Genomic DNA, 144,179 nt, shown 5'->3' with positions numbered 1-144,179 from the left:
AAAAAAAAAAAAAAAAAAAAAACATTACAGAACAAAACTTTTCAGAATTCAGTGTACAGAAGGCCTATGTGTACTTCACGTTTTAGACATGTCAAGTTGCGATACTGACCACATACAGGACCACATGGGGATGCCAAAAAATACCTAAATCAACTGCCTTGACCTGACTGCATATACCTATACAGTACACATTTCCATTCAGAGTTACGAAACACAGCAACATACATGTCAGATTAATACATCCTGAATGTGTGTGGAAACAATGTACTGAAATGTGTCTGCATAAATACAATGTGTGATCAGTGCGTCAAGAACACATACACAGTTTGTGCATTAATAATAATGGACTCACGTGTGCTTACTGTACGACTCCTGTATGCCACCGCAATCATCTTTACCTTGATTACAATTCGCATCCATCTAAAATTTACTAGCGAGAGACACTGATTTGCTTTATCCAGCTGCGAAATGTAGTTTGCGTATCATCTGTGCTTAAGTGGCGAACTGTCCCGCACTAATTTTGATTTGAGCCATTCGTGTCCTTTAGGCTTTGCTTTGCTAATTATAAAGGCCTGGTCAGTGACCGTAATGATATATAAACTGCCTGAACACTCTCCAAACTTAGAAGAAGCAATAAGTCAGTGGAGACGACGTAAGTGTTTTGCTTAATACCCAGTTTCTGTCTTGTTTAGATTAAGTATTTGCTATTAGGAAGGATGAATTCATTTACTGTTTCTTTGTATTTATTAGTCTTGGGGACCTCAATTTAGGTCCCCATGAGTCAGTGCATTCAGGTCCCCACCGGGATAAAAAAAAAAAAAAAAAAAAACAGGACACTGTCATGATCACCAGTTGGAGTGCCCAGGTTAGCCACTAGAGGTCACTCCAACATGGACTATTGTCTCACCTCACTTGGACTTCAATTCCCATAACCCACTTCCCGGACTCATTATCCCGTCATTGCACTCAGCTGTTTTGTGTTTTATCATTAGTGTCTATTTATACCCTGTTTGTTTCTGCTTTTGTTATTGAGGTTTCGTTTATGGTCACTGGCTTTTGTTTCTGTTTTCTTTGTTTTTGTATGGACTGTTCTGTGGAGTTTGACCCTTGCCTGTCTGGATTACGACTTTGGATTACCCCACTAAAGCTGCATTTGGATCTTTTCTTCTTGTCTCTGTGCCATCCGTGACACACACACACACACACACACACACACACACATACCTGAAAGTCCAATATACAGTATGAGGTATTTTTGAGTAAACTGGTTTGATTTGAGAATTATTTGGAGTTGAACAAAGTAACCCTGAACAATTTAACCTATAAGCAGAGCTGTACCATTGGCACACACCCAGACCAGCCCGTCACACAAGAGCCCTCAAACCACTGTCAAGTACTGTGCTGATAGCAACATACTGCTGCCACATTTCTGAGGTACGTCATGTCATGGTATTTAAGATTTCTATTTTGAATTGAACTCGATCACAAGATACTTACATGATAACCTTTAAAGTGTGGTAGTGCAGTGAATAAAGTTTCTTTGGGTGGTGCATTCATACACAAACACTGCCTGACATTAAGCATGTTTACACAAACAGTTACAGTCAAGTCTTTATCTCTCCAAGTAATCCATTTTGAAGGATTAAATACACATTGTGCATCACCTCTCTTTTTTTGAGCAAGCGCACAGCGTCAAGGCCAACTCTAGTTTGAATAACGTGTAGACGTGCTGGACAAAGCTCCATTATCTCTGTCTGTCCGACTTCACAAAAACCAGACTGATATGATTTCAGACTAAAATGTTTACAGCTTAGCATTGGACTCAGAAGACTGGAAGAAATATAGTGCATGAGTCATATGGACTAATTAAAGTATATAGTCTTTTTTGTTTGACAATAAATCAGCATCCACTTTCTTTCTATGAAGAAGTGCAGCTTGCTCATTCTGCCTAGAAAATAACATAAAATGCTATTGGAACCACATGAGAGAGAGTAAATGTCAATTTTGGGAAAACTGTCCCTTTAATTAGTATTCTAGGATAGAGAATCCAATAAGAAGTGAAGGCACAGCATATCTTTACAGCCTGGGGTTGTCTTATCCAGTTTGACATGAATCATATTAAGCACAGCTTTGTTACTTGTGAATCTTCTCTGCTGTATATGTCTCTATTTGTGGACATGACTAGGTGTCCATGAGGAGGTAAATGACCTACTGCTTTTTTTTTAAACTTACTCCTCTGAGAAATCTAATCCTGTCCAGATAAGAATATCTGACTTATTTTTTTCACAATCTCCTTATTTATTTTGACCTTGAATACAATAACTGAATGCAATAACCTCACTGATTCTTGAGATAAGGGACAAAACATGTTTTAGAAGTTAGTTTTTACTATTTAATAATATATTATCATAAACTTTATGTATTTGTAGGCAAAGGTCTCAGCTACTGAACCATGTAAGGGAACAGGTTTTTCTGAAAATGTTTTTCTTTTCTAAAAATGTACATTTATACATATAAAAAGCATGATATTTTAATTTGATTCATCCAACAACAGTGTAAAGTCTTCAATTATGTAATAATAGTGTTCAATAAAGGAGCTAAGTAATAAAATATACAAATATCAGTTGGTGGTACAAATATTGGTGGAATTCCATCTGTTGAAAAAGAAAATTAAATCAATAAAGAGTCTGATCCTGGAAACTGTACAGAGCACCCACTCTATCATCATACAAGATCTTCACCTTATAATTTTCTTCCTTGCTAACACTTTACAGTTCAATATGTTAAAGCCGGCATGAAACAGAAAATGTGATGTACAGCTGAGCGAAATGGCTTCTCGGACAAGAAAAAATGTAGGGTGGGACTTGATTTTTGTCCATGGGGAATTATTGCTGCCAAGGGTACCTTTAGATATCTAGACACCCCTGGGCTACAGCATTAGAGTAGGCCCCCCTACTCCAAATAAAAATGTCACTATAGGCCATTATAGTATATATATATATTTCAATTTGTGCTTATGTATGAATAAATTCAAATGAAGCAACTTTAGAAACTTTTCTTCCTTGTTTTTCTAGCTAAAATGACCTTCCATAATGCCTCATCCAGACGCCACCATTTTAGTAGACTTACAGAGATCCTAATCCCGACTGAATTAGTACATGCAATGACAAATAAGGAAACAGTTGAAGCTGAAATGTTGAGTTGTGCTGAGTCAGACTGCGGCAGCTGTGTTTTGTTGTGCTGGAGTAAGACAGCTGGGCTGTGAAGTATATGATAACCGATAGCGACTATGAGCTTGTGGAAAGAGAACATTGCCATCAATCTGTCCACTTACTGCCTGTTGTCGCATCTGAAACAGAAAGCGGACTTAGCTGGATAATTGGATGATATTGTTTCATACTAAGGCTCTGATGATTCAAAATCTAGTGAACTGCCAACTGTTTACCTTGAATTAAGACATAAACTGACTGTTTACTTGCATGCTTGGATTGTGACATATTTTTGTGTGTATTTGACTATTTAGCCATGCATCTGAGTTAAGCCAAAAGTGTATACTTTAGTCAGGGTAGTGCCATATTTAATTTTAGACAGGGATGAAAACAAGGCTGTCATGCTAATAGCACTCCTCATGTGAAGTGTACTCGACTCAATTTATTTCAAGAGCAAGTTGCTAAGCTAATGATGCAGTACTCTAATAAGCATAAAATACACATCAGCACACACAAATGTTGGGAAAATATGCTATTTAAATTAGTTGCATTATAGGATTGCCTTCTGCATAAATGATATACATGTTGCTGCCTAATATCCATTGACACACACCCCTTAAAAAAATGTATGCTTGTTGATGCTTGTTACTATTTAACTTGTTACAATAATTTCTAGAAAAGTTTTACCTTCCTTTTTCATCAGTAAGAAATTCAAAGTTGTTGAAAAACTTAACCAGAATCTAATGTTTTCAGTGTTACTGTAGACTTTTCTTTCTTTGTTTTTTTGTTCAAGCTGCTTTTCCTTTGCACAGAATAAAGAATGTTGGCAGGGGACAGGTCAAGGAGGAAAAAAAGTCTATTTCATGCCTCATTATGCTACAGCATAAACGGCTGATAGACACTGAATATTGGTTTTACCATAAAAGTGAAACTATACAAAAGTGAACTATACAAGTCATTTGTACTGAGGAACAGCTCTGTGTGGCAGTCCTGAACCCACATTCACCACTGTCCAATTCAGACAAATGCACACACAGACACACACATTTGTTTCACTATATTAGTGAGGACATTGCATAGACTTTACTTGATTTTATATCAGATTACTGATATTTTCTATGGCATAACCCAACCCCTCCCCTAAATCTACCATCAAAGAAACATGCACAACACTAGATTTAAAGGGCATCCAAGATGTAGGTGACTTTGTATCTTCAGTAGAACACAAATGATGATTTTTAACTCCAGCCGTTGCAGTCTGTCAGTCGTATAATGCATGTCAATGGTAACACAATCTATGAGAGTAAAAAAACATGCACAGACAAATCCAAATTAAACCCTACAGCGTGTGACGACACAGTGATGTCCTAAGACATGAAACGATTGGTTTGTGTGAGAAACCGAACAGTATTTATATCTTTTTTTACCTCTGAAACACCACTGTCCAACTGCCTTGAGCGTGCGCACGCCATCCGGTTTGTGAGGTGTGTACGCGCTCTGGCGTAGTTTAAACATGGTGCCTGTAATGCAATATTTGTTATACAAATGGAAGTAAACAACTAAAAAACATGGTTTTATTACATCAAAACTTTTAAACTTTTATTTTGTTACTTTTCATAAGGCCAGCTTTACAAATAAAAAGGACACAGACAAAGATCTTGTTCACATACCTCAGTTGGATGTGGAAAAACCATAGGCACAGCTGATGGTTTAAGTCGTACGTGATCCTCTCCTGGGTATGTAAAATCATCAGGGGAAAAATGATGGCTGCAGACCCTCAACAACTTTAGTACATTAATGGGTGTGTTGATATCCAGCCGAAGAGCAATCAACCATAACTTCAGTCAAGCAGCCTCAGAAGTTGGGAATACGTGGAAAGTCACCGCTCCCAAACGAGTTCGCGCGAGAGAGCGTAATCTTTTAGTTTTAAGTCGGTTTGAACAATCTGGATAAGCGCAAGCAAGTATCATTTTGATTAGCCATCGTACCTACAATGTTTGTGCACTGTGTAAACAATAAGTGATGTATATGTGCGAGAGATCACTTCCGGCATTTGCGTAAACTACGCCAGAGCGCGTACACACCTCACGAACCGGATGGCGTGCGCTCGCTCAATGCAGTTGGACATAGTGTTGTTTTAGAGGTAAAAAATTATATAAATACTGTTCGGTTTCTCGAACAAACCGATCGTTTCATGTCTTAAGACATCAATGTGTCGTCACGAGCCGCAGGGTTTCATTTGGATTTGTCTGTGCATGTTTTTTTTACTCATATAGATGGAATTCCCATTGACATGCATTATACGGCTGACATACTGCAATGGTTGAAGTTAAAAATCATCATTTATGTTCTACTGAAGAAACAAAGTCACCTACATCTTGGATGCCCTGGGGGTAAATTTTGGGTGAACTATCCCTTTAAGTGAGGACATTTGGCCCTCAAGTATAGCCAAATCTGTATACTCATACACACACACATACACACACACACAGTGTTGACAGCCACAGAGAGACAGATAAGTCCACCCTGCAAATATTTTTCTTTAATTTCCAAAAAAGTGCAGGATCATTTAATGTTCAGGAAGTAGAAAGCCAAAAGAAAAATAAAAGAAAGCCTCTGTAAGGACCATTAAACATGGTCTAAGTAAACAAAGAATGTGTCAAAACTACAAAATAACTGTTCACCAGAACACAAATGGTCTCATATTTATTATCCACGTAATAAGTAATAGTAATTACTAAGTTAACCTTTGCCACACTTGTGAATTGAGAACATTTGCTGGGCATAAATATTTCTCACCAGCCAAAGTATATATATTATGTATATTGCTTTTCATTAAAAATATATTTTGTTGTAGCCATGACAAAGTATTTATTTATCTGCAGTGAGCAGTGCAAGGTTATTGTGTCCAGGGAGGTCTATGTTCCCTGGAGAGAGCAATCTGTTACCTGTCCCATTCATCTTCATGGCAGAAGGTTGCCAACTTTGCTCATTGGCACGTTTTGAGCCTATTAAGTAAATGCCATGCAGTCGCTTTGGAACCACAGGTAATGACGTCCTGACAAAAGATTGTCCACAAGAATGATCCTGCTTGGTAATTGTTTCCCCTTAGATCTACTTTTAATCTTAGTCGATGCTTTATGCACCAAACACCTCATAATGTAGCTTTCTATGACCGTATTTCACACTCCCTTTGAATTAAAGTCGGCATGAATGAAAAAATTACCCTGTTTATTTTCCTACTTGCTACCAGTTCCATAAACATAAGCTACTGTGTTAAGACTGGGTCTTAAAAACTAGTTTGACAAACTAGTAGTTAGCAAAGTCTTTTTTCGGATTCAGATTAGACCAATCTACCTTTTTATATAATTGACTTTAAAAAATTACAACCAGTCTTGAAGAAAAAAAATAGGTGACAGTTGCATAAACATTGTCACTATGTTAAAGGGGTGATGCATGAGAAACCAAATTTGCCTTGATCTTTTAGCACATAAGAGGTATTTTAATGTACCATTAAAACTTCCTGCAACTTTCATAGTTTAAGATTTTTTGCAAACGTCCTGGTCACATCAGTGTTAATTTACATGTTTAAGAAAAAAAAAAGAAAATCGCAGTATGATGCTGGCTTTGCCAGAACACTTTTGTTCAAAGATTAGATAAATACTCAAACATCCAGATTAACATAATTATTATAATTAATTGTTACAAATGACATTAGATATGACATATAGTATAATTTATTTGAAATATTTTCACACTTTCCATGTGGACTCGGGCTGATCCATTCTTAGTTGTTGTGGAGATGGTTCATTTTCATCAGATTCCAGCTCAAACATATAAAGCTGTATCATTGCAAGAGCCACCCACTACTATTGTAAAGGTTTTGCACATGTTCTGACTAGGGGGCGTTAATAATTAATGCATGATACTGACCAATTGTTAGCCAATCATAACAGTGGGTGGTTACACTGAACTCTTAAAGGGGAAACCTCCCCAAAACAGACTGTTTGAGTCAGAGGGAAAGAAACAGGATGGAAAAAGTTCATAAATCACTACATTTTTTAATTTTTTCATCCAAAAACTATAGTAATATTATAATTGCACCTAAGGGAACAAAAAAACCCATCATGACCCCTTTAAGACTATGTCTTAAGAGCTAGTCTGACCAACTAACAATTAATTATGGCAAATCTTACTTTTCTGATTTAAATTAGACCAATGTAACTGACTTATAAATGACCAGTCTTGAAGAAAAAAATAAGACTCTTCTAAGCAGTTTATGCAACCAGCCACAGCTGCTGGTCTTATAAGCAATTCATCTATGCATTTACAGGTGCATCTCAATAAATTAGAATATCATGAAAAAGTAATTTAATTCAAAAAGTAAAACTTAAATAGACATTTCTTCTAGATTTATTAGACATAAAGTAAAATATTTCCAGACTTTTTCGTTTTCATTTTGATGATTACAGCTTGCTGATGCTCATCAAAAAAAAAAAAAAATCAGTATCTCAAATTATTAGAATATTTAATTTCAAGTTAAATTACCATTCTCAGGGTATAAATACTGCGTTTAGGTCAGTAATTCCTACAGCAGTCATGGGGAAGTCTGCTGACCTGACAGTTGTTCAGAAGACGATCATCAAGACCTTCTACAATGAGGGTAAGCCACAGAGGGTCACTGCTGAAAGAGCTGGCTGTTCACAGAGTGCGGTGCCAAAGCATATTCATGGAAATTTAACTGGAAGGAAAAAGTATGGTAGGAAAAGGTCCCAGAGTCTGGAGGAAGAGTGGAGAGGCACAGAAACCGTGTTGCTTGAAGACCAGTGTAAAGTTTCCACAGTCAGTGATGGTTTGGGCTGCCATGTCATCTGCTGGTGTCCACAGTCAACACAGCCATATACCAGGACATTTTAGAGCACTTCATGCTTCCTTCTGCTGACAAGCTTTATGGAGACGCTGATTTCATTTTCCAGCAGGGTTTGGCACCTGCCCACACACCAAAAGCTGGTTGTGCTTGATTGGCCAGCAAACTCACCTGACCTGAACTCCATGGAGAATCTATGGGGTATTGTCAAGAGGAAGATGAAAGACACCAGACCCAACAATGCAGATGAGCTGAAGGCCGCTATCAACCTGGGCTTCCATTACACCTGAGCAGTGCCACAGACTTATCGACTCCATGCCACCCCACATTGATGCAGTAATTCATGCAAAAGGAGGCCCAACCAAGTATTGAGTGCATAGAAATGAACATACCTTTCAGAAGCCTGACATTTCTGTTTGAAATATCCTTTTTTAATTGATCTTATGAAGTATTCTAATTTATTGAGATTTTTATTGAGGTTTTTGTTAAATGTGAGCCAAAATCATCACAATTAAAAGAACCAAAGACTTAAAGTACTTCAGTCTGTGTGCATTGAATTTATTTAATACTCGAGTTCCACAATTTGAGTTGAATTACTGAAATAAATGAACTTTTCCATGACATTATAATTTATTGAAATACACCTGAACCTTTTTTCATATTTTTTTATTTTATTATTTTTACTTTGAAAACTTGAAGTAAAATGAATGAAATCAAGCCCTGTCCTACGTTTGTTTGTTGTTCACTAACTGTTTTAGCCTCAGAAATCCATCACAATATATTAGTAAATTCGGTTGCAATATTTGTTTGATGTCGACATTTTGCTACTGTGCCTTTAAAGTCAAGTACGAGATTCAAGCATTTGATGTTTTGGGTTGCTGACTAGTCAGTTCTTGTGTTGACACTTATCGTAAACAAATTACAGATGCCGTGACAGATTTCACCTGTTTGACAAATGTAACAGATCCATCATCAAGTGTGCAAGAGAAGCACCAATGTACAGCGGCCAGTGCGTGCAAAAGGAAAGGGTTTGGAAAGTGGGAACAACAACAAAAAGAAAACATCTAACTTGACGTCTCCCCAAGCTCTGTCTCATCCACATTTTCACCCCTTTTTTTCTTATGTTTCCTGTTCTGTGCAAAAAAACATCCGCAAGCCTTGCTTCCCTGCTGTCTGTTGGCATGTTGTCAAGAATCAACACTCATACTGCTGTTTGTGTGAGAATGTATTTGGTATCAGACAGGGAGAGGAATGATTGTTGTTGACTGTACAGTAATTTAATGCACCTAGTCTGTGATTTGCTGTGTAGTATGGAAGCTTGTTTCTGCCACTAAATAAAAAAAAATAAAAAAGGTAATTGTGACTTTTCAAAATTCTGACTTTATTTTTCAGAATTACGAGATTTAAACTCAAAATTGGGAGTTATAAAGTCGCAATTGACATTTTTTTCTTCATGCAATTCTGACTTAACTCGCAATTCTGACTTTACAATCTTGCAATTCTGACTTTATAACTCGCAATTCTGACTTCATATCACCAAATTCTGACTTAACTTGTAATTCTGACTATATCTCGCAATTCTGACTTGACTCGCAATTCTGACTTTATATCTTGCAATTCTGACTTTATAACTCACAATTCTGACTTTATAACTCGCAATTCTGACTTTATATCACACAATTCTGACTTAATATCACACAATTCTGACTTTATAACTCGCGATTATGACTTTATATCTCAATTATGACTTTACAATCTCGCAATTCTGACTTAACTCACAATTCTGACTTTATATCTTGCAATTCTGACTTTATAACTCACAATTCTGACTTTATATCACACAATTCTGACTTAATATCACACAATTCTGACTTTATAACTCGCGATTATGACTTTATATCTCAATTCTGACTTTACAATCTCGCAATTCTGACTTTATAACTTGCAATTCTGACTTTATATCACGCAATTCTGACTTGACTCGCAATTCTGACTTACAATCTCGCAATTCTGACTTTATAACTTGCAATTCTGACTTTATAACTCGCAATTCTGACTTCTGACTTGCAACGCTGCTGCCTGCCAGCTGTCTGATCTACGCTCGGAGCTTCGTGGAGTTTATCCTAAATCCTTCTCTTTATTCCTATTCACATAATATAACTTTCTTATTTTTCACTAGATTACTTAACCTATTGCATAGTATTACTAAACGGAACGATTTATTACTAGCAATCCACCAGCGTAATCACCTAGTGTTAGCCATAGCCTGCTAGCTACCGTCTACTTTCTTTTTTCCTCTAAACCAACCTTCCTTGTCGATTGAATGGCGGATTTATCCGATGTATGTTATTCTGATCTGTCCTCGCCAGATCGGGAAGCTGTGGAGATGTTGCTGCCCGGCATTCATCGATCCACCGCGAGGCACAGCGTCCCGCACATCACCCTCGCCCCAGGCACCGGCAAGCGACCGAGACCTCCAGCCAGCGAGTCCCGTGTGCGTTGCAGTTTTTCGGACGGTGTTCATCAAACACACGGTCAGTCATGTCCGACAATTATCATGTGTAGTAAATGCAACATGTACAGCTTAGCTCTTTCTGTCAGCAGTGAGACTTACACATGTGATAAATGCAGGGATATTGTCAGGCTGACAGAGAGAATCTCAGAATTAGAGACAAGCATCCAAACTTTAATTGAGGATAGTGAGAATGAAAGGGCCTTAGATACTGCTTTGGATGCGACTAGCCTAGTAAACACTACACATTCGGTTCCGGTTGTAGAAGCCACGCAGCAGGCTAACTGGGTGACTGTGAGGCGGCATACTGGCAAGAACAAACACCACTCTTCCGTTCCGATTAGAACATCAAACAGGTTCTCCCCACTCAGTGACGCACCCACTGAGAATCTTGTTGAAAGTGCCCTAGTAATTGGCGATTCTATTACATGGAACGTGAAAATAGAGACACCAGCCACCATAGTCACATGTTTGCCGGGGGCCAGAGCACCTGACATCAAAGCAAATTTAAAAGTGCTGGCTAATGCTAAACGTAAATATTCTAAAATCATTATCCACGTCGGCACAAATGATGTTCGACTTCGCCAGTCGGAGATCACTAAAATTAACATTAAAGAGGTGTGTGAACTCGCAAATTCAATGTCAGCAAAAGTAATTTGTTCTGGCCCTCTTCCTGTTCGTCGGAGTGATGAGATAGTTAGCAGGTTATCATCACTCAATGGCTGGCTGTCTAAGTGGTGTGCGCAGAATAATATAGGTTTCATAGACAATTGGAAAAGCTTTTGGGGCAGACCTGATCTGTTGAAAAGAGATGGTATTCATCCCTCCCGGGATGGTGCTGCTCTTCTCTCTAGAAATTTGGCAAATAGTCTTAGAGCTGAAACATGACAAACCAGGGCCCAGATCAGGACGCAGAGAAACTGGCTAAACCGACCGTCTGCTAGCCGCCTCACGTCACAGAACTCAGATAATTCACAGCACATAGAAACACTTTCACCTAGATATTATCACATAGAGACTGTGTCTGTACCTCGAACTAGTAAATACAAAAAACCTCCGAAACCTTTTAAGGGTAAAAATTTAATTGATGTTAAAAAAAAGAAAATCACAGATAAATCAGATAAACAAATGATAAAGCTTGGGTTACTGAATATTAGATCTATTTCTTCAAAAGCACTTATTGTAAATGAAATTATCACAGACAATAAACTAGACTTGCTGTGTTTGACAGAAACCTGGCTAAAACCAGACGATTACATTACTTTAAATGAATCTAGTCCTCAAGGTTATGATTATCGACACAATCCTCGAAAGAAAGGCAAAGGGGGAGGTGTTGCTGTAATTTATGGTAATATATTCAGAATCATTCAAAAGAATTTCAAATATAATTCCTTTGAAGTGATGGTGCTTTACGTAACATTATGTAAGTTGACATTTGTGCTGGCTACTGTATACAGGCCACCAGGGCACCATACTGACTTTATCAAAGAATTTGCTGAGTTTCTATCAGAGTTAGTACTGGCTGCGGATAAAGTCCTTGTTGTTGGTGATTTTAATATCCATGTAGATAATAATAAAGACGCATTTGGATTGGCATTTGCAGATATTTTAAACTCTATTGGAGTTAGACAACACGTGTCAGGACCCACTCATTGTCGTAATCATACCCTAGATCTAATACTGTCGCATGGAATAGATATTGATGCTGTTGAAATTCTACAGCAGAGCGATGATATATCAGATCATTATTTAGTCTCGTGTATAATACAATTAGCCAAGGCTACAAAATCACCACCCAGCCATAAATATTGTAGAACAATCACGTCTACCACTAAAGATTGCTTTATAAATAATCTCCCCAAGCAGTTTCATCGCCTTAGTATACCTGACAACTTAGAAGAACTCGATGCTGCAACAGAAACTATTGGCTCTCTCTTTTCCAGCACATTAGATGCAGTCGCTCCTTTACGTCTAAAGAAGATTAAGGAAACTAATCCAACGCCGTGGTATGATGAGCACACTCTGGCTCTAAAACGAGCTGTTAGAAAAGCTGAACGTAGTTGGAAGAAAACAAAACTATAAGTTTTTCGCCTTTCGTGGAAAGAAAAAATGATTGAGTACAGAACAGCCATAAGAAATGCTAGATCTACCTATTTTTCAAATCTCTTAATAGAAAACAAACATAATCCTAGGTATTTATTTGACACAGTGGCTAAATTAACTAGAAACAGAGATTCAACTGCTGACGTTTCCATAGAGCACAGCAGTAATGACTTTATGAACTTCTTTACTTGCAAGATTGATAATATTAGAGAGAAAATTATAAACATGCAACCGTCTACAGCTTCGCTTCAGACAGTGCACTGTAGTGTCCCTGAGGTAAAACTAGAATCATTCGCCGCTATAGGAGAGGAAGAATTATCTAAACTTATCAAATCATCAAAATCAACGACATGTATGTTAGACCCAATGCCGACTAAACTACTGAAAGAAATGCTTCCAGAGGTCGTAGGTCCACTTCTTGATATAATTAACTCATCTTTAACACTAGGACACGTGCCAAAAACCTTTAAGCAGGCTATTATCAAACCTCTTATTAAAAAACCTCAACTAGATCCGAGAGATTTAGTAAATTACAGGCCAATCTCGAATCTACCTTTTCTGTCAAAGATACTAGAAAAGGCAGTTTCAACACAACTGTGTTCCTTTTTAGAAAGAAATGGAATCTGTGAGGATTTCCAGTCAGGATTTAGACCATACCATAGTACTGAGACTGCTCTCGTTAGAGTTACAAACGATCTACTCCTATCATCCGGTCGTGGCTGTATTTCTCTATTAGTGTTATTAGATCTCAGTGCTGCTTTTGACACTATCGATCACAACATTCTTCTAAAAAGACTTGAAAACTATATTGGCATTAGTGGAATTGCTTTGGCATGGTTCAAATCATACTTATCTGACCGTTATCAGTCTGTGGTAGTTAATGAAGAGATGTCGTATCGATCACAGGTTAAATATGGGGTACCACAAGGCTCAGTATTAGGACCGTTGCTTTTCACTCTGTACATGCTGCCCTTAGGAGAGATAATTAGGAAGCATGGTGTTAGTTTTCACTGCTACGCTGACGATACTCAGCTCTATATTTCCTCGCGCCCTGACAAAACCTACAAATTCACAAAACTAACAGAATGCATAGCTGACATTAAAAACTGGATGACAAGAAATTCCTTATTATTAAATTCAGAAAAAACTGATATCCTAATCTTTGGACCAAAAACTTCCTCACGAAAAAACCTTGAATACTCTCTAACACTTGACGGGTGCTCCATTAAACCTTCGTCCTCAGTTAGGAACCTGGGTGTGCTCTTTGATACCAATCTTTCATTTGAAAGTCATGTTTCTAGTATCTGTAAAACCGCCTTCTTCCATCTAAAAAATATATCTAAATTACGACATATGCTCTCAATGACAAATGCGGAACAGTTGGTTCATGCATTCATGACCTCAAGACTAGATTATTGTAACGCTCTACTGGGTGGTTGTTCTGCTCGGCTTTTAAACAAACTACAGTTGGTCCAAAATACGGCAGCTAGAGTTCTTACTAGAACCAGAAAGTATGACCATATTAGCCCAGTTCTGTCAACATTACATTGGCTCCCTATTAAACATCGTATAGATTTTAAAATCTTGCTACTTACTTATAAAGCTCTAAATGGTTTAGCTCCCCAGTACCTAAGTGAGCTCTTAATGCATTATAGTCCTTCACGTTTATTGCGATCTCAGAATTCAGGCCAGTTGATAATACCCAGAATATCAAAATCAACTGAAGGCGGCAGATCCTTTTCCTATTTAGCACCTAAACTCTGGAACAATCTTCCTAGCATTGTTCGGGAAGCAGACACGCTCTGTCAGTTTAAATGTAGACTAAAAACACATCTCTTTGCTCTTGCATACACATAACACATTATCAATACATTAACATTTTACGCTACAATAATTAGGTCGGCCGGAACCGAGAACATTTCCTGTAACACTACATATACCTGTACATCAGAATAAGAATGGCATCTACGCTAATATCTGTCTCTCTGCTTATCCTGAAGTTTGCCGGGTGCTGGATCCAGGCCGTATCCAGATCAGATGGAGAACCTGCGTCTGGACCTGACTACAACATAGCCCAGGAGACAATGGGCCTAAAGATCCAATTCTGGCTGCATCTATAATTCAGATTTTTAATCCCCGTATCCGCTTACATATATTTATATATAATCTATTTTTAATCTCTATAATAAAAATGTACAATTCAGATTTTGATCTCCATATACATTTACATATATTATATATATCTTCCAAGGGGTTTTTTCCCTCCTAGGACTTTTTTCCCAGTGCTAGCACGCTGGGTTTTTCTCCTAGGGTTTTTTTTCCACCCCTGGAAGTCAGCCGTCATTGGCTTAATGTAGAACCATCTTGTATATGTTACATATTACCACGCTTGTTTGTACAGTTTATTTTAACCACTTCCCTTTTTTCTGTGCTTCTAATATGTAAAGCTGCTTTGAAACAATTACCAATTGTAAAAGCGCTATATAAATAAATTTGACTTGACTTGACTTGACTCATATCATGCAATTCTGACTTAACTCGCAATTCTGACTATATCTCGCAATTCTGACTTAACTCGCAATTCTGACTTTATATCTCAATTCTGACTTTACAATCTCGCAATTCTGACTTTATAACTTGCAATTCTGACTTTATAACTCGCAATTCTGACTTCATTTCACGCAATTCTGACTTAACTCGCAATTCTGACTTTATATCTCAATTCTGACTTAACTCGCAATTCTGACTATATCTCGCAATTCTGACTTAACCGGCAATTCTGACTTTATAACTCGCAATTCTGACTTTATATCTCAATTCTGACTTTACAATCTCGCAATTCTGACTTTATAACTTGCAATTCTGACTTTATAACTCGCAATTCTGACTTCATTTCACGCAATTCTGACTTAACTTGCAATTCTGACTTTCTATCTCAATTCTGACTTTACAATCTCGCAATTCTGACTATATCTCGCAATTCTGACTATATCTCGCAATTCTGACTTTATAACTTGCAATTCTGACTTTATAACTCGCAATTCTGACTTTATATCATGCAATTCTGACTTTATATCACACAATTCTGACTTTATAACTCGCGATTATGACTTTATAACTCACAATTCTGACTTTATAACTTGCAATTCTGACTTTATAACTCACTATTTTGACTTTATATCTCACAATTCTGACTTTATATCACGCAATTCTGACTTTATATCTAACAATTGACTTTATATCTAACAATTCTGACTATATCATGTAATTCTGACTTTATAACTCGCAATTCTGACTTTATAACTCGCAATTCTGACTTCATATCACGCAATTCTGACTTAACTCGCAATTCTGACTATATCTCGCAATTCTGACTTAACTCGCAATTCTGACTTTATATCTCATTTCTGACTTTACAATCTCGCAATTCTGACTTTATAACTTGCAATTCTGACTTTATAACTCACAATTCTGACTTTATAACTTGCAATTCTGACTTTATAACTTACAATTCTGACTTTATAACTTGCAATTCTGACTTTATAACTCACTATTTTGACTTTATATCTCACAATTCTGACTTTATATCACGCAATTCTGACTTTATATCTAACAATTGACTTTATATCTAACAATTCTGACTATATCATGTAATTCTGACTTTATAACTCGCAATTCTGACTTTATAACTCGCAATTCTGACTTTATAACTCGCAATTCTGACTTCATATCACGCAATTCTGACTTAACTCGCAATTCTGACTTAACTCGCAATTCTGACTTAACTCGCAATTCTGACTTAACTCGCAATTCTGACTATCTCGCAATTCTGACTTAACTCGCAATTCTGACTTTATATCTCATTTCTGACTTTACAATCTCGCAATTCTGACTTTATAACTTGCAATTCTGACTTTATAACTCACAATTCTGACTTTATATCACGCAATTCTGACTTTATATCTAACAATTGACTTTATATCTAACAATTCTGACTATATCATGTAATTCTGACTTTATAACTCGCAATTCTGACTTTATAACTCGCAATTCTGACTTCATATCACGCAATTCTGACTTAACTCGCAATTCTGACTATATCTCGCAATTCTGACTTAACTCGCAATTCTGACTTTATATCTCATTTCTGACTTTACAATCTCGCAATTCTGACTTTATAACTTGCAATTCTGACTTTATAACTCACAATTCTGACTTTATAACTTGCAATTCTGACTTTATAACTCACAATTCTGACTTTATAACTTGCAATTCTGACTTTATAACTTACAATTCTGACTTTATATCATGCAATTCTGACTTTATATCTCACAATTCTGACTTTATATCTCACAATTCTGACTTTATATCATGCAATTCTAACTGTATATCATGCAATTCTGACTTTATATCACACAATTCTGACTTTATATCACACAATTCTAACTGTATATCATGCAATTCTGACTTTATATCACACAATTCTGTAGGGTAGGGTGCACCTCGACAGAAAAGTCGAAACCAAAAGAGTTTTCTTTCAGTGTTTTACTTGAAATCTTCAGTTGCCAACATCGTATTTTGTGAAACTAAAATACAAACATGAAGCATATATTAAGCATCAAGTAAGAATAAATCTAACTTTTAAGAGAGAAACAGAATTTAGCGCTAATATATGAAAGTGAGATATTAGCAATCTTCTTTGATGAAAGTTTATCAGAGAAACATCTGCTGCTGCATCACTGCTATAGTGAAGTGAAATCTAAGATGGCTACCGTGACCTTCTTCTTCTTCTTTTTTTTTTTTAACGGCGGTTGGCATCCAGCTTAATGGTGCATTACCGCCACCTTCTGTTCCGGAGTGTGGATCAGTCAGTAGGTTTACAGTATAATCTATAATATCCAGGGAGAGGAGAAGAGAAGAGAGAAAAAAAAAGGAAAAAAAAAAGAAAAAAGGGGGAAACCCTTTATATCCTATAATAAAGCCAAGTATCCTTTAAAAAAACCAACAATTCTCTCACCTGTGCTGTGTCATTCATACTAAGTACTGTTTTTAAAGTGAGTTTCTACACCCCTTGTTCTTTAAATCTGTTATCCATTATCCCCCTCTCCCTCTGATATTTCCTACAATGTAGAATTACATGTTCCACCGATTCCTCTTCCTGACATTCCTCACACATACCCGTCTGATGTTTTCCCACCATTCTTAATGTTTTATTTAGAGCACAGTGTCCCAGCCTTAGTCTCGTAAGTACCGTTTCCTCTTTTCTATCTCCACCTCCTACCTTATTTACTTTAATACTCTTTTGGATATAGTATAAATGTCTCCCTTTCCCCTCACTATCCCACGGCTGCCGTGACCTCTAACCTCAGTCACATGATATATCTTAGCCAATTAAATAAATCAAAAATTAAATGACTACTTAAATGGTCAGAACACACGCAATTCTGACTTTAAATCATGTAATTCTGACTTTATAACTGGCAATTCTGACTTTATATCACGCAATTCTCAGAAAAGAAGCCAGAATCGTGAGATATAAACTCCCAATTGCGAGTAAAAAAGTCAGAAATGTGAGATTGATTGTGCACCAACATGACAGATGGCAAGAGACTATGAGTCTTTATATGTGTGCGTGTGTTTTGATGTGTTTTGAAATGGTAATATCTATCCATGCCCTCCTCACTGTGACGGGATGGGCCATGTTACTGAACATTAAGCTTGCTGTGGTGGTCTGTGATTGATATTTTAAGCTCTGAAATTTGTTTTCAAGTGTGTAAATTTGATTCCTCATAATATGCGGCCTTAAAATGAACCATTTATTATATTGCAAGAAATGTTACCGGCAAACAGACCAGTCATTTACTATATTTTCAAGGCAAGTGTTAATTTTGGCTCTGCCTATAATCACTAACTACTGAGTTTAAAGAATAAATGTTTTGCTGAAGAACAAATGAGTCGTGATTCAACTCATAAAGAAAGGAGCATCTCTGAAGCGTCACGACACACATTATTAAGCATCCGGTAATAAGACGTGCATCAGCGGTGCATGCCAGAGAGAATAATGATTGCATGCGGCCCATACAGAGACACACACTCTTGTATTACCACTTATTTTTCAAGATATGTATTTTCTTCTTATTCAAATACTCAGTGGAGCTTAAAGTGGCAGCGTGACTGAACTCCCCCAAGATGTGAACAGTGTGTCCTGGTCTCTGTCGTCTCCTCCTGCCCTGGAGACATGCACACACACACACAGGTTTATTCACCCTGACCCTGTCGACAGGGAGATAAAGCAGTGTTCTTTGGGATACACAGTATGTGGGAGATATATATAACGAACCTCTTTTAATTACTTCAATGCACCACTTACGTTCTGTTCTCAGGAGAAATGAACAAACAAGTGGCTCTTTAAAGAGAAGCTTTCACATGTTTAGACTGTACAATACCTGTACCTTTTAGTGAAAGTATACAATAAATTAACTGATCGGGGTGTGTTTCCCAAAAGCATCTTAAACCAACTGTGGTTACCAACATAGTTGAACGCTTTGATGTTTCCCAAAACCATAGTTAACCTGTAATTAGAAGCATACAGTGCATGAAATTAAAGAGCCTGCTCTATATTTAACCGTGGGCATATACTTTTCATCCATGTTTGCACCAAAGCCATCTGGTGGATTTGCTGCCAAAAAGCTCTTTTTTAGTTTAATTTGACCATAGTACCAGGTCCATTTGAAGGTTCAGTCTTGTCTAACTGAATATACTGGAGTTTGTTTTTGGATGAGTGAGGAGGATTTTTCTTGAAACCCTCCCAAACAACTTGTGGTGATGTAGATGCTGTTTGATACATTTTTTTAGGCTTTCTGACCCCAAGACTTAACTAATCTCTGCAGTTCAACCATTGTGATTCTTGGAGAGTCTTTGGCCACTCAAACTCTCCTCCTCACCGTTCATTAGGATGATATAGTCCTCTATTACTCCAGAGTCAGACACATATCCCCATTACTCCACCACCTGCTCGTAACATCATTAACTACAGTCTCATATTGTTGAACTAAGTGCAACTGGTTTCTGGAAACTAGTTAGTTTCCACAATAATGCATCATTACAAGGACATTCATAATGATGTTACGTCGTTGTATGGGAAAAGCACCCCAGCTTACAGAAAGGAATAGATCAAAAAAGGAAAACTGTCATATTTGTGAAAAACAAATGGAGAAATTAGAAAAATCTTCATTCAACTCTTTCATACAACTTTTAACTGCTTCAAAAAGGCGAAAAAGTAGTCCATACTTTTATGTTGTTTTATATTTATTTATTTATTTTATTCTATTAATTTTTGGAGCCTGACATTTATGGTCACTACGAAATGTCATTGTTTGGAAAAGAGCTGTCTGAAGCATAAAAAAATTCAAATTTGAGTTTTAGTTGAGCACGTCTTTTAAAATGCTTTCGCAGTAAATTCCCATGTCACACTGATCTAAGAGCTGATTAAACGATGGGCTACAAAATGCTTTGCAATATAATCTTGTTTAGATGCTTTTAAGCAGGACTCATGCTGACACTGAAGCATGGTACTCTACACCTCAGCTGTGGCATTACGACTAATGACTTCTCTCAGAATAACTCATGAGCTGGACTCATTCATTACTTTGCACTTGTACTGAGAAAATGGATACCGCTCTCATTCACGAAACGCTTAATGTGAAAAACGCTTTACGTGGTTTAATGTACTAAGACAATGATTTTAACCAGCCAAACTCACTAAATATCATACTAATAAAGTATACTATGTGCAAAAAATCAGATAAGCCCAGAATATGATCTTAACGCGTTTAACCCATTTAATCCCAAATTTTTACCAGAGATGACATATATGGATTTGTATGGTATTTGTAAGGATATTAAACAATCAATGTCAATTATGTAAAAAAAAATAATTTAAAAGTCCATGAAAAATTGGGTTTTATGTCCGGTCACAAAAGTCACCATTGGTAGAACACATGGAGTCTAGGTCTATGGTGTCAATGCATTTACAAAATGACAAACCTCCAGCAATTAGTTTAAATATTGGGTTAAATAGATGAAATTAGTGTTTTATGGATGGATGGATGGACGGACGGACGGACGGACGGACGGACGGACGGACGGACGGACGGACGGACGGACGGACGGACGGACGGACGGTCGGTCGGTCGGTCGGTCGGTCGGTCGGTCGGTCACCAAGGATCAAGTAAATCCAAAACATGACTTACGGTCAGTATGAAATAGAGTTTATGAGAATAACATATAGGGGACATAGACTCCCTGTGTTATACCACTGGTCACAATTGTGACCGTCGTCATTTATCCGCAGTCTGACAACAGAATAAACCATGTATTAATATAATTTCAATATGTATGTATAGATAACCCTTTCATGATGATGTGTGCAAAAAATTTATGAGCTATTCAAAAATTTACTTATTAAACTTGACTGTCATTTCTTTGTATTAAGTTGGCAGTACCAGGAAATAAATGTGTGTGGTCACATGACCAAACTACACAATTATGTTAGACCTGCCCTGAACTCATGCAAAAAATTTGCATTATAAATGAACATATGCTTCATAATAAGAGTTGCTTTTTAATACCACACCAAAATATGTGAGAAAAATTTGTGGTCACAATAGTGACCTGTGGGATTAAATGGATTAATAACACCTTTAGTACATATTAGTATGATATTTAGTGAGTTTGGTCTGTTAAAATCGTCTTAGTACATTAAGCCACATTAAGCCTTTTCTTATAATGGTTTTCTATGGGAGGAAATAGCTTAACGTGTTATTAAACGCGTTAAGATCATATTCTGGGCTCATCTGATTTTTTCCACATAGTATACTTCATTATTATGATATTTAGTGAGTTTGGTTGGTTAGAATTACTGTCTTAGTACATTAAGCCACGTTAAGCGTTTTAGAATGTCCCTTTCTGGGTAGACAGCAAGGCAGCTCACTAGGTTTGAAAAACATCTTCTGTCATTTAAACATAAAAACCTTGACATAACATCTCTTCAGACGATAAAACCCTGTCTGTAGTTCCCCGTCCTGTTTGCACAGCTTGACGTGTTGAAGTGTTCTGAGCCTGTAAGTCTCACAAACGTTTGGCATGCATGTGGGTGAGCCACGCCGGACTACTGCTCTGTGCAATTTGAGCATGTTTTGATATATTACCAGCCATCATCTGGTTACAATCACACTCCCCTGCTGTAAAGTGGTAAAAAGTACTTCTCTTCAACAAGTAATTTACCTCCATCTGTGTGGCACAAAGTAACTTCAAAGTCCGAACTCAAAACTGCCTTGCAAGTACAAAGACTCACTCTGTACTTCTGTAACCTTCCAGTGTTAGAAAACCAAATTCACTGACATGTGACTATTCAATTTTATATGTCAACAATGGCTATTCTGTGCTCTGAAACTTGGTCAAGGTGAAGAGGAGGATAGATACTATTATTAAAGGGGGAATTCACCGCTGACAAGGGCTTTTAATAAAACTTCAATGCAGAAGAAAGAAGAAATGTGGGAAAACATGAAATTGGTGCTTCATGTCTTTTGAAAATAGAAAAAAAAGCCATGTTCCCTTTTGCAATAAATTTCAATGTCCATAATTCACTTTTGATTTTGCCACCATCAGTCTCCTCAATCAGGAATGCTGCCAGGAATCTCCTCAACCACCACCATTTATTCATTTTTCATTTTGCAGATGCTTTTATCCAAAGTGACTTACAACCACCAATGTGCAGCACCACCTGGATGATGCAACGGCAGCCATATTGCACCAGAATGCCCAACCCACACCAGATTATTGATGGAGAGGAGAGTGAAGAAGCCACTTCTTTCACCTAGTTTTCCCAGGAGGTCTCCCATCCAGATACTGACCAGGCTCAACCCTGTCTTTGGCTACAGGGTGATAGCTGCCGGCAATAAACCAACAATTGGAATAAAATATATAGGAAAATCTACAACCCATTTAATACTGGTGGAATTCCCCAATATGAGGATGTGTGACAGCTCACAAAGATGGCGGCATCCAGAGACAATAGCTGTGCCCCAAATGACGCACTATACTCAATGCACTTATACTATGCAGTATGTACTCTAGTTGTAACGGAGCAGATGAAGATGATGGCAGATTATTTACAATGAACCAAAATCCAAAACCGTGAAACAAAACATAAACTCAATCCTAACATGAAACAAAACATGAACTTGACAATAAACAATGGCCTGACACATGGATCATGGAAACAGCAAAACATTCTTCAATACACTACAAAGTGGCAAACATAAGGGCTTAAAAACAAGACTCTGTGGATCACATGGAAAAAGAAGGTTAAATATGGACAAACCCAGGGATTGGGTTGTTTTCACCCAGCCATTTTCTTTTTCAACCAATTTTGGATTTATTTTTTTAGCCAGCAATATAGTTGTAGCGCCCCCTACCTGTCTTTCTGTTAATTAAATAGAGCAGCGCACCAGATTCATTAACTATGTGCCTACAGATGTTGAAGTTAGGCCCCTCTGGTGTCACAAATTAATTACTTCTTTATAAAGCTATTTATAATTATGAACTATTCTAAATGTGATATATTTAATGTATTATACATATACTATAATAAATAGTCAAGCAAAAACTCTTAGATGGATAACAAAAGATAAAGGATTTAATTAGAACAGAAATAGAAAGTCAAAAATATAATTTGAGTGATGTGATGCATTCACACAATCACATAGACTTTAAATCTGACCAAATTAACCCCCCAAAAAGGCTATATCGCAGGTGACAGGAGTACAGAAATGGTCTCTGTAACAAAACACTCAGAATAAAAAAGAAAACTAAGTGAATTCACTTGGAATGAAATGTACAAAATTATTCACTCTGGATGTCAGTAATCACTCTGAATACTCACAGTTGATAAGCGCGCTGGATAACAACATATAGGACGATTAAACACTGTGGCCCCCCCCCCCACACACACACACACACACACCCACACACCCACACCGTTGCAGGCCTGGATCGTAGCTCGGGTTCGTGGTGGCCGGCAAACTGAAAAATGACCGCTTCACTCTCCTGAGCATAAACAAATCAACAAGGGTACCTCAATTTTCAGGTGCGAATCAAACAGCGATCTTGGAATCCTGTAGTAGGCCTCCCGCAGCTCCTCGATCTCGCTCTCCCTCGCCAGCCGATGAAACGCTCCTCCCACGCAGCCAGAGGAACCCCAAATATCGCGGGTATTTGGGGCGCTATCTGGTCCTCAATGTCTCCCTCGTTGTCCCGAAAACAACAATGCTTACTTTCGCCAATCTGTTTTGTTTAAATGTTCCGCTAATTTAATAGTCCGGTTCAGATGAATAACATAAACCGTACGGGATATTAAGGAAACAGTCCGTACGCTGACGACACCGGAATGTCGTATAAACACTCACAGCGAACTCACAATAAACACAAATAAACAGGACTCGGGTTTCACACACGATCAATATTACAGTTTCAGATTTTTTAAACTTGTAAACTATTCACCACTCTATTACCGCATACCGCGCGTCTCTCTCATCCCTTGCATATCTCGCCTTCCCCCCTTGTTCCTCCTCCCCCCACCAAAACATCCACTCAAAATACCTAACGCATAGGCGCGGGCGGGACTTAACTCTCTTGAACCAATAAAGTAATGAAAGACCTAACTTGTAGGTTAAAACCACATTTTTCACATGTGCATAACACTCTAACTTGATATATGTTCTTAAAAGCATACATCCACTTATTTAATATATCAATATATAAAGCAGTGGACTCATTACCTGTAGAATATTATTCTACTGGGTTACATGCTCCCCCTACTAAATATCTCATGTCCCCATGAGATTACTTCTTTACACTTTAAAAGTGACTTTAGGCTCAGTATAAGCATTTACTTGAGTACAATAATTACACTGTGCCATAGGGTGACACCACATGGTGTTACAGGGTTTCATTTCTAACTCTTCCCCACCCTCTACATTTATGACCATACCTCTATGGACCAGTGTTAAAGGTCGGTTAGTGGGCCGGCCTAGGCTATCATAGCTCAGTCTGACTACTGGTCTTATGTCTCTTTTGGGGCGGGAATGAACGGTCTCTACTGCTTCTTTTGTATTAGCTATGCCAGGCTCTCCCCCTTCTAAACCAGGATCTCCCGTTTCCTCTGGAATCTGATCTGAGAGTTCTCCATGGCTTTCTTCAGTGAACAGTGGCTCTGCCATTTCTGCAAGGGATCCATCCAGTTCACCTCCATGGTAAGCAGTTTCCTCCTCCACTGCATTTTCTTCCAGTACAACACGCGGTGTCTCAACCCTTTCCGGGCAGTAATACCACAGGTTATCCTCTTCACTTTCAGAGTCAGAGTCATTCCTCACAGCTGCATTTCTTTGTCTTAATCCTCTTCTCTGTTTTCTTTCCACAGATCTTGTCCTAGTCCCCGGTGGTGCAGAAACTTTCTTTGGTTCTACAGGATCAGACAACCTCACATTGTCTCCAACTGGTAAGAGATGGTCTCGGTGTAATGTTCTTACACTGCCCATACCGGATTCAGGTTTCAAGCGATACACAGGTAAGTTCTTTAGTTGTTCCACCACCAGGTAAGGAACCGAATTCCACTTGTCGCAGAGTTTGTTCTTTCCAGTCAAGGCCAGATTTCTTATCAGCACACGATCTCCTACTGCCAAGGTCTGATGTTTCACTCGTTTGTCGTACAGCCGTTTGTTCCTCTGCTGACTTTTCTGGGCAGTTTCAGTGGCTAACTGGTAAGCTCTCTGTAAGTCCAACTTCATTCTATCCACATACTGTCGATGGCTTCCAACTCCCTTTCCATCAGGTGAAGTCCCGAAACACACATCCACCGGCAGACGAGCCTCTCTTCCGAACAGAAGATAATATGGTGAGTACCCAGTCGCCTCGTTCTTAGTACAGTTGTAAGCATGTACCAGTCTGTTAATATGTTGACTCCATCTGTTTTTCTCTGCAGGATTTAGGGTACCAAGCATGGAAAGCAGCGTTCTGTTGAACCTTTCTGGCTGGGGGTCTCCTTGTGGATGGTAGGGAGACGTTCTGGATTTTCTGATTCCCAGCATACTCGTAGCTCTTTTATGAGCCCACTCTCAAAATCTCGCCCCTGATCGGAGTGGATACGGGAAGGTAAGCCATAGTGAACAAAGAATTTGTCACACAGTATCTTGGCCACAGTCAGAGCTTTCTGGTCCTTGGTGGTGAATGCCTGGGCGTAGCGTGTGAAATGGTCAGTTACGATGAGAACATTGCCGATACCTTTTGAATCAGGCTCGATTGACAGGAAGTCGATGCACACCAAGTCAAACGGCCCACTGCTGGTCATGTGATTCAGTGGTGCAACTTTTTTAGGCAGTGTCTTTCTCGTTACACAGCGGCCACAGTTCTTAACATACTGCTCTATGTATGCAGACATTTTAGGCCAATAGAAGCGATCTTTCAGGAGTTCAGTAGTTTTCTCTACTCCCAAATGGCCTGAGTCATCATGCAAGGAACGCAGTACTTCGGACCAGTACCTCTCTGGTAGAACGAGTTGTGTTTTCTCTCTTCCACAGGAACTTTTAGTGACTCTGTACAGAAGTTGACTCATGATCTTTAACTTGGGTCCCTGCCGCTGTAACAGAGCAATGATCGCATTGGAACTCTTAGCAATGGTAAGTATTTTCCCTGACTCTACTTCTCGCTTCACTGCACCAACTACAGGGTCCTCCTCTTGTGCTTTTCTCAAATCTGCATTAGTCAGCTGTTCCAGCTGACCCAGACCCAACGCTGTGGGACAAGAGAATGCCTCGGGTATACTCTGAGGTAAAACACCTAAATGATCCACCAGTCTGGATGATGACTCTTCGCTTTCAGTAGTCACGGCTAACTGACAGATTGCTCTTACTCCTGACTCAGGTATTTCCTTCGACTCCGAGCCAACGGTGGATTCACAGGGGTAGCGAGATAACACATCCGCGTCGATGTTATGACTTCCTGGCTTGTATTGTAAGCTGAAGTTATAGGTAGCTAATGCAGCTAACCAACGATGACCTGTTGCACTCAACTTAGCACTTGACAACACATAGGTAGGTGGATTGTTATCTGTTTTCACCACAAACGGGGCACCATATAGATAGTCGTGGAACTTGTCCACAACCGCCCATTTGAGCGCCAAGAACTCCAGCTGATGAATGGGGTAACGTTGTTCGGACAGACTTAGTTTTCTGCTTGCATAGGCCACAGGCCTAAGTCCACCAGGATGCTCCTGATTCAGGACGGCACCCAGTCCACTCAGACTGGCGTCAACATGTAGTACATACGGTTTGTTGGTATCGGCGAAAGCAAGTACTGGGGCATGTGTGAGACAGTAAATGATGTTATGGAAAGCTGCAGTACAGTCGTCATCCCAACGCTCTCCAAATGGCTCAGATACTTTGAAGTATTTCTTGCCGTCTATCATCTTTTGGTTTTGCCCAGATGATGGTGGGTAACCTTTGGTAAGCTCAGTCAAAGGCCTCACAATGGCAGAGTAATCCTTTATGAAACGCCGGTAAAATCCACAAAATCCCAGGAACGACCTCAATGACTTTAGGTCGGTGGGCATTTTCCAACGTGTTACGGCTTCAATCTTGGCTGGGTCTGGTGATACGCCAGCAGCTGACACAATGTGCCCCACATAACGGACTTGTGACTGGCAAAACTGACACTTGTCAATCGAGACTTTCAAGCCACACTCACGCAGACGGTCTAGGACTTTTAACAGTCTCTCTTCGTGTTCTTCAAGTGTGCGTCCGAACACGATGATGTCATCGAGGTAAACTATTACTTGGAGGAGATGCATATCACCCACGGCTTTCTCCATTAACCGTTGGAATGTGGCTGGAGCTCCAGTAATTCCTTGAGGCATCCGTTCAAACTGGAAGAATCCAAGGGGACAGATAAAGGCTGTCTTCTCTTTATCTTCCTCCGCCATGGCTATTTGATAATATCCACTACGGAGGTCCAGTACGGAAAACCATTTACTACCAGCCAAACAGTCCAGGGCATCATCGATCCTGGGAGTGGTGTACTGATCTGGGATGGTACGAGCATTTAGGGTTCGGTAGTCGATGCACATCCTTATTGCCCCACTCTTCTTCCGTGCAATTACTATGGGCGATGCATACGGACTCCTTGACTCTTTGATGATTCCAGCCACTAACAGGTCTTTTATGTGACGTCGTAAGTCCTCGATGTCCGCAGGCGCGATGCGTCTGGAGCGCTCTCTGAATGATTTAGAGTCATTCAGTCTGATGTGATGCTCAACTCCTTGAGCTAATCCCACATCCCACTCCCCGGTGGAAAAGACATCCCCTCTGGTCGACAATTTCTGGCGCAGCCTCCGTTCCCAGGCCTCAGGGATGGATGACTCACCAAATTTAAACAAGCTTGGGTCTACTGTTTGGGAGCTCTGTTCTCCAGAACTTACGATGAGTGTGTCGGTGGGATACACGTTGGCCATTACTGTTCCAGCAGGAATGGAGATATCTTTGGACGTTTCATTATGGACCAGGACTTGGATATTTCGTCCTTCCATGGCTGAAGAGGGGAGTACCACTGGAGTTATGAACGTTCCAGCTGGAAGACTATTCTCTTCAGGGGTGTCTACTACAAAGATCTCCTTTCTCAAAGGCTTGTCAGTCTCTACTTTACATACAGCACATACTTCTCCCCTTGGTGGAACTATGCAATCACCAGGTCCTATCCATCTGACTTTTCCATCAGGTCTGTCAGGAATGATTTCAGTCTCTTGTTTTGATAGCTGGATTGCATCGTGTTGTGTCTGGATTCTCAACGCATGTGCAACACCGGATCCTTCAGCGTCATGGCTAAGAGCAGCAAGGCGTTTGAAGAAACTGGCGTTTGTACCAATAATGACTGGCACTTGGGATGGACCCTGGGGCTCAGGACATACTAGTGCCAAGATGGACAATGGCTCCTCCACACCAGTGACAGAGGCAGGGAAGGTGACATCCACTACAATATACCCCTTATATGGGTAACTGGAAGAACTGAGACCCCATATGGACAATCCAGTCAAAGGGTGAATGGGCACATCAGGCAGGTTCTTTGAGTACCAGCTGTCAAACACAATCGTCACTTGTGATCCGCTGTCCAATAGTGCTTGACACCCACAGCCATTAAGCTTCACTTCTACAGTGGATGCTGGCCCTACTAGACCTTTGGGAAGGTGGCTGGAGTTGTAGATGTCTGTCTGGCTCTTTTTGGAGAAACAGGCCTGGTTTGACGCAGTTCTATCTTCACCCATCTCATTCTTCCCACTCTTTGCCTGCCGCAAGGAACGAATCAGTTTTTGAATCACTTGATCAGAATTTGGTGGAGCTTGACACTTTGTTGCAATATGACCGTCTTCTCCACACCGGTAGCAGAAGTAGTCATCTCTTGTTCGGGCTGACTTGTATCTTGAGGATGTGGATACAGACTGGGACTGGGATGGTTTTGGCCGCTGCTCTGGAACATGAGGTGAGTATGCGTGGGAAGAGTATTGAGTAGAACTGACACTCAGAACTGCCAACTGTTGCTGTAATTGTTGGACCTGTTTCTTTAACTCTTGGACTTCTGAATCATCAGTTTTTTCAGTCTTGGTTGTTCTTTCTTTCGTTTTAATCACTAATGATGAAGTAGACAAGGTTTTGGGCTCACCTCCACTTATTTGGCTTCTCAATTCTTCAATCTCGGCCTTAAGTTCCTGGATGACAGAGGTGCTGGCTCTTTCATCTTCATGGAATTGAATAGCTTTGGCTTTTGCAGACATTCTGTGGCGAGCAGCTTCACTCTCTTCTGCCTCACGTATTTCCTTTAACAGACTCAGAAAAGAAGGTGGGTTATTTTTCCTTTCTCTCAGTCTCAACTGGAGCAACATCATGTCAGAATTCACAGCCCCTCTAATCAGCTGTTCCACTCGTACTTTGTCCACCAGTCTGGGGGACAGTCCATCTCTATCCACTACTTTGCTGAGAGTCTTCTCCATCCTTCTCAGGAATTCAGACAGAGCCTCCCCGGTGCCCTGGCGCATAAGACGAAACTTGAAGTATAAATCCTCACCGGACTCAGATGATCCAAACGTGCTCTCCAATGCTTCCAAGTACTGCAAAGCACTCGCTTCAGGATCTGAATATCGAACCGCTCTTATGATGTCCGATGCAGGTCCCTTGAGGCTTTCCACAATTCTGCGTCGTTTTTCTTTTTCAGAGCAGTCACACTCAGTTATCATCAGCCTGGCTTGGTCCATCCAAGTTTCCATATTCTCCTCTCCCACAGGGGTTGGAGTTACTGCTGAAAAGGTGCGCAGGCGACGATATTCGTTGCTGTCACTTGGGAGCTTTACTGTTTTTGCAAAGACCTCACCCATGGCTCGTATAATTGACTCAGGTGAACTGTCCGGGGCACTGGGAGGAGAAATCAAAGCTTGTATATCACTGAGACACTTTCCTTCTTCCATCAGGAACTTTGCAAGCTTTTCAGTAAATCCTCCAGCAGCAGTGTCAGATGCAGATTCCTGTGTCTGAATTACTATGACTGACCATGGCTCGCTCTTTTCTCCCCAAGACACTTCAGCAGGTATGCGCTTAGGGTCAATGGCTTGTTTGCACTCACACAACACCAGCAGAGAACGTGAAGTAGGTCCTTCTTTCGTGTCTCTTACACGAACTCTTCCTAGTGCTTTTACTGCTTCCATTGCCTCTTCAATTTCGGCCACTTCTGTGTGAACAGGTACATTTAAAAGCATTAAAGCATAAGTCTCATCAATGCCAGCATCTTTACACCAGTTGGCTAACTCTACTTGGAGGAATGGGTCTTTTGTTAGATCCATGACAACACTGTATACAGTTCTCAGTCACTTATAATGCAACAACAGGGTTACTTGAGCTTAACTTTTCTCTTTCTTCTTTTCTTCTTTCAGGAACTCAGTTGTGACTTGCCAGAGGGAGATCCCGGACGAGCCCCCACTTTGTGTAGCGCCCCCTACCTGTCTTTCTGTTAATTAAATAGAGCAGCGCACCAGATTCATTAACTATGTGCCTACAGATGTTGAAGTTAGGCCCCTCTGGTGTCACAAATTAATTACTTCTTTATAAAGCTATTTATAATTATGAACTATTCTAAATGTGATATATTTAATGTATTATACATATACTATAATAAATAGTCAAGCACAAACTCTTAGATGGATAACAAAAGATAAAGGATTTAATTAGAACAGAAATAGAAAGTCAAAAATAGAATTTGAGTGATGTGATGCATTCACACAATCACATAGACTTTAAATCTGACCAAATTAACCCCCCAAAAAGGCTATATCGCAGGTGACAGGAGTACAGAAATGGTCTCTGTAACAAAACACTCAGAATAAAAAAGAAAACTAAGTGAATTCACTTGGAATGAAATGTACAAAATTATTCACTCTGGATGTCAGTAATCACTCTGAATACTCACAGTTGATAAGCGCGCTGGATAACAACATATAGGACGATTAAACACTGTGGCCCCCCCCCCCCACACACACACACACACACCCACACACCCACACCGTTGCAGGCCTGGATCGTAGCTCGGGTTCGTGGTGGCCGGCAAACTGAAAAATGACCGCTTCACTCTCCTGAGCATAAACAAATCAACAAGGGTACCTCAATTTTCAGGTGCGAATCAAACAGCGATCTTGGAATCCTGTAGTAGGCCTCCCGCAGCTCCTCGATCTCGCTCTCCCTCGCCAGCCGATGAAACGCTCCTCCCACGCAGCCAGAGGAACCCCAAATATCGCGGGTATTTGGGGCGCTATCTGGTCCTCAATGTCTCCCTCGTTGTCCCGAAAACAACAATGCTTACTTTCGCCAATCTGTTTTGTTTAAATGTTCCGCTAATTTAATAGTCCGGTTCAGATGAATAACATAAACCGTACGGGATATTAAGGAAACAGTCCGTACGCTGACGACACCGGAATGTCGTATAAACACTCACAGCGAACTCACAATAAACACAAATAAACAGGACTCGGGTTTCACACACGATCAATATTACAGTTTCAGATTTTTTAAACTTGTAAACTATTCACCACTCTATTACCGCATACCGCGCGTCTCTCTCATCCCTTGCATATCTCGCCTTCCCCCCTTGTTCCTCCTCCCCCCACCAAAACATCCACTCAAAATACCTAACGCATAGGCGCGGGCGGGACTTAACTCTCTTGAACCAATAAAGTAATGAAAGACCTAACTTGTAGGTTAAAACCACAATTTTCACATGTGCATAACACTCTAACTTGATATATGTTCTTAAAAGCATACATCCACTTATTTAATATATCAATATATAAAGCAGTGGACTCATTACCTGTAGAATATTATTCTACTGGGTTACATGGTAATATAGTAAAAGGCATTTTTTTACTCACCCCCAAATAGGGGAAAATTTGTGGGGTATTTTAAGCTGAAACTTGACCAGACCAGAGACTTATATTACATCTTGTGAAAGAGGGCATAATAGGTGACCTTTAACCCAACCTGCTGGGTTGTTTTTAACCCAGCATTTTTTAGATTGAATGAACAGACAGAACTAATGAAACAAAGGAACCATTAAGCCCTGGGTATACTTCATTGTTTTTTCTTACACATACACTAGCATACGCCCACAGCCTTGCAAAGTATACATCACTTGACTCGTACACGAACACAGGCATTGGACACTTGCACAGTTCTGAGCAATCAACCCATGTAAATATCTATTCTTTCATGCTAGAGTTGTACAAATGAGGCTTGTCTAGGCCTCCATTGTCGCTGTAGATTGCATGCATTCTGGTCTGTTCTGTTTATGCAGGTTTTCTTCGTCTATCTTGTGAATCAAAATTCAAAGACATTTTCATTCAATAATTTATGTACTGCCTAGTTTCTACAAGAATAAAGTTCAGCATTAGCCAATGCTATTTAAAACCAATAAAGTATACATGTTTATCAGTGTTATTTTGATAAACGTCACAATATAACATTGCGACTACGTGAAAAGAGCTTTAACTGTTCAAAATACAGATTTGTGAGCATTAGTGGAACTGAAGGTGTCAGAATAACACAAAACATATGTGATCATTGTCATTTGGTGAGTCTGGCCAATCGTGAACCAGCTGTGTCGTCATCAGAGCTCGTGCAGCTGCTCTTGAGAAACTGCACTGGCTGACTCTAGAAGCCTTACGTCACAGTCACATGGCATCGCGCTGTCTCAAGTCAGACAAAATTTATAACCGGTATGCACTGCTTCAAGTCAGCCGCTGATCGGTCAGCACAGAGCTGCTTGAAGTCGAACAAGCCTTAAGACTACAAAAACAACCAAAGAACAGACAGAACTAATGAAACCAATGAAAATGACATACGGCTCCCTTTAGGCTACATAAGGAAAGCAGCATGATTGACTTTTTAATAAGACTGTTTGTATTTTATGAGAATCAGAGGCTGTTTTCTGTAGTCTTTAAAGCACCCCTCCTGTGTCAGCCTGCATCGATAACTTTAGGGCACTATTAATTTTGTATGTACAATGATGGTGAAACAACTATTTTTTGTTATTTGAAAGTTGCATTCAAAATCTATTTGACTGAAAGATCTGGTGGGACATGTGCAGGTTTGAATGCATGTACAGTACAGTCCAAAAGTTTGGAACCACTAAGATTTTTAATGTTTTTAAAAGAAGTTTCGTCTGCTCACCAAGGCTACATTTATTTAATTAAAAATACAGTAAAAACAGTAATATTGTGAAATATTATTACAATTTAAAATAAATGTTTTCTATTTGAATATATTTGACAAAGTAATTTTATTCCTGTGATCAAAACTGAATTTTCAGCATCATTACTCCAGTCTTCAGTGTCACATGATCCTTCAGAAATCATTCTAATATGCTGATCTGCTGCTCAAGAAACATTTAATGTGTACAATTGTACAAAATATTTGTGTACAATATTTTTTTTCAAGATTATTTGATGAATAGAAAGTTCAAAAGAACAGTGTTTATCTGAAATCTAATCTTTTGTAACATTATAAATGTCTTTACTGCCACTTTTGATTGATTTAATGCATCCTTGCTGAATAAAAGTATTAATTTCTTCAATTTCTTTTAAAAAATAAAAATTCTTACTGACTCCAAACTTTTGAACGGTAGTGTATAATGCTACAGAAGCTTTGTATTTCAGATAAATGCTGTTCTTTTGAACTTTCTATTCATCAAGGAATCCTGAAAAAAAAGTACACAACTGTTTTCAACTTTGAAAATAATCATAAATGTTTCTTGAGCAGCAGATCGGCATATTAAAATGATTTCTGAAGGATCATGTGACACTGAAGACTGGAGTAATGATGCTGGAAATTCAGCTTTGCATCACAGGAATAAATTACTTTCTCAAATATATTTAAATAGTACACAGTTATTTTAAATTGTAATATTTCACAATATTACTGTTTTTTACTGTATTTTTAATTAAATAAATGTAGCCTTGGTGAGCAGATGAAACTTCTTTTAAAAACATTAAAAATCTTAGTGGTTCCAAACTTTTGGACTGTACTGTACATTAAACAATTTTAACGCATGACGAGCAGGCAAAGAACCACTCAGTGGGAAACAACTCTTGAGAGAGGGTGGAATAGTTGTCTAAATTATGACTGGTACAAAAACTTTAGGGGGAAAAAAATAAATGAGAAAAACAGACTAATATGACTCCATTAATGTTTGTACACAGCCAGTTGTTGTGATAACAGATACAAGCCCGTCTGAAGCTTACCATAATTAATCAGTACATGCTGGCATGTAACACGAAATGTAATATTGCTAAAGTGCCGTGAAACGTGAGTGGGCAGTATAGATAGCAGATGTGTGGCGCTCAACTGTAACACTTACCTTCATCATGCCGCTGATAGAGCCAATTACTCTTCTCTGGTTACACTGGCTTTCTGAGTGGGGGGCAGTTTTGATAAGAGCTTATTGATATATGTAGTGAGTGACCTGACTCAAAGTCATGGGCTATTTCTTTTTCTTTTCTTTTCTTTCTTTCTATTTTCTTTTTGGTCCAAAAAGGACGAGAAAACCCACACTGTAAACCCTAATGCTCAAAATACTTAATTCGTTTGAGTAGGACAAACTTAAATTAAACAAATTAGTTCAGTTAAATTAACAGTTATGAGTATTTAAAACTTTCTTTTACTTTTGAGTTCACAGCACTGACATATTTCAAGTAAACTAAACTGTTTTAGTTGCAGCAGATTTCTAATTCCCAGCATGCTTTGCATCAGACTGTCTAAATGGTGAAATAAAGTGTTATTTTGTGTGTTTTTGCATAAGATTAACATTTGGAGACATAAGTTAGTGTTTAATGTTGTGTTATGTTGGGATTGACAGGGGTTCTGTTATGTTAGTTTTGTAGGGCTACCATTCTGGTGAAGAGTAGACCATGTGGTTAGGTTGAGGATGGGCTGCAAAACTTTTAAGACCACATATACTGTATGTTGTTTGATTATATACATGCAAGTATATATTGACAGTCTCTTTGATAATTATAATAGCATGTGTTTTTTGCTAACTAACATTTAACCAAGATTTGAATGTGATGTTTATGTAAATTAACTATATGTACTTGAGTAGGGCGAGGCTGAGAACTGTGGGAGCGAAGGAATGCCAGTGATGTGATTGTTAATGAGAGACACCTGTGCACCACACTAGCATTGCTCCACTTCCATGGCTCTCGGCCCCGCCCCACTTGTCACAAAAAAAAAAGTTCTACTAACTTAAAAAAAATAAGTTAGTTAACTTAAATGTTTTGAGTATTCTGGACTTATTGAGTTTTACAGTGCAATAAAAGCACCAAAAAAGTAGTCCATATGAATTTTGCAGCATTTCGAATCTTCTGAAGTCATGTGATAGCTTTGAGTGAAGAACAGACCCAACTTAAATCTTTGAAAGAGGTCTCAGACATCTTTTTCAATGGAATTATGTTGCATAGATATCAGGTTTGACTTCAGTGACATCAAACCTCTGTTGTGTTGCAAATGAACATGAAGCAGTTTGAATATGTGGAATGGAGAATGAAATTTGCAAAACATACAGTGCAATCAGTATAGTCTGATTCCCAAATAAATGACTCTTTTTAGCTGGTTCTTTGCTAGGGTTTAATAGACAAGGCTGGATTGTATTGACAGTATTTTTGCAGATAAATACCTTAAAATATTCTCATATTTTGATGGTTTAATGAACTTGTATGGTCAAAAAACAAATATCCCCTCTGGCCTTTTTTGCCACTACTGTAAGCGACCTCTAAATAGACTGAAAAGTCAGTTTGTGTAAACTAAACTTTTTCAAGAAAATTTATAAAATTATTTTTGGAATTATGCATCATTTAGCAATGAAAATACATTTATTTTTATTTATTTATTTTCCTTCAAATATTGATTTCTTAAAAGCACTAAGTGAATCATGGAACAGTTAATCAAAAGCCCAAAAGCAGTTGATCATGAAGACCATTGCCACCAATGTTCTCTACAATCAAGTTGGCTCACAAAGCTTTTGGGAAAAGCAGCCCAGATCATCTTTAATGGGGCCTGTCTTCCATATTCATTTATCTCCACTATTCTCCATTGTGCTGTTTTGCTCTCCACCTTCAGCAGTTCTCTGTGTTAAATGGATACGGACCATTTAACATACAAAGAGGAGAGAAACAAAACCTTCCATTGGCAAATGTGGCAGGTGAATGGTCTAATTAGGGAATGCGGCAGAAAGGTAGAGAGGGAAAAGTGAGAGTTACGGAAGCAGCCATGAATTACAGAAGAATGGAGAGTGGAGAATGTCACATCTGGTGTGTTAAATGAAATTAAATGTTAATTGAACAACTGAATCCACTCCTGACAATTTCAGGTTGTGACAAGGGCTGTTATAGTTAATATAGTTAACTAAAAATAAACCGTAAAGAAAAAAAAATCATTACTTGAAGTAAAATTAAATTAAAAAGTATTTAAAATATAATTTTCCCCCGTTTAACTTTATGCGCTAAACCAGCTAGAACTGAAATAAAAAATTACAAAAACTATGTAGACATATTTAAAAAAAAAAAAAAAAAAAAAAATTCAAATTAAAACCAAAAATTTAAAAACATATATTAATAAATACTGCAATGGTATCTCAATAATTCTAAAATAACACTGGTTGTGGTAATAATTATAAACAACTATTATTTATTTATTAAGTTGCAATAGACTTTCCTTCCCTATCGTGTCGTATATCCGAGTGAAACGGCTTCTGGAATGAGAAAAAGTGTAGGGTGGGACCTGATTTCATCCTCAGAAATTGATTGGATCGTAGGAAGTTGTGTGTTGCTAACTATAGAAGCAGATCTGAATGGCAGTCAGTTGTGGAGGATGTTTAGTCCAGCTTTCTCTGCCGAGACACACTTGATGAAGAGAACAGACGACGTTTGGAAGGGGAGGGGAGGTTAATGTGTGTCATTAAAGATTATGAGGGCATGAAAAAAGTTCAACATTTGAAAATACACTTTCTGAGAAAAGCAGAATCTCTCAGTAAAGGCTCGGACTGTGGCAGAAATGAAGCCCAAGAGAAGCGATGAAAACATTTTCAGTGGCGTATGTCTTGAGATTCGTTCATGTCTTTAAATTTGTTGGTCACGAAACCCATGTACATCCACAAATGCATAAAAAGTGGGAGAATACAACCCTGCGGCCACATCCGCTCAATCTTATTTGATTTCACGTGGAGCTCTTATGAAATAATCAGATGAGTGAGATATTGCTGCTGTGTCCTCAGGCTCTGTGTTCTATACACAAAACAACACTCATTTATTTCTATAAGAGAAAGAGGAGGCAGAATAGGGATAATTCAGCGGTGAATCTCATTTTTCTGAAGATATTAAATCACACACAGCCGCTTGCAGAAACTATTCAGGCCCTTAACCATTTCTCTCATTTACTGAATTACAGATCTGCAAGTGAAACGCCATGTTCTCTGTGATGTTTGTGTTTCAAGGCACTAATAATAATTTTAATCTTTCGTTTGAATAACCTCAAACAACTGAAAGACAGTGTTGTCATAAGTGCTATTCATTTAATGTTTTGTAGCATCAGAAATTGAATAAATTAAAATGAATGTCTGTTGTATTCGCAAGCTGTTCAAGTGTGATTTTGCTCAAGGTTGTTTGAATGGACCACTGAGATATAATGTGTTTGAGAGACTTTAGAGATTGTGTATGATTGTGTTATTACTCTCATGTGTTGTCTGCGGAGGTCTTGGAATGGGCCGAAAGCCACGAGGCAGGTGGAAGGAGCACTTGACTGGTTTAAATTGGGCTATTTATCTTGGCTGTGCGGTGGCAAATGGATTGGCTCCTGCCTTACTGTCCATCTATCATTACGATTTCCCTCTGTGGAGGGCAAAATAGCAATTCTATTGACCCCTTGAGTTTGGAAGATAGCAAGATATTTTTTGGAAATTTAGATGTACTATAGTGTATACTGCAGGCTTCCTGTCTTATGGAAAAGCATAGATTACATTATGCCCACTAGCAAAGGTTACATTTCAAGAAAGTTATTTATAGGGATGTCAATTTAAAGGTGCTCTATGTAATAATGACACCCAGTGTTCAGAATAGGTACTGCAGTCCAAATTCAAAATATTGTTTGGCCCGCCCCCTCGTTCAAAGACGCAGGTTGCCGGCTTTTACAGCATATGGTTGCCAGCAACAATAGGGAGCGCAATTGACAATGAAAGCTGAGGAGGCTTAAACACTGTAAGACCCAAACACTGTAATTTATCCGTTTTGATGCTGTTGTTCATAGAGCTATTTAGATGGATTCAGAGGCTATTTAGTAGAGATGCACAGATTGCAATTTTCTTGGCCGATTCCAATTTTTTGTTAGTGTGATCGGCCGATCCCTATTTTATGTTTTCAACTACTTGTAAATCATGTGAAAATTCCCATTCTAAACCGTGACACGGGGCAGTGCAGTCGCCTGTCAGTGACGTCAGTTACCCTTTGTTACCGCCTTTACTGACGTAGAAACCACATGACAACAGTGCCGTGGACAAATGCAGAAGTAGAGTCTAGCGTCCAGTAAACCACTAGCTTGCTTCAAGCAGTTCCTTATTTACTTCTTGCACGTTTTATGGTGGATTGTGTTACTTATTTATGGAACATAATTACTGTTTACCATCTGCCGCTGGTTCTGCCGACAAGGACAGCTCCCGTAAACTCATGACTGGAAAAGCGGAAGTGGCGCCGGCGACTGTGTCATAATAAAAGTCCCGCTGCTCGTGAGGCGTGAGTTGATCAATCGCTCCAGCTCCTCGTTCAGCTCCCGCAACACTCAGTCCTGCTCTGCTTCATACTACAGTAACGTTAATAATCGCATCCACGAACATGAGTTCTTCCAGACTCCAATCCCTATTCTTTTGCACCGTCCGTTGAGATGGAGACCACGTGTCCCAAGTTTCCACTCTAAAACTTTACGTCATCAAACTACGCCTTTGTTTTGAATAGACTTCTAGCAACCTCTAGCGGAAAAAAATATCACAAATTGTACCTTTAACATGACAGACAGCAGCAGGAATATTGGACTGCTGTCCCTTTAAGAGTTTATGAACGGTGTTCAATGGACCACACACGACATGTCACATGGGTTCACTTTCTTAACTATTTAACGATTCAAAACTGACTGTGTTTATCTGTGTACTCGCCAAGATTGCCTGTGCCGCTGTTTTTGACATATTTTGTGTGTATTTGACAGTTTAAGCTCAGTAAGCCACTCATTTTGGTACTTGTGACCCTGTTTTGACTTCTGTCTCCACCGCTCAGTGGTGCGTGTGCTTTTGGTGTGACTGCAAAACCTACGAGGATGACTAAAATTATGCGCAATACAAGCACTACTTACCGGAGTGAATGAGACGAGAGAGAGAGGAGGCGCCCGCGCGGGTGTGTGTCACTTCACCGTGACAGAGAAGAGAGCGGGAACGCGCAGCTGACATTGCCTGATTCTCTGACCCAGTTCGTTTGCTGGTTTTCATGGTTGTAATACGCGGTGTTTTCCGCCAACTGGCAACCTGTGATGTCGAAATACTATTGGATAAACTGCAGCATGAGGTTTTGCACAGACCAAAACAAAAACAGACCTTCCGACACGGAACGCACATTTTCAAAGTAGAATATTTGGCTGCAGCATTGTTTTACTGAGAAACAAGTAGGTGAACTTATGTTTCCTAAATATCTGCAAACATATTTCATGCTTTATTAAAGTAAAAATCTTACATAGAGCCCCTTTAACACTTTAAATGGGTCGTGGCATGGAATCTGTTTTTAAAGGGTTAGTTCACCCAAAAATAATGTCATTTATTACTCACCCTCATGCTGTTGTACAACCGTAAGACCTCGTTCATCTTCAGAACACAAATTAAGATATTTTTTGATGAAATCCAATGGCTCAGTGAGGCCTGCATAGCCAGAAATGACATTTCCTCTCTCAAGATCCATTAATGTACTAAAAACATATTTAAATCAGTTCATGTGAGTACTGCGGTTCAATATTAATATTATAAAGTGACGAGAATATTTTTTGTGTGCCAAAAAAAAAAAAAAAAAAAAAACGACTTATTTAGTGATGGCCAAATTCAAAACACTGTTAAAAGGACAAGATATTGCAGCGGACATTTAAACAGATTTTTTATTATGAACATAGGACTGACCTGAAGGAAAATGCTAAATCCGAATGCAGGTAATAAACTCGCTCACTCGATCTCTTTCTCACAATACTCTTCTACATAATACAGTATGTTTCAATGAACAATATCAATTGAGAACATACATTTTACGTTGCTAAGAATGGTTGCTAAGGGTGTTGTATAGTGATACACAGAACCATTGGGTGAAGCAGTCATAGCCATCAGAATCAAGGACAGGAACTAACTGTTTTATAAGCTGTAATAAAACATACCTGTTCATTTTTGTTATTTTTTTTTATTGAATTTTGATGTCATGTGTAACAAAATGCCCTCCTCTGTGTTCAGGTTTGACTGTAGTAAAATTAATGCAAAAACTGACACTTCAAATCAACATTTCAACCAAAAAAAAAATCTAAACCTTGACAAAAAGTAGTCTTTGAGAATGTCCAAGTATAAATCCAAATCCAAAATTTAATAAAAATAAGTATCTGTGTCTAAAAATGTATAAGCCACTACTTTATATAGAACTACAAAGGAATCTAGAGGTTACACCATGGCATTACATACGTTTTTCTTTTTACTTTTTTTTTTTTTTTTTACACCTGATGGCACTAATCTACCTTCAAAAAAATTGGATTTTAAATGCCTTGTCTCTATTTTAACATGGAATACTGCTTTAATTGAAAAATAATTGAAATATTAGAGAAAAGAAATGTGTATTACTTTCAATGGGGAAAAATAGCTAACAAAAAAAAATTACAAATATTGCATAGTATCATAAAATACCCTCAACATTTAATATAATAGTCAAAAATTATTATTAAACAAAATTTATTTGGGCAAACATTTAACCCAACCACTGGGTTTGTCCACTTTCAACCCAACTTGGGTTGTTTTTAACCCAGCATTTTTTAGTGTACAAAGACCTCTTATATGTCCAAAGATCAAGGCAAATTTGATTTCTCATGTCATGACGCCTTTAAAAAAAAAAAAACAAACAAACACTGAAACACACAAAAATAAAGTGCTGGATTTAAGTGCAGCAGTCCTTTCTTTATTAAACAAAACAAAATACTTAAAAAAAAACAAAAAACAAAAAAAAAAACTCTTGCCTTGAAACACAGGAACAGAACACCCAAAGTTCATAAGATGAAATTGGACAAAAAAAAAAAACCTAATTAAAACTGAGGGCTATATACACACCTGACAAAACACTAGGGATGAAACGAGGTAATTGAGTAACACAGGTGTGACAAATTAGGGTAAATCAAATGCTATGGCAACAGAAGAACAGAAGAGAACTGAACTGAGAACAGTACAAAACTAACAGGAAATCAACTCAAACAATGAACATTTTCAGAACATTAAGATTTATAGATTTTTGAATGCAAAATATATTCAATGCATGAAATTAATTATCTTCATTTGTGCTTTTCCTCTATCTAAAGCTATATGCTTTTTTAGCCTATATGTTATTCATTTGATATAATAATTTTAATTAATTTTCAAATACATTTTTAGTCAGTTGACAGTCTTAAATTGTACTGTTATCATGTGATCTTGAGTTACGTCCCCAGGAATCATTTTTAAAGCTTAGCTATAACTCTTTAAACTAGGATTGTAAAGCCCTCTCTTCCTCTCATGTGCTCAAGGCATATCAGCAGAAATTAGTATTTACATATTTTAAAGTTTATTATGTTTTCTTTTTTTAATAAACTTCACACACACTGTAAAAAAAAAATCCCAGTAAAATTTATGGTAAAAAAAACCGGCAGCTGTGGTTGCCAGAACTTTACCGTAAAAAATACAGTAGCAATGTAAAAAAAATCTGTTAAATTTACGGTAAAATAACATATTTCATTAACTGATATAATGTTAATTTACCAACCTAATGAAGCACTAATATCTGTTTTGTATCTTTATAATACACTGACAGTCACCAAACACAGTGGTGATGAGAGTCACATGATGAATCAAAGTTCATCACAAGCAGCTTTTCCACAAGCTGAGGAGGACAATACTAACATTTAGAAGGAGCACAGAGTGTCATTCACACACACACTAAACACCATCAAGGTAACATGCATGACATTTTAAAAATGCAACAAACATTAATTTAACAACATTAGATGTAACATAAAACCCTAATGTACATAACTGATTAGAAAAAAATGAGAAAAACTAAGAAGAAACAGTTATTTCAACGAAAATATATCAAATGTGAAGTGTCACGCATGGAATTGTGGGAATGTCAATTTACGTTTTTTCACTGTAAATTTTACAATGAATTGTTATTTTTCACTTCCAAAAACTGTGAATTTAATGGTATTTTACTGAAAAATTACATTAAATGTACCGTTAAATCTATTACAGTTATTCACCGTATATAGTACGGAAACTTTCTGTAAACCAATTGACAGTTTTTCACCGCAGCATTTTTACAGTCTTTTACTGTTAAAATCACGGTCATTTTTTACAGTGCAGAGAGACCGAGTCTGCAGGTGGAAATATGTTTAAATTAAAGACACAAATTGGCTATAGGACAGGAATGTTTTATTTTCTACAACAATCTTAACAGCTATAAACATGAATTTTACTGCTACATGATCAAGGTTGCATTTCAATGTGAAATAAACTCAGTCTCTTTATATGAGACAGTAATGCACTGCTCGCTGCTCTGTCCTTCAGAGGTAGGGCGTAGAAATGATCCCGTTCAAATGGAATTTGCCTATGGGCTAATTTTAATGATAGCGTTCGTAAGAACAGGGCTGAACTGAGCTCAGTTTGAAGGACTCTTATAATATAACCCTTAATGTAATAATCACTCTTTCTGCAGGACTCTCTTTATACTTCAGGGCGAAACTTTGTAAATCATCATTTGATCTTTCTTCCTTGACAGCCCTTTCATTTTCTTTGTTCGCTGTTTTCTCTGGATGCATCGCAGACACCCAAAAGGCCTTTTAGAGGCAGATTGTGGAAAAGATGAAGCACCCGAGCCAAAAAGTTCTGCAAAGCTGATTTGTATTTATTTGCTGAAGTAAGAAATTGGAAAGTTCTCACTATGGTGCTTCTGTAACCCCCCGATGGCGACTCGACCGGCATGGGTTTAACTTCACGCTGCTTGCACTGCAGGTTTGTTTCATTATGACATCTGTTAAAGAAAAAACCTCTGCATAACAAAGCTGGATTCACCGGCAGACTTTGCCCGCAGGCTTGGCCTTTTTGCAGGTTCAGCGCTGGCAGTCCTAATGAGACACGAGGGACTCGAAGCTTAGAACCAGGACCTTCTCCATCATGAGAGAGAACGGCTGGAGACTTTCGTCCAGGATCTGTTCGATGAACAGGACAAGATGACAACGCAGCTAGAAAGTGCAATGTAAGAAGTCTGAATGTGAGCTGTCTGCACTGGGGAACATTCTCAACTCCAGAAGCACAAACAGGAACACATAAGCCCTGTTCCAAATTCTAGTGAGCCTCCTTCCTAGACAGCATGTTAAAGCATCACAGACAGACCAAAAACAAAGCTTGTTTTAAAAGGTAGACAGAAACACAGGGACATTCAGGTTGCACTTTATTTTGATAGTCCACTTTAGATAAAGTATACATGTCAACTAACTCTCATTAGAGTATTAGTAGACTGTTTGATTAGGATTCAGTTTAGTAGTATAAGTTGACATGTAGTTGCAAAGTTACTTTTAGTCAGTAGAATGTCTGTTGAGGAGCATCAAAATAAAGTGTTAGCAGGGATAGTTCACCCGAAAATGAAAATGTGATGTTTATCTGCTTACCCCCAGGGCATCCAAGATGTAGGTGACTTTGTTTCTTCAGTAGAACACAAATTATGATTTTTAACTCAAACCGTTGCCGTCTGTCAGCCATATAATGCATGTCAATGGGAACTTTGTCTATAAGAGTCAAAAAAACATGCACAGACAAATTCAAATTAAACCCTGCGGCTCGTGACGACACATTGATGTCCTAAGACACGAAACGATCGGTTTGTGAGAGAAACCGAACAGTATTTATATCATTTTTTACCTCTAAAACACCACTATGTCCAACTGCCCTCCACATCGGTTGGTGAGGTCAGAATACACATTCTGATGATGGAAGTGATGTCTTGCGCTTTGCTTCAATGAATGCAAGACATCACTTCCGCACAAACCGATCGTTTTGTGTGTCTTAGGACATCAGTGTGTCGTCACGAGCCGCAGGGTTTAATTTAGATTTGTCTATGCATGTTTTTTTTTACTCTTATAGACGAAGTTCCCATTGCCATGCATTTTAAGACTGACAGAAAAATCATCATTTGTGTTCTACTGAAGAAACAAAGTCACCTACATTTTGGATGCCCTGGGGGTAAGCAGATAAACATAAATTTTTCATTTTTGGGTGAACTATCCCTTTAAAGGGTTAGTTCACCCAAAAAATAAATTTCTGTCATTTATTACTCACCCTCATGTCGTTTCACACCTGTAAGACCTTCATTCATGTTCATTACACAAATTAAGATATTTTTGATGAAATCCAAGAGGTACAGTATATGAATTGTCCATAAACTGCAATATTATATTAATAAATATCCTGACGCATCCGAGCTTTATAATGGCAGTAAGCTTTACCAAACGAGTATGAGCTGAAGAAAGTGTCTCCATCCACATCCATCCATCATAAACATACTCCACATGGCTCCGGAGGGTTAATAAAGGCCTTCTGAAGTGAATCAATGCTTTTGTGTAAAGAAAATATCCATATTTAACAAGTTATGAAGTAAAATATCTAGCTTCTGCCAGACCGCCTTCCGTGTACGAAGAAAGTATTAAACTTTTGCAGTTCACAAAGCTTACGCTACATCCTACACCTTCCCTATTCGACTTACGGAAAAAGTGTAACTGACCAGTTCAATAAACTCTTCCTTTTACAAAAATAAGTTTTTTTTTTTTTTTTCATGACTATTATTCCATATATCAGGCTTTACAGGGTTAAAACAGGAGATATATGTTTTACATTTCTACATCCAGCCTCTATACAACAGATGAATTGTAACTTCTGAAATAATTAGTGCTGTTCACACTGGCTGTCAGGTTTTTCTCTGAAAAAACACTGTCAGAAGTGTAACGTGTGGTGGATGCATGTGAAAACTGCTAGAAACAGATGTTTCAGAAGCTAAAAAAAACTGCTGTGGATGCAGTATTTCTATATTTATATTCAGGAATTTGTGAAGATTGTAGCAACATATACATTTACAAAAGTATTTAAAAAAATCTTATGAAGCTGGTTGATGAGTGACGATGCAATCTAGACCAAGAAATATTTAATATTTTTGTAGAAGGTACAAAAATGACATGTAGAAGGTATTCATACCAAATTATGGCTATTGTTTAGACATGCAGAAACTATTCGTACTAAATAACCCGTAGGTGTGCCCAAAGTTTTTTGGTAGTGTAAAAAAAGAGCCTAAAAAAATAATAAAAATAAAAAAATACTGCAAACTAGTTCCCAAAGCATTTTGCAGGCGTGTGTTGGAAGCGGTAACTTTGGCTCTGGGCTGTTATTTGTCAAAAACACAAGTGCTGTCAGAGAAACAGTGCAACGAGGAAGCTGGACTAACTATGTTACTCAGTAGAACTGAACACCCGTCCGACTCCCCACGGCTGGCGCTGGCAGCGTCTCCACAGACAGGCAGCACGGCTTTGATGGAGTGCAGCCTGCTGGCAAATTCTGTTTCCCCTAAATTAGGCACTGAGTGATGCGGGAGCAGCGCATTTGTACAACAGCGCAGGAAAAAGGCCAAGGTGGCAGTGGTCAACCAAAAATAAAATAAACAGGACTATAAATAAGTTTGAGCTTCTATTTGCCATTCTTCAATGTTTTGCACAATTAAAATAGACCTTCAGTTCATACATAAGATTGCAAATACCAGTGGCAGTGCTTGATCTTGGACATGTTTGAATGTTGTACAACACCTGGAATAAAGGGCACTTGTAGAAAGACCTATTTTTGTAAGAGTTTCATGCACGTTTTTTGTCATTTTTGGAGCCTGATGAAAAAATCAGTATCTGTAGTCATTATATGGAAAAAAGCAGTTCAGACATTCTGGAAAAATTACACCATCGTCTTCAATAGAAGAAATAGTTATTATAGTATAAAGTATTATAGTAGAAAGTTCAGCCTAGAGTAAAGTAATGGAATCATTTGAAACACCAGAGTGATGTTTGAAACGCGGCACTAGAGTTAGAGTTTCCTTATGGGAGTGTTTTGTTTGTTCAAGTTCAGTAGTGCAAAGCGGATTTCATCTCTCTTGTCTAAAACTGGAGGATCTACTTGAATAATGATGCAAAATCCATCTACACAAAATTCAGAACTACTCTCTAAAAAATCTAGGGTTATTTTTTCTACCCAAGTCCAGGGTTGAGCCTTTTGGGTCAAATTTTAAGGTTATTTTTCCTGGGGCGGACGTAACAACCCAATGTTTGTGTAGTTTTTGTGTTTCCCAGATCCTGGGTCGGACGTAACAACCCAATGTTTGTGTAGTTTTTGTGTTTCCCAGATCCTGGGTTGGACGTAACAATCCAGTGTTTGTGTATTTTTTGTGTTTCCCAGATCCTGGGTCAGACGTAACAACCCAGTGTTTGGGTAGTTTTTGCATTACACAGATCCTGGGTCAGAAGTAACAACCCAATGCTTGGGTAGTTTTTGTGTTTCCCAGATCCTGGGTCAGACGTAACAACCCAGTGTTTGTGTAGTTTTTGTGTTTCCCAGATCCTGGGTCGGACTTAACAACCCAATGTTTGGGTAGTTTTTGTGTTTCCCAGATCCTGGGGCGGACGTAACAACCCAGTGTCTGGGTAGATTTTGCGTTACCCAGATCCTGGGTCGGACGTAACAACCCAGTGTCTGGGTAGATTTTGCGTTACCCAGATCCTGGGTCGGACGTAACAACCCAGTGTCTGGGTAGATTTTGCGTTACCCAGATCCTGGGTCGGACGTAACAACCCAGTGTCTGGGTAGATTTTGCGTTACCCAGATCCTGGGTCAGACGTAACAACCCAGTGTTTGGGTAGTTTTTGCGTTACACAGATCCTGGGTCAGACGCAACAACCCAATGTTTGGGTAGTTTTTGCGTTACACAGATCCTGGGTCAGACGTAACAACCCAATGTTTGTGTAGTTTTTGTGTTTCCCAGATCCTGGGGTGGACGTAACAATCCAGTGTTTGGGTAGTTTTTGTGTTACACAGATCCTGGGTCAGACGTAACAACCCAATGTTTGGGTAGTTTTTGTGTTTCCCAGATCCTGGGTCAGACGTAACAACCCAATGTTTGTGTAGTTTTTGTGTTACCCAGATCCTGGGTCAAATGTAACAACCCAGTGTCTGGGTAGATTTTGCGTTACCCAGATCCTGGGTCAGACGTAACAACCCAGTGTCTGGGTAGATTTTGCGTTACCCAGATCCTGGGTTGGACGTAACAATCCAGTGTTTGTGTATTTTTTGTGTTTCCCAGATCCTGGGTCAGACGTAACAACCCAGTGTTTGGGTAGTTTTTGCATTACACAGATCCTGGGTCAGAAGTAACAACCCAATGCTTGGGTAGTTTTTGTGTTTCCCAGATCCTGGGTCAGACGTAACAACCCAGTGTTTGTGTAGTTTTTGTGTTTCCCAGATCCTGGGTCGGACGTAACAACCCAATGTTTGTGTAGTTTTTGTGTTTCCCAGATCCTGGGGCGGACGTAACAACCCAGTGTCTGGGTAGATTTTGCGTTACCCAGATCCTGGGTCGGATGTAACAACCCAGTGTCTGGGTAGATTTTGCGTTACCCAGATCCTGGGTCAGACGTAACAACCCAGTGTCTGGGTAGATTTTGCGTTACCCAGATCCTGGGTTGGACGTAACAATCCAGTGTTTGTGTATTTTTTGTGTTTCCCAGATCCTGGGTCAGACGTAACAACCCAGTGTTTGGGTAGTTTTTGCATTACACAGATCCTGGGTCAGAAGTAACAACCCAATGCTTGGGTAGTTTTTGTGTTTCCCAGATCCTGGGTCAGACGTAACAACCCAGTGTTTGTGTAGTTTTTGTGTTTCCCAGATCCTGGGTTGGACGTAACAACCCAATGTTTGTGTAGTTTTTGTGTTTCCCAGATCCTGGGTCGGACGTAACAACCCAATGTTTGTGTAGTTTTTGTGTTTCCCAGATCCTGGGTCGGACGTAACAACCCAATGTTTGTGTAGTTTTTGTGTTTCCCAGATCCTGGGGCGGACGTAACAACCCAGTGTCTGGGTAGATTTTGCGTTACCCAGATCCTGGGTCAGACGTAACAACCCAGTGTTTGGGTAGTTTTTGCGTTACACAGATCCTGGGTCAGACGCAACAACCCAATGTTTGGGTAGTTTTTGCGTTACACAGATCCTGGGTCAGACGCAACAACCCAATGTTTGGGTAGTTTTTGCGTTACACAGATCCTGGGTCAGACGTAACAACCCAATGTTTGTGTAGTTTTTGTGTTTCCCAGATCCTGGGTCGGACGTAACAACCCAATGTTTGTGTAGTTTTTGTGTTTCCCAGATCCTGGGTCGGACGTAACAACCCAATGTTTGTGTAGTTTTTGTGTTTCCCATATCCTGGGTCAGACGTAACAACCCAGTGTTTGTGTAGTTTTTGTGTTTCCCAGATCCTGCGTCGGACGTAACAACCCAATGTTTGTGTAGTTTTTGTGTTTCCCATATCCTGGGTCAGACGTAACAACCCAGTGTTTGGGTAGTTTTTGTGTTATCCAGATCCTGGGTCGGACGTAACAACCCAATGTTTGTGTAGTTTTTGTGTTTCCCAGATCCTGGGGTGGACGTAACAACCCAGTGCCTGGGTAGATTTTGCGTTACCCAGATCCTGGGTCAAACGTAACAACCCAATGTTTGGGTAGTTTTTGTGTTTCCCAGATCCTGGGTCAGACGTAACAACCCAATGTTTGTGTAGTTTTTGTGTTACCCAGATCCTGGGTCAGACGTAACAACCCAGTGTTTGGGTACTTTTTGTGTTACCCAGATCCTGGGTCAAATGTAACAACCCAGGGGTTGAGTTATTTATTGCAGGCTTTTTGTGACCTCTTCAAGGAGAGAACAGTGCAGCTCTGTCAAATTGGTGCATGTCTTCGGTAAAATAAAGGTTTGTGTACATTTTATTTGATCTAAAAATCCATTATTGTTTTTTTTTTTGCAAAGCCACAATCAGGGGCGCGATGTGAGTCACCTAAACGGTCTTTTCATGTGAAGGAGACGCCTGACGCCTTGCATAAAATGTTATGATTTTATTAAAAAAAGATACAGAATATAAATACTTAGGATGTTAACGTATGTTCTCGGAATTGTACACTGATTATTTATGGACAGGTTATGGAGTCAGTCACAGCATTTTTGGCTACGAGTGAAAAGCAGGCGGCGGTCTGAAGTTATCAGTTCCCCCGCCGAACACGAGTCATCTCTGGCACGAGATCCAGTGTCATCACGGGGGAAATAGGACAACAGAGACTGGTCCATTACACTTGAATTACTACTAAATGTTTCATTTTTACTTTCTAATATTTGTTAAATGAGCTTAAATGTAGGCAATATGTATTAAAAATTATATAAAATATGCTATACTATAACATATGATCAAAAGTAAAGGAATAATCATGCAAACCAGTGGTTGAGTGGAGTATTCAAAAAAATATTAGAGGATTTAAGTTAATCCGTAAATATTAATTCATGTATGAAGTAAAAAAAAAAAGAAAAAGAAAAAAAGTTAGTATTATAATGAAAATGAATCAACCCATTATGCAGGGTTAAATAAACAACCCAATTTGCTGGGTAAAATTAACCCAACATGTGTTATGTCCTGTATTTACCTAACCCTTGGGTTGAAAACAAATTGGTTTGTTTTTAACCCAGTGTTTTTTAGTGTATGAAAGCATTCAATAAGGATGTAGCTGATTTGAAAGCCAAACTGTTCCATCAATCTATCTATCTATCTATCTATCTATCTATCTGGTGTTTTCATTATTTTGTCCACTGTTTATGGTCTGCTAGCAGTCCTAATAAAATGTCAAAGAACAGTTTGTGCCATTTCTCCTACAATTAGTGAAGTAGTGCTATTCATAGGTTTGAGAAGAGCCCTGTGACGCTCAGTAGCACATGTGCTTAATTAGCTCATCCCTTCAGTGCCCACACCAGCTCTATGCAAAATATCACCTCCACTATACTTATAAATCACACACTCACCTCACACAGCATGATTTCCCCGAGCAGGACGAGTTTGTGCGTCAATGTCTTTTGTTGGTCCTGGAATGACATTCCCATGAAACACAACAACCTGACGGAAACAATGGTCTATAAACCTTGAACCAACCGATCAGCAAAAAAATAGCTGTTTTATCCACCTCATTTTGCAATATTTTCTGTGAATGTGTGTCAACTTCTGATTCATTAGCTGCTAAAGGTAAGAGTAACAAAATGCTGTAAATGGTAAAATAATTTGCGCTACAAACCACATAGGCCTATTTTATGATTGTTTTTTGGCCTGTTGCAAAACCTTTTTTGATCATTAACTCAAGCCTGTAGTTTTGTACAGTAACTCTCTTGTAAAGGGGCAGTCGTGGTCTAATGCTTAGAGTCAGACTGGTAACCTGACGGTTGCAGGTTCGATTCTTAATAGGAAATGGCTGAGGTTTCCTTGAGCAATACACCTACCCCCCAATCACTCCCCAGGTGCCACAACAATGCCCACTGCTCCGGGTGTCTGTGCGTTCACCACTCACTCCTTCTAATGTGTGTGCACTAACTTGGATGGGTTAAATGCAGAGGAAATATTCCAAGTATGGGTCACTTTCTGCAGAAAAGTTTTCTGCAGAAAAATGTCAGTGATGTTTGCCAGGCATTTTTAAAGGAAAAGTGTGTTCCCACCTGTCATTAGACATTGACATCATGATGTGTTATTAAGCACAGTGAGCTCTAAACATATGCAGAAAGCTCTTTGAATACATTTACTTAGTCACATCTGGGAACACAGTGTTTCCAGGCACTGCCTGGACTGCTGCTAACTCATGAACTCTGACAAAGTGCACTAAGATAGTGAACCAAAGTACCAGTAACATGTTTTAAGAGTGCATGAAATGATATTCAATGTACTTGGGTATGATGGGTATTTACACTGGTACAGATTGCAACAAAATCCAAATTCAAAAGGTATACAGACCACTTCCTTCTCATATCATGCAGACCTTAGTACAGAGCTTTTTAAACTGAAGAACAAAAAGTTTCAAAGGTTTTTATACAAAAAAAAAAGTTAATATTTTGCATTTAATAGGTTTTTACAGCCTTGAAGAGCATGACATTGCGATGATAAACTGGTCCACTGGGTTCTGAGCTCAGTACATCACATCCGCATGTAGGCCACCTGATGAGAGAGGATGAACAGACTATGTTTAGAATACCATACTTACATACTGCTCTCACAATATCTGCAGAATACAGTACAGTATCCACATGGTGCAAAAATGCATAAAGTATCTGAATGACCTACATCCTAAAATATGCAGTATAAAACATCTTACTGCATACGGTATCCCACAATGCAATGCACTCAACTAGACGTTACATTTGAACTGGAGTTAATATTAACCATGTTTTTTTTTTTTCATTATCATTCATTATCTTTATTGACTACCAAATGTACTTTTTTTTTTTTTTTTTTTAAACTGAATTAAATATGCAAAATAGTTCATTTCCAATATAACAATATAGGGTTCCAATATAGGTGCCACTCACTGAATTAAACAACATCTTGCAACAATTAGTGTTTTACTGTATAAGGTTGCAATGCTTTGCATTGTTTCATACACAAAAAAATTGGTTCACATTCACAGCAATACAAAAGTCTGATGTGTTTTTTTATTATTGTTTTTGAAATAAGGCTACTAAATACAGAAAAACTGTGATATAGTGAAATATTACAATTTAAAATCGTTAGCCTCATAGCATAATTGCCCAGATCATATTTCAAAGGCAGATATCACAATTTGGCCATGACTTAGGCAATTATGCTATGAGGCTAACAAAATAACTGTTTTCTATTGTAATATACTTAAAGATGTAATTTATTCCTGTGATCAAAGCTGAATTTTCACCCCAGTCTTCAGTGTCACATGATCCTTCAGAAATCATTCTAATATGATGATTTGCTGCTCAAGAAACATTTATGATTATTGTCTGTTGAAAACAGTTGTGCAGCACAATATTTTTGTGGAAACTGTGATATATTTTATTTTTCAGGATACTTTGATGAATGGAAAGTTCAAAAGAACAGCATTTATTAGAAATAGGAATCTTTCGTAGCATTACAAATAGGGCTGCTCTCGACTAAAGATTTTTCTGGTCGATTAGTAGTCGTTCATTTTAAGCGATTAGTTGACTAACTGGACGTCTATTAGTAAACCATATACATCATACTAAAGAGCCTTTAATGCCTACATAGCCAAATCAGCATTCAAGTGCACACAAAAAGCTTTCAAAAAGTAATGATTATGAATGTGTCAGGGAAAAACAGCAAAGAGACTGCTTTAACATTTCAATAATTAATTGATAAACTAGTGTTTTCTGTATTTTCGGCTGCAGTGATGAAGTCGACGATGCGGACTCGTAATCTCCGCAGTAGTGGACGTGCCTATTTGTTTCATACGGATTACATAACCTGAGAATATTTGTTTTCCATTTCAATTGGTTTATTTAAAAGTATACATTTCACTTTCTATAGATATGTTTTTCATGTCTGTGAGGCAAGTTTACAAAGTTCTTTCTTTTTTGGGGGTTCACAAAAAGTGCACCCTGTTTGGTTTCATCACTTTACAAAAACACGTTTTGTTATTATTGTGAGTGCACACAAATAAAAGTACACCCTTTACAGATTCAAAAGATGTATTACTCTTATCTGTATGACCAAAAATGACGGAGTATTTTAAGTGCAAGTGATCGCACCGGTGCCTCCATGTTAGCTGTCATGCAGTAAGTGCGCTACTATTCGGCTTTCACACTTCGCACAAACACTTGAATAGTCCACATTTATCTAGGTTAACGTTAAAGAGAGCAGCTTGTAAAGTTGCTACTACTTACATGTTTCAGATGATAAGCCATATTTGAGGTTGATGAATGATAGGCGAGCATTTGGATGTCCTGCCCGATGTACTGTAATTACCACACAGACCAGCTGTTAACGATCTGTCCATCACAGACTGCGTGACTTCACCGCTTCCTGTGGATTTTTCCCCCTGCGACTAAGTGACTAATAAAATTTTGGTTGATTAAGCCTCTTCTCGTTGAGTAACGTCTAGTTGACTATTAGGGGGCAGCCCTAATTAAAAAGGCATTTACTGTCACTTTTGATCAATTTAATGTCCTTGCAGAATAAAAAAAAAAAAAAAAAATCTTACTGAGTTCAAACTTTTGAACAGTAGTAAATAAGACAAAATTCTTGTGAGGTCCTCCATGACTCATAAGCGGTGATCCACAGTTAGGTGTGCATTAGGCTGCAAGTTTAAATACTTCAAAAACAGTCCACCTGCTGAGAAATTACAAATTCTGGGATCTTTCATTTACATTAAAATATGAAAACTAAATAGATGACAAATATGGCTGTTTCGATAGCATAATGTAAAACATGTGCCAAACAGAAAAGAGCAGCATTAACCAAATATGCTTCATGCCAGCCTTGAGTCCTGTGATGGACGATGTTGAATTCTTGCTCAAGGATTCGTCCCTGCTGTGGTCCCTCACGGCCTTCAGTTGGCTTTACACTGCCAGTAACTCATGCACATCATAAACTAGGCTGGCAAACCAGCAGCATTTCAATTTGATACATCAGAGCTATAGGGGTGAGCGGTATTACCAACATTTTTTATCAGAAAAACTGATGTGATAAAACAGCGAAACCTTTTTATTATTAATCAAAAGTGACAGTAAAGACATTCATAATGTTACAAAACATTTCTATTTCTAATAAATGCTGTTTTTTGACCTCTCTTTTCATTAAATAATCCAGAACAAATGCATTTAGTTTTCACAAAAATATGAAGCAGCACAACTGTTGATAATAATAATTCTTAAGCAGCAAATCAGCATATTAGAATGATTTCTAAAGGATAATTTACTGGAGTAATGATGCTGAAAATTCAGCTTTGAATCACAGGAATAAATTACATTTTACAGTATATTCAAACAGAAAACAGTTCTTTTAAATGGTAACATTTCACACTATGACTGTTTTCACTGTATTTTTGATCAAATAAATGCATTCTTTGTGAGCATGAGAGACTTCTTTCAAAAACATACAAAAAATTGTACCGACCCCAAAATTTTAGTTGGTTTAGCTTGAACTTAAATGAGAAATTAATTTAAATTGGACGCAAATCATAACGTATGAATGACAACTCAAATGGCAAAAACATGTGATTCTTTCTGATATAAGCTGGATCAACTTCCCTCTGAACACTGGAAAACATCTATTCGTGCAAACTGGTTCCACTCAATGAGCTTTTTTATCTATATAGGTCAGATGTTTGCATGTGAGTGGTTGTTCTCAGCACAACAAAGGCGCTGAATGAACTGTACACAGCATTCCCAAAGGCACATGTACTTGACGATGTCTGCCTGCCATTTTATCATCAGAGCACTACAAAAATTGGCAAGATGAGTGATAATTTTCCACTTGATGGAGAAAGTTCAATGTCTCCAACAGCTACAGCAAAGAAAACACATTGCTAGTCCATTATCTGACTTCAGATAAAACCATGGCTACAAATGAAATCCCAAAAAGAAGCTTGTTTAATGTAGCGCTAAGCTTCTGGCATTTAAATCACTCTGCAAATGATCTGAGCTCAACAGGCTGACATTGTTGATCGAGATTCTGCCTATGTAGAGTGTTCCAAATTGTCCACTTATTAGGTTCTATTTCAGTTAGAATGTTCCCTTAGAAGTTTGCTGCCTATATAGACACATTCTCACTCCCAATGTGTCAAAAGCTGAAGCATGTTCAAGCATGTTTAGCATCACTAAGACGCTAAAGATAGCACTATAATCGATGAACTAGGAACTCAATTGATTTAAATGAGAAACCTTTGGTGTCAATACACAGACGAAAAGGGCATGGGAATGTTAACGTCATGATATAATATAATAATTAAACTTTATTTACATTACACTACTTAGACATCTTTGGGCAGCTAACATGTCCCCTAAACCTAATCATTTGTCAATATAAAACAATATAAAACAGGATATAACAAGAAGATTTAAATTTATTTTAAAATTACTTTTGAGACCAAATGATTGATTTGTGTGAGGAACAAACCCAAAAGTGATAATCGTCTCCAATCCCCACTGTCTCGTAACACTCGAATCGCAAAAACACTCAAATACTGCTGTCTGAAGAAGTGTTACCTCAGCTTTGATTGTGAAATGGCATTGGCTTTGGTGCGTCTCATGAACGATTGTGCTAAAGTTTGGATTTATCTTCTGAATGAGTTATGCTGTGATCATTTTCAGTGGGTAAAACAAAGATACTGTATGTCTTCAGAAGACTTAGAATGCAACACGTGTCTTTTGTAATACTTTTATTCTGCCCTTTGGTCCGATTTTGCAATAAATACATGTGACTATATACTTTTATCTGCCTGTTACATATTTTATATTGTTGAGAAGTGGTTAAGTTTAGGGCAGGGGTGGAGTTAGGTGCTCAAAGACATCTACACTATATTGCCAGAAGTTTTGGGACGCCTGCCTTTACGTGCACATGAACTTTAATGACATCCCAATTCGTAGGGTTTAATATGGAGTTGGCCCACCCTTTGCAGCTTCAACTCTTCTGGGAAGGCTTTCCACAAGGTTTATGGGAATTTTTGACTATTCTTCTTGAAGCGCATTTGTGAGGTCAGGCAGTGATGTTGGTGAGAAGGTCTGGCTCGCAGTCTCCGCTCTAATTCATCCCAAAGGTGTTCTATGGGGTTGAGGTCAGGACTCTGTGCAGGCCAGTCAAGTTCCTCCACACCAAACTCGCACATCCATGTCTTTAAGGACCTTGCTTTGTGCACTGGTGAGCAGTCATGTTGAAACAGGAAGGGGCGATCCCCAAACTGTTCCCACAAAGTTGGGAGCATGAAATTGTCCTAAATGTCTTGGTATGCTGAAGCATTAAGAGTTCCTTTCACTGGAACTAAAGGGTTCAAGCCCAACCCCTGAAAAACAACCCCACACCATAATCCCATAATCCCCCTCCACCAAATTTTACATTTGGCACAATGCAGTCAGGCAAGAACCGTTCTCCCGCCAAACCCAGAATCGTCCATCGGATTGACAGACAGAGAAGTCACTCCAGAGAACACGTCTCCACTGCTCTAGAGTCCAGTGGCTGTGTGCTTTACACCACTGCATCCGACACTTTGCATTGCACTTGGTGATGTAAGGCTTGGATGCTGCTGCTCAGCCATGGAAACCCATTCCATGAAGCTCTCTACACACTGTTCTTGAGCTAATCTGAAGACCACAGGAAGTTTAGAGGTCTTTAGCTACTGACTCTGCAGAAAGTTGGTGACTTCTTCACACTGTGTGCCTCAGCATGCACTGACCCCGCTCTGTGATTTTACGTGGCCTACCACTTCATGACTGCGTTGCTGTTGTTCCCAAATGCTTCCACTTTGTTATGATACCACTAACAGTTGACCATGGAATATTTAGTAGTGAGGAAATTTCACAAATGGACTTATTGCACAGGCAGAGGTTGCTCCTGAGAGCAACCCGTTATTTCACAAATGTTTTTAGAAGCAGTCTGCATGCCTAGTGCTTGATTTCATACACCTGTGGCCATGGAAGTGACTGGAGCACCTAAATTCGGTGGTGATTTGGAGGGGTGTCTCCATACTTTTGGCAATATAGTGTATGAAAATCTAAATATATATAAAAAAATCATTTCTACATTCACAAATGCAAGCAAAGAATTAAATGTGTCTTAAACTAACACATGAGGCAAGCAATTGAAAGCAATGATGTTCCTAGTTTGTCAATATAGTGACACCTAAGCGTGACGCTAAAGGTGCTTGACCATGCTTCAGTTTGACACCTTGTGAGTGAGAATGTTGATATAGATACAAAGATTTGAAACCGAGCCAATAGATAAATAAAAATCCAAAACTCCACATGCCCGACACAATTATTAATCATTAAAAATTGGTAGCAGAAGTGTTATAGATCCTTCACAGATATCCAATTTCCCAGGAATTTATTGTAAAATTTTCCTCTTTATCTGCTTATTGACATTTTTTTTCGATCTATAACAATGTAAATAGAAATATAGACTCTTTTGCAGAGGATAAAGCTGTACCTCAGCATCAGCATTATTTTCCATCATGGGTCAAGCCCTGAAACACTTCACAGAGAGTTTGGGGTGGGGGGGGGGGGTTGAACTGCCAGAAGACAGATGTTTTGTCTCCTTAATTGGGGGCAAATATGCTGGGGAAACAACAGAAACTGAGGCAAGCATTTCAACCAAGCTATCTGCCTGATATCAATGCACATGTGCTTCAAAGAGAAGGTTTTTTTTTTTTTTATTCATTAGCATTCTTCTTTTCCACTGAAAGGCATTTCAGCTTAAGCAATGCAGACGAGAGGTACTTATGTCAGCTTAGCTGAAGGTGGGCAATTAAAAATTCCATCAAATGAGGTGATGGGTAAAAAAAAAAAAAACTTTCACTTATTAGCTGCAAAGATAAAAAAATATATATATATATATATATATATATATATAATATATATATATATATTATATTAACAGTCACATATAGAAGGTAGTAAGAAGACCCTTACTATTGTCACTGAAACTCATCATTATGCTGCTGGATCCGTCTGTACAGTTTAACACTGTAAAGAAATGAAATATGAACTAAAATGTGCTTTTAATATACTCTCAAATTTACTATAAGTAGTATATAAATACATTTTTTTTAATACAGAGATAGTATATTAAAAGCACATTTTAGTTCATATTTCATGCTGTCTCAAAATAGCACAGTTGAGTACACTTAGATGTTCTTAAGATGATCTTAAGAAGTACTAAAGAAGAAGTTTTAGTATATTAAGTACAAAATTAGTGCAAGAAAATAGTGTTTTGACACAATCTGCATTGTAAAAAGCGCTATATAAATAAAAGTGACTTGACTTGACACTTTAAATACATTATAGAAATTTACTTTTTTTTCACCTGGGGATGCTCTGCTCAATATTCTGCTCTATTCTGGTGCGCTTGGCCCAAGCGAATGCTCCACTTATGTACCGCTCAAAAAGGGTAAAACGATGTTCACTCCTATTTAAGCTGTTAATCTCTGTCCAGGATGCTAACATTTCTTTACTGATTAGGTTGTCGGTCAATATGGAGGACACACGTGAATATGTTTGTTTTTAATACACTTCACCAAACCCACACGACAAAAGATTCAAAGAATCGTGTAAAACCCAGTGAACCTTGAGATTATTACATTAGAACAAAATATAAATAATAGATGATTGACATTAAAGCAAAATATATGGATATGAGAACATATGTATAAAATGTGAACTGGGGTCTCGAGACTCAATGTGCACGACCACCCACATCATGATGATGCATGCACATTCTCTCTCTTGCGGACACGGAGAGTATAAACCAGGTATACAACTGCATAAACAGTACCACTGCAAAGGTATTTTAAAGGTGCCCTAGAATTAAAAATTTAATTTACCTTGGCATAGTTGAATAACAAGAGTTCAGTGCATGGAAAGACATACAGTGAGTCTCAAACAATATTGTTTCCTCCTTCTTATGTAAATTTGATTTGTTTAAAAGATCTCCGAAGAACAGGCGAATCTCAACATAACACCCACTGTTACATAACAGGGGGCGGAGTGAGAGCATTTAAAGGGGCCACAGCCTGAATCGGCGCATATTTAATGATGCCCCAAAATAGGCAGTTAAAAAAAATGAATAAAAAAAAATCTATGGGGTATTTTGAGCTGAAACTTCACAGACACATTCAGGGGACACCTTAGACTTATATTACATCTTTTGAAAACACGTTCTACGTCACCTTTAAACTTTGCTGTGAGTTTAGCACAAAATGAATCTTTGCTAACTCAGTTTCTCCACACTCTCTTTCAGTTTCTTCATCTTCGTTCTTAATTGTAATGTTTACTGTGCATTTACCATTATGTATAAGGTTCACAACTTCATTAAAACAATATCTGAACTTCATAACCTTAGACCTATTGCTTATTTCAAATATACTCTAAGAAGCAGCATATCAAAAAGGGCATTCTGAGTTGAGCGAGCAGCCCTGGGTGGACTGAGCGAGCGGAACGAAATCTTCAGAAGGGCGCTTTCCGCTCAGAATGAAATATTACCACACTGCTCCCACTCTGTGTCTAAGCCACATCAATTAACCACTGGAGTACCTCAGGGTTCGGTGTTTGGTCCTTTCCTTTTCTCGATATGCATTACATCGATAGGACTTATCATCCAGGAACAGCTTTTTGTTTTCCCATCAGCCAAGCAATTTATCAATTTAACCAGAATTCCTCCTTTACCTAAATAATTTAACAAGGACACAACATCACTGAACTCTCTTTATAGAGTGCTGCAGGGATGATGTATTTGTCATCACGTCGAACAGATAAACTCATCTAAACACTAGTAACTTTTATAGTTTACAAACTATTCTAACTCAAACTTTTTTTTAAATAAAGACTGAAAGTTTACATTTAGCTTTTTACTTCTGCCAAATATATTTAGGCTTCAAAATTCATAAAAGTTAAGTAATACAAACAAAACGTGTAAGAATAATAAAGTCTTAATGGTCACAGAGCTTAATTTTTACTATAAACCAAAAGCCAGTGGAAATATCCTATTGGGTTTTTTTTTTGTCCAGAGGGTGATGCTAACTTACAGATTGGCCTACAAAAATACATCATCACTGCAGAGCTCTATTTCATTTGCTGTCACACCTACAGTACATTGCTATGCTAGTCTGAACTTTTCTAGGCAATTTTTGGACTTTGTATTGCGTTTCTCAATGTCTCTAGGATGAATAGCTTGATGAACTATAATGAGTAAGCAGTCTAGTATGACTAAGTATGTGACCTGATATGAGTTCATGCAGCGCAGGAATGCAGGCAGCCTGGAGGTGCTGGACATCAGAAGCTTCTGGAGCTCCTCACATGAGCCCTGAGGGAGGGGCAGAGGGTGCACGCTAATGTCCTTCTCCCAGACATCCACAACACTAGAAAGAGAGAAAGAAAAACAGAAGATATGAGAGAGAGAGGGGGAGGGGGGGGGGGGTGGCACACAGCATGGGTCTGGTCCATTGAGTGTTTCTACTCAGGCTTCTGAAGACTGACCAATAAAAATAGGTTTTGCTCAGCTAGAACAAAAATTTGAAGGAACATTAACTAAAGGTGAAAACGCGTTACTACCTCTAACTCTGCACCCGCAGGAGCAGCTGGACCCTAAATTATATTAATCTGACAGTTTGAATTTTTAATCATGTCACAGCAATCTGTCAATACGCAGCACTGAAGACAGGCCGAGCGAGGGGCACGGCAGCAGAGAAGCGGAGAGACTTATGTCCTGACACACATTATGGTGATGATCTATTCAGGACATTTCATTGACATTTACCCATCTGTGCTGTAATTCCACAAAAAGCGCACACGCAGCTCTTAAAGTGGAAATGCTGGAAAAGCCCAGAGAGAGAAGCATCATGCAAAACTACAATCGGGGAACCAAACATGCTTTTTGGAGGATGTTGGTCAATTACATAACTTAATTTTCAGTCTCTGGTGTCCCCAGTATGTGTCAGTGAAGTTTCTTTTGTATTGTTTATATCTGACACCATTTTAAAAATCTGACACCATTTACAAACTGTCACAGACGATGAGTTTAGACAGCTCTGATTATTATAAGGGGAGCAATTTAGTTTTGTTGTGTTGTGATGAACTGCTGACATAAGTTGGAGGAGAAAATTAGATGTTTTTCGCCCTACCGCGGTACTTCCACCTACGTCACATGTGACCATTCCAACGTGATTATGTAATGCGTGGCGCATCGCAGAGCAGTGTAAAGCCCTATTCGGACGGGATTAGTTTTACATGGGGAGGTGGGGGTAAAGTAATTATTACCAGAGCTTCTCTGTGATTTTAGTCCCGTCCGAATGTGCCATCTCGGTAATCAATACGGACAATATCAGTAAAGATTACGGCGACTTTTACCTTCTGTAAAAAGGTCCGGAAAAATTACCTCAGGTAATACTAATACCGGTCGAATAGACCCGCTGTAAATATGTACGGTAAAATTCCATCATTTCCTGTTTAAATGTAGTTTTCTGTGCATTTTCAAGCATGGAAGCACTTGAAGAAACATTCATTTGTGTGTAGGTGTTGGGACAAATATGTGGCAAAATACAAATATTTTCTACATACCATTCAAAGCAAAAAGAAGATCAAAAGCACTTATCAGAGGCACAAAACTAATTTTATCTTTAGCTATGTGCCTATTACCATCATAATCCAAGAAGAATTTAATTAATAAGTCATTTGACCAGACCTAACTGTTATATATAGTTTATATATTTAGATTATATGTGTTTGCGCACATGGTATGAGAAAGCAACATATACCCACATGGCGACAGAGGTGGCGGCGGTGAGTAAATCGAGTTACCCCTCCCACTTCTGCTAGTTTTACTGAGATGTCTTGTCCCGTGCGAACTGGCCAATTAATATTACAGACTTCCTGAGGTAAAATTGCATTACTCCACATCCCCATGTAAAACTAATCCCATCCAAATAGGGATTAAGATGAGCATTTGTGGTAATATATATATATATTATTTTTTTTATTTTTTAATGACAGATCGTTTCACAAGATAAGACTCTTATTCCTCGTCTTTGAAACTGCACTGAAACTGACATTTCAACCCGTTGAAAATGAATTGAAGTCCACTATATGGAGAAAAATCCTTGAATGTTTTCCTCAAAAACCTTAATTTCTTTTTTACTGAAGAAAGAAAGACATGAAGATCTTGGATGACATGGGGGTGAGTAAATTATCAGGAAATTTGAAATCTGAAGTGAACTAATCCTTTAAGAATCAATATCGTTTTATAAAAATGAGAATTGATTAAAATCGAGAAATTAATCCTTTTTACCCAGCCCTAATTAAGACCATTTAAAATTTACACTGTTACCATGACATAAAATCATCTCATAAACATGTCATGTAAAAACTGTAGTTAGTCTTTTTAATGTCAGTCAGTCACTTGCTGTCTAAGTAAGCGGTTCTTGGCTGCAATATGGACCAGACATTATGTGGATAGTCAAAAGTCTGGTTCCTGAGAGACTATCCTCTAATTAGCATAACAGCTCAGGGCCTGTATACGAGCTCCATGAATCATGTCTGATCCCACCACCTCTACATACAGCGAGGAGGAGACATGCTCAAATGCATCTCTTAGCGCTGGGTAGGAAAATAGGCAGAATTAATGTACACTTAGAAAGAAAGGAGAGCGAGACGAGGTAAGAGTGTAGAGAGTCGTGACGACCTTCTGGTGTCAGAGAGACAATGAAGTGCAGAATGCCACCCACAATTCCTCTGTGATTCACTCGCTGATTCCAGCACATCTTTGGCTCCTCAAGCTCTTACAAAGGGAACATTTAACATTTGAAGAAGGATGAGAATAACTGCCGATTTCTCTGAGCTTGCGGATTTACAGTATATTTTAGGCTACTAGCTGTCATATTTTCATATTTTTACAGTGGTATTCCTTTCAGTTTATTAAATAATTTGTTTTTAAATTATTAATTGATTATTTATGATATTGAAATTACAATTATTAATGTTAATTAATACTGCCATTGCAAAGTAACTGCACATTTTGTTCAAACTTTATGATTAAAATAGGGTCTGTAATGTTTACATTTACATTAAAATATTTTGTGTGGGGAAGTTGCACGTCATAGTGTTTATGTAGCTAAAACAAGTTGAGAAATATTTCGTATTTACTTGTGTTATACATCAGTAAATCAAGACTACAGAGTCAACATTGCTTTGGTTCTATTAGCAGCATGATTAAAAATGACAATTTTTATAAAATATAAACATGGAAACAAGTAAAGAGCAGCCTCTTTCAGTCCCGTGGAGGTTTGTAAATTGTGGTTGAACATTTTTGTGTGCAAATTTACTTTGTAATAACAATGACATATTAAATTTAATAGCATTAATTGGTCACAGCATCTAAAATGTTTACTGAAACATACAAAAAATTGACTTGTCTCATTATCATTATCTAGATAACATGCTTTCTGTATGACATCCCAAACTCTCTGATGCTGAAACTGAGAAGAGCGTGTTAAAAGTTTCTGCGACTATTTAAAGTGCATGAAAGTTAAATAGTATTGTAAGTATTGGCAAGTATTGTTTATTTTGTGATTGGGTGTTGATTGGTTACCCTATCATGTAGTATACCCTACTACATGCCTTCTGTCATCTGATTGATTATACTTTTTAGCAAGTAAAAGGCATTTTAGTATAATTGTACAAACATCCACCTTCAGCTTGTGATTCATGTGTCTTTTTACTGTGAAATCTTTTACTGATTTTTATAAAGTAAATGTAAGAAACTTTTATATTGTTAGTAATATTTCAAGATGAACACTTACTGGACTGAAGCAACTAAGGTTTACTTGATTATCCATGGAGACAGAGCGCATTTAGGCCATGCCCACCGGGGGGAAACAATCCAACCCTCTCCATTGACTTTGTATTGCGTGAAGCTGCCTCCTTGTCATTTCTTGCTTCTAACAAAAGCCAGAGCCATGTCTAAAAGCTGCTGTGTGACAGGGTGTACAGCAAACAAGCTAAACAACCCAGAACAAAGTTTATCAGCTTCCGAACCATAAAAGCCAGCCTTTACACAGACAAAAGCGGATACAGGCAATAAGAAGTGAAGCATCAGCAGGAAGAATGGGTAAATGGTGGGAACCTGACAGCCAGTATGTCTCAGTGTTCCTACGTGTGCAGTAAACATTTTGTCACTGGTAAGTCAAATATCCAAATGTCAGTTTTATATATTACATTTCCTGTTGCTGATTACGTTCCCCTCCAGTGGGCATAGTTCTCAATTGCCTGTATCCTCTTTTGTGTCATTAAACACTTGTTTTTTTTGTTTTTTTTAGGTCAACAGCTTAAAAACTTAGTTCTGGGTTGTTTAGCTTGTTTGCTGTACACCCTTTTAGACATTGTTTTGTTTCTTGTTATATGTCAGAAATTACTTGGAGGCAGCTTCACGCAATACAAAGAACAATGGAGAGGGTTGGATTGGTTTTCAGATTATGACGGGTGTCGCTCTGTCTCTATACATAATTTTTTAGAAAAATCATGTTCAAATCAAATATGATCCATCAGACTGCTGAGGACGGTTTATTTGTTCATCTCTCAATCATTGTATTGTATTGCATTATATGTTTGAAACTACAGCGCTTTGATCATAAAACTAAGCATTTAAAAAGGCACCTATTATGCAAAATCCACTTTTACATGATGTTTGGACATAAATGTGTGTTGGCAGTGTGTGAACACAACAACCCTACAATGATAAAAATCCACAAACTCAAAGCAGTCTCATTAGACATGCTGTTTTGACTCTCTGAGCAGTGTGATGTCACACTGCTCAGGCTCCGCCCACGGCTGCTGACTGACAGTCCTGCATAACCATAGTTTCAGCCCTCAACGATATGTTGTCCGTCATTTTCTATGCGCTCCAGCAGCTTTACTGACAACAACGTCTTGTAAGCAGTCCCGCTGTTCTGTTTTCGGATGTAAGAGTGAACATAGGAGTCTTCACTTTCTCGCAACATCTGAGCCACTGAAGACTCTGTCGATTAATTTTATTTTTGAAGGTAATGCGCCACAAAATATACCTACATTTGTTTATGTCAGCACAAATCGTTTCACTCCAGACTGCTTTGTGAATGAGGGTCAGTACAAAGGGACAACACAAAACACAGGTTTTTGCTAAGTTGTTACTCAACGATGGATCAGTACCAACTGTTGGTGATCCAGCTTACAGTTTCCAGAGTGATACTGGATACAGCAGCAATGAAGGAGAGAGCACACTTCATTACAGTCCATCAAAAAAAAAAGAATAAGGTCAGTATATATTTGTTTACTGTTAGATGTAACGAGTGTATTTGTGCAATTCACTGTGTATGTTGATGATAATGCAAGGGAGAGAGAGAGTTTATGAATAAGACTTTAATGCGCACTTCTTGTACTCGGTTTTATTAAGCTCAGCCTCTTACTGTGATTTTCTGGAGTGAAAACGGATGCTTAATAATAATAATCTTCATAAAAGTAAAGTTTTGGCCATCATTCGGATGGGGTCTGCTACAACAGGCTTGTACTAATAGTGGATAAAAGGAAGATGACAACAGAATTTATAACCGTAATTAAACTCTTTCTATCTGCATATATTCTCTGGCTCTGTAGGCATCATTGTCTGACTCAGGTTCGAACTGAACGCCATTACTGACCGTTTCTGACATTGTCCTGTTTGTTTGTTGCATGTGCTCTTGAAACTTTGCTTCTTCTTGAAAGGGGGCCAGGAGCAGCAGCTCATTAGCAATTAAAGGGACACACAAAAAAACTATGTTTTTGGTCACCCCCAAAATTGGCCATTTTAACATGAAAATGATTTTGAGTTAAAACTTCACATACACACTCTGGAAACATCAGAGACTTATTTTACATCTTGTAAAAAGGGACATAATAGGTGCCCTTCAAATATAATCTTACTAAGACATTATTGACAGATATAGAGTGAAAACGGATATTTATATGATTTTATGCAAGTAGTCTGCTATACTGTTACAAAGATCTCATTGATTTACATTACAAGATATCAGGATTTATTTTTGGCTGTATAAATATCAGAATCTGCACCAAATTGCATATTTTTTGCTTAGTTTGGGCCTCTGAATAAAATTTATGTGTTTTTTCCTGATGTATTAAATATGATACTCAAAAAACAAACAAACAAACAACAAAAACAAAAAAACATATGCAATATTTTTTTAGATAAAAAAAAACAAACAAAAAAACATTTTGTCTAAAGGTTCAATACACTCTTCCATTTCAAAACATTTAATTTGTCTTACTATTATTTTTTTTTTATATTTCAGGCTTTACATGGTTAATCAGTATTTTGGATTCCCAATAAAAATATCTAGACATTCAAAAATTCATGTGAGAATTGTCTAAGTAATTAAGACGATTTTTCATCGAATATATCTTGTCTATATTTCTTTGCATTAGCAGATGTTTTTCTTGTTTTAAGCATAAAAGTAACAAACTCATGATGTTTATTTTATGTCATGCTAATGTTGTTTACCAAGGTTTAAAAGTGCCCTTAGCATGTGGTCTACAAAGATGTTAACACAGGGTGCATCTTTTTTAAATTAGTCAACAAAACACCATATGTCATTTCATCTACATCAGAGATGAGGTGGAATCTGATTAAATATGGACATTAATATGAAGAAAATGAACAGATGTCAGGGTGAACTGATGACTTACTCTTTGAGTTTGCTGTCAGAGCAGAGGACGTAGAGCACTTTGACTGCTTGAACAGCCTGGCATGACTGATGCTCTCTGGGATGAACGTCACCTGCGGAGATGAAGCTGTCGCCCCTCGCTGCTGCGTCAGGAAATGAGGCGACCAGAGTGTCCGTGTTCAGAAGCCACAGCTGATAATTAAAAGAGAAAAGTAATTACCTGAAGGTCGGATATAAAGGGGACATATCATGTAAAAAGGCTGCTAGCTGATTTTGATGTACTATGCAGACATACTGTAATAATAGACATTTGAAGGAAACTCCAGTAAGTTGGAGTTTTTTTTGTTGCAAGAAACACTGAATAACACTAAGTTGACTTTAGTGAGAAATCTTTACACATTAACCAAAATGAAAAGTTTTGTACATATATGACATTTAATGTCCATACCAAAATCACAGCTTTGCCATCAGGTGATTGGACGGAAAAGCGAAATATACTCTGTGCAGATGACAGCTCGACCAATCTTGAAGCTAGAGTTTGCTCCAAGAATCGCTGCCTGTAGGAGACACAATAAAATGAGCTTTGACTGAATATGATCTACACATGACAACAAAATGAATAAATCCAATTAACTCACTAACCTTACTGAATTTGATTTGGTCTCCAAACTGAGTTGTGCTATATCACACTCTCCATCTTCATGTGGCTTTACTAATATTTCAGTTATGTAAAACTTCAGCACCTCTGAAACACAAAGGAGGGTAAAATATATTAAACACAGAATATTACACATTATCAACAGCTGGAGGTGTAAGATTATAAGAGATTACCTCTCAAATAATACCTGCACTTTCAACATTTCATAGAAACAGAGTTTTCTTGTCATAAAGAACAAAGTTATAAGATAATTCTGAGCTCAAGTATTCTTTAAAAGTGTAAAAGCATCAACAAGGTACTTTCAACAGGCCATGAAAAAGCGTGATTCTTTCCACAGCAATAACGGACAGGTTAAATACAACTGTAGTGATATATCTGTATTATTTAATATACGTTGCCTTAATAAAAAATGTTCATGAACTTCAGCATTGCGTGATACTATTTCAAAGTGATTTCCATCATTTTTACAGATAATAAATTGTATTTACCTGTGAAAACAAACCTGGAAAGAGACATGAGGCTTTGAGGAGAAAAACGACAGATTCTTCGTAAATTTCAGTGAATTATTAATGGGATATATCCTAAATTATATCAGGAGAACAGACCACAAATGTGCAGTTTATGTTGTCCTTTTTCATACTATTACAGCGGTATGCAAAGGGACAAAAGTAAATAACAAGGATAGAAAGCAGCTCTTGCCATAGATTGTTATAACATTAAAATACCAAGTGTTACGTTATACTCACAATGTCTGAAAATAAAACATGAAAGAAAAATTGACAGCTCATTCAGTCAAACTGACAGATAAGCTTTATTTGGAGGGCAACCTTATGATTCGAAACGATTTGTTTCAGTCTTTTTAAATGGAAGTTCCCCAAACCGGAAGTGCTACCCATAATTCAAAACGCAGTAGGCTAGTCAGGAATAAGGTGGATATGAACTGGAGCTTCTAACGGCAGCTGCAGTGATGCGATGACTACCAATCGTCGACTGTATCTTATTTAGAAGGCGGGCCATATTGCGCGTTGCATTCTCTCCTATTCAAAACAGTATGAGTGACGCGTCTTGTGTTATGTTGTGTTCAACATTACCCAGAACTGACTTTTTGGACTATAAAAGGTAAGAATGAAAGAATTTGAGTCTTTTCTTCACTCCAATTGTCATGTATTCCATCACCATTTGAAATTTTCACTTCAAACAATGAAATTACCATTTATATACATGCAGTTTGATTGGTTGTCGGTTGCCAAGCATCCAGCCCCGGCTTCTCAGCTCTAGCCCTTGAGATCCACTTTCCCACAGAGTTCACCTCCAACCTTGATTAAACTCCTGCTACTTTCTAGCAATCCTGAAGACCTTGATTAGCTTGTTCAAGTGTGTTTGATTAGGCTTGGAGGACAACTCTGCAGGAAAGTGGTCTTGAGGGCCACTTGATGCAGAGTTAACACAGCAATGGGGGCATGGGCTCTAAAACATTTTGAGCTTTTCCACTTTCGACCACTTCCAGAGGTAGTCGAAAATGCAGTCGACCGGATTGCTTTTGTGGTGGAAATGCTCATGTGGTTGAATGTGTTCGAACAACCACAAAAGACCTCTTGACTACTCTCCACCTGCTGACCTAATGCACATTATGGGAACACAAACATAATGGGAAGTGCGCTAGCCAGACGGGATTTAAACTGTCAGCTGAAGACCCAAATTTGGTTTGAAGACGGAAAATGTACCAAGCACAATGTTCTCTCACCATTCCTGATTTCTAACACAGCTGGTCTTGCATCTGTCAGAGCAGAAACTAAAGGTGATGCTCTCCATATGTTTTTCCATCATTTGCTTTCACATTCATATGTAAATTCTGCGGGTGCAAGCTTATTTTGTCCATTAGATCAAAAGATCTAAAAGCCCATACATTTACCCACCCATAGACCCTCCCCTTGAAGAAATCAGGACAGAAGTGGTTGAAAGTTGACAAAAGAGATGGATTAAAACACCAGGTGTAAGTGGGAATGTGTCTCCCTCCTCTACTTGTGATCCGATCGACCAAAACATCTTAAAGGTGCCGTAGAACGTCTTTTTAAAAGATGTAATATAAGTCTAAGGTGTCCCCTGAAAGTGTCTGTGAAGTTTCAGCTCAAAATACCCCATAGATTTTTTTTTAATTCATTTTTTAACTGCCTATTTTGGGGCATCATTAAATATGCACCGATTCAGGCTGCAGCCCCTTTAAATTCTCGTGCTCCCTGCCCCCGAGCTCGCGACTGCCTTAAACAGCATAAACAAAGTTCACACAGTTAATATAACCCTCAAAATGGATCTTTACAAAGTGTTCGTCATGCAGCATGTCTAATCGCGTAAGTATGGTATTTATTTGGATGTTTACATTTGATTCTGAATGAGTTTGATGGTGCTCCGTGGCTAAAGCTAACATTACACACTGTTAGAGAGATTTATAAAGAATGAAGTTGTGTTTATGAATTATACAGACTGCAAGTGTTTAAATACTGAAAATAACGACAGTCTTGTCTCCATGAATACAGTAATAAACGATGGTAACTTTAACCACATTTAACAGTACATTAGCAACATGCTAACGAAACATTTAGAAAGACAATTTACAAATATCACTAAAAACATCATGTAATCATGGATCATGTCAGTTATTATTGCTCCATCTGCCATTTTTCACTTTTGTTCTTGCTTACCTAGTCTGATGATTCAGCTGTGCACAGATCCAGACATTTATACTGGCTGCCCTTGTGTAATGCCTTGAACATGAGCTGGCATATGCAAATATTGGGGGCGTACATATTAATGATCCTGACTGTTACGTAATAGTCGATGTTATGTTGAGATTCGCCTGTTCTTCTGAGGTCTTTTAAACAAATGAGATTTACACAAGGATGAGGAAACAATGGAGTTTGAGACTCACTGTATGTCATTTCCATGTACTGAACTCTTGTTATTCAACTATGCCAAGGTAAATTCAATTTTTAATTCTAGGGCACCTTTAATACCAGCTGTAAACAGGGCCTATATTAAAAATGTGAAACATTCCTTTACCCGGGGTTAAAAGTGGTGTTCAGAACGAAGATAACCTGAGGTTAAGCATAGTGTAAAAAGCCCTATTGTAGTTTGTACACATCTTCATACAATGAAAAGTGAAAGTGAAAAACTGATGTTTTCTGATCTCTGTCAACATAATTACTAATATAGCCTACATACTCTTTTCTCTTCATTCACTCTTCTCTCCACATTCTCTTGTTATGTCTACACACAAGCATCAATGTGCAATTAATCTACAACGCCAAAAACCATTACCCTGCCTTAAAATACCTGATTTGGGCACAAGTCACATAATCTCTAGTTTTTGAACAGACATCAAACGTGACATCTGAATATGCATAAGAGCGAATCAGATTTTGAACTTCAGAGGGGAATCATTTCAAAGCATAATGAATTTCATTCCATTTCTCATACAAAGATATAGTATGACTTCAGACGGCTACATGAACATTACCTTTTGAGTACCACAGAAGACGCGAGTCATTTGGGGTAGTAAAAACATGAGGGTGAGTAAATAATGTCAGTATGTTCGTTGAACTATCTCTTTAAAATAGTGGTAAAACACAATCAACAAAAACAAACTCACAATCACTAAAAATAGACCTTTGCAATCTGACTATTTTTGCTTCAAAAGCACAGCACTTTTATAAATACCCAAGAGTCTGAAAACATTTCAAAGCATCTTAGAGCATCTCAGGCTGTAATGTGCCGGTTGTTAATAGAAACAATGAATGGCCCTTATGCATCAGGGGTTATAGATGACGTCATGCGGTTATATATATATATATATATATATATATATATATATAAAAAAAAAAAAAAAACACTGTTTTTATTCATTTGCAGTCATGTAAAATGGCCAAATGGTGTGTTACCACTGCTCTGTTTTCTGTACCTGCAGTGAGTTCCTCGCCCAGCACCGCAGAGCAGCTCCTGCAGGACACCATCACACGCTTACTGCTGCGCTTCTGCTGGGGGACACACAAATACTTTGGTAAAAGGCTAATTTGTTTGGGTTATGTTCACAGGCTGCATTATATGGCACTGGTTATATGGTTATACATATTACAAGTTCAGTCAGTTCACTTGGTGACCATATTCATATTCATACTCATAACACCCCCAGTTGGAAACAGCAGCTACTTCCAGCCATGCAACTATAAGTACCCTAGTGAAAAATAAATATACTAACATGTATTTGAAATACATTTATTTCATGCTATTATACTACAAATACATTTCATGTTATGTACTTAATAAAGACACCTTGCAGTTGTAACTTTGGTATACTAAACTGGTACACAACTAATTTTGTACTTAATGCACTTTAGTTATCTGGAAGTAGTGCTGAGGTCTATACTTGTATACTCAAGTATATTTGATTGTGCTAAAAATGGAACTATTGCGAGTATACTTTAGCTACACTTTAAATATTTTGCATTTAATGACAGATTTTATTCAAAGATCATACAATCCTTATCAATACTGACATTAAAAAACATTTTAGGCATAATATTAAGAAATGTGCACAAGTAGTACTCAAAATAATTATAATTTTTATATCAGTAAGTCTCATGTGATATGTCAGTAAATAATAGATTAAAATAATAATTAATAGATAATTAATAGATTTAAACTATACTTGGTATGAAATAAATGTATTTTAAATATAATTTTTGACTTGGGTACACTGTACTAAAATATTTATATCGGCAGCTTCAGAGACATAGTTTACAGGAATATCAAAGTATCTTTTTTTTCTTCAATTTTATACATTTTGTAAGGGTTTACTGGATTCGTCATTTTCAGCCATTCATCCTTATTATTAAAGTCATTTTTAAAAATGTTCAAATCAATATTTGTCCTTACTTTACAGAAAATATAAACTATTGTTCAAAAGTTTGGCATCAGTACATTTTTTTTTTTTAAACAAAATTAATAACTTTATTCAGCAGGTATACGTTAAACTGATGAAAAATCACAGTGAAGACATTTATAATGTTACAAAAGATTTCTATTCCTTGTTCTTTGGAACGTTCTATTCATAAATTAAACCTGAAAACAAAATATCACAGTTTCAACAAAATATGAATCAGGGCAACTGTTTTCAACACTGATAATAATTAAATCAGCATATTAGAATGGTTTCTGAAGGATCATGTAACACTGAAGACTGGAGTAATGATGCTGAAAATACAGCTTTGATCAGGAATAAATTATAAATTAAAATATTTTCTCATATAAAACAGCTATTTTGAATTATAATAATACTTCACAATATTACAGTTTTTAAGTCTATTTTGATCAAGTAAATGCAGCCTTGGTGAGAAACATCTTTCAAAAACATTAAAAAAATAAATGTAAAATGTAGTTTAACTACAAACCAACATTTTTTTTGTTGACAAAATAGCTAGCCTAGCTTGTTTTAGGCTAAATCTGCAACTTTACATTTTGGTAACAGGGTTAGAGAACTGCAAACCTCATGTAACATGAACAGAAAATAAAACAGCTCATGTAATATTTATTTTGACCTCCATAAACACTTATTTTCACTAAGCATTTGTTTAAAGTGTTTCACACCCCTACTGACACAAATTATATTATTATAATTATAAAACTGCCAGTAATTCTTCAGCTTGATTCTAAACTTCTGCCTCAACTATATACTGAAAATATCTACTTAGCAAAAAAAAAAAAAAAACAATAAGAAGGACTGTGTGCTGAAGTCATTTAGGAGTGAAGAAGTGTTGGAAAGTGTGCCTCTAACTTCTTGGCATGGCCACGGGCTACACACAGATTGAGGCAGAGAAAGAGAATCAATCCTTCTTAAAGACATGATCGGCTCTTCTCCACAGCCCGGCCGACCCTAATGTTTTTAACAGTGGATTTCCTCCCCGCCTCTTCAGCCTTTATTGTGATGAAAGGAAACCATCTGCCTCCTCTGTCAACCCTGAGGCTGCAAGTTAGAACAGTGCACTACTTAGAGTGAAAATATCACAACTGCATGTGTGTTTGTGAAGCACAGCTTTTAAAAGAAAGCTTCGACATTTCAGCAGGGAGGAATCAGACTTTTAGCACTTTGTTGCATTAGTAAGAATGCTAAAGAATTCAATTTAAATGCCCTAATATGCTATTTTAGAGGTTCCTAATTATATTTTGGAGGTCTCCTACAGTAGGTTTACATGCATCCAAGGTAAAAAAAAAACATTTTCTCATAATATACTTTGAAGCATCACCTCTTATTTCACTGTGTCTGAAATGGTTGGATCAAACATTTAGTCTCCCTAAATCCCTCCTTTCCGCAAGCCTACTCTCCTCTGATTGGTCAGAAGGAAACAAAACGGCCATTACCATCTGAATTTCAGCTATGGATCTTCCTTAGCACTTGATACACAATGGGCCTTATTTTAATGATCTAAGCACATGGTCTGAAGCACATGGTGCAAGTGCACTTAGGGCGTGTCTCGAACGCATAAATGGGCATGAATGCATTTGCTAATTAAACAACGTGGCGCAGGACGTGAAAATGATAACTGCATGAGGCTGAGACTAGCAAAAAATACATTGTGCCGGATGTATGGTAGGGCCCAATGACATGAATAGGACAGAAACAGGAAACCAAAACAGGATCCAAACTCTTCCAGTCTCAGCTACAACTACAGAGTTTGAGGGCGGGTCAAAGTAGACGTTGTTCTTGGGCAGCCAATGAAGACCACAGGCATTATGCAAATTTGGTACAAACTTACGTAGGTTCGAGAGGAAGTGAGACTGGAATTGCAGAGTGCCTCAGGGATGACGCGTTTTTGTAGGCAAAACCCGGAAGCGAGTTAGCATTTTAGGACTTCCGGTTTCAACGCCGTCAAGTCTATGGGTTTTTGAATGGGTTTTTGGTAAATCGCCTGAAATAAGGTCTGTGGTTAATAAAGCCTCTAAATACTTTCACGTTTTGATCTATGACATAAAACACACCAGTTATAACCCGCGTGTGATTTTTTAAACTTTTAGTTTTGCTAAATTGCTAAAAGGGACTACTTCCTTTGGCGGGGACTTTAGACGTCATCATTAAAAACAGGACATTTGGACAGCATTTCTCATGAAAAAGTGGATAAGCATTCATACACAGCGCAGATCATAATCAGCAAGCATGTTTTTAAATAAAGTTGTTTTCTAAATAAAGTTTGAGGACGCTTGGTGGTGACGACGTTGATCCGCGACCATGGTGTGCTGTAGTCCGTTTATAGCCTACTGTTAGCCTTTTATATCTGACCACTTTATTTAGGCTTCAAAATCTATAAATGTTGTGTTAACTTGTAAAGATTATCTTGGTAGACAAAACGAGTAAGTGTCATAACCCTTTGTTAAACACAGAGCTTATTTTCTGCGATTTTCCAAAAGTCTATGGGAAAAATGAATAGGCTTTCAGTCGAGGGAACCCGTGCGCAGCTAACTTCCGGGTTGGCCTACAAAAACGCGTCATCCCTGGGGCACTCTATGGCAGACAACTCGTTTCAGGCAGTTCAGAATCGTTTCTTGGGAGACAATTTATCTGTACTTTGAAACTTTGCAGTCCTTTTACATTCACAAACAGCTGCATTACACACTACATGAAGGGTAATATCTGAAAAAGCATAAGAGAGGCGCTTTAAATCACGAGTCATTAAATTCTCCAGCTTACCTCTGCAGAGGCTTGCTGAGACGAGTTCCCTTCCCGTGTGAGAGTCTGTTCACAGCTGCTGTCCCGTGCCAACAGAATAAACGTGTCACCAAGCAGGCAGTCCCCATCTCGTGGGAGCAGCTTCCTGTTTGCGAAGGGATCAGGGTGGCAGCACCAGTCATCCACTAATGCATTCCAGTTTCCATTGGGCAAAGGAAGAACTCGCCCAAAAGCCCTTTAAAGAGTAAGAAAACAGTCTCAGGTTCTCATAATAGCTGAACACTTCAGAATAATCTGTCTGGTTGAACTTTTAACTATCCTTTCATGTATCACTTCACCAAATCAGGAAAAACTGAGCAAATAAAAAAAGAAACTTCTTACCTGTCTTGAAGCACCATGGACCCACAAGACTGACAGAAGAAGGAATATGTCACTTTGACCTGCAGTTGTCCAATTACACTGCAAGGAGCTTCTGGAGTGTGAAAAACAAAATAACCAAAACAGATGTTTTAGGCATTGATATATTCATAATTCACTGTGTACCATTCAGTGTCAATTGTGTGTAGTTGATAATGGGCTCATATCCATCCTTCCGCCTGTCTGTCTTTCATCAATACATCCATCTATCCTTCCATGATCCATCTATCGGTCCTTTAGAGCTGCATGATTAATTGTTAAAAGATCACTATTTCGATTCGAACACCCTTGCTGTCTTTTCAACCACACAGTGTCAGTATCGTTATTTTTGTGTTACAAACATTGTAATTATCACAGAAGTACTGGGATAAAAGTTCATAGATGGAATATATACTCTGATATGTACGGTAGCCGTCTCACTATATTGTTACACCAGTAGGTGGCGACAAGTGACTGTATTTGTCATTGAATCATTCATTCAAGAGATTCGTTCAAAAACGATGATTTTTCCAGTAATTCGTGATTCTCAATTTCTCCAGAATCGTGCAGCTCTATTATCCATCGAATTACAAAAACTTCTAAATGATAACCAATTATGAAAATGATGATACAGATTAGATTGGGTCAGAAACCACTAGCAAACATCTGTAGAGAATTGCAAAGATTGTCAAACATAAACCGTATAAACAACATGTACAATTTAAAAAAAAAATCCACTTAACCCTTATAATGCATAAAATTTTTTTTCGCATACTGGGTCATTTTTGAGAAGGTGGAACATCAACTTATACAGCAGTCATAACATAACTTAATATTTTTCAGCAAAAACCATATTGTATCTGATGAATATCTTCTCTTTGAAGGGTTAGTTCACCCAAAAATGAAAAATCTGTCATTTATTACTCACCCTCATGCCGTTCCACACCTGTAAGACCTTCATTCATCTTCAGAACACAAATTAAGATATTTTTGTTGAAATCCGATGGCTCAGTGAGGCCTGCATAGGGAGCAATGACATTTCCTCTCTCAAGATCCATAAAGGTACTAAAAACATATTTAAATCAGTTCATGTGAGTACAGTGGTTCAATATTAATATTATAAAGAGACGAGAATATTTTTGGTGCACCAAAAAAATAAATAAAAATAACGACTTATTTAGTGATGGCCGATTTCAAAACACTGCTTTATGAAGCATCTGAGTGTTATGAATCTTTTGTGTTGAATCATGATTCGGATTGCGTGTCAAACCGCCAAACTGCTGAAATCATGTGACTTTGGCGCTCTGAATCATGATTCGACACGCTGATTCATAATGCTCTGAAGCTTCCTGAAGCAGTGTTTTGAAATCGGCCATCACTATATAAGTTGTTATTTTGTTTTTTGGCGCACCAAAAATATTCTCGTCGCTTTATAATATTAATATTAAACCACAGTACTCACATGAACTGATTTAAATATGTTTTTAGTACCTTTATGGATCTTGAGAGAGGAAATGTCATTGCTGGCTATGGAGGCCTCACTGAGCCATCGGATTTCATCAAAAATATCTTACTTTGTGTTCCAAAGATTAATGAAGATCTTACGGGTGTGGAACGACATGAGGGTGAGTAATAAATAACATTATTTTCATTTTTGGGTGAACTAACCCTTTAAAGGATTAGTTCACTTTCAAATTAAAATTTCCTGATAATTTACTCAATAATTTATCATTTTCTTCAGTCGAAAAGAAGGTTTTTGATGAAAACAAGGATTTTTCTCCATATAGTGAACTTCAATGGACGCAAAACAGTTGAAGGGCAAAATTACAGTTTCAGTGCAGCTTCAAAGAGCTCTACACGATCCCAGACAAGGAATAAGGGTCTTATCTAGAGAAACGATCACTCATTTTCTAAAAAAAAAAAAAAATTTTGTACGTTTTAACCATAAATGCTCATCTTGAACCATAGACTGTAAAAAAAATATGGACGTAGCACCCGTGACGTCACCCATAGAGTTCTGAACAGCAGTTTTGAAGCGAAAATGAGGCTGCGGCCATCTTAGCTGTGCGTCACCGCACCTCACCCCCGGAAATGAGCAAAGAGGCGGGGAGGTGGTTTGAGCTGATGTGATTGGTTGCTGAAACCACGCCCGCCTAGCTCTACGTGACCACGTTTGCAAGCAAAGGAGCTATCTATCTAGATACTATCTAAATTATTAATAAAGATAAGTTTTAACATCGGAAAGTTCTAAAGGTTTACTGTCAATTTACTGTGTCTTTTTAAGATATAGATGCTCCAACACCAGTAATTTGTGTTGGGTGTGCAAATAACAACAAGGAACATCAAATGGGACTTCATACCTTTATAATGAAATACAGATCGCGAGATGAATCCAATCTGTGGCCCTATATATACATAAATGTCCATTGCAAAACAAACAAAAAAAAAATAATTCACATTTCTTCTGAATGATCTGCTCTCTGTCATCGTTCTTCAAGAAAGGATGCAATCTGAGCAGTGATCGTATCTAACAAACAAATGAGCCTGTGTCCAAAGTATATTTTTTTCAAAATAGTGCAGCAGTTTTAGTTATAATATCCAAGCAGTGCTGTCAGAGTTGTATATCCTCCTGGTATTGTCATTGTAGTTAATCTCGCAATCAAAACTTTCAGCCAATGCCACGATCCAACAACGTGTGTTTGTTATCTTCCCCATGCACGCACACAGACACACATCAGTCTCGAATATTATGCAGCAAGCCATATTTTATAATTGTATAAAATAATCGAGAAAAAAAGCACAAAAACGGCTGAGATGCCAAATTCAGCGGCAGCTGAGATAACATGACGGCTCACAGACAGCAGCGCAATCTACCTGTCACTCAAGTGGCCACGCCCTTAATTATGCAGAACTTAAAGGCTTAATATAATTTAAACGGATAAGTTATAAAAAAATTCACCCCCCTCAGAGTTGTCATGAAGGGCAAAAATAGCAGTATAGACCAAAACCACAATTTGAACCAACTTGTAAACATGTTTTTTTCTGCTATAAACTTGGCCAATTTAACATGGGACTCTATGAGATTCTGCTCTCTTATGGAGCCTGTCCCTAGCGGCCAGTCGATGAATCGCAGTTTAAGTCACTTCCGTATTGGCTTCACGAGAGAAAGGGGGAGGTTGCCGCTTGTCTTGAACTAGCTCTCTTCTTCTTCTTCTCTATTAGAATTCCAGCAGTGTAGACGCTGCTAAGTGTATTACTGCCCTGCACAGGTCAAAGTTTGAACTAATTGTTGAATACTTGCGCTAGCATATTGTATATGACAATTTAGTTCAAACTTTGACCTGTGGAGGGCAGTTATACACTTAGCAGCGTCTACACTTCCGGAATTCAAATAGAGAAGAAGAAGAGATCTAGTTCAAGATGAGCATTTATGGTTAAAATGTATACAATTTTAATTTTTTTTTTAGAAAATGAGTGATGGTTTCTCTAGATAAGACTCTTATTTCTCGCCTGGGATCACTGTAAACTATAATTTGGACCTTCAACCATTTGGGCTCCACTGAAGTCCACTATATGGAGAAAAATCCTGGAATGTTTTCATCAAAAATCTGAACGATTTAAGGGTTAAATTGGGTTTTTTCGAACAAGTTGTTTTGGGTCAGCTGACTCAGTTGTTCTGACATGAAGCTGAGCACAGGATCAGAACAGCAGGTCACATTACTGGAGTTCTTTTGTTCTTCATTAATCTCTGTTAATCTGGTGTGTGTGTGTGTGTGTGTGTGTGTGTGTGTGTGTGTGTGTGTGTGTGTGTGTGTGTGTGTGTGTGTGTGTGTGTGTGTGTGTGTGTGTGTGTGTGTGTGTGTGTGTTCTTACTCAAATTCCTCAAGGAAATCCACTAAGAATGAGAATCTAAGAATGAAATGAGAGTCACTCTTTAAAGGCTCCCTGACCTCCAGATGCTGGCCAGGATTTGGGGAGAAAGCAATAATCTGAAAGAGCTCATTGTGTACCTGACGGCTGATCCACCCTTAGACGAAGTCTGAAGTGGGATCCATGTTCAGTGGATCCTGGGCTTTTCTGGCATGAAGTCTCCATTAGACTCACTCCAGCTGTTAAGTTCACCTGATAGGTCCGGTCCGCTGTCTGGATGTCGAGGACGGAGTCTTGTTTGGACTCGATTTCCACATCTGCACCATCCCTGGCGATGTCACTGATGTGAGAGTAAAACAAAGACAGTGTGAAACAATCATGACAATGACAACTAGACTTCAAAAGTGTTTGTCTGTGTAGTTACTGAAGTTGAAAAGAGTCTGAAGTTGCTTTCATATTCTGGTGTCCGTCATTCAGTCCACTATTAATCAGCGAACCTCTTATCAATAAGACACATGATTCAGGTGTATTCATGTCTGTAGCAAAACTGGGAGACTGAGGACCAGATACTTGCTGAATTTAATACAAACAGTGGTTTGAACTGAGAAAAAAATGCACTCTGATCACAACAGATGTCTTCTTTTGTAGTATATCTTATCATTTGAATTGTTCACATTACTTAATCAGCAAGCAGTGTTCAGTCCTGTTGCATTTGTGCTGTTTTGCCAATCATTATTTCTTCCCTAAAACTGTCTGAGAAGAATAATAAGTAGGAGTGGGAATCATTTGGAATCTCACGATTCATTTTGATTCTTGGGGTCTGATTTGATTCTCGATTTTGAATTGAAATTTGATGTAGTAAAAACTGCTTTAGAACAAAAATAACATTTCTGGAGTTTTTTGTTTTGTTTCTTTCATTTCTGGATGAGAGCAAATCACATATTTTCCCATTTGTTTTATGTATTTGTGTCAAATACAGACACTATAGGGCTGCATCAGAGGCTGTAAGTCATTAAGGCTTTCCAAATCATTTCCAAGATAACTAATTAAGAGTCAAGCCCTACAAGAATCCGCTAGTTTTACAGTTTAATTCAAGCCATTTTTAATTTTTGGGAAAAACAAAAAAACACTATCAACTCATCCTAGGCCATTTTGTTCGATTGACACAAAACTTGACACAGATCATCCAAAAACCCTCCTGCCAAAAATGTATGGTGTCGCCCATCTTGAACCTATATACGTTCAATGCAAAGTCCACACTCGCATTGTTGCATCAAAATCTTTCCATACAACTAGAAATCTGTCATAACAGTTTGATCAAAGAAAATAACATTTGATAGTTGGATGTGTGTGAGGAGACCTTGATGCTCTTTAAAGACCAGAAAGGAAAAGAAAAAACTCAAACTCCCTTTTATTTTATTAAATGAAAGTTTTAACATATACATACACATTTAATGAAGTGGAGCTTTCAATATTTTAACTAAGTTTTTTTTTATATTTAATGCCTTTATGTATTCAAATGAATTCAATTTGACATTGTGTTCTGAGTGATTTAAGGGCAGGAATAAGAGCACCAGACAGACAGACAGACAGACACACACACACACACACATTTGTTTTTGTGAATTGTGGGGACATTCCATAGGCATAATGGTTTTTATACTGTACAAACCATATTTTCTATCGCCCTACACCTAAACCTAACCATCACAGGAAACTGTGCAAACTTTTACTTTCTCGCAAAAACTCATTCTGTATGATTTATAAGCCTTTTGAAAAGTGGGGACATGGGTAATGTCCTCATAAGTCACCTCTTTTTGTAATACCTATGTCATACCCATGTCATTATACACATTTGTGTCCTGATATGTCACAGAAACTCGCGCGCACACACATATATTCTTTCCCCCTACACAAACCCTACGCCTAAACCTACCCATCTCACACACACACACACACACACACACACACACACACACACACACACACACACACACACACACACACACAGTGAACCGCCTGACCAATACTACCATCTAGTGTTAAATTACTGAAAGTACTGCACTACTGACTAAGCATAAAGCTACTGGCATGATGAGCTCTGTCAAAAATCACTCTACTGTATATATACTGTACATAAATAAATTTTAAACGGTACAATAATCTGGCTACTACCAGAAATTATCACATTCTTAGTATTCTCTTGTGTTGTCACGTGTGTCTCAACTTGCATTCTGAAAATAAACTATGAGGAAAAGTATTCAGGTGTTCTGACAATATATGCTGCCTATCAGGATGTTACAAACAGTACATCTGCATGGTTTTAAGTGTAGGTTTGGGGTTTATTATTTCATTAAAATGTGCTACCTACATTTTAAAACACACCTGTTCTAACACACACACACACACACACACACACACACACACACACACACACACACACACACCTGTCAGCTTCTTTTGTGCCCCATGAAGCATGTTATCCATACGTTTGACTGTTCTGACTGAAAAATATCATGTAAAGTTCATTCATCCACTGACGAATCAATGACTGTTCAGTGCACGAGCATCAGATTCAGTACAGGAAGATGAAAGCACACTTTACCGAATGAACAAGAGCCCAGTCTGCAGCTTCTGCCTGAGCTCGAGAAAGACGAGGTCTGGTTTCTCAGTCTCCTCCATTTATATTCCTTTACTGAACCACGCATAGACCACGAGACATACAAAAACAACGTGACAACAAATCTGCGCGACACACATTTGTGACGTCGGGAAACAAATCATTTCAAATTAAAAGTCCCCAATAAGGCGTTTTCCTCTTAAAACCACTTTCCTTTTTTATCTTCTTCTATGCAAACAACACTAGATACACATGGTATTATTAGGAAAATAATTAGATTTATATTTATATTAAAATACGCGCTGATGAGCACCGCCCGCTGACCTGTATGTGCTATAATATGTTAGTATTTACACTGTCCCTTTGGTATTTATTATAAGGGCAGATATTAACTTACCAATTGTGCCTAAACACACTAGAAATATTTTATATGTAAACGTATTTAATTCTTTCAGTTAGTTAAAGAGCTCACTCACTTAAAACTGCTCAAACAGATCAACTTATATTTAAGATGGATACTTAAATTGTTTTAAAATAAAGAGAGGCTTCAGAAGAACATCTCTTCTGTTAAGTAAAAAAAAAACTGCAATCTGGCAGAAGGACTTTCGCGGCAGAGCAAACATGCGCATGCGCGTTTTCAGCGCGCGGACTCAGAGGCGTGACGTCAAACAGTGCGCGATCAGAGGTGGCGGGAGATTTTCGAGTGTTTTGTCGAGTTAGTGTTCAGAAGAAACACATTCTTGAGTAAAATGTGGAACCAAGGTATGTGTTTTATTAATGACTTGTGTGTATCATGAGTTTATCTGATAACCCGCTAAGCTCAGTTCAACGGTCGGTGTGATGATGATGATGTATCGTGTGTTGTCAGGGACTTCATGTCTGTTGCTCGAAATACAGTCGCTCTGAGAGAGTAAACTGCTATTTTCACCCATCATAGAAACAGAAAATGTTCATATTTTGGCAGGTAAATATGGTGAGGCCAGTATGGGTGGATATACACAGTCTCCAGGAGGATTTGGATCACCAGCCGCCTCTCAAGGAGGAGAGAAGAAAGGGGTTAGTGTGCCTCAGCTCTATAACTGTGTCTGGGATATATGTGAATATACCTACATACAATATCTATACTCAGATATGTAAATATATCTGTAATATATATGTTATCACTGTACTGTAAGGTCTTATTAGTTAACATTAGTTAGTAATTAATAATGAGCAATGTATTTGTTTCAGGATTCATTAATCTTTGATGTTCATTTTTAGTTCATGTTTGTTCAGGTCCAATAAATCATATGAACATATACATACATGAACATAACTTTTTGTAAATGCTGAAAAATTTAACAAATGGAACCTTATTGTAAAGTGTGTGTATAATATATATACACTGCCCTCCTAAAGTTTGGAAACACCCCTGGGAAAGTGTGATTTTGGACGATATCAGCATAAATCCTTATAATTTTTTGGTGCAAATACATTAAAGTAACTTGACATTATCATTGAAGACCAGCAATAATAATTTTCATTTTAATTACATAATAATGGCAATATATACATGTCAAAGTCAGATATGCCCCTTTGCCAGCTGTGATGCTGGTTACTGATTTAAACTTGGTCCAGGTTTGTAGATTTTTGGGTCAGCACACCTTAATAGTGTCAACAATTGATTGCCAATTAACTTTAGAATATAATGAACCAATCAGAACCCAGTTTAGGTCAGATAGCTGCTAATGGTGGATATATTGATTAATCGAAAATTTAAGTTTATTCTTTGTATAAACTGTTTATTTAATAAAATATGTTTTCGTATTTAGTTGTCTCTCATCAGTGCAAAATTATCACAAATTAAAAAGGATTCGTGCCAATATTGTCCAAAACCCCACTTTTCTGGGGCGTTTCCAAACTTTTGGAGGGCTGTGTGTGTGTGCGTATATGTATGTGTGTATATATATATATATATATATATATATATACATATACATATACATATATATATATATATATATATATATATATATATATCTTATATTATTAGAGGTTATGTTAGGTTATGTTGCGTTTCGCCGTCATTTTGATAGACAGGATCAGGGAAAAAAATCCATCATAATCAATAATTTCCAGTCATTTTAATTTTTATATTTTAATGATAAGACATTTTATTCACAAACTTATAAGATAAGCAAATAGGCATAAGCTATGCATTTATTTATACTATGAAAAGACTTTCAGTTTTCATCTTGAACACTTTTCACGGATTGTGAGTGAATGCAATCATACTTTCCTCTTTACTACTGTACAGAACGAAATAAAATAAAAAAAAATGTTGAAAGATACAGTAGCTTACCGAAATGTGTATCACGTTAGTTCAATCAGTGTTGCAAACAATGTCACATAACATTATAGCCTACCTCAGAAAAGCCATTCGTTGACCATAAACTTATAGTCAGCAAGAAAAATAACAAAAGCATAAGTAACTTTATTATTATACATGTTACTTAAACTAGGGTGCTCGTCTGTGTTTAATCAAGTGCATCATTTTTATTTTATTCTGGAGACTGAACTCGCGCTCTGCTGCCACACTGGAGGGCACTCACCACCTACTGGACAGGGGTCGGAATTACAACAAGCTTACATACAAACTACTTAATCAGTCAAAATGACGGACGGGCTGCAGATTTTGTCACTGCTAAAAAATTCCTTCAAAGACGGAAAATCTCTGAGATATATAAATATATATTATATAAGATGTCACACTACCGCCGGTGACACTCTATGATGTATGTCGTACCTACCGTTACAGCCCTAAATGTGTTATGGCAAAATAATGATTTATTTAGTTTTAAATTAAATGTTTGTAATCCTGATAGTATACACCATTTTTTCAAAATGTAACTTTAATCTGATTACTACGTTTTTTGATGTAACTGTAATGAATTACAGTTACTGGATTTTTGTATCCTGATTGCGTAACGCTGATACATGTATTCCATTACTCCCCAACCCTACTGTCATTTAAAAGTAATTAGTTTCATTACAATATTACTGTCTCTGAAAAGTAACTTTTGAGTTACTTTCACCAAAACCACAGAAGTACACTACCGGTCAAAAGTTTTTGAACTGTAAGATTTTTTTTAATGTTTTTAAAAGAAGTCTCTTCTGCTCACCCAAGGCTTTATTTATTTGATCCAAAATTCAGTAAAACACTAATATTGTGAAACATTTGTACAATTTAAAATGACTGTTTTCTATGTGAATATATGTGAATTTATTCCTGTGATCAAAGCTGAATTTTCAGCATCATTACTCCAGTCTTCATTGTCACATGATCCTTCAGAAATCATTCTAATATGATGATTTGCATTTCTGATTATCAATGTTGAAAATGTTTTTTTTTTATTACAGAAATTAATTCTTTCATTTAGCAAGGATAATTAAATTGATCAAATGTGACAGTGTAGACATTTATAATGTTACAAAAGCTTTATATTTCAGATAAATGCTGTTATTTTGAACTTTCTATTCATCAAATAATCCTGAAAAAAAAATTGTACAAAAAATGTTTTCAACATTGATAATAATCATAAATGTTTATTGAGCAGCAAATCAGCATATTAGAATGATTTCTGAATGATCATGTGACACTGAAGACTGGAGTAATGATGCTGAAAATTCAGCATTTTAAAATATATTAAAATAGAAAAGTTATTTTAAATTGTAAAAAAAAAAAAAAAAAAAATCACAGTATTACTGTTTTTGCTGTAATTTGGATCAAATAAATGAAGCCTTGGTGAGCAGAAGAGACTTTTGACTGGTAGTGTGTGATGGCATAAAATGCTAAAATGTAATTTATTGCTGCTCATTATACATCCAGTGGAGGGCGATGTGGTATCGCATAATGACTGTGTAGGCCAGTGATCCTCCAGAGTGGCTTGGAGATAGGCCTAACTTAAAATTAATTTAAATATATTAATATAATTCATTAATTGTATTATTAATACATTAAATATTAACGAACACCACATCTTTGCGTATTCTGCGTTGTTTTTTTTTTTGTTTGTTTTTTTGGAGCAGCCCACACAGTTTCTCATCACGCTGTGTGAGGATCAAAACAACCAACCACATCAGTAACATAGTATATGCAAATATCTCTCAGATGGATAAAAGAAACCAGTGCCGCTAATAAAGTTTTGATGGATGGCAATTGTAATGAAGGTAAAGACCTTTACAATGACATACAGGAGTTGTACATTTTGCATGTGTGAGTCCGTTATTATTGATGCGCCAACAAATCGTGTATGTGCACTCACGGCTCACTGATATTTCTGCATCTGTTGCTTTGTCTTTGACTCTCGTTCGGCGCATATTTTCTCTTCTCCAACCCTGAAGCTCTCTGTTATCTTAGTGTTAGCGTGGCACCGGTCCAGGTGTTTTTTCAAGTGCTGTTCTTAGAAAGTTGCTGGAATATCTTGCTAACTAACTAAATGTGTTGTTGTAACTTGCGTTACCGAGATTGTAACGAGTATAATATTACCCAAATTTTATTAGTAATGCGTTATATTACTGCGTTACAGCAAAAAGTAATACATTACTGTAATATAATTTGTAATGTTACTCCAAACACTGTATATAATATATATACATATATAAAAATCAGGGGCGTTTCCTCCGAGGAGGCAAGGGAGGCAGTGCCTCCTCAAAAAAACTGGATGAGAAAATAATTGATATTACAAAAATAAAACGCCACAGATATTACAAAATTTGACATTAAAAAGTATAATAGTCAATCGTTGTTCTAAAGAAACATTGTCAAACAGTGACACCCGTAGGTAAAGTTACAGAGGGAGTCCGCGTCTCTTGTGCCTCCCAGCTCACAGAAACAAAGCAGAGCCCCTTAAGCGTGCGGTGGGTTTAGTGGGGGGTAATTGAGAATGAATCATTTTAATACACCACTGCACACCAGATGTGTGTGTGTATATGTGTGTGTGTATGTGTGTGTGTATATATATATATATATATATATATATATATATATATATATAAGAACAAAATAAGAAATTAGAAGTTAAGAAATAACCTAAAGTTTAAAAACATTAACTTTTGACAGTTTAAAATATTGAAAATTCTCATTAATGTAATGAGGAAAAATTATTTAAATGTTTTTACAACTATTTGTGCATTGTGGTATTTGCTTTACTTCCTTTAAAATTAGAGGCTTTTGAAGTCATCAAAACTATCTTTTATTATATGTATTCATTATTTTCAGTCTGTCTCTTGAGAAAATATTGATGACACACCACCTCTTCTTCGGGAGTGTGTAGAGATGTTGCTCGCTAGAATGAGAATGTTCCTCCCCCAAAACCACTTAATTGTCATAAAAAATGAGAAATAATTTGTAAGTTTTCCTATTTTCTTTAATGAAATGGGCGTTGTGTGGCACTTGTGTGTTTGTGCAGAGGACACGAGCACAGCAGATCGTTCCCTGCACGGTTTCCCAGCTGATGTCTGCAGTGCAGGCGGAGGATGTCTTTAAAGTGGGAGAGGTAGAGATCGCACAGGTGAGTCTGATGTCTGTAACATGACGTCACACAATGTCTATGGCCTTGACTGATCAGAATCAAGTTTTCTAGAGAACCATGTAATTATTGTCTCTTAAAATACAGATTTTTTAAAAAATATACTTTTGAAAGAAGGCCCTTCTGCTCACTAGGCCTGCATTTATTTAATCAAAAAATACAGTAAAAACAGTAATTTTGTGAAATATTGCAATTTAAAATTTCTATTGAAATGTAATTTATTCCCGTGATCAAAGCTGAATTTTCAGCATCATTACTCCAGTCTTCAATGTCACATGATCCTTAGGTTATTAATATTATCAATGTTGAAAACAGTTTTTGCTGCTTCATATTTTTTTCACGATTCTTTGATTAACAGAAAGTTCAAAAGAAGAGCATTCATTTGAAATAGAAGTCTTTTGTAACATTATCAGTCAAAACCAACATGCATTTTAAGATCTTCCTTAGTAAATCAGTCTCACATACTTTAAGGGTGAAATGAATATTATCTAGTGGAACAATAACTCTTTGGTTCTTTGTACCGCATGATGGCGATGTTCATACTGGCGGCTCATGTATCAGAGAACCACTTCTCTAAACAACTACCCTTAAAATACCACAATGCTGTAGTATGTGTGTGAGACCAGATGAAGCAGTGAAGCTCCTAACAGACCAGGAAAGATAAGAACAAACTCACCCCTTTTATTTTATTAATTATAGTTTTAATCACTATTCTGTATCCTTTTCATCGATAAGTATTTTTGCATATGTTTAAAAGAAATAGGCTGCCAACATGTTAACTTGAGATGATATTTAACACCTTTAAAATGCATTCAGTTTGACATTACAGCTGTTCTGAGTGATTTTAAGGGCACCAGCACACACACACACACACACACACAAATCCATCTTAAAGTTAGATGCATTTCTATAACTGGTATGAAATATGATCAGTGGCATAAGTGAGAAGACCAACACTGCACTGCTGCAGCCTAGTGGCAAAAATAGCTTTTATTATCAGGAACTGAATCCACTACATTTTGAAAAGAGAAAATATATTAACTTAGAGTCAAGTTACAGTACAGTCCAAAAGTTTGGAACCACTAAGATTTTTAATGTTCTTAAAAGAAGTTTAATCTGCTCACCAAGGCTACATTTATTTAATTACAAATACAGTAAAAAACAGTAATATTGTGAAATATTATTACAATTTAAAATAACTGTGTACTATTTAAATATATTTGACAAAGTAATTTATTCCTGTTTATTTTTTTTAAAAGAAATTAAAGAAATGAATACTTTTATTCAGCAAGGATGCATTAAATCAATCAAAAGTGGCAGTAAAGACATTTATAATGTTACAAAAGATTAGATTTCAGATAAACACTGTTCTTTTGAACTTTCTATTCATCAAATAATCCTGAAAAATATTGTACACAAATATTTTGTACAATTGTAAACAATAAATGTTTCTTGAGCAGCAGATCAGCATATTAGAATGATTTCTGAAGGATCATGTGACACTGAAGACTGGAGTAATGATGTTGAAAATTCAGCTTTGCATCACAGGAATAAATTACTATGTGAAATATATTCAAATAGAAAACTTAAACTTAAATTGTAATAATATTTCACAATATTACTGTTTTTACTGTATTTTTATTTAAATAAATGTAGCCTTGGTGAGCAGATGAAACTTCTTTTAAAAACATTAAAAATCTTAATGGTTCCAAACTTTTGGACTGTACTGTATAAATGTGAGAAGTCAGGTTAATGCCAAAAACAAGGTTGTCTTCATCAACTGACAGCTTTAAAAAGTCTTGGCTTGAATATCTTTGTGTTTAAGTGTGCTGAACGTTATCATAAATGCCTGGGCACATAATGTTAAAACACGAAAACAGTTGCAACATTGCTAATACGCTTATCCATCCTGATGAATGTTTTGTCTGACACTTTCAGGTAACTATTGTTGGTGTTATCAGAAGCACTGATAAATCCACAATCAACATCCAGTACAAGGTGGATGACATGACTGCAGCTCCCATGGATGTCAAGCAGTGGATAGACACAGAGGTACCTGCTCAGATGCCTTTGAGCGATGTTTGTGATTTCCAGGCCACACTTATTTTATAGTGAATATAGATGTCTTGTTCGCTTAGCAATGAGCTAGAAATTGTCTGTCTCTAAAAAAAAATTTTTTTAAAGTGTCATGAAACCCCCCTGTTTTAGCACTGGTCATTCATACCTCAGATTTGAAATGGGCAAGTAAAGCTGTGAAAAAGTGAGAGTGTAGAGGGTGGGAAGAGGGGAGACAACAATCAATAAAACACAGACCTAGAACACACTCAAACAGACAAATGAATACTAAAATATGAGTGGAGATAAAAAATAACAGAGCACTTTTTTATTTAAAAAATATAACCCTATGACAAACTTACAAGAAACTTATTTTCAGAGACTACTAACAACTATCATGATCAAATCTTTTTGATAAATCATTCTTAGAAATCTCAACAAATCAATTATAACTTTCCAGAGCTATTGGTCTAAATGAAAAATTCAAATGATTTAATAATATTTATCACATTTACGATCACTACTGTTTCTGAACAAATGACACCAGTTAAAACTGGAAAGAATAAAAGCATAGTTACTTTTTTTTGTCCATTCTTTGAATTTTTGGCTTCATTATGTCTTCAGTGTGTCAGAATAATCCATTGTGTCATCACGTTCATGATGAGATGTACCACTGTATTATTTGCATATATGTTTAATTTGAATAAGATATGTGTGCATACACGGTGCTGGTTCATGTTTGGAGCACAAGAGTATATGAAATATGTCCTTGTTAACTTGAAACATGCTTGCTGCGACATGTATATGAACTATTAGTGTTGTTAAACTCATTGAAGGCATGATAACATAAACATGAGACCATTTAATTACAAAAAGTCCCAAATTCTTAACTTTAAAATTATAAGCTATTTTAAAAAGAAAATAAAGACATTTTACAGTAGAGGTTATAGAAAGAAAGAGGAAGATCATTCCAAGAAAGAGGAAGATGGTTCTAATCAAAAGAAGTTTTATACTAAAATAACCTACGTCCAACTTCACTGAAGATCTATATGGAATCAAAAACTGTTTGAAATAAAAAGGACAAACAAAATAAACTCATTTTAAAAATAAACAGAAGCCAATGCACAAATCTGCACAAAGAATTAAGAGGCTTAAGTTAAATGTCAAAGGTATTTTGACAGATGGAGGTAATATTAACTGAGAAACAATTCCTGAAATGTAAAAATTGAGCGATAAAGTAAACGCAAACATGTTCTTTTAACAGTATAATCAATATGGGGCTTAAAAGCAAGTTCAGGGCTAAGAATTCTGAATTAGTTTTGTAAATAAGTGTCCTCGGCATAAACATATTTTGAGGTAAATCATTAATAAAGATAATGGATAATGGTAAAGGTAATGGTCCCAGAGTAGAGCCTTGAGAGCCTTTTTCAACAATTACGTAATCAGACTGAAAGCCCTGAAAACAACGCACTGACACCTGTTATGAAGATAAGAATTAAACCAAAGAGTTAAACCAATAGAATACAGTTTATCAAGAAGGAGGTAATAATTGACCACGTCAAAAGCCTTTGAAAGATCAATGAAAATGGCACCTGTGGCTTGGCCTTTGTCAAAGGATGAAAACACATCATTTGTAAATTTTAAAAGAGCAATTGTAGTAGAAAAGTTAGGTCTGAAACCAGACTGAAATAGAGAGATAGAATATTTAATGAATTAATATACAACAATGATTTATTAAATACGTTTCTGAAATTTTTGCAATAGAACAAATAATAGAAATTGGAGGATAATTATTCACATCAGATGAGTCTCCACCTTTGAACAACATGTACATACGTTAACATCTCATAAAAATGTGTTTTACTGTTTCATGACCCTTTAAAAGCCTTTATTTAGGAACTACAAATGCATGGAGAAGTAATGGAAATTTTCTGATCAAAAAGTTAACTTCCTACATATATTTATTCAAACTCTTTACAGGACATGGGTGTGGATAACTCCGTCATTCCTCCAGGGTCTTACGTCAAAGTCTCCGGCAACCTTCGCTCTTTTCAGGTCAGAACTTGTGTCATTAATGGAAATGAAATTGCAGATTAGGGTTGTCAAAAATACCAAATTGGTACTGAAATTTTAAAAATATGACAGTACCAGCATTTCCCCCTAGCATTTTGAGCGCTGTTGAGCCGATCCTTAAACACCTCTGATTGGCCATTGTGTTCATGTGCTCAACCGATATGTCTGTGATTGGCTACAATGAGCAACGCTTCAAAAACATGTTGTAAACAGACAATAAATGACGCTCTTCACAGAGTGCTTGCCCAGATGCACACGGGAGCGTTTGAAAGCAGGCGTCTGAACAGATCCCTAATATATCCTCTGATCGACTGATCCGCTGATAGATACACACGGGATCATTTGAAAGCAGGAGTCTGTGTAAGCGCTTGATGAAGAGCGCCAAAAATGTCTGTTTACAATGTGTTTTTGAAGCGTGTGAACACATGGCCAATCAGAGGTATTTAAGAATCCACTCAACAGTGCTCGAAATGCTGATATCATCACATTTTTTAAATTTCAGTACTGACTTGGTACGGAAATTGGTACTTTTGACAACCCTACTGCAGATTTGCATTGAGTTCAGTGCTTGGAAATAATGTTCACTGTGGAAATATGGAGGAAAAAAAGTTTATCTTCATGTATGTTCGATGAGTAAAGAACAGCATTTATGTTCCTCTGCATTGGTCCCAGTAGGTTTTCAGATGTGGATATTAACAGTTGCACTCTAAGCAGGCACCTTTTCCTTCGTTGTGTTTCCATGCCGCTTTTGGCAAAACATTATATTGCCTTTTCATCTGTATGTTTTGCTCTTTTTCTTTTCTGCGTTTTCGCCTTCACGATGTGTGAAACCGAATCTTTTGGTTCTCGTTGCAGAATAACAGGTCGTTGGTTGCGTTCAGCGTACGAGTGCTGGAAGACATGAATGAAGTCACTTCACACATGCTTGAAGTTGTGAACGCTCACATGCAGCAGAGCAAGCCACAGAACATGGTGAGACCAACACATCCTTCCCACTCTGCACTTCTGCTTTTCACTCGTACACAGTAGCTGTAGCTGATAGCTGTTTGACCTATGCGTGCTTATTTGTTGCTAGGGTTATTGCATGGTAGGGATGGGTACGAACGAAAACTAATAGGGGTTCCTGCAGGTCCTTAATGTCTTGAAATTGATTTTTAAGAATTTAAGCCCATAAAAAGTCTGAAATATCCGAAATAGTCCAGAACGAGTCCGATACAGATACTTTCATTTTTGGATCTCACCCATACTGAATACCAATACCTCCATTTTACTGCATTTGTAATGTTTTTTAAAAATATAAATATATAATTTTAACGGGTCCTATTATGCCCTTTTATGAAGTCTTGATTTTGGTTTTGGGGTGTACTAGAATATGCTTTCATGCTTGATTGTTTAAAAAAAACTTATTTTTCACACATTTTACATTATTGCAGCTCCTCTCTCCCCAGTCCTTCTCAAACGTGCCGTTTAATTCCTGTTATGATGAAGCCCCTCCTTTTGAAATACGAAATGTTGTGATTGGTTTGTTGGCCCAATGTATTGTGATTGGCACCGCTTGCCGTGTGTTCGGGAAATGTCACTCCCCCTTACCATAACAGCAAGCTCTACTCAGATGAAAATATAATTTTTTTTAAAAAAAATATTGGGTAGAGATACCAAAAGAATATGATTCATATTAGTTGGCTTAGTTTGTTTAGCAAATAGATGTTTTCTTCAGTTACTTCCATGCTTAATTATGCCTGTTAAAATGTATTGTACAAGTTCTGTTCACTGTTCATTTTATTGCTCTATGGTGTTTTATGTACAGCGCACATTTAGAGCCGCTCCAGTGCTGCGGCACAGTAATTACATGACATTTTCCTGTAACAATGTGGGGAACTACGTTACACATAAATCACATACCAGTTCATGTTTTACATAGGCTACGTATTTAATTTAATTTTAATACAAGTGACGTGTGTGTACTGATGAGTGATAAGAAATCAAGCACATGCAACAGAAGTGTGCACACTCTGTCTCTCTCTCTACTTACCGTGAAGTAAAATTAGTAATAGGTTCCTCGTTTTACTTTCTTAGCTATTGACATCAGACCAAATAAAACCAAATATCACTTTTTAGTGATGTCTATGAGAAAGGGATGTGCACTCGTCTATGCCGCTGCACGCGTTCTTCACTAACCAGCTCGTGCCGTAAATTGTGAAATATTCTTAATATTCCATTAATTAGATTAGTGTTGCACGATATACCGGTACTAGAAGGGTATCGCGATACCCTGCTTTTTCCGGTTCTTCATTTTAATAGTACCGGTACTTTGAGTGCCAGCTGTAGTTCCTAATGTGCGGCAGCAGGGGGCAGTGTGTGTGCAGCGTGCTGCTTCTAAGGCAAATTGAGTGCGTCTTTATTCCTCTCAACTGCGCAACGGCTTTTATGGTGACGAAACGAGAGGCATGGTTGCAAATACAGGTGCTCTTGCAGACCGTCCACAAATTGTTGAGAAAGCAGATGCATGAAGCGAAATGGCATTATTTTGCTTACATTGCCGACAGCCAGGGCAAGCCCACGGACACCACAAAGCCCGACTGCAAAATGTTACAAAATAACGCAAGCGAAGGGAGTCAAAAGCATCTTGCCGTCAAACATCCTGATTTGTACAAAGAATTTAAAGAGCGACGGGTTAGTGAATGTGATACCAGCATTATGTTTATGCTCTCAAACATTAAATGAGTGTTATTTATTTTACTCGTGCAAGCAGAACTCCGCAAAGAGGTGTATTATTGATTCTTGAGTTTAATAAGTGATATCTGGTTGCAAAAATAAAATTAATTTAAAAATAATTAAATATGTGAAGGGTATATACAGTTATTTTAAACCAATTTATGCTTTAATAACATTGCTCTATTTACAATAATATCATTTTTTTACAATAATCTTACTGTCAAAAACACCTAAATGTGTTATGCTAAAAAAAGCATAATGGCAAATAATTTACAATTTTATTGAGCATGAAAATAATATACATTAAAAATTATATTAAATGTAACTCTTAACTTCATGGCAATGAAGCTCAAATCCAGAATTATCAGCTGCACACTGGTGAAGAAGTTCTGTCATGTTATTTATTTACTTTTTCTGCTGTTTTAGGTTTTTGCCATAGTATCATTAAGTATTTGGTATCGTGACAACACTAAATTAGATACATTTACTTCATAAACATCTTTAATCTCTTTATCTCCATATATCTGTGTATTCTGTTGTCTGTTTCTTTGACTGGACACAAACTGTACACGTGCTGCGTGGTATCAGAGCGCTTTAATGAGTACGAGTACACGAGTGCAGTATCTGGCCTGATAACGCTACTGGGTTTGGAATCAGTGCATCCCTATTATTGCTTTGGTTTTGGTCCTGAGACATGGAGATCAAGATGCTCTCTGGAACATTCTCAAATCATTTAAAATATATTAAGTCTATCAGTTTGAATTTTATAATATAGTATAATCAGTGTTGGGGGTAACGCATTACAAGTAATGCAAGTTACGTAATCAGATTACTAGTTACTTGAAAAAAGTAAAATAACGCATTTTAAATTTATAACAAAATATCTGAGTTACTTTTTCTAATAAGTGATGCAAGTTACTTTATATACCCATGTGTTGACTGACAGATCTTCTGTCTCCATGTTGAGAGAAATCGGGAGTAAGTGCAGAGGCATTGTGTATGCCATGTAAACATGATGGTTATTCTAGATTATTTCTAGACTAAATGTGAGCAGGCATTTACTCGTTTACATCTGCTCTTGTGTCCTATTCTTCTGCAGTCGAGAATGGCAGCACAGCTGAAAGGCTTGTTTGTTTGAGCTGCGCCCTCTACTGTACAGGTGTGAATTTGCAAACAGCTCAGCCTAGATGAGAAAAAGTAACGCAAAAGTAATGTAACGCATAGAAATAACCAAGTAATGCAATTAGTTACTTTTAAAAGTAACTTTCCCCAACACTGAGTATAATAATTAGGGCCCTATGAAGTCATTTTTATTCTTTCCCAAATTCAGTTTCGTTTTTTTGTAAATTCTGTGTTTTCAGTTTAAATAGTTTATAATTAAAAGGGATGTTTAATCAGATGAATTCATAAAACTTTAGTAATTTAAGGATTTATTTATTTTTAACAATAATAGGACTCTATGAAACGTGTTTTATTTATTTGATAGAAATTGACAATTTTTCTGTATTCTGTGTTTTATGATTTAATACAAAATTATTATTAAAAAAACGGTGGTAATTAAATAAATCCATAACTTTAACGTTTAGTTTTTAATATGTAATCAAATAAAATTTTCACCATTTTTAGATTTTTGGTTTATTTTTTGCTCAGGTTTATGGTTTAAATTAAAACATGGATGAAAATTGTGTAGTATTTCTTAAAAATACGTTTTTAATATTTATTACTTTGTGAAGTACATACTAATGCACAACAATTTGTCAATTTTTTTAAACCAAACTTTTATTTTTGCGGGTTGTAGTGAAGGCCTTTTGAGTTTCTGTGTATATCTTATGATAGCTTTCTCAAATGAAATGGTGAAATGCTGCTGAAGTGACTGGAGATAAAGTTCATGTTCTCAGATGCTAAAAACACCCTGAGTGTCACACTTGCGTGTTTTTGTGTAGTAGACCTGTAGGAGACACGCAACCTGCAGATTTGTCTTTTCACACTATGTTTACAGACACTAGTCTATAACACAATTTGATTAACTGTACCCTAGTGAAAAAAAAGAAAAAAAAAAATATATATGTATATGTATATATATGTATATATATGTATATATATATATATAATATATAATATAATTTGTGTGTATATATATATGTGTGTATTTGAAATAAAAAATGTTTGTGCTAAGTATACTACAAATACATTTACATATTTATGTGCTGACTAAAAATACCCTGCAATTGTACTTATGGAATACTAAACTGGTACACTTAAAGTGTGCTAAGTTGGAACTACAGGGTTTTTCCTGGGTCAGAAATGGTCTTCGGTGGTGACTGACAGACATGGTCATCCGCGCTAACAGTAAAAGTACCCACATGATCTGTGAGCCCAATACTGACATTAAATTACCTGCCACTCTCTGATTCCATAGCTTTGTCAGAGAAGATGCTTCTTTGCTAGACCTGATAATTATTTTGAGATATATATAATATCTACATACATACGTACAATCACATTTTTGTAAATATTTTATGTCTTTTCATGTGACAACACTGAAGAAATGACTCTTTGCTACAATGTAAAGTAGTGAGTGTACAGCTTGTGTAACAGCATAAATTTGCTGCCCCCTAAAAATAACTATTAGTAACAATAACTATTAATAACTAATAGCCATTAGTGTCTAAACCGCTGGCCACAAAAGTGAGTACACCCCTAAGTGAAAATGTCCAAATTGGGCCCGAAGTGTCAATATTTTGTGTGGCCACCAATATTTTTCAGTACTGCCTTAACCCTCTTGGGCATCATGGAGTTCATCAGAGCTGCACAGGTTACCACTGGAGTCCTCTTCCACTCTGGTGGATGTTAGAGACCTTGCGCTCCTCCACCCTCCGTTTGAGGATGCCCCACAGGATGAGTACGAGGAAGAGAGAGCAAAGACAGTGCATGGTTTGAAAACGGAGAGTGCGTGCACATGAGGGAGGAGCTTTCTGCTCATTCTCTGTCAGTTAACATGCGCCCCATCACAAGCGCAGCATTCACTGCATCACAATAACTGATCAAATAAGGCTTTGGAGGGACAGAAATTCATTGTGGAGGCCGCCAAAATTTTTTCAATGCAGGGAAAACACTGAACTACTAATATTGTACTTAATGCACTTTAGTTATCTGGAAGTAGTGCTGACGTCTACACTTGCTAAAGATATACTTGGGTATATTTGATTTAGCTAAAGTGAAATTGTTGCAAGTATACTTTAAGTACGCTTTAAATATCTTGCATTGCATGACAAAGATCATACAATCCTTATTAATAGTGATTTTACTTTTTAGGCATAATATTAAATGTGAATTGTGCAATAAAGAAATACTCCAAATAAAGTTTAATTATTATTATTATTATTATTCTATCAGTAAGTCTTAAGTGATATGTCAATAAATATGGTAATGGATTTGAAGTATACTTAGTATGAAATAAATGTATTTTAAATATATTTTGGTATAGGTTTACTTTCAGTTTATTCATCCAAATTCTGTGACGTTCCACTTTATACAGTATATTCTATTTTTATGACTGGATACCGTGATCAACCTGGCCAATATATCTGTTTGATAATAGCTGCTCTTTCTTCATAGATGGGAGGGGGCGGAGGCATGAACACGATGCCTGTGTCTCATACTAGCATGGGGTCCGCAGGAAGCTATTCTGGTGCTAGTATGCTAGTCAATGGTTTGAGTGCCAACCAGAACCAGGTGAGTCAAAATGCTTCATTGTACAAGAGTTACATTACATGATGTATTTGTATGTGATGGCATGTATTTGAAACAATAATATATAATAGGTAGTCATCTAGAGGTCATATATTCACTATCATACATTGTTTTGTCTTTTTTCTTCTAAAAACGACAATTTGGTCATAAAATTAGATAATAAAAATTACATTTACAGTCATGCTCAATTATCCATACCCTTGGTAAATATGACTAAAGAAGGCTGTGAAAATAAATCTGCATCGTTAATACTTTTGATCTTTTATTTTAAAACTCTAAAAAAATCAAACCTTTCATTGGAGAATAATAATTTTAAATGGGGGGAAAATCTTATTATGAGAGAAATGTTTTTCTCTAATACACACTGCTCACAATTAATCATACCCTTTTATTCAATACTTTTTGTAACCTCCTTTTCCCAAGATAACAGCTCTGAATCTTCATCTATAATGCCTTCATCTATAATGCCTGAGTTTGGAGAACAACTGACAAGAGATCAGAGATCATTCCTTAATGTAGAATCTCTCCAGGTCCTTCAGATTCCAGCTCCATGTTGGTGCTTCTTCTCTTCAGTTCACTCCAATCATTTTCTTTAGGGTTCAGGTCAGGGAACTGGGACGGCCATGGCAGAAGCTTGGTTTTGTGCTCAGTGACACATTTTTTGTGTTGGTTTTGATGTTTGTTCTGGATCATAGTCCTGATGGAAGATCCAACCACAGCCCATAATAAGACTTATAACAGGGATAAGTCAGGTTTTGATTTTTTTTATCTGTTGGTATTTGATGTCCTGGATCTCCGGCAGAAAAATAAGCCCACAACATTAAAGATCCAGCAGTAATTTTTTTATTGTACACATGGGGGACTTTTTACCCCTGTGAGCACCAAACCCATCTTGAGTGTTTGCTGCTAAAAAAAGCTTTTTTATTTTATTTTATTTTTTTTTTACTTCATCTGACTATATAACCCATCCCGTTTGAATTTCCAGTAGTGTCAGTTACTTTTCAAATGTTCTATGGTCAGATGAAGCAAAAAAATGGCTTTTTTAGCAGCAAACACTCAAGATTGGTTTGGTGCACACAGGGGTAAAAAGTACCGTAATGTTGTGGGCTTATTTTTCTGATGGAGGTCCTGGACATCTTGTTCAGATACATGGCATCATGGATTCTATCAGATACCAACAGATAAAAAATTTAAACCTGACTGTCCCTGTTAGAAATCCAATAATGGGCCGTGGTTGGATCTTCTATCAGGACAATGATCCAAAACAAACATCAAATCCAACACAAAAATGGGTCACTGAACACAAAACCAAGCTTCTGTCAGGTGTTCTCCAAACTCATCAGGCATTATAGGAGAAGACTCAGAGCTGTTGGGAAAAGGAGGTTGCAAAAAGTATTGAATAAAAGGGTATGATTAATTGTGAGCAGTGTGTATTAGAGAAAAACATTTCTCTCATAATGAGATTTTCCCCCATTTAAAATTTATTATTTTCCAATGAAAGGTTAGATTTTTTTTAGATTTTTTTTAAAAATAAAAGATCAAAAGTATTAACGATGCAGATTTATTTTCACAGCCTTCTTTGGTCATGTTTACCAAGGGTATGAATAATTTTGAGCACGACTGTATATATACACACCTCTGCAATTCTTTTTCATTGTCTGTGCACTTTTTGACTGTGTCATCACAAGTTCAGAGCTGTGTTGTGTTGATGTTGAGTTGTGGTCTTTGTGCAGGTTTTGGGCCTGATCAAGAGTTGTCATGAGCCTCAAGGCATCAGCATGCAAGACCTCAAGCAGAAGCTTAATAGCATGAGCGTCAATGTTATCAGGTACAAACTTATCCTCCTGGGTTGTGTCTCTATAAAGAAAGAGCTTTTGTAGCGGACCTTGACTCTGCAAAAGATTTGACGTTTTTCTTCCTCTTTCTTAGTTTCCATTTCTCTTCTGTAACCCCAAATAAGCTAGGAGAATAGCACGTCCTTAATTTCTCTGAAGAGGCTTCCTCTATTGCCTGTCAGGAAGCTTAATGTGAAATATCGTGTGAACTTGAGTCTCAAGTCTTACAAGAATAGAGCTCAAGTCTGTTGTTATGTAGAAATGGTATTTCAGGATTTGACTTTAACAAAGTTATCATAGTTTTGCATTTCTAATGCTATTTTAAAATTGACTGCAACTTTATAAAATGTGGTTTCCTTTTTTCTGCTGTGCACATTTGTGTAAGTTTTAGTTGAGTAATTCTAGTTAAATATCACTTGAGGAACAGCAGACTGATGGCCATTCACATCTAAAATAAGCAAAACTTTTTTTCACTGCAAAAAAAAAAGTCTTTTCACTGCAACCGGTATGTATACGCCAGGAAGGCATCTTTGTTATTAAAAGAACTGGCACTTTAGCTCAGTTTGTCAAGCCACATCTAAAAAAAAAAAAAAACAGTCCAGAAAAACTAGTTTGAACTTTGTTGCTAACTTTCTGTTGCTGGTTATTTTGATGGCTGATAATCAGGGCAGTTACAAAGAGGAGGAATAATATATATATATATATATATATATTTTTTTTTTTTATATATATATATATTTTTTATATATATATATATATATATATATATATATATATATATATATATATATATATATATATATATATATATATATATATATATATATATATATATATATATATATATATATATATATATATATATATATATATATATATATATATATATATATATATATATATATATATATATATATATATATATATATATATATATATATATATATATATATATATATATATATATATATATATATATATATATATATATATATATATATATATATATATATATATATATATATATATATATATATATATATATATATATATATATATATATATATATATATATATATATATATATATATATATATATATATATATATTTTTTATATATATTTATATATATATATATATATATATATATATATATATATATATATATATATTTATATATATATATATATATATATATTTTATATATATATATATATTTTTTTTATATGGTTATTATTTCTCTTTAATGCTAAGGCTCTAAGACTTTATAAATTGATACAATTTAAAATGTTGTCACTGTCAGGCAGAAACCTTGTATATTTAATCAATTTTCCCTCCATAAATCATTACTATAAGTCACTCTTTGTCTGTCTGCGGGTTTTGCAAATATTTTAGCAATGAAAAGTGTTAAAAGAGCTTGTGACTAAACCTCATAACTGTATTGGCACCTAAAACTGTCAGTCAAACTTCATAAATCCACGCAGTCGCACGCAGCTTGGAGTATTTCTGCTTGTCTGCAAACCAAAGGTAAATAAAGAACTGGTTCTTTAAAAAAAGTAGTGTTTTCTTTACTCAAGAAACGCTATATATAAAGACTAATGCTTTTTATATTTGAGGAGTGGAGAAGAGTGTCTTAGTACTGGCATTTGCATCCATTTTAACCCGGAAGAGATACAGAATCATTTGTACATTAATTTTGGAAATAAATTAAAACCGTTTGCAGCTTTCTTATCCCTAATGTTAAAAATTATTCCATACTATTTTTGGTTTTCATTTTTTATGAATCATTACTTGAGTAAAAAACATAATATAGAGAGAATATTATAAAAATACATTTTGCAATTGAGTGAAAAAATGGGTCGTGATTGTGGCTTAAAGTCACAATATATATAATATAGTATAGATATAAGCTTGCAATTCTGAGAAAAGAAAGTCAGAATTGAGAGAGATAAATGAGCACTTCTGAGCAAAAAAATCTAATTGCAATTTATATATCACAATTCTGACTTTATAAGACATGCAATATAATCACACAATTTTGACTTTTTAAAGGGTTAGTTCACTCAAAAATGAAAATTCTGTCATTTATTCACCTTCAGTTGTTCCAAACCTGTTTGAATTTCATTGTGTTTCTTTGTGTTGTTGAATTTCATCAACACAAAGAAAGACATTTGGAAGAGTGTCAATAACCAAGCAGATCTCACCCCCCATTGACTACCATAGTAGTTATTTTTCCTACCATGGTAGTCAATGGGGGGTGAGATCTGTTTGGTTCCAAAACAATATTCCAAAACAAATATACTAGGACTAAGAGGGCCGTGTTGTAATTACAAAATCACAAAATTTATTTCAAATTTAATTCAAGCACTTTCAAGGACCAATATTTAAGTACTTTCCAGGCCTTAAATTCATGTGTCTGAAATCCAAGTACTTTGAAGGGGCGTGGGAACCCTGTATTAATCCTCTCCAGCACGGACCCCAGCTATCTGATTGCTATTTTGATTTTCAACCTCTTACCCAGAAACTACAGGACAGAAAAAGTGTAAATAAATGTGTGTAAAATAGCAGTGTTTGCCTTATAACCTAGCAATGAGTGTTAGATGTTAGGGTCAGCATAGATGAACACTATGCTGCCACAAGTGTGCACCCGCAAGAGAAAAAGATAAGACTGACAGAACGATGAGTGAGATCTTAATAACCACAAAAGGGAACCCTATATTGAAATGTTTGCATTCTCATGGTTACAGTTATTAGAGTGAGATTTCTTGTAAATTCTCTTCTCAAAGTGCTCTAGCAGAGCAGTGCATCCAGAGAACTAATTTCTCCCCCAGGCCATGATACTGGTTGCATTTGCACCGGAAATAGGAACTCTGAAGCTGCCGACAGCAGCGTCTTTAAGCACGGCATTTACAAATTTCAAAAAACAGTGGATGAAGGACGCCGTGATCAGAGCTGTTTGTTGTGTGTGGTGAGTTTCGTGATAACGGAGATTTCGCACCTAGTTCCTGCGGTGCAAACACAGCAAAATCCGGGTACTTCCACCAATAATTCTAGGAACTATGAAAAGGTCCCTCCAGTGCGAAGGCCCCTTCAGTTAATTGAATTAAAAATAAAAAGCTTTGTATGTATAACCTATGGGTTTGTATAATCCATTCATAATTTGAATAAAGTTATATTTTCATTCTGCCAAGTACACACTGCAAATATTTTGAAGTGACAACTAAATTAAAGTGCAGGATTGAATGTGAAATTGCAATGTTTGACAAACGGGACAAAAAAAAAAAAGTCAAAATAGTAGTGGTTGACTGATATTTAAACTCAAGTTTTTCACTGAGAACATCAGCGCCTGAGCGCACAACATTCAGTGTTAATTTATTATTAATACGTTATTAGATAAAACTGTTAAACAAAGACAGTAAACGGTATACAAAAAGTATAATATCATTTTCTTTTATATTAGTAATAAAAAGGCAAACCCTATAATACTTTCTAATTTACCGTCAGCATTCAGCAAATACGCATTTATTAAATTTAAACAAATCTTTGAATATCTAATCAAAATTTCATTTCACCAAAATTGCAGACTTGGTTGAATCCAGCTGTGAGATCTTCTGAAGTGTGCATTTGTAGCCTGCATGAACATGTGCATTTTGTGCCTGGCGGTTGGTCCACGAGAACTGAATGTGGACAGGAGGAGAGTTCAGCTTCACTAGTGTTGTCAAAAGTACCGACTTTGATACAAAGTTTTAAAAAATTTACGCTTTGAGCGGATTTGTAAACACCTCTGTTTGGCCTTTTTGCTCACGCACTCAACAGATGTGTCTGTGATTGGCTACAATGATCAGCCCTTCAAAAACTTGTTGTAAATAGTCATCAGTGACGCTCTTTACCGAGCGCTTACACAGATACACATGGGAGCGTTTGAAAGCAGGCGTCTATCAGCAGACAGCCTGCTTTCAAATGCTCCCTCTTTTAAAAAAGATATAGCGCTGAATAATCATTATTTTAACCCCGAGCGCTTGTAGTGTGAACCACACTCTAGTCACTTTAAACTGTAGAATGGGGCTGCACGTGCCGTTTTGTCTCATGGTCCAGTTGGAACCAAACCAGGGTCCGGAATCGGACCACAATCTGCTTTTTGAGGATGCCCGTTTTAATGTATTATTTACTTGATTATTATTTATAGCATTAAAAATTAACAGATTTCATTCAATTGTTTTTCAGTTTCAAGTAGTTCAAATAAAAATAGTTTGTTTTTACTATGGTACCAAAATTGGTACCGAGAACTGTGACATTGACTGGTATTGGTACCGACTTCTGAAATTTGGTGCCATGACAGCCCTAGCTTTGTTCATACCATGTATGGAAATAGGCTTTTTCAGACACAGGGTTTGTGTTCTTTTCTGAACTTTTCTAGTTTTCCAGCAGATGCTTCACAGCTCACAATATGCAAATGTTTGTCAACACCTTTTTTTTTTCTTTTCCTTGTGACACTGAACTAAGGCAATCATGTACAAAAGCCATCTAATAACACAACCCAATCCGACTTTCAAAGTTAATCAATTCCTGCTTCAGAAGGAAGTGAGATAAATTGACTCACTTGTCTGTCTGCTGCACATTCTGTACGGTTCAAAATATAAGATGACCCTGATAAGACAACCCCCCGTTTTCCAAGATGTACACGAAAGGCTTTTTAAAGACCAAATCTTGTATTTTATAAAGAGAATTTTTATTTTTAAAATGATTTTCATATTGCATATTTTTCATAGTTTAATTTTGTATTGAAAGTATGGTAAATACTAGCAAAATGTGCCAACTATCACATTAAAAAAAAAAAAAAAAAAACACTGACATAGCATAACAATAACCTGTAGCCTATCTGAATTATATAACAATTAGGCTGTCCATCTCATAGTGAAAACCATATAGCCTACCAAAATTTCATCAACAGTACAGGTGAAATCTTATTGTAGTTTTGAATTCTTGGTACCGTCTTGCATTTTAAAAACATGTATGAGGGGATTTTTGCTTTTGTATGCAGACGGCGCACGGACGCGGATGGCGGAAGTATACTTTGGGCTTTAGACGTTAAGCTTTTCTTTCACTGATATTGTTTAAGACTGTTTTCGCGCTCGTAATCTTATAACATTACACTGTGACACACCGTATTTGGCACCACCTATTGTTGCGGGTGTATTATTGACACATAAAAGTTTGGACCCGGAATAAAAGACGAACCTTTTTTCAGATGTCTTTCTAAGAAAAAAAATTCAGTCTTATATTCAGAACAATACGGTACACCTTGAAAGTTATTTTAACTGCAGTTTAATTCTCATTTCTCTTTACCTTTTTACAGGCAAATTGTGGATTTTCTTAGCAACGAGGGACACATTTTCTCCACCATTGATGAGGACCACTTCAGATCAACAGACAATGAAGTCTAATTACGCTTTTGTCATATGTTATCTGACCCCAATAAGCCCATTTCTTATCTTTGGTAGTTTTCAAGGAAAATAAAACAAACAAAAAAATGAAACCATATATTTCAGTTCTTTTCTATAATTTTAATAAAAGCATACTCATTTAAACTTGTATTCTTGCTATAGAGGTCAGCATGTCTTAAAGAATAAGCAGTAAGAATGACATTGCCTAATTTACATTAAAGTGTATATTTGTTCAACCTTGCATTGGCACGACTGAGTATTTAGATACATTGAAAACTATTGCTGTTGAGACTCCATATTGGCTGGTACTTTCTTGATTTCTTTTGCACTTCCCGTTATGAAGATACATTAGCTGTATTCCTTTGTGTACATGAATACAAAGTGTCCTTGATCTAATAGAACAGGCTTTCATGGGAGGGAATCAGTGTGTCCTCGATTGACTCATAGTCATGGTCTGAGTCTGAGAGTCTCCTTGCTTTTTTTTTTTTTTTTGGTGGAAGGAAAAAAAGAATAGATTAAAATCTACATAATATTTTAGCTTCCTGTTTTTGGGTCATTGCTGTTCCAAATATCATGGAATGGGTGTTAAAAATCATTGAAGCATTAAATATCTAAATATAAAGACAAACAAACCTGCTTTTTGTGCCTTCATGGGACTTTTCACGTACATATTAGGCAGACTGACACTCTCGGCTATTGATATGCTTTTCCTAGGCAAGGTTGGAGGGGGCTCATCTGGTGTCTGGTGGAGTTGCACAAGAAAAAAAGTGTCAAGTTTATAAGCTGCTGAGCCAGCTTAAATAAGAAAAGAGGAACACAATGCTGTTTTTCTGTTCAGTATGAATAAGGGCATAGTTACCATACCAGACTTTATAAGGGATGATTTATGCTTGTACCATTTTTAGGAGAAGAATGAATAGTTTACCCAAAAATGAAAACTCAGATCATCATTTACTCGCCTTCATGTTGTTACAAACATGCATTTATTGATGCCATTATGAATGACATGCTATAGTTCTTAGGGCTGCTTGATAAACAATCAGTGCAATAATCATTTTACATCAATTATCTTGTTTTCATAATCATTGGAAGCCAAAATCGGAAAATCAATTATGATTAATCGCACAGCCCTAATAGTTCATACAATGAAAATGAGGAAACAGACCTGCTCCATTGACATGAGCACCATAAAAGTGGTCCATACAATTCCTTCCCAAGCCTTATCCTAACTTTGCACTAAATATTTACATTAAAAAAATGATTGTGCGGGGTGGAACTCCAAGCAACACGCTTGAATGAATCTGCGTTTTGAACGAAAAGGTTAAGTGAATTAATCGATGACTTGTTCATAAAGTCAGTCACTTGCTACATTCCCGAATGAATGAATATTTCCTTTCCTTGTACTTAGAACCAGCTGCAATTAAAAAAAATAATAATAAAAAATCTGTGGCTGTCCTTTTTTCCCCATCATATTTCCTAATTAAAGTTGTATTTAAAACATTAATTTCTTACATTAATCAATGCAATTGTAGTTGCTGTGTAAATGCATTTTTGCCCTCTGAGCTGCAATAAACAGTCTGTGTAAATGCATTTAAATGCCACTTCAAATGCAGCTTTTTGCAGTGAAAAGGGGATTTTGTTGATACTGACATCCGTTGACTCATTTAATACTAAAAATTGTGCACTTTTATAAAAGGTAAAAATGCCCCTGGGAATCAATTTTATTGACATTCACCCCCTGATAAAAAAAAAAAAAAAAAAAAAAAAGTTTATTTCTGTCACTGACGGCAAGATGTAATTAATCGCTTTGTTATTACATGATTCTTTGTGTAGAAATGTCGGTAACACTTTACAATACGGTTCATTTGTTAAACATTAGTTAATGGATTAACTAACATGAGCAACTAACAATGAGCAATACATTTGTTACGGTATTTACTAATCTTCGTTAGTGTTAGTTAATGAGAATAAAGTTGTTCATTCTTTGTTCATGTTAGTTCACAGTGCATTAACTAATGTTAACAAGCTTTTAGTAATGTATTAGTAAATGTTGAAATTAACATTAACAAAGATTAATAAATGCTGTATAAGTGCAGTTCATTATTAGTTCATGTTAACTAATGTAGTTAACTAATGTTAACTAATAAACCGTATTGTAAAGTGTTACCGAAATGTCTTTCTAAATCTATAATGCAGTGGAGATGGTGCACATTATTAGTAATGAATTGCTAAAGTTTCTAAAAAATATATGTATATAATCAGGTTTAATTATTGAAACTGAAAAGAGTTTTGACACCACTCGACCACTGACAATATGTATGGTGCTTTGTCATTTTTGGAGGTTGACAGCATCCATCCCCAAACACTTTCATTGTATAGCAAAAAGCATGTCAAAAATTCTGCAGAACATCTTTTGTTTCACAGAAAAAGTAAGTTGTATGGATATAGAACAAGATGACCACATTTTTGGGTGAACTATTCCTTTAAAAAGAATTGATTACTGTACTTGTAACAAAGTATGTGAGCAATTGATTTTTCCATCACTCATTAACATTAACGACAGAAAGGGGAATTTGGAAAATGCTGTAATGAATAATCCTGTATTAGCTAATCTGAGAATGTAAATCAGAACAAAACAGACATACAAACTGTTTGATTTCTACATTTCATTTTTAGGTGAATAAAAGTTTGCTTACATCATCTGGTGGAGGTGGAGCAGGGGCCCGTTTACCCTTTGTCTGATGAAGCGAGAGGCTGTTGAGTTGTTCGGTCACTTTGCTCTTTACTTTTGTTGATGCATGCTTAGACTTAGGGGTCTTTTTAGGTGCTTCTGAATTAGATGGCTTTCGCTTTGGTGGACGAGGAGGTGGTTCCTCAATTTTGCCTATGAGTTTGTGATATTCATAGTAGAATTTCTCTGTCACTTCAGTGACTGTCTCTACATGAAGTTCTGGGGGCTCATCACTGGGCCACGGCAGATGATCAGTGGTGAAACAGAGAGACATTTGTAACCAGCGTACTGGCAACTCAAAACACCAATCTGGTTTATTGGATAGGCTCGCCAATACTATGGTCTCTGTGAAGGTCTCCTCAAGCTTAAGTGCTGTTAACCCCATCAGGGGATCTTTTTCTAGTTCTTTATCCCGAGTCACCACTTTGACATCCAGAGGCAAAGGGCTGCTCATTAAATCTGATAATTTATACTTCTTGTTGTCTGAAAGCTTTTCCACAAAGTTACCTGGCATAAATAGTGGCAGAGAGATTTCCTCACTGTCGTCTTCCTCATCTTCATCATCCTCATCGTCCACTTCCATAGTCCGTTTGCAAATTAGACTTTCTACTTTCTGAGCAGCCCCAGATTTATTCCAGAGTCCATCCGTTAGCTCCGTCCTCAACACTTCCAGCTGCTCACCGACACTGAGTGCAGGCATTCCCTCTTCCTCTACCGCCTCGTAGTGCCGTGTCACGCTTACTTTCAAACCTGGAGACTGAGTGGATGCCAAGTATAGCTCGTACACTGATCCGAATTCCCGGGCCCTTCTTCTCATTCGTCCACCATACCTCTCTGAGATGAAGTAGTACTGTTTTTCCTTCCTTCCCTTTGGAGTTGAGGCTAATATCATTGTTGTGTGGCCACACCCATGCAACACGAGGTGCCTTCCACTTTGCAGTTCTTTGAACCAGCTACAATTAAAAAACTGATTGCCTTCTGGGGCATCAAGGATCTCTGCCAGAGTGGGGAAGGACTCCTTTGGCTGACTTGCAATTTCAGTCAGAGATAACGGAGTTATGAACACTAAATCCTCGAACTGTTCTGTCACATCCTGGACATCCACTTCCAGACTGGAGGGGAACTTCACTACGTTCTTCCTCACTAAATGTAAAAATCATTAACAAACATTTATTCCAGGACCATTTCTATGTATCAGGCCTGTATGACAGGGATGCCCAATTCTTTTCCTGTTCCAATGTCTCACAGAGTTTAGCCCCAACTCACATGCCTGTATGTTTCTAGTAATCCTCAAGACCTTGCTTAGCTGGTTAAGACATTTTTAATTAGGATTGGAGCTAAACTTTGCAGCACAGTGGCCCTCCAGGAGGAGGATTGGACACTCCTGCTCTGACAGGTGTAATCCAACTCAACACACCAGCCTGTAGTTTTCAGGCAAAGCCAAAGATCTTGAGTAGCTGGTTTAAATGTGTGTTAGATTAGGAAGGTATTGGAAGATGAACCTCCAGGAGCAGGATTGAGTGACAGCCCTTTTCCACCAACATGGTGGTTCTTAATGGTGCTCGCCTGAGGGATTTGCAAAACCCTCTTGTAACCGGACAATGCTTCCACAAACTTGCCAATCATTGATGTACAGTAATTGATCACATTACTACATTCATTATTTGTGCTCATTAGAATTTATGAGTGCTTCAATTTTGAGTACATGTATTAGCCTCAAAAATTGTTTAATGAAATCACAAGGTTCTTTCGATGCAATGTTGAAAGTAATAATACAATTCCTTGCAACTAATTTTTAGTTCAGACTGCTTCAGTGATTATAATCATGATTATAGTCCCTTTCCAGGAAAGTCAGTTTACTCATACCCCTTTTCCACCAGAATGGTTCGTGTTCTGGAGCCAGAGCTGTTCTCGGCCAGGCAAACTGAAGCATGTTTCCACAGACTTGAGGAATGAATGCTGACATAACGCTGTTATGTATAGTCTAAAAAAAAAAACATTGCACATCCTGGTGTTTGTGCAGACAGTTCTGCATTCTATTTTGCTCTTCATAGTACCTGGAGTGATTCTAGCGACCCGACAGCTCACATAAACTGCCTGTACTCTCATCTGTTATTAGACTGTTCAACGAGACATTTTTCCGCCACCCACTCTCTGGGTCTATTTGAGACCAGAAGGTTTTTAGGGCTTGAGATGAACCAATCTTTCTTCCCCGGAACCACCTTTTCTGCAGTAGAAATGCATGCAACAGTTTGAGAACTGACACATGCCAGAAACCCACACCGGAACCATGTCTGTGGAATAGGGGTATTGGTGACTATATTTGCAACACCTCTGGGCAAGGTTTTTTTTTTTTTTCCTATCTACTTGAATGGGGGAATAGAAGAATCTCAAAAATTGCTTGCCAAATCCACAATTAAAGAACATATTTCAAATCCGCAAAAAAATAAAAAAATAAAATCTTATAAATGTTTTTTCTCAAATAGCAAGATTCTCCAGCCAATGCAGCCAATCCAGTTCAAAGTGCCGTTCTATGGGAACCAGAGCTTCTTTACAGATTGACGATTGGCTCTTTTTTATATATACAGTGGGTACAGAAAGTATTCAGACCCCCCTTTTTTTTTTCCTAATTAATGTACACACAGCACCCCATATTGACAGAAAAACACAGAATTGTTGACATTTTTGCAGATTTATTAAAAAAGAAAAACTGAAATATCACATGGTCCTTAGTATTCAGACCCTTTGCTGTGAAACTCATATATTTAACTCAGGTGCTGTCCATTTCTTTTGATCATCCTTGAGATGGTTCTACACCATTTGAGTCCAGCTGTGTTTGATTATACTGATTGGACTTGATTAGGAAAGCCACACACCTGTCTATATAAGACCTTACAGCTCACAGTGCATGTCAGAGCAAATGAGAATCATGAGGTCAAAGGAACTGCCTGAAGAGCTCAGAGACAGAATTGTGGCAAGGCACAGATCTGGCCAAGGTTACAAAAAAACTTCTGCTGCACTTAAAGTTTCTAAGAACACAGTGGCCTCCATAATCCTTAAATGGAAAACGTTTGGGACGACCAGAACCCTTCCTAGAGCTGGCCGTCTGGCCAAACTGAGCTATCAGGGAGAAGAGCCTTGGTGAGAGAGGTAAAGAAGAACCCAAAGATCACTGTGGCTGAGCTCCAGAGATGCAGTCGGGAGATGGGAGAAAGTTGTAGAAAGTCAACCATCACTGCAGCCCTCCACCAGTCGGGGCTTTATGGCAGAGTGGCCCGACGGAAGTCTCTCCTCAGTGCAAGACACATGAAAGCCTGCATGGAGTTTGCCAAGATGGTGAGAAATAAGATTCTCTGGTCTGATGAGACCAAGATAGAACATTTTGGCCTTAATTCTAAGCGGTATGTGTGGAGAAAACCAGGCACTTGTCATCACCTGTCCAATACAGTCCCAACAGTGAAGCATGGTGGTGGCAGCATCATGCTGTGGGGGTGTTTTTCAACTGCAGGGACAGGACGACTGGTTGCAATCAAGGGAAAGATGAATGCGGCCAAGTACAGGGATATGGGTGTGCTGTGTGTACATTAATGAGGAAACAAATGAACTTAAATGATTTTAGCAAATGGCTGCAGTATAACAAAGAGTGAAAAATTTAAGGGGTCTGAATACTTTCCGTACCCACTGTATATAAGACTGAATTTGTCCTCCATATCGCATTCAGTAATTTCTCCCATTCATTGTAATTTTGAGTGAATTATCTTCGTAGTTGTAGTTTTTGTTTAAATGCAAGGATCTGGTTTGTGTAATCTAGTTATTTTTGCTTCATTCTGCCATATTGAGTTGCTGCTCTTTAGAAAATGTTTAGTGCAGACTCACAGTCTCTGACAATAGCAGTTCCTTGTTTGAGACAACTGGTTTTGTGGTCATTGTTTTTCTGCTCCACAACTACCTTTTCTGTAGTGGCAATAGAGTGCTGCACGGATGACATATTTTTGTATGCCAAAACCCAGAATTGAATTAACATTTTGGCACTTTCTTTTCCATTGCCCAGAAGTCAATGAGTTTTTGGTTAAATGCCTGAAATAAGGTCCCTGGTGAACACAAGCTGTGTTTTTAACAGTTATAGCACCACCTATAGACCGATCTCCATAAAAGTTGTCATGCTTCTTTAAAGTCATATACTGCATGTGCTCACCTATTTTCGTGAAGTGCCAAGTTTTCGTTTAGGAGTTATAGGCTTTTGTGAGCACTTGGCCACGCCCCTTTTCTAAATGACCCTGTTATAGCTACCCAAAGGGTAAAGTTCAATTATTATTTTTTTTGATAATTATTGACCTAGAGAGCCCAGAGAATTGTACTACACTGGTTCGGTTCTGATTGGGTGAAAAACCTAGGACTAGTTCGCAAAAGTAGGTTTTCTACATAATCGCAAATATTTAATGAACAATTTCATTGACAGCAGTGGATCTTGAGGCAGAGTTCTTCAGCATGAGGATATCTATCAAATGATATGACTATTGTGTGGATGTGTGAAACACTACGGAAAACTTGTTAGCTCCACCTAGTAGCTGTTTCTTTAAAAATTCTTACAGACCTTTAGGGCCATGAGTCGAAAGTGCCCAACGAGTTTCGTACCGATGGGCCTCCGTTAACCTTGTCTAATAGGTGCTCAAATTTCATTAGCCTATGGCAGGCATGTATTGTTTTTTTTGTTTTTTTTGTTGTTTTGATATGTCAGTGTCCTCATAGACAATCATAGCACCTTGGACAAAGACACTGCATGCCCATTTTCAAGTCAATCGGACTAACATTTGGCTGATTATAGCAATTTTCCATGTTTTTTTCCTGTTATAGTGCCAGTGGCCAGTCACTGTGTCCTTTTTCATGCGACCACTGAATGAGCACTTACATCGGTGTGCCAAGTTTGGTGCAAATATCTTATTCTGTTCACGAGTTATAGCCATTTTAGTAAAAGTGGCTCCACCCACTTTGAATGTTTTGGCGGCCCTTAGGGACCGTGAATTGGAATTTCGACTTTTTTTTGATAACTATTTACAATCATACTCCAGAGAATCTTGATGCACTGGTTGGGTTCTGGCCAAAAACCTAGGACAGGGGTAGGCAAGTCCGGTCCTAGAGAGCCACTGTCCTGCTGAGTTTAGCTCCAACCTTAATCAAACACACCTGAACAAGCTAATCAAGCTCTTCAGGATTACTGCGGCCCTGCCCCAAATGGCGCACTTCATGTGGACTTTCGGTCTCGTGTACTTAAATTGCGCGTGCTCACCTAGTATACGAGTCTGTAGGCCGTCCCATTCAGCATTTTAACGGTCTGAAGTGTGCTCAGCAGCACCCCTTTTGTACCTTTGAAGCGGTCTTCCGCGAAGCCTGCATAGATGCAGGCTCCGCACACTTTAACTACCCAGGAATCCTTGCGAAATGCCAGTCAGACAACGGATGGGAGGAGATTTCGCTCAAGAGCAATTGATGACATGGCTGAGAAGAAAATATTTAAGTGTAGGTATCATTACGGTTTTTATGACCTAGGTGTACATTTTACCAGTTGTTACCTACAGTTTATACAAACATTATGGTCATCGACCAGTGGTTGATATCTCAAACATAATAATAGCGCATTAAATAATACGATCGCATTATGAGTCATTAAATAAATAGAACCGAATGTCAGGGCTTTATGAGTCATATGTAAACCTAGTATTTATATTTAAACCTGTAAATTCATCTGAAACTTATGCACAGACCAGACCATTATTTCCGGCGTGACCATCGAGTCTGTCCCAAAAATACCTCTCAATGCGCCCTTGTGGACTCGCGCAGGACTCTGCAGGACAGCGGCTCTCTAGGACCGAACTTGCCTACCCCTGACCTAGGACTAGCTTGCAAAAGTAATTTTTTCAAGAAGTCCCAAATACCTGAAAATTTCCATCTTAAGCCAAGGATTCCAATGATATAAGACATTTGAGTCTACAAATGTCTACCTAACGGTTTAGGAGTTATGAGCCATTTCCTACTTTTGACCGCTGTAGCGCCCCCGTCAGGCCAATCGGGGCGAGCCTTGCTGATGTTGTAGAAGGTGTAAGTACCACCAGCTTTACTGTTTGGTCTACCCAATCACTTTTAGGGGAGAATGCTGATCCTTTGAAATTTTAAAAATTACAATAGGGTTTCAGCGTTATGTGCATAAACCCCTAGAATTCCTCTTGGGTTTTTTTTGTCGAGGGAAGCAGGGTGATGCAAATTTACAGGCTAGCCTACAAAAATAACTGCAGCACTCTGTCTTGGATAATTGCACATAAGGCTTTGGCACCAGCACAATGTCAGTGGAAAAGGGGCTTGACAAATATTTACAAAGTAAAGTAGCACTGTTGTACTTACTATGCATAATGGCACTGATTTCATACACAGGGCTGAAAACCAGCATGGCTCCGCTGTTCTTCATGTTTGTGCTGCGGAAGCGACGGCAGCTCAGCCTGGCTGATGACATGATTTCCTGTAGAGTGTAACCACGGTCACTTTCATATTCGTAAAACTCTCCTTTGAGGGATAGAGGAAGGAGTATCTCTGCAGCAGCCATGTTCTGCCCCACCACATGACACCGTGCAAGTCTTTCTCCATCTTCAGCAATCTCCACAGTAAGCAGGGTCAACTGTTTTCCTGCGGGTACCGTGAAGTAGTCTATAGTCAACTCGTTGCTGCTGGTGAAGATGAAGGAGCCACAGGCGTCCACTCCAACAGGACACAGACCCACAATTTCCTCTATCGTGTTGTACGGGAGGTCCTCAGCGACGAGTCTGAACTGACCTAGAGAGATACATAGTGTGGCGAAATCAATAAACTTGCCCAGTTAGCTTTTGGTTTAGAAATGAATTTCCTAGGACAACAGCCACCTTGAGCTTAAGTTAAGAATAGCATCATGTCTTATTCGTGGAGAGACAATTGTATTGAAGTAAAACACTGTTACTTGAATTAAAGACAATCTGTTGGTCCAATGGCAGATGGGCGGGAAATCCTAACTTTTTAGGAGTTGATGTAGAATGTGTGATATAGAAATGACACACGTTGCCTGTAATATTAAACTAATTATTTTCAACAGTGCCTTAAGTGGAAAATACTGCTAGATCTCCATGCACTGTAAAAAAAATAATTTTGGCAGCTGTGATTGCCAGAATAATTTTGTAAAAAATACAGAAAAACTGTAAACACATTTACAGAACAAACTGTACATTTTACAGTATAAAACTAATTTACAAACAAGAAAATTTGAATGTAAACCAATAAATTCAACAATGCACACTACTACTAAAATCTGTTTTGTACCTTTAACATATACTGACAACCATCATAATAACGCAGGTGGTAAAAGAGATAACCACATGAAGAATCAAGGTTCATAAATAGTTTTTCCACGAGCTGAAGTATATACTAATATAAAGAAGGTGCACAGGGTCATTCATGCAAATGCAAAACACCATCATGGTAACCCACAATACTTAAATAATGCAATAAACATTCATTATAAAACAGAAGATGTAACAAAACCCTAATGTACATAACTGATAACAAAAACTATTAAGAAAAATAACTTTTTAAACGAAATACTTTCAAATGTGGAGTCGCACAGGGAATTGTGGGAATATCAGTTTACAGTTTTAGACCGTAAATTATACATTGATTTGTTCTATTTTACTTCTAAAAATTGTAAAAAATTTGTAGCATTTTACTGTGAAAATTACATAAAATGTCTGGTAAGAGCTTTTACAGTTTTTCTTACTGTTAACCTATTTACATTTTTTTTCCCCCTGTATCGTTTTTACAATATTTTACCGTTAAATTCACATTCATTTTTTACAGCGTGAGATCTAGCAGTCCCAGTTTACCTCTTATCAATCAGGCTGTTATTTAGTCAAAAGGCTAATGTAATCATATATTGAATAACACAAGACGTAGTTTCACTAACTCTAGCATATAATTTTTTACATCTGTGTATTGCTGTTGTTTAGTGGCTCACCTGAGTACTCAGTAGGCAATTCATATGAAGATCCAGTGTCAATCTCCTCACAAGATACAGACAGGAGCTGTAAACCAATGATCTTCACCAAATCTCCAGTAGATAAACACACTTCGCTGCCCGAAAGCTCATATACGGACCCTGAAAACAATAACACATCAACATAAGCCTCGTTTGCATAAAATAGTTGATTTACATGTTAGACATTGATTGCATTAAAACAAAGTCGAAGCGTCTCTTTTATTTGTGAAAGTATGGATTAAATCTTCCTCTGTGATTATATGGTATTGATTATATTTTATTTAGAGGCCTTTGTATTTATTTCAGTATTGTACTTCACTCAAAAACATACAAATGTTGGGTTTGCAACCCAAAAATCTAGGGGAAAACAAACTATATTATTAAAATCAAACGAATCAGCGTATAGTTGGGATAGGGAAATAAACAGGCTTATCATCTTTTAAAAGAGAGGTGTTATTGATGTCAAAGGCATCTAATCAATCTCCATTGACATACATCTGTCATTTAAGAAGCCAAATTTGTGGACAGATTGTGTGACATGCCCTCATTCTCAAAACCATTTCAGTTTTGGAAGTTAAGGAAATTTTTATTTTTTTTGTGTCACCATTTCACCATTTGTGCCACCAAATCCGACTCCCGACAGAAAACGGCTGACGACCACCGGTAATGAGCAAACTGCAATGTGTAAATAGCAGTGAACTTTTTATGTGCACCTTTCTGTGTGTTCACCCTTTATAAGAAACAATCTAGGCTGTTGTTTTGTGAAGCAATGCAGACAATACTAAACCAGACTGCTCATTCTGTCACACATCTACATACACTGAAGGCACACAGCTTAAACCACAATGACAATAAATAAAGGTCTCTTAAACCTCATGTCCTGTTTGGGGTCGGAGGGACCTCGCAGCCATTTCAATACTTTACACTGAAGTATGAACACCTGGCAAATGTTATGTTACTTCTGTTAGAGGTTTCAGAGATCCCAGACATAAAACATGCAGTGGATGGAGTTTTCACATGCTATGGGAGCATTCAAGAGAACATTCTTGTTCCTTATTTTACACACACACAAAAAAAAAAAAAAAACAGAGATGATGTTTAAAAGATACAAAACTGGAATAGTTATTAATGCAAAACACATTTACGGATGTGGAGAACAGACTCTGAACAAAGATCAGAACATTTAATAGCTATATTCCTTGTTTATTTTATTTTTTCCTCTTTGAAAAAGGGGAAATACAGAATATGCAGAGAGGATAAAAAGCATGAAACCTACCCTGGAAATAAACCCCAGAGCAGACCTGTAGGATGCGGGGCAGAGTCTGCTGATCCAGACAGTTGATGAAGACTCGCAGGGACTGGAGGTCTCCCATCTCTCACGGTGGACTATCACACACTGAGCTGATCTGCTGCTGGCGCACACTAAACACTTTAGTTAAGAGAGGAAGTCTCAAAAGTGACTCACCCAGAACCCACAAACACCATATTCACCAAACTGCACACAAGCCTTTTTAGTTTTTATTTAATTCTTTATTTAAATAGGTACATTCTGATATAATGTCTTTTATTATACTTGCATGCTTTGTTTCAACATATAATAACAATGAATGTTTATGCGGTTTCACTTGTGTAACCACAAGCTTTGTGATCCTATACAACACTGTCCGGAATTACAAATCCTTTTATGGCGAAGGCGTAGCTCATGAATATTACTTGAGTGATACTGATGCTGATTGGTTAGGCTTCCTAAAGGGGCGTTCCGGTTTTAGTTGTGAATTCGCGTGACGCCCACTGCTTTTAAGCCAATCAGCTACGACTACTGAAGGAACTTCGCGTTACGCGTTTAATATTCATGAGCCGGAAGACGTTCAGTAGCAGCTTACCCAGGATGCTCGGCGCTTTGGTAGCTGAGAAGAAGAATGTGTGACAATGGCAACAAATACTACAGAGAAGAATCCACATTTCGACTGTCCTTCATGGTAAACAATTAAACAAAAGAGCACTGCGGTGCATACTGGCTTTAGTGCATGAATAAGGCTTTATCTTCCCAGCGTTAAAATATCAGTCTTGCACCGAACTGTTAGCTTTTGCTATATATCGCCACACGAATGGAGCTCATTCTTTGTGTAAAAGGGTATATTAATATTAATTGAGCAAAGTAGGAACATCTCAGAAGGCAAATGCTTTATTTATGACCATAGTGTACACAGGAGTTCATGGCTTGTTCATTTCAGGGCAGGGAAGCCTCCAGCAGGGCTGCATCTGGACGTGGTGAAAGGAGACAAACTTGTTGAGGTATTGCATTGAGTTTGAAGAAGATTCGTTAATCATTTAAGTGAAGTTGTTCATAAGAATTTAACCATTACATGTTTTGTAATTATTAATCTATCTACTTCCCCACGTGTGGATCCAAAGAGTTTTTCATCTTGATGCAAGTCTTTTTCCATGCGAAGTTAAACGTGAACACACTCCAATAGGGATAAACATGAACTTTATATATACAGCTGCAAGGAAAAGTATGTGAATCACTTGCAGAATCTGTGAAAATGTGAATAATATTAACAAATTAAGAGTGATCATATAAAATGCATGTTATTTTTTTTTTTTTATTCACTACTGTCCTGAGTGAGATATTTTGCATAAAAGATGTTTATATATAGTCCACAAGAAGCTGAATTTATTAAAATAACCCTGTTCAAAAGTAAGTGAACCCTTGATTCTTAAAGGATTAGTCCACTTTCAAGTAAAATTTTCCTGATAATTTACTCACCCCCATGTCATCCAAGATGTTCATGTCTTTCTTTCTTCAGTCGAACAGAAATTAAGGTTTTTGATGAAAACATTCCAAGATTTTTCTCCTTATAGTGGACTTCAATGACCTCCAGATGGTTGAAGGTCAAAATTACAGTTTCAGTGCAGCTTCAAAGGGCTTTAAATGATACCAGACGAGGAATAAGAGTCTTATCTAGAGAAACCATCGCTCATTTTCAAAAAAAATACAAATGTATATGCTTTATAAACTCAAATCATCGCCTTGCACATGCTTCCACTTTCCGTATTCTTCAAAAAGCTTAAGCTGTATGTCCTACGCCAATCCACTTGTCTTGACGTAAGGAACGCCGTTTCTGGGTCCAAGCCTCAACTCGTTTCACTTGAGAATGCCATCTTCACGGCCATTTATGAGTGCTATTTATAAACTATTCATTAAAGTTAAACATTTAAAATACTTACAGTCTGCACAACAGTTTCAGTGCTCACAGCGTCACAGACATTAACATTTAAACAATTTATAAAAGATGAGTCACTGTCTGGCCATCTGGGATTTTGTTATGGAGATAAAGGTTATGATTATAATTTTTTTTTGTAGTATTACAACACACTGTGTGTGTATATTAGCGCCATTTGTTGTTTTTCTTGTGGTGTGAGAGAGAGCGTTTGGACCCAGAAGCGCTACAGCGTGACGTCAGACTTAACAACCGAATTCAACCTCCGGAAAAAACAGAACCGGCGCCGCGTTTGTTCCGTAAGTAGAATATGGAAGGCGTAGGATATACAGCGTAATCTTTTTGAAGAATACGGAAAGCGGAAGCATGTGCAAGCTGATCATTTGTGTTTATAAAGCATATACAGTTGTATTTTTTTAGAAAATGATCGATCGTTTTGCTAGATAAGACTCTTATTCCTCGTCTGGTATCGTTTAAAGCTCTTTGAAGCTGCACTGAAACTGTAATTTTGACCTTCAACCGTTTGGAGGCCATTGAAGTCAACTATAAGGAGAATAATCCTGGAATGATTTCATCAAAAACCTTAATTTCTTTTTGACTGAAGAAAGAAAGACATGAACATCTTGGATGACATGGGGGAGAGTAAATTATCAGGAAATTTTTATTTGAAAGTGAACTAATCCTTTAATACTGTGTGTGGTTACCTGATGATCCACAACTGTTTTTGTGTTTTGTGATGGTTGTTCATGAGTCTCTTGTTTGTCCTGAGCAGTTAAACTGAGCTCTGTTCTTCAGAAAATTCCTCCAGGTCCTGCAGATTCATCAGTTTTCCAGCATTTTTTGCATATTTGAACCCTTTCCAGCAGTGACTGTATGATTCTGAGATTCATCTTTTCACACTGAGGACAATTGAGGGACTCAAACACAACTATTAAAAAAGGTTCAAACATTCACTGATGCTCCAGAAGGAAACGCAATGCATTAAGAGTCGGGGGGTTAAAACTTTTTGAATTTGAAGATCAAGGAATATTGTACTTATTTGTCTTTCAGGAAACATGCAAGTATCTTCTGTTGATTCTGATGGGCAGCACTAAATGAAAATCAAAGGTATTTAAACAAAATAAGAAAAATTGTGACATTTTCATCCTGTTCAAAAGGTTTCACCCCCGGCTCTTAATGCGTCATATTTCCTTCTGGAGCATCAGTGAATGTTTGAACCTTTTTTAATAGTTGTGTTCGAGTCCCTCAGTTGTCCTCAGTATGAAAACACAGATCTCAAAATCCTACAGTCACTGCTGGAAAGGGTTCAAATATGCACAAGATGGTGGAAAACTGAAGAATCTGAAGAACAGAGCTCAGTTTAACTGCTCAGGACAAACAAGAGACTCATGAACAACCATCACAAAACACAAAAACAGTCGTGGATCATCAGGTAACCACACACAGTATTGAGAATCAATAGTTCACATACTTATGAATAAATTCAGCTATTGTTATGTCTTGTGAACTAAATGCAAACATCTTTTATGTAAAATATCTTACTCAGGACAGTAGTGAATAAAAAACATGCATTTTGTACAATATCTCATACTATGTTAAAATTGTTCACATAATTTTTCTTGCAACTGTGTGTGTGTGTATATACATATACAATGCACCAATATATCAGCCAATAATCTGTATCGGCTGATGGCCAATAATCAGGGCCGATATATTTTCTCAATCAAAAGGGCAGAAAAATGCAGTAAACCATTCCTTTTTATTTAAACAAAAAGTGATTGACAGCTTTTCCAACATGCGACAGATGCACCAGATACTGGCCTGACCGCCTGCAGCTCAGTTGAGTTTTTTTTACTGATGCATGCGTGACGTGGCTGTCAGGTCCAAAATGGTGCTACAGAAACACAAGACCCTGAGATTTAAGCTCTGAGAAGGGAGTCACTCCTCAGGTGTTATAACTCTAGGGCACATTATGACATGTTATTACATGTTATGTGTTCATCTGTTGGGTTGGTCGAATGACAAAATACTGTCATGGTATGAGTTTTTTTTTTTTTAGCTTGTGGTTTATATACAGTGCCATTCAAAGTGGCATCTGAGATCATTTAAGACAAGACACCACAGGTGAATAGAGTAACATTTTTAACTAAAAGAGATCACCATACTTCCCCAGTGGATTAATCACAGTACATTAAGATGTTACAAGTTTCCTGAAATGTAATGTTTAAGTATTGCATATGCACTAATATGCATACTTCTGCAGCACAGAAATCTGAACGTAGCAAGGGTGAACCTTTTTTGTTTCATTTTGTTGACATATTAAAGGTTTTTATAGAGGGAATTTTGGATATATCTCTTTGTCATGTCATAAAATGTCAATACTGTCAACTTGGGGGAAAAAAAACTTTAGTTTTATTGGACTAAAACTGTAAAATTTGATGCTGAAGTGCAGATTTCTGTCTTAGTGCTGGAGAAAAAAATAATTTTGAGAGAACTGCCTTTTAAAGATATGTATTATAACTTAAATTTTTTAATTTACAGACACAGGTACATAAAGTTTAATACAATAAACACTTAAATGTGTATTTTGGATGTTTTCTTTCCTCTAGCATGAAAGAAGCGCATAACAAAACAATGGTTTTAACTGTAGTGTCTTGCCTTAATTTCTGATATTCAAGATCAAATTTAAAGTTGCAGGACTTTGAGAAACAAAGCAACATCATGAAATATTTAAGATTCTGCACCATTTCTGTTAAATAAATAGAAACCTCAACTATACAAGCTTTTTCACTAGTAGGCACAGGCCTATTTCCGCTAAAAGCAGTTATTTTTCCTTTTCTTGTAGACACAACCCAAAAGAGATGAGGTTTTTAAATGGTCAACTAATTTCTGCAATCCTAATTTATATACTGTAATTTCTGCCCACTTATATCTGATTGTGTGTTTTTGTCAAAGTAGTTTTGAGCACACAAAATAAGTTTGAATGTAAACAGCCTACTGAAGTGGTCTCTCTGCAGAAACTGATCATTGATGAAAAGAAGTATTATTTGTTCGGGAGGAATCCAGACGTCTGTGACTTCACCATCGACCATCAGTCATGCTCTCGTGTGCATGCGGCACTCGTCTACCACAGACATTTGAAACGTGTGTTTCTCATTGACCTTAACAGCAGTAAGTGCATCCAGACCAATGAGAAGCATTGTCATATTAATCAGATTAACAACACTCTAAACAACCATGTGTGTTGACTTCCTGTAGCACATGGTACGTTCCTCGGACACATTCGCCTGGAGCCCCACAAGCCCCAGCAGGTTCCCATCGACTCCACTATGTCGTTTGGTGCGTCCACACGTGTCTACACCATTCGGGAGAAACCTCAGAGTCAGCCGGGCACTGGTGTCGGGGAAAATAAAACTGGTGATGACGAAGAGCTTAAAGGACTTCTGGGACTCCCAGAGGAAGAAACTGAACTGGAGGTACATACTAGTTTATTCCTACTTAATCTTAATATTTTATATCTAGTCATCAAAACACAAGTATGGGAATTCTATTGTGAAAGGCCATTCACCATAACCAATTTTCACATTTTCAGTAGTCTGTATCAATACCAGTCTAATTTTACAGTTAACGCTACCAATTTCTGTAGTGTTACCTTGACAAACTATACATCATTAAAAAGATCTAAGACTCAAGCTTCAATTTTTAATCTGTGTTTTACTCTTGATATCGTATGGTGTCCATTATTTGTTAATATGCGTCGGGAGTTATGAATATGAAAAATGGAGTTGTTACCTTTTCATTGAAATATGAGCGTCAGCCTCAGCCATTGAGAAAAAAACTCTTGTGAGATCGTCATAAATAAACTCAACAAAATAACATCCCTCAGGGCTTTTAGCTTAAAGGCATGCACATTTGGCGAAATATTGATAGATTGTCATACGTTTATGTCAATTTTCTATACAGAGGAGTAATATTTATTCAGTTTTTACCCAAAACGCGTTGTTTTCATCATATTAGCGCTGTATACACAGATCTACTGTGTTTTCAACTCATACCTGCAGCCGGAGGGCGCTCTGTGCACACTAGTCCACAAATGCTTCACGGAAGAAAAGAACATATCATGTGACCTCCCAGGAAATAACACAGAGATTGTTGAAAACATCAATATATATGCAAATTGACACTTTTGAAAGTAATAAATACACGATTGTGACAATATGTAGTTTATCTTTGTTCCTTACGCCATGTCTAGTATTAATAATAGATAGATTATATTAATAATGCAATGCTAATCGAGATAGCTTTTCTCATTGTGCAGAATAGTCTAAAATGATTAGATTTCCTAAAAAAGATATTTTCTGTCTGATTTTTTTTTTATTCAAAGCCACATCACATCAAAGAAGGTTATTTAAAACACTCGACTAGTAAGTCTGGAGCAAAAACATGGTTTTAATCTTATAAATTCTTGTTTTGTTGGTGTGCTAAGCTAACATGCTAGCGAGCCCAGAGATGCACCTGTTCTGAGCAAATGCAAATAAATAATTTTGAATTGTACAGCTCACTGATTTTTTTTTTTCTTTATTTTTTTTCAAGAAGGGCATTAGATACAGTTTCAAAGAAGGTGAAGTGAGAAGTTTGGTAAAAGAAATGAGGGATTAAATTAGGGCTGGGCGATGTATCGAATGCTTTTGTCACGCGCATTTCTTCAGTAAAGCCGGTTCCCTGATTACCGCTAAATCGCCATCACCTGCTTTCAAATGAAGCGGCATTTAATAGACAGAGCCGTAGTTCACTGATAAGACACGCAATATCGCGTTCAATATCGATATGTATCGCCGTCGATATTGAACGCGATATTGCGTGTCTTATCAGTGAACTACGGCTCTGTCTATTAAATGCCGCTTCATTTGAAAGCAGGTGATGGCGATTTAGCGGCAATCAGGGAACCGGCTTTACTGAAGAAATGCGCGTGACAAAAGCATTCGATACATCGCCCAGCCCTAGATTAAATCTTGAATAGTAATTATAATAGGGACAAAAGAAAAGAATAATTAGTCATATAGTTACATTACATGTATTGCAAAATACGTAATGTTTTGAGGGCCAAGCTTGTAGTCAAAGTATGGGAAGGCCATAGTCAATGTAAATCATATTGATGATGTTTCGTCTGTACCAGTGAATGTGCCATAACTGTTTATCTGCCTTACTAGCCTGCGCGTTCACGGCAGGCTCCGTTGTGATGGGGAGGTGCTGTGCAGGGAGGGCTGTAGCGCAGCATAGAGCAAGGGGGAGTGACCTGTGAGCTGTGCTTGTTCAAATTTTCAGGCTAAGTCAACGTTTTCTAAAAACTCCCTACAGCAGCTTTAACACGTCATCAGCATTTTTTTTTTTTAGTCGTAGTTGTGTGTCAAATGTCTTTTGTAGGTTGTATCATGTTTAGTCAACCTTATCCTGTTTTTGTTTAATCGACTAAATGTACAGTATCTCACAGAAGTGAGTACACCCCTCACATTTTTGTAAATACTTTATTATATCTTTTCATGTGACAACACTGAAGAAATGACACTTTGCTACAATGTAAAGTAGTGAGTGTACAGCTTATGTAACAGTGTAAATTTGCTGTCCCCTCAATAACTCAACACACAGCCATTGACGTCTAAACCGCTGGCCAAAAAAGTGAGTACACCCTTAAGTGAAAATGTCCAAATTGGGCCCAATTAGCCATTTTCTCTCCCCGGTGTCATGTGACTCGTTAGTGTTACAAGGTCTCAGGGGGGAATGGGGAGCAGGTGTGTTAAATTTGGTGTTATCGCTCTCACTCTCTCATACTGGTCACTGGAAATTCAACAAGGCACCTCATGGCAAAGGACCCTCTGAGGATCTGAAAAAAAAAAAAAAAGTTTCTCTACATAAAGATGGCATAGGCTATAAGAATATTGCTAAGACCCTGAAACTGAGCTGCAGCATGGTGGCCAAGACCATACAGCGGTTTAACAGGACAGGTTCCACTCAGAACAGGCCTTGCCATGGTCGACCAAAGAAGTTGAGTGCACGTGTTCAGCGTCATATCCAGAGGTTGTGTTTGGGAAATAGACGTATGAGTGCTGTCAGCATTGCTGCAGAGGTTAAAGGGGTGGGGGGGTCAGCCTGCTCAGACCATACACTGCATCAAATTGGTCGTCCCAGAAGGAAGCCTCTTCTAATATGATGCACAAGAAAAACTGCAGACAGTTTGCTGAAGACAAGCAGACTGACTAGTGTTGTCACGATACCAAAATTTTGACTTCGATACGATACCCAACTTCAGTATCACGATACCGATACTTAAACGATACTATGGCAAAAACCTAAAACAGTAGGAAAAGTAAATAAATAACATATGACAGAACTGTGGCTAGTGGTTTTCCAAAGTAACTAGTCACTCAGCATTTTTATTGGCCACAATAAATTTACATTTTATATATGATTAAAGTTGACTTTCTTATGGTTAAATTACTTTGAGTCATTTTACTTGATTTAGAAGATTTAAAACACTTTCAAACTTTTAAATGCAGACTGACCACCCAAATCAAGACTACATTGTATATCAGCTGGTATGTACAGGTGGGAAAGAGGTGGACAATATGAGCATGAGCTAGTATGAGAACAAGTTATTTGTGTTAGGCTATATAAAAGAACAAAGAAGCAAATTACAAAAACAATAGTAAATTAAAAAGAATCTTTTTTCAGATACACTAGGTTTATTTAACATATTTAACAGCTTTAGTTGTTTGATTAACATTAATGATGGACAGGCCTATTTAATTGGGCTGCTGAATGCATGGACGTAACTGACGCATATCCAGTTATTACCCACCTGTTTACGTCCACTTAAGCCATAACCGACTGTATTCACGCGAGATACTCCACACGATGGACATTTAAACATCTGTGTGCATGTGTATTTGACTATTCAGGCGCGAGGAGAACTGACAGAGAGAGAGAGAGAGAGCGCACGCGAGAGAGCGCTTCTGTTGTGTGTCATTCAGCGCAATTCCGCCTATCCCTCCTTCACTAACTGCACGTAAATAACAAATTGTGTGATTGGATTGTAATTTTGTGCTACGACGATCTTCGACGACCAGTTGGCTGTAAACTTAAATTATATTCAACCCGCCAAAGTGGCTAGTGGGAGTGGCTGTCGTCAAGCCCTGCATGTAAGTGTTTGACAGTGAGAATATTGATTACTGTAAATAATTAGAGCAATGTTATTAAAGCATAAATTGGTTTAATATAACTGTATATTCCCTTCACATATTTGTTTTTTTTAAATTAATTTTATTTTAGCAACCAGATATCACTTATTAGACTCAATAATACACCTCTTTGCGGATGTCTGCTTGCATGAGTAATATAAATAACACTCATTTAATTTTTGAGAGCATAAACATAACGCTGGCATCACATTCACTAACCTGTCACTCTTTAAATTGTCTGTACAAAAACGGGATGTTTGTCGGCAAGATGCTTTGCCAAGTTGGATGCTCCCTTCGCTTGCGTTATTTTGTAACATATTTTGCAGACGGGCTTTGTGGTGTCCGTGGGCTTGTCCTGACTGTCGGCAATGTAAGCAAAATGATGCCATATTTTGCTTTGTGCATCTGCCGTTGCGCAGTTGACAGGAATAAACACACACTCAATGTGCCTCAGAAGCAGCGCGCTGCACACACACTGCCCCCTGCTGTCGCACATTAGGAAATAGAGCTAAGTACCGATACTAATAAAATGAAGAACCGTACCGTTTTTAAAAGCAGGGTATCGCGATACCTTTCTAGTACCGGTATATCGTGCAACACTACTAAGGACATGGATTACTGGAACCATGTCCTGTGGTCTGATGAGACCAAGATGAACTTATTTGGTTCAGATGGTGTCAAGCGTGTGTGGCGGCAACCAGGTGAGGAGTACAAAGACAAGTGTGTCTTGCCTACAGTCAAGCATGGTGGTGGGAGTGTCATGGTCTGGGGCTGCATGAGTGCTGCCGGCACTGGGGAGCTACAGTTCATTGAGGGAACCATGAATGAGCAGAGCATGATCCCCTCCCTTCAGAGACTGGGCCGCAGGGCAGTATTCAAACATAACGACCCCAAACACACCTCCAAGACGACCACTGCCTTGCTAAAGAAGCTGAGAGTAAAGGTGATGGACTGGCCAAGCATGTCTCCAGAACTAAAACCTATTGAGCATCTGTGGGGCATCCTCAAACAGAAGGTGGAGGAGGGCAAGGTCTCTAACATCCACCAGCTCCGTGATGTCGTCATGAAGGAGTGGAAGAGGACTCCAGTGGCAACCTGTGAAGCTCTGGTGAACAAATCTGGCCCAAGAGGGTTAAGGCAGTGCTGGAAAATAATGGTGGCCACACAAAATATTGACACTTTGGGCCCAATTTGGACATTTTCACTTAGGGGTGTACAGTACTCATATATTTTTTTAAAGGCCATTTATCATCTACATTATAAAAACTGGTAAAACAAGTAACTTCTCTCAAAAATTAAAACATTGAATACCAATAATTCCAATTTGAATGTTTTTCTATTAAAACAACAGCAAAAATGTCTGTATTGTGTTGCAGAGGTTGCGTAAGTGCAGTTAAGCAAACACAATTGCAGCTGCAAACAATATAGTCGAGATCCATGTTTGGATTTATTACTGTTCATCACTGCGAAGGTTTGATCACAGATTTAGTCGTAGTAAACAGTGCAAGTGACTCGTGACAGAACATAGACTGTCTGAATGACACTTTCAGTTGAGCAGAATATCTCAATGGAGAACACTAAACTCCAGCTTTCATTCTTGATGGTATTTTCAGATCATCCGTGCTGTAGAGAGAGCGCGTGCGCATGGTTGCCAGATTGGAAAGATCAAGTAAAACACCAGGCAGAAAATATAGCTTTCAAGAGAAAAGCTCTAATTGGGGGTTTTAAACACTTGATATTTGGCAACTGCAGGCGTGAAAGCTTGTAGGGGCTTGTTAAAAACAGTCTGAAATATTTTGTTTCTTTTTTTTTTTTTCTGACAAAAACAGATTTTGGTCAAATTTTTATTTTTTTTAAAGCTACTGTCTGTAATTTTTGTTGTTTAAAAAATGATCCAAAATCTATTTTTGAGCAAGTACATAACCAGCCAGTGATCTCCTTACTTTAGCCCGATTCACAACGGTAAGCTTGTAATAATGTTTTCTAATAAGAGCGGTACTGGTGGGTTTCTGCGGGAAATTCAAGCATGCAGCCATTTATTGCATGAAGCTGCCTCCTTGTCATTTCTTGCTTCTAACAAAAGCCAGAACAAGCTGCTGTGTGACAGGGTGTACAGCAAACAAGCTAAAAAAAAAAAAACCAGAACAAAATTTTTATCAGCTTCCGAACTGTAAAAGCCAGCCTTTAAATGGACAAAAGTGGATATAAGGCAATACGAAGTGAAGCATCAGCAGGAAGAATGGGTAAATTTTGGGTAAATTTTAATTTCTCTATATCTCTTCCTCTCAGGTTCACATTGGGTCATGAAACATTTACATGGTTAAAAATAGTTTTTTTTAGCATATCCTGTTGCGAATTCTGTTCCCCTCCAGTGGGTATAGTTCTCAGAGTAATATATGTTGCGCTCTGTCTCAATTGCCTGTATACACTTTTGTGACCTTAAACAGTTGTTTTTTTGGGCTAACAGCTTAAAAATTGTTTTTTTAGCTTGTTTGTTGTACACCCTGTCATATAGCAGCTTTTAGTTTTTTTGTTTTTTGTTGTAAGTCAGAAATGACAAGCAGGCAGCTTCACACAATACAAAGTCAATGGAGACGGTATTTTATGATAGATTATGGCGGGTGTCGCTCTGTCTTTATATGGCATGTGAAGATGCTGCTGGCGGTGGATCATATATAGCCTTTTCTCACAGTGATTGCAATAATAAAAAAATGTATCGTTTTGATGGCGGATTGTAATCCAGAAAGGTCCAAATGACATCAGTCATCAGCAGCAACTAGAGATTCACCCATAGTCAAAGCAAAAAACTTCGGACTGCGGAGTGGCTACAGAAATTGAAATCTACAGGTAAAGCTAATAAATACTAAATACATAGTCACGCTATGCTGATGTTGTTAAAGTCCCCCTGTAGTCAATTATTTTATCCCTTAAAACTCATCTTTGATCACCAAATGGCATTTAAAAAAAGTGAAAAAAATATTTCTTCATGCATTAAAATAGCTTGAATGTAACTCTACACCCTTGCCTCATTTAATATACACGGATCAATGAATATGCAAATTAGCTCTGCCTCCACTCGCTCACAACAACTCGGAGAGTCTACTGTTGCTGTAGTGATGAGCAATTTGTTGTTCGTGTTGTGGATATTTAAGAAAAAAGCTTGCTTCGCTTCGTATATTCAGTTTAACAGCTGTGCAACTGAACTGCTCATATTTTCTGATGCTTCAATTGTGTTTTAAATTATGAATTGGTAAAACGCCTTTGCAAAACGGTCTGAATCCACTTGCATTTGTTTGGACTGTTCTCTCACTGAATCACCTGAAGCGATTTCTCAGTAAAACAGACAGTATCGAGAGAACAAACAGCCATTTTGCTCTGTGAACATGCACTAAATGGATGTATGGCAATTTCGTTGCTTTTTGGAGATTTTAAAAAAACATTCAGATGAAATCCTGCAGATGCCCGTGCATAATTTTCATGCATTAGATTTACATATGAAGGAGGAAACAATGGTGTTGGAAATTACATACAGTGAGTCTCAATGTACTGAACTCTTACTATTCAACTATGCCAAGATAAATTCAGTTTAGGGAACCTTTAAAGAAATTAACACTATTCTGTACCATGGCATAAGCTGTTGGAACTATTTAATTAAACAATTTGAAAATATATACATTTTTAATAATTCATAAGTTGATAAACATTAAAGGAATCGTTCACATCGTTCCTTTTTTTTTTTTTTTTTTGGCCTTTGTTATAGTTATCACTATGTCAGTTAGGGCTACTTGATTGTGGCAAATAGTCCATAGTCACGATTATTTTGGTCTGTATTGTAATCACGGTTAGATAACACCTTTTAAGGCTGATTTATACTTCAGCGTCAGATCTACGCTGGAGCCTCTGCGCCGTAGGCTATGCGTCTGTTTTCATTTATACTTCTGCGTTGTTGTCCACGTCGACATGCATGCAGACCACTAGGAGGCAGTGGATGTGGTCATGTTGAGTATCAAACAAAAGCCGAAGAAGAATATGCTTGTCATGTACGTTGTCAGAGAAGCTTACATAAAGAAACGGCAGAGAAGCGGCAAATATGTAATTACTTTTGTTGCAGTTTAACTGTATGTGTCCTCTGAAACAGAGCGTTTTTCATTCCTATGGAAGTTGTTTTCAGAGTGCTCTGCGCCGTTTTTTTTGACCCGAGGGAGGGGTTCTAGCAGACCAATCAGAGCGCTTGTGGTCCGCGTAGAATTGACGCGTTGTTACATTTTTGAAGAGGTGCATATCAGGCTACATCGTATGCTGCACATGCTACGCACAGCCTACGCCGTAGCTACGGCGTACACTCGACGCAGAAGTATAAATCAGCCTTTAGGCATGGGTGATAAGAATAAAATCTTATCATGATATTAGTAATTTGTTCACAATAGCAATTTATATAATCAAGTATAGATTATTTAATACAGGGAGTGCAGAATTATTAGGCAAGTTGATTTTCTGATCATATTTTTTTTCCAAGCACATTTTACCAATTCCAATCCACATCAATCTTAATAACTACTATTAATATTGTTTCATTTCATTTATAAGTGATATATAATTGTTCATGAAGGCTGGAAATGAAGAATGCCCTATATTCAGGTGTGCAGAATTATTAGGCAGGTTTTCTTTTACAGATAAAATGGGCCAAAAAAGAGATTTAACTCAGACATAAGTCAAAAATTATTAAATACTCATGAGAAGGACGGAATACTAATGTAATACTAGAAATTGCAAAGTTAAAGCATGACCATTGGACAGTGAAATGCTCATTGGGTCAGCGGGGTCATACAAAAACAGCTGGAGAAGAAAAGACATGTTAACTGCAAAATAATTAAGAATTAAGGTGAAGAATTAAGTGTGAAACCATCAGGAACCCTTTAGTCTCCAGCGCCACCATTTCCCAGTACTGAAACCTACCTGGAGTCTTCAGAAGTGTGAGGTGTCAGGATCTCAGAGACTTAGGTTAGGTGAAGAATCCTAAAAAATGACCCGCTCTTAATAAGAATCACAAGCTGAAGTGTTATAAAGTACATGAAGACTGGGTTTTTATAGGCCTTATAGACAGACAGCTTGAGAGCGACTCCTGAAGGACCAGCACCACATCCTCTTGTACCACTGTTTGAAGAATTTATCTTCCAGAATCTAGCACTTTATTTTTGGAAGATCATTTAGTCCATCTCTGCAAGATGGACATTTCAGGATAAGAGATGGACTAAAAGTGAACTCCCACACCTTACTGCCAGATTCTGGAAGATACATTCTTCAAACAGTGGTACAAGAGGATGTGGTGCTGGTCCTTCAGGAGTCACTCTCAAGCTGTCTGTCTATAAGGTCTATAAAAACCCAGTCTTCATGTACTTTATAACACTTCAGCTTGTGATTCTTATTAAGAGCGGGTCATTTTTTAGGATTCTTCACCTATCCTAAGTCTCTGAGATCCTGACACCTCACACTTCTGAAGACTCCAGGTAGGTTTCAGTGAATGGATGTTGCAGTGAATGAACTGCAATGACATTTTTAAATTTTTTTTATTAAATTTAAAAAATATTTTCTGTTTGGCTCTTTTGGCAGAACCTGACTGAGTTCAACACCGCTCATAACAAGCGCATCTCCACCCTCACCATAGAAGAGGGCAACTTGGATATTCAGAGGCCCAAGAGGAAGAGGAAGAACTCCAGAGTGACCTTCAATGAAGAGGATGAGGTCATTAACCCAGGTAGAGTGAGCAGCCATAAAGAGAACCTCAACCTCTTAGCCACGGCTTGTGAGCCACTTATATATGGTGCAATACACCGGGACTCTTACATAGAAATGCCTTTTCTTTACTACTTCCAGCTGCTTATTTGTCGCAATTCATCAATAACAAGAAGACTTCTTAATATGAAAATATTATATCCATTTATCTGGATACATTTGAAAACCGTGTTTTTGTTTCAAAAATCTCTGTCCACACTAGCATTTAAAGGGATAGTTCACCCAAAAATGAAAATTTGATGTTTATCTGCTTACCCCCAGTGCATCCAAGATGTAGGTGACTTTTTTTCTTCAGTCGAACGCAAATTATGATTTTTAACTGCAACCGCTGCCGTCTGTGAGTCAAATAATAGCAGTAGATGGGAACTTCAACTATAACAGTAAATAAAACTTGCTTAGACAAATCAAAATTAAAACCTGCGGCTCGTGACGACACATTAATGTCCTAAGACACGAAACGATCGGTTTGTGCGAGAAACCGAACATTATTTATATAATTTTTACCTCTAATACACCACTATGTCCAACTTTGTTCAGCTTCCTGTTAGTGAGGTCAAAAAACGCGTTCTGAAGACGGAAGTGATGTCTCGCCCATATACTTCAATGAGTGTCAGACATCACTTCCGTTGTCAGAGCGCGATCAGACCTCACTAAGGAAGCTGAACGAAGTTGGACATAGTGGTGTATTAGAGGTAAAAAATTATATAAATACTGTTCGGTTTCTCGCACAAACCGATCGTTTCGTGTCTTAGGACATCAATGTGTCGTCACGAGCCGCAGGGTTTAATTTGGATTTGTCTATGGAAGTTTTTTCAACTCTTATTGTTCAAGTTCGCAATCACTGCTATTATTTGACTGACAGACGGCAGCGGTTGCAGTTAAAAATCATAATTTGTGTTCGACTGAAGAAAAAAAGTCCTCTACATCTTGGATGCACTGGGGGTAAGCAGATAAACATCAAATTTTCATTTTTGGGTGAACTATCCCTTTAACATCTTAAAGGGTTAGTTCACCCAAAAATGATGGACGTTTATTAACCTTAAATTTTATAAAACTGACTTCAAGACCTGTGGGAACACTGCCATGGAGAGAACCGACGGTGTCCAAAGGAAGATTACTACAAAAATGACTTAAATATTGGTTTATTCGTCATACAAAGCTGTTGTTTGACTTCAAAAGACTTGGGATATAGCGTCTCTCTCTACTTTTGTGAAGCTTTTATACTACCTTTTTTAACATTGTGTGTGTTGTTAACTCTTTTTAGAGGACATCGACCCCTCTGTTGGGCGTTTCAGAAACATGGTCTCAACAGCTGTCGTTCCTATTAAGGTAACGTCTTCATATCTTGAGTCATTCAGCCATATGCTAAAAGAAAGCACGATTACATGTCTGTGTTTGTTTCATCAACAGAGGAAGAAAATGGGCGGTGGTAATGCACTGGGAATCGAGGAAACCATAACACGGCACATGCACGCGTTCCCCTTGCAGAGTGGACTCTACAGAGACCTTCCGCCTGCCAGTCATGAAGCTCAATCGACAGGCGCTCCCAGCGGAGCCACAATCCTGGGAGGACTGCCGTTACCCCTGCCCAACCCTGCCCCGGATGTAGACCTGGCCCAAGAGGCCCCGCCACCCCCGCTCAAGCTCAATCCCACACCTGTAACCGGCCCGTACATCTCCGATCCCCTCAATGAACCCCGCAAGAAGAAGTATGCTAAAGAGGCATGGCCTGGCAAGAAGCCCGCTCCGTCTCTGCTTATTTAGCTGCGTATTCATAATAAAGTATGTGGCTGACTCTCCTGTCATCATGAACTTTATCTGGAAGAAGCAGGCTCTTTGACTTCTACTGGACTACAGGAATCTGATTTAATGCAAGAAATTCATGTGTACATTTTAAAGGAACGATTCTTTCAAAAATGAACGTTGAGTTAGACTCATGTCATTCCAGACAGGTATTATTTTCTGAATTTGATGGCAAACTGAATTGTGCAAAGGAGGACATTCTGCTTTTTGATTTAAAAAAATTAGTGCTTTTCGCTCTGTTCCTCACAATAGATAATCGGATCTTGGCCTTATAAATCATCAATTGTTGTCTTGTGTAAAACAGCTGCTTGGATATTGTGCTTTAGATCTTTGTGTTTCACAGAAAAAAAAAACAAACAGGGTTTGCTGTGACATGAGTAAATGACAGTTTTCATTTTTGGTTGGACTGTTCCTTTAAAAAACAACATAATGAACATGATGAAAAGGAAACAAAAGTACATTATTTGACCCAAATAGCAAAATGTGTCATGTTTGGCCTGAGTTTTTGAGGGGTTTATCTTTTATAGTGTACTCTCCCTTTTTATATTACTATTTATGTAAAATGTTTACAAGGACAGGCTTTTTATGTACACATTTTAAACGATTAACTGTTTGGCCGATACGCTTCCATTAGCATCACTGATGCAGATGAGATGCATGTGGTAGATTTCCACAAACCTGTACTAGGCTTCATAACTGGTGAAAATCTGCATCATTGCAACACTTTACCGTTGTGAAGATGTTTTTTTTTGGACCTTCCTCAGCTGTTCCACGCTGTGTCTTATTCCCTTAATATACAAACGGAGTGAAGTGTTTCAAATGAACTGATGGTAATGTGGTTCATCAGGTTTTTCCCTGCAGACTGTCTTCACTGTTGAAGAAAAAATATGATGTTTTATACTCTTACTTTCTGTTTGGTACATTTGTTTGTACAAATCACTCACAATAAAACCCAGTGTATTTTTATATATTTAAACTTCATAATTACCAATTTTAAACATTTTTTAGTTGTTGAGGTGGTGGTTGTGTTTTTGATAATAGAGATGCATGCTATAAGAATCCTGGCAATCCATTAGTCCTGAGGGCTGTTTCATAAAACAAGTTTAGAAAACAACCCAGGCTTATTTTACTTAGTCAGACTTGTTGTCAGTGAATTCTGTTTCATAAAACAAACTTAAATCAGTTCAAACTCAGTTACTCTGGCAACTTGTGCTGGGAAACTAGCCTGGTCTGGAGCAGGCTAACTGTCAGGCTAAGCTGAGCTTCTCTAACACTGACCAATAGGAACGCAATGATATTACAGCTGACTCTCTCACATACAATTATTTGACCTTATTAACTATATATATAATATATATATATATATATATATATATATATATATATATAATACACACATTTACTAAATAGTGCTAAATAAAAAATAAAAAAAATATTGGTGTAAGTTTAAGGCTTTTTTTTTTTTTATTAAAAGTTAAGTATGATGAGAAACAAAACATTTAAAAAGAAGTAATTTCTTAAAAATTAAGTGTTATATAGCCCACTGAATCATTCTCAGACTTAATACTGACAACAATGGAAGCACTTGGGAGAGAACTGTCAGAGACTTATTTCTTAGCAAGGAAGAGTACAAGAGGATTACCAAATCATTGTATTAAATGTGAAAATATAGCAAAAGTAACACAAAAAAATTTAAAATAAATAAACCTGTGACAAGGCACCTGAAACAATCAGGCCTTTATTTGTAAGCTGTCATTAAGTGATGAGTGATTTTTTGCTAGACAAATACAAAGTGAGTGTTTCAGAGCCAGCAAAAGCTATGAAAAGAGTGAGAGAGTAAGATGCAGCCTGCTGAAGTGACATGTATGGATGTTGTCCACACTGAAACTACCCACTGTAGTCAAAGGACAATAAAGTCAGCTAGCCTTTTCCAAGGCCCATATTTAATCTATACTCTGGTCTAATATATATATATATATATATATATATATATATATATATATATATATATATATACATATATATACAGTATATATGGAATTCAGGTTGATTGGGACACTTTTTGCTATTGAAATGACTGGGAAAAAAGTCCCAATCAGGTTTTCCTTTCTTACTGGCTAAATGTTTTGTGCCCAATATTTAATTGGATTGTTTTTTTTTTTACATTTCTATCTGGTTTTGTTTGGCAGTAGTACTCTTTATGGTTATTAGAAGGGCAGAAATTAAAAATTAAAATAAATATGCACAGAGTAAATTGTAATTGGTAAGATGAATCTAAACTCAGTAATTGTCCCAAAGTATATTGATTTACCGCATTACAATAGTCCATTTTCAGTTACTATCATAAAAACATACACTTACTTGTAGGTTTAAACTTGTAGGCCTACATAAGGCACATTTAATGTCCAAAATCAAATATTTTAGCGAAATGTATATTTTAGAATTATTGCGTTTCTATTGCATCCCGTCTGTTTAGCGCGCAGCAGCGCTCGTTCACTGTGAAGTTTAGCCGCAAAATGGAAATATTTGCATTACTTTCTAACATTTACAGATGGAGAATAAACTTGTGAAAAGTAAGTTATGCACTGAGGAAAACACCATGTCTCAAACGCATAAAATAGCACAAAATGTATGCCCTTTCCTATGGTGGATCGATTTGATCCATGATCGACCTCTATGGCTGCTTAAAAAAATCATGCACGTGAAATTATCTTTGCTGCGTTCCAATTCGCCTACTTATACTACGCCCTAAAAGTATGTACTCTTTCTGTGAACAAAAAGTACTTACTTTTGAGTGTGTAGTAAAAGAGTAGACAAGCTTTGGGACATACTAACACGTCATACAATCGCGTCTTGGGAAGTTCTCTCTACGAGGTCGCAAGTCCTGTGTACGACCGTAAACTGGCCTGTCAATCATCTTACTTCCTCCACATTTCATTTAGCTAATTTCCTACCGTATCGAAGTGAAATACAGCAAGTTGATCTGCAGTCGCGGGTCTTTCATGTGGAGAACTCTCCTCATATTAATGCATAATGATGCATTTAAAAGTTAATGGCCATTATCGGATCTTCATAAAAGTCCACATTGGTATTTGCAGATGAAAAATAACACGGGTAACATTACATATATATTTTCTATCAGGTTAAACTGATTATTAGTCACTCAAATCTCTCAGCGTCGATTGCATATATCCGCCATGTTTTGTAGTTTTTTAACACTTTTTACTCGTGTTTGTAGTTCTGAACTGAATCCTCGTCCAATGCGCAATGGGTTGTGGGCAATATTAGCCTTTATAGTGTGCACGGATCCACACTTCGAAAATCTACCGGAAATAGTAGACCATCCGGGGACTTTTGCCATACTCTTTTCAACATACTATGCTTTGGGACACACTTATTTTAATCTCACATACTATTTAGGGTGGATAGTATGGACATTGGAACGCAGGGCTTGACTAGGTGAACCTGGATCGAATTAGCGGGACTGCGTGAACTTCAATTACCTTTTATGAAACCGTTTTAGCCCAAACTCATTTGTTAGGTTAATTCAAGTCAGGTTTTGGAGTTTAATCCTCGCTTTTCTTAGCATCTTTTATGAAACAGCCCTCAGGTGGGGGCATGACAGGTGCTGAAAAACAAAAACAAACGCTGCATTTAAAGCATACCTATAATTGTAAAATCGAGTGAAACAATTTTTCACATTCATATTCTCCTCTCTTCAGGATTGAGGGTAATGTATAGTTTTTCACAAGGAATTAAACGATTAAAGGTATAAGAAGTTATACTGACTTGTCTTCAGCATTATATATCTCAGATCTGAGAGCTATTTCTCAGTGAACAGAATGAATGAGATTTTGACCTCCGGATGCCTCTGTTGCACTACTGACAGGATATGATTTGTATTTGTGATGCTTCAGTGATCATACCACTGCTCGCTTCTGCTTCTTACTTCTGTTCTGCTCTTAAGAAACATCATTGATTATTAGAAAGCGTAATTTCAGCACAACAGACATTCCGTGGGAAGAAAAAAAACTCATATACCGGTATATATATATATTACATACAGTCAAACCAAAATGTATTCAGACACCTTGAACATTTCATTCATTAATAGTTTATTCATTATAGTTTAAAAATGGTAATAAAATATGACAAGATCTGAGTTAAACTGTGTCAGAAAAAAAATAATGTCAGATAACACTTAAGCAAAATATGGTCAGGTCAAAGTGAATAATTTTTGGTCCAAATTTTTATCAATTTTACTGGTAGTCCACTGTATGAAGAATTTTTGGGTATAATATGTGACACTTTATTTTGCTAACCTCACTTACATAAATGAACTATAGTGTCCTGCACCCACTAGTAAAAATAAATCTGGATAATTCATATATATATATATATATATATATATATATATAACAGGAGTAAAAGATCAGCAAAACGTCTCGGTTACGTATGTAACCCTCGTTCCCTGAAGGAGGGAACGGAGACGTACGTCAGTAGTGACCGACGAATTGGGATATCGCTAGAGAGCCCCCTATCAGCTTCGAGAGAACTAAAACAAGCCAATGAACATTGGCGCGCAATATTTGCGTAATGCGCACCGCCCCTAACAGGTGGATATAAATAGGAAGCAGATGCAATCGCACTCTGTTTTTCGCTGAGGAGACAACTGGTGTCCGCACTGCAGCGAGGGTACAGAAACTGTGACGACGGGACGTACGTCTCCGTTCCCTCCTTCAGGGAACGAGGGTTACATACGTAACCAAGACGTTCCCTTTCAGTCGGTCACATTCGACGTACGTCAGTAGTGAATGACGAATTGGGATCCCAAATAAAGCGCCACAGTTACGAAACCCCTTCCAGTGCCCAGCGCAGGCTCTAGCCACCCATCGCACCAATGGGACGGTGAAGGGGGTGAGCTTACGTAAACTAGACTACACTGGGAAAGCGGACCCAAGGGGACGCTGCGGAGACCACCACCTACCCTGTGGGGAAGGAGTTTACGTGGCAAAAACACATATGGACTGGCCCGAGGGGCAGTACGCATACGGAGTCCCTGGGAGTAGGAGGAGACTCATCTGACAGGTGACAGCAGAGCTGGCTCTGCTAAGGGGAAGACACGGGCTCACCATAGGGAGTTTTGACCGTGGACAATACACATATGGGATCACTCACGTAGAGGGATCACAACATATGGATCCCAACCAACAGACAACGTCAAAGATGGATGTTGGACTGGCATCAGACACTCCGCAATGTCCGAGCCGAAGTGGAAGGCGGAGGAACTCAACAGGGTTCGCCAAGTGGGGAACGTGACTGGAGTCAAAGATGCACGTATCCGGCCCAGGGGGCAGGAATGGCATTGCAAGCCGACACTTAGAGCGGGCTCAACGCGTCTACCGGCTAGTGGAAGCGAGTACACGGGAAGATACCGGCGCTACACGTAAGCTATTAAACCTAGCAAACATGTTGGGTGTCGCCCAGCCTGCAGCTTTACAGATATCTGTCAGCGAGGCGCCATGAACCAGCGCCCAAGAAGAAGCCACTCCTCTAGTGGAGTGGGCTCTCAACCCGAACGGGCAAAGCACGCCCTGGGAATCATGCACCAGGGTGATGGCATCCACTATCCAGTGGGCCATCCTCTGCTTGGAGACAGCCTTTCCCCTCTTCTGGCCTCCATAACAGACAAAGAGCTGGTCTGAGGTCCTGGAGCTTTGAGTTCTGTCCACGTAAACGAGCACGAACTGGACAGAGCAAAGCCAGGGCTGGGTCTGCCTCCTCCGAGGGCAGCGCTTGCAGGTTCACTACCTGATCTCTAAAGGGAGTGGTAGGATCCTTGGGCACATATCCGGGTTGGGATCTCAGGATGACGTGAAAATCCCCAGGCCAGAATTCCAGGCACGATTCGTCGACCGAAAATGCGTGCAGATCCCCCACCCTCTTGAGCGAGGCCAATGCAACCAGGAGGACGGTCTTAAGGGACAGTACTTTTAACTCAACTGACCGCAAAGGCTCGAAGGGATGATGCCGAAGAGATGTAAGAACTAAGGTGAGATCCCAAGAGGGTATGGAGGGAGGACAAGGAGGATTCAGTCTCCTTGCCCCCCTCAGGTACCTGACGATCAGATCATGCTTCCCTAAGGACTTCCCATCGACTGCATCGTGATGTGCGGCAATAACGGCAACATACACCTTGAGGGTGGAGGGAGACAGCCTTCGCTCCAAGCCCTCTTGCAGAAAGGAAAGCACAGATCTAACCGAGCATGATCGGGGGTCCTCTCGGTGAGAGGAACACCATTCAATGAACAGGTTCCACTTCAATGCATAGAGGTTCCTAGTAGAAGGAGCCCTAGCGGAAGTGATAGTGTCTGTAACCGCTTGCGGGAGATCACTTAGAACCTCTGTATCCCGTCCAGGGACCAAACGTGGAGGTTCCACAGGTCGGGACGCGGGTGCCAAAGGGTGTCCCCTCTCTGAGTCAGAAGATCTTTCCTCAGAGGAATGGGCCAATGAGGGACTGTCGCGAGGAGCATTAGGTCCGAAAACCAGGTCCAGGTGGGCCAATATGGGGCCACCAGCAAGACCTGCTCCTCGTCCTCCCTGACTTTGCACAAGAGCTGTGAAAGAAGGTTCACTGGGAGGAACGCATATTTGCGAAGGCCCCGGGGCCAGCTGTGTGCCAGGGCATCCGTGCCAAGTGTGCCCACGGTCAGGGAATGGAACCACTGGCAATGGGCAGTCTCCTGGGAGGTGAACAGATCTATCTGTGCCTCGCCGAAGTGCTGCCAAATCAGCTGGACCACCTGGGGATGGAGCCTCCATTCGCCCGCAAGTGGAGGCTACTGTGAGAGCTCGTTGGCTGCACGGTTGAGCACACCTGGGACATAAATGGCACGAAGCGACCACAGATGCGTCGACCACAGATGGCGGCCGAGTTGCGACATGCGATGGGAGCGTAGACCACCCTGATGGTTTATGTACGCCATGGTCGCGATGTTGTCTGAACGGACTAGAACATGCTTGCCTGTCAGCAGCTCCTTGAAGCGGCCCAGCTCAAGACAAACTGCCAGCAATTCGAGGCAATTGATATGCCAATGCAGCTGAGGCCCCGTCTACAGACCTGAAGCTGCATGCCTGTTGTACGTGGCACCCCACCCCATGGTCGAGGCATCCGTGTGAACCACAGCATGCCTGGACACCTGTTTGAGGGGAACACCAGCCCGCAGGAATGAGGGGTCTGACCATCAGGTGAGAGTGCGACAGCAGCCCGGTGTCACAGGAACACGGAACATACCATGCTGCCATGCCCATCTCGGGACCCAGCAGTGAAGCCAGTGTTGAAGCGGCCTCATATGAATCCGAGCGGCGTGTCTGTGCGGCGAGTCTGTGGCTGCGGATGCCATATGCCCCAGGAGCCTCTGAAAAAGTTTCAGTGGGGCCGCTGTCCTGCGCTTGAGCGTAATCTCCTCTGTGAGGCGCGCAGTCTGGGTGACCGAGTGCAGTTCCATACCGAGATAAGAGATCCTCTGCCCGGGGGCGAGTTTGCTCTTGTACCAGTTGACCCGAAGACCCAACTGGCTGAGGTGAGTCAACACCATGTCCCTGTTTTCGCACAACTGTTCTCGTGAGCTGGCCAGGATGAGCCAGTCGTCGAGGTAGTTGAGAATACGAACGCCCTGTTCCTTGAGAGGAACAATGGCTGCCTCCGCAACCTTCGTTAAGACGCGGGGTGACAGGGCCAGCCCGAAGGGCAGGACTTTGTACTGGTATGCTCGGCCCTCGAACGCAAACCGTAGAAAGGGTCTGTGGCTAGGCAAAATCGAGACATGAAAGTACGCATCCTTCAGGTCTATCGCTGCGAACCAATCCTGGGGACGGATGCATTCGAAAATGCGTTTCTGCGTGAGCATCTTGAACAGCAGCCTGTGCAGGGACCGATTCAGGACTCGCAGATCCAGGATTGGCCGTAACCCAGCTCCTTTCTTAGGTACAATGAAGTAGGGACTGTAGAACCCTGACTTCATATCGGCTGGAGGGACCGGCTCGATTGCATCCTTCGCCAGGAGGACAGCAATCTCCTCTTGGAGAACAGGTGCATTGTCCAGTGTCACCTGAGTGAAGTGGACACCCCTGAACAACCAGGGTATGCCGGGTGAACTGAATCGCATAGCCAGGTCTGAATGAGTCAGCGGGACAGGCTGAGGACTGTTAACCTGGCTTCCAGACACCGAGCCAGCGGGACGAAAGTCACCACAGACACACCGGGAGAGGGGCAGCGAGGCAGAGTACTGAGACTTGACTCGGATGGCACAGCGGCCCGAAGTGGAGTCAGACTCTGCAGAGTGGCCGTGTGAATGGGAGACAGTACACATGGTGCAGCCTTGACCCTCACACTGCCACCCACTGGCGAGATGAGAGGGGGCTGCGGACGTCAAGGCAGAGCCTCGGGTCCAGACAGCCGCGCCCTCTTGTGACCTGGAGGATTCGGAAACAGCTCTTTTTGTGGGTAAGTGTGGGTACCACTGGACTCCGGAGAGCCAGCGGCGGAACTGATAAAACAACCTGCCGGTTGGGTGGAGGCAGCAGCTGGCCGGCGAGGCAAGACATGTTTAATGGCCTCAGCCTGCTTCTGGGCGGCGGAGAACTGTTGGGCAAAGCTCTCCACTGCGTCGCCGAAAAGGCCGGCCTGGGACACGGGGGAATCCAGGAACCGATATTTATTGGTCTCCCTCATGTCAGCCAGGTTCAGCCATAAGTGGCGCTACAAGCGTGGCCATCGCCTGACCAACAGAGCGCGCTGTCACTTTAGTCGCCCAGAGGGCGAGGTCGGTGGCAGTGCACAGCTCCCCCAGCAGCTGTTGGTCAAGACCACCCTTGGGCATTTCCGATAGCGCTTTTGCCTGGTAAACCTGCCAAAGGGCCATGGCATGCAGGGTGGAGGCGGCCTGCTCACATGCTCTGTAAGCTTTCTCTGTCCGATTCGAGCAGAATTTACAGGCCCGGGAGGGAAGGCGTGGTTCGCCACGCCAGCCAGCGGCCGTAGGACACAACTGCATCGCTACAGACTGAGCAGCAAATCAGCATATTAGAATGATTTCTGAAGGATCATGTGACACTGAAGACTGGAGTAACGATGCTGAAAATTCAGCTTTGCATCACAGGAATAAATTACTTTGTCAAATATATTTAAATAGTACACAGTTATTTTAAATTGTAATAATATTTCACAATATTACTGTTTTTTACTGTATTTTTAATTAAATAAATTTAGCCTTGGTGAGCAGACGAAACTTCTTTTAAAAACATTAAAAATCTTAGTGGTTCCAAACTTTTGGACTGTACTATACATATATACAGTATCTCAGAGAAGTTATTACACCCCTCACATTTTTGTAAATATTTTATATTGTCAGAATTGAAAATATCTAAAGATATTTTAAAATGAACAAAGACATTTGATTTACTGTTTCAACCCCCTCTC

At 37.9% G+C, this 144,179-nt stretch overlaps 4 protein-coding genes and 1 non-coding gene across 8 annotated transcripts; 3 read left to right on the top strand and 2 right to left on the bottom strand.

Moving 5' to 3' along the window:
* Positions 1-49,322: 49,322 nt before the first annotated feature.
* Positions 49,323-82,537, bottom strand: ube3d (ubiquitin protein ligase E3D). Of its 3 annotated transcripts, none has more exons than XM_067391887.1 (10): positions 82,400-82,537; positions 79,935-80,134; positions 75,910-76,000; positions 75,550-75,763; positions 71,770-71,845; positions 67,799-67,901; positions 67,605-67,713; positions 67,179-67,348; positions 60,691-60,829; positions 49,323-51,933 (listed from the first exon to the last, which is right to left on the bottom strand). In XM_067391887.1, exons 1-10 carry the CDS (start codon positions 82,474-82,476, stop codon positions 51,913-51,915), a joined length of 1,200 nt encoding a protein of 399 aa, XP_067247988.1. In that variant the 5' UTR covers positions 82,477-82,537; the 3' UTR covers positions 49,323-51,912. The 3 variants fall into 3 exon arrangements, with proteins under 3 accessions (XP_067247988.1, XP_067247997.1, XP_067248007.1); XM_067391896.1 differs by having other exon boundaries at positions 71,770-71,842; XM_067391906.1 differs by lacking the exon at positions 82,400-82,537 and adding an exon at positions 82,242-82,314.
* Positions 82,538-83,058: 521 nt separating this feature from the next.
* rpa2 (replication protein A2) lies at positions 83,059-105,907 on the top strand. The gene is made up of 9 exons (XM_067399975.1): positions 83,059-83,176; positions 83,379-83,470; positions 87,865-87,966; positions 89,923-90,036; positions 92,020-92,094; positions 92,968-93,084; positions 98,446-98,562; positions 100,314-100,408; positions 105,772-105,907. The coding sequence occupies exons 1-9, from the start codon at positions 83,164-83,166 to the stop codon at positions 105,857-105,859; spliced, it is 813 nt and encodes a 270-aa protein (XP_067256076.1). The 5' UTR covers positions 83,059-83,163; the 3' UTR covers positions 105,860-105,907.
* A 290-nt stretch (positions 105,908-106,197) lies between these two features.
* Positions 106,198-118,285, bottom strand: themis2 (thymocyte selection associated family member 2). The gene is made up of 6 exons (XM_067399962.1): positions 117,917-118,285; positions 116,620-116,760; positions 114,987-115,412; positions 108,556-109,733; positions 106,493-106,601; positions 106,198-106,334 (listed from the first exon to the last, which is right to left on the bottom strand). The coding sequence occupies exons 1-6, from the start codon at positions 118,011-118,013 to the stop codon at positions 106,252-106,254; spliced, it is 2,034 nt and encodes a 677-aa protein (XP_067256063.1). The 5' UTR covers positions 118,014-118,285; the 3' UTR covers positions 106,198-106,251.
* A 199-nt stretch (positions 118,286-118,484) lies between these two features.
* Positions 118,485-135,672, top strand: ppp1r8b (protein phosphatase 1, regulatory subunit 8b). 2 transcript variants are annotated; one of them, XM_067391875.1, is made up of 7 exons: positions 118,485-118,619; positions 118,875-118,935; positions 122,882-123,035; positions 123,123-123,340; positions 132,710-132,854; positions 134,157-134,221; positions 134,303-135,672. In XM_067391875.1, exons 1-7 carry the CDS (start codon positions 118,570-118,572, stop codon positions 134,654-134,656), a joined length of 1,047 nt encoding a protein of 348 aa, XP_067247976.1. In that variant the 5' UTR covers positions 118,485-118,569; the 3' UTR covers positions 134,657-135,672. The 2 variants fall into 2 exon arrangements, with proteins under 2 accessions (XP_067247976.1, XP_067247967.1); XM_067391866.1 differs by having other exon boundaries at positions 122,858-123,035.
* LOC137002411 (small Cajal body-specific RNA 1) lies at positions 121,669-121,837 on the top strand. Its single transcript, XR_010891863.1, has one exon. It is a non-coding gene; the product is annotated as a small Cajal body-specific RNA 1 (non-coding RNA).
* Positions 135,673-144,179: the final 8,507 nt, after the last annotated feature.

Source organism: Chanodichthys erythropterus, chromosome 2 (genome assembly GCF_024489055.1).
Source record: "Chanodichthys erythropterus isolate Z2021 chromosome 2, ASM2448905v1, whole genome shotgun sequence".
Classification (NCBI taxonomy): Eukaryota; Metazoa; Chordata; class Actinopteri; order Cypriniformes; family Xenocyprididae; genus Chanodichthys; species Chanodichthys erythropterus.
The sequence above is the reverse complement of the archived record's forward strand: the minus strand, read 5'-3'. Positions and strand labels throughout refer to the sequence as shown.

Excerpts from the sequence above, each read along its gene's own strand:
- ube3d (XM_067391887.1), bottom strand. The coding sequence starts at position 82,476 with ATGGAGGAGACTGAGAAACCAGACCTCGTCTTTCTCGAGCTCAGGCAG. Across the intron at positions 76,001-79,934 it reads AAGGGTGGATCAGCCGTCAG|AAGCTCCTTGCAGTGTAATT; the intron begins GTACACAATGAG and ends TTCACACTCCAG. Across the intron at positions 67,902-71,769 it reads GGGCGAGGAACTCACTGCAG|AGGTGCTGAAGTTTTACATA; the intron begins GTACAGAAAACA and ends TTTGTGTTTCAG.
- rpa2 (XM_067399975.1), top strand. Across the intron at positions 92,095-92,967 it reads GCAACCTTCGCTCTTTTCAG|AATAACAGGTCGTTGGTTGC; the intron begins GTCAGAACTTGT and ends TTCTCGTTGCAG. Across the intron at positions 100,409-105,771 it reads ATGAGCGTCAATGTTATCAG|GCAAATTGTGGATTTTCTTA; the intron begins GTACAAACTTAT and ends ACCTTTTTACAG.
- themis2 (XM_067399962.1), bottom strand. The coding sequence starts at position 118,013 with ATGGGAGACCTCCAGTCCCTGCGAGTCTTCATCAACTGTCTGGATCAG. Across the intron at positions 116,761-117,916 it reads CTCTGGGGTTTATTTCCAGG|GGTCCGTATATGAGCTTTCG; the intron begins GTAGGTTTCATG and ends TATTGTTTTCAG. Across the intron at positions 115,413-116,619 it reads ATTGCCTACTGAGTACTCAG|GTCAGTTCAGACTCGTCGCT; the intron begins GTGAGCCACTAA and ends GTATCTCTCTAG.
- ppp1r8b (XM_067391866.1), top strand. The coding sequence starts at position 118,570 with ATGGCAACAAATACTACAGAGAAGAATCCACATTTCGACTGTCCTTCA. Across the intron at positions 118,620-118,874 it reads CATTTCGACTGTCCTTCATG|GGCAGGGAAGCCTCCAGCAG; the intron begins GTAAACAATTAA and ends TGTTCATTTCAG. Across the intron at positions 134,222-134,302 it reads CAGCTGTCGTTCCTATTAAG|AGGAAGAAAATGGGCGGTGG; the intron begins GTAACGTCTTCA and ends TTTCATCAACAG.